Source organism: Lactuca saligna, chromosome 2 (genome assembly GCF_052625555.1).
Source record: "Lactuca saligna cultivar CGN05327 chromosome 2, ASM5262555v1, whole genome shotgun sequence".
NCBI lineage: Eukaryota > Viridiplantae > Streptophyta > Magnoliopsida > Asterales > Asteraceae > Lactuca > Lactuca saligna.
In genome coordinates this window covers 80,623,228-80,767,406 of record NC_136418.1, presented here as the reverse complement: position 1 = coordinate 80,767,406, position 144,179 = coordinate 80,623,228, and positions in this window count along the sequence as shown.

The following is a 144,179-nucleotide window of genomic DNA, read 5'->3' as shown; positions in this document are numbered from 1 at the left end:
TTCGAAATTATTTTTTTTTGTAAATAAGACCGACTCGTCGAGTCGTGGTCCGACTCGGCGAGTCTGGTCGCGAAGTCAATTCTTTTCTGAAATCCATGTGGACTCGTCGAGTCGTGGTCATACTCGGCGAGTCGCTTAAAAAAAATGTATAATTTTCAAAATTTTGCTGTTTATTGTGAATCATTTCACCCCACACTTAGCCTATGCACACTCTCAAGCAGACATGCCCGATGATTTGGAAGATTAAGATTCAAAAACCGAAGGGAAAATAAAAAGAAAACTAAAAAGTAAAAGAAAGCAAACTCTATATAACGGGTTGCCTCCCGCCAAGCGCTTCTTTTTGAGGAGACATTAGCTAGACTCCTTCCCATCTACGTTTTGTCATCTTCGAGCATCGAGAATGCACGCCTAACTTTTTGTGATTTGTACTTGGTCTTGTAAGCGTGGATCTTTTTCTTGTAAGCCCTTTTTAATGCATCTCTTTTTCTTTTATTTGCCTCATCTTCAACTTCTTGGGCTTCCCTTTTCCTCTTTTTCTTCTTTACCCCCTTCTTTTTCACTGTCTCTTGAACCTCCTTCTTTTTAAATTTAATTACTTCACATTCCATGATGGTCCTTGCTTTAGGTTTAGTAGTGAATAGGCGATCAGCTTCCTCCCTCCTTTCCTTTATTTCTTTGTCGTTTCCAGTGCTTAACCCATCTTCAAGATGAACCGTATCAAGACATGCTACATCGGCGTATTGAACTCTCCTTTCCTTTCCTCTTTCTACTGTTTGTTCTTCTAAAAAATCCTGTATATTATTGAAACCCAAGGTATGTGAAGGACTAGTAACAAGCAGATCTAAGTCGGCCAAGTGTTTGCCCAAATCGAATGGACTCGTCGAGTCCACTAGAGTGACTCGGTGAGTCGGTACGAATTCTATCGATTCTTGGGTTTTTTCTGAGTGGGCTCCTTCCAGTAGCTTTTCCAATTCATCCAAGTCCTTGTTAACATCTCCTTCTTCTTCAGAGTGTATCACAAACTTGCTTGGATCCTCATTCATCAAACGTGCAAGCTCTTTTTCTAATATCTCATCATCCAATTGGATCATTGAGACTTCTTCAATCTTTTTCTCTTCTTGCTTGATTTCTGGAATAGCTTTAAACTTCACAGCCTCATCACCCACTCTTAATGTCAATGTAGACTCACTTATATCAATTAAAGCACACGCGGTGTTCAAGAAGGATCTCCCCAAAATAATTGGAATTTCGGGGTCTTCTTCCATATCAACAACCACGAAGTCTACTGGGAATATAAACTTGTCAACTTTTATAAGGAGATCTTCACAAATGCCTTTTGGATGGATTATTGTCTTGTCCGCCAAATGGATCTTCATATTCACCGGTTTTGGTTATGGTAGATTCAACTTCTTATAGAATGACAAAGGCATCATATTGATGCTTGCCCCCGAGTCAGCTAATGCTCGTATGAAGATCTCATTACCAAATTGGCACGGAATCACCATATTTCTGGGATCACCCTTCTTTTTAGGTAGTTCACTCATCAAGACTTCTGCAACTTTAGCCAAATCCTTCCTAGCAGCAAAAAGGCCGTTAAGCAAGTTGAAGTATTTAGGCGTTTGAAGTATTGTTTCCACAAATGGCACATTAACTTGTAGAGCGTTAACATGATTCATGAAGGTTCTGTATGCTTCAACTTTTTCTGCAGGCATGGCTTTGGTTGGGTATGGCAGTGGAGGCTTATAAGGTTTCGAAGAATTGATGAGTTTCTCATTTTCGCATGGACTCGTCGAGTCCACAAGAGTTACTCGGCGAGTCGGGTCGGGTTTGGCTGGCTCTGATTCTTCTGCCTTGTCTTCCTTCTTCTTGGAGATCCTTAGTGCTTCTGTGCATTTTTCTTCACTTCTGGAGGTTATTGCGCTCACGTTCTCCATTCTTGGATTGGGCTCGATGTTGCTCGGAAGTTGGCCCGGTCTTCTTTCATTCACTTGATGTGCAAGTTGTCCCAGCTGTTTCTCAATATTGAGAATGGAAGCTTGCTGATTCCTCTACATGTTTCTGGTTTCTTGCATTGCTACATCATGATCATTATGTCTTTTCTCGGACGCGGTTATGAACCTTGTGAGTATATCTTCTAAATTTGCCTTCTTTTCCGTCACCGACTCTTCCTTTTGATAGAATCCCCTCTCCCTCTGTTTGTATTTCTCCTCCTTAGCCTTTTTATACTCTTCGTATGGGAGCCATTCCTTCTTCGGTTTCCTCCAGTCTTCATCGTATCTATCGCCACTGGAATAGAATACTTGAGCCTTTTTATTTCCATTTTCGTCTCGATCACAATCCTTGGTAAGATGGGGGCCGCCACACTTTTCGCACCCAACTCTAATAGCATGGATCGTTTGATCCATTTTCGTCATTCTTCGGTCTAGGCTATCGAGTTTAGCTATTACCGCCGCCATGTCATCGTTCACCGAGTTTACTGCTCCACGACTCACTTCATTCCTCGGATTGTGGTATTCTTTAGAGTGCTTGGAGAATTCTTCAATTAATTCCTATATTTCCGGAGGTGGCTTTCGGGTGAGCGGGCCTTGTGAATCGAGTAGCTGCCTTGTGGTGACATTAACTCCATCATAAAAGATGGAGACCTCTTGTTGGCTATTAAGATCGTGGTGGGGGCAATTTCTAAGTAGGCTCTTGTATCTTTCCCAAGCTTCATAAAGAGATTCTCTGGGTTGTTGCTCGAAGTTGGCAATGGCTTTCTTTAGCTTGGCTATCTTGGAAGATGGGCAGAAATGATCTATGAACTCTTCTTTCATCTTGACCCATGTGGTAACCGATCCGGGAGGGAGTGATTTTAGCCAATCCTTTGCAGCTCCTTTAAATGTGACAGGAAGCATGCGTAGTAGCTGGATCTCACGAGGCACATTGGGTACATTGAAGTAATCCGCCACATCATTTACTTCATCTAAGTGCTTATAGGCGTCTTCGTGATCTCTCCCGTGAAAAGGAATCTCCTTGAGTTGAGCGAGAATATGGCCTTTTAGTTCAAACGTAGCGGTAGCGGGAATTGCGGGTTACACAAGTCCCGGGCCGGTGTCATCACGCATCCTTTTCTTCCATTCCCCCATGGGGATTTCGTCAATAGTAGCCATAGCGGTGGCTAAATCGTCTTCAAACTCGGATGTGTGCTCGCTTTCTTCCTCGGTCTCGTACTCGGTGTCTTTTTGGATCGGGTCTTCGGTTGTCAACGATGCACTGGATGCTCCTGATTTGCTGCTCCTTTTCTTGCTAAAAACGGATTTGAGGTTTTTGAGTGGTGAGTTCTTTGAAGAGGCGGTTTCTCCAACGGTTTTGCCCTTGTTTCTTCTTAATGCGGTTTCCGGATCTTCAAGAGGGGGAATCAGAGGCGTAGCAGATCCTCGGGGTCATGAACCAACTGCAAACAAAATAAAAAAAAACAAAACAAAACGCATAAAAAAGAACAAAAAATTAAATCTGATTCAACGTTGTACTCGCCGAGTCGGGGCGAATGCACTCGGCGAGTTCAAGTTAAAATCAGGGTTTTTTTTTTTTTTTTTTTTTTTACCTAAAAAACTTAAACAAAAATTAAACAGAAATTAACTTTGTGTAAGATGAATCTTACACAAAGGATCGATTGAATTAGAATTTTAATGCTAATTTTAGAACCGTTCCCCGGCAACGGCGCCAAAAACTTGATGTGTGTAAAAATCACTTAGTTTTAATCCTACTTTAATTATCAAATAACACACAAAAGGCAGTGAACCTATCAATTGTGGTATAGCTAAATAAGCAGGGTATCGAACACATGGAACGACAAATTAAATTAAAAACTAATTCTATCTAAATTGATTAAGAAATAGGGGTTTTTCTCTAGTTTTACAAGGCTAGAAACTTACTAACTATAACTAATTTAAGACTAGAAAATGACAATTTAACTAGATTCAATAATTGGAAAGGAATTTCTGTTTAGTTCAACTCGGTTAACTCTATGGTTGATTTTAAGGTAATAGTGCAATGGATTAATTCTTTCGTTGGTTACCAATTCAAGTGATTAGGTTAATGTTCACTACCCTAATCCTTAGCAAATAAACTAACTCAAACAGTGGACAATTGCTTAATTTAATTATATTAATTAATTTATTATTCTTAATTAACCTCTTGTTTGATGGTCATCTTACAAGCTTGCACATGAATTTACTCAATTTCCTTATTAATCCTAGTTTCATATTCATTAATCCTAGACATATGGTATAGTGGTCACATATCATATGAGGTTGATAATCAATAGATGTTCATGCTAATCAATTATCTTCCTATTAACAGAAAATTAATTATCATTCATACACAAGGTTCTTTAGCAAGCTAAAATAACAAAAATTCACCAACTTGGAATTAATCCTACCAATCAATCAAACCATATTGTCAACTTTGTATCCCCAAACAGAAGTCTAAAGATTTTAGTTCATAATTAAGGTAAATAACAGCAAACAAACAAGTTCAAGTTGCTTAATCATGTTGACAAAACAAAAGAATAAGTAGAATGATGAAATTGTGCCTTAATTACTCCCGGAATTGAATTCTAGCTTTCTTGGTCGACTTCTAGGGTTCTTCCAGCTTCTTATTCGCAGCAAAGCACTTCTAAAACTTCCCAGAATTCCCCTTTATCGAACTGTGGAGTTATCTTTAAATAAGCGTTCTGACTCGTCGAGTCAAGTGGTGACTCGTCGAGTCCCTCTCACATAACACGTATTGCGATAACTATCTGAAATTCCGAATCATTATCCTTCTGATTCCTCGACCGGACTCGTCGAGTCCATGCTCGACTCGACGAGTAGAAGCCTTTTTTAAGTGTTTTTCTTCTTCATTCCACTCTCGAGCTCCTAACCGCTTCTCTTGCTTCCTTTCGCTTCCGAGCTTCATCTTTGGACTGAAAAACATAATTTAACACTTTTAAGTACCTTTTGTCCATAATATGCAACAATTTAGCTAATATATGAATAAAAACTATACTTAATACACACTAAATATGCACATATCAAACCATAAGTTGTATATCTTGAAATATTACAAACATTTGTCAAATATATCAGAGTAAAAACATCTTAGACTATAACAAATGGTGTGTACATTAAAATCATCCCGAGCTCCCTTTTTGAAAATCGAAGTACCTGAAACCAAACAAACTATCACATACCATACACATAATCATGCTATTGAGAGATACATGCCCCACCCACACTCTAGGAGATACAGGCCCACCCACACTCTGCTGACTAGGAGATACGGGCCCCGCCCACACTCGTATAAAATGAGATACGGGCCTCGCCCACACTCACATGCGTAAACAAAAACATACAAGTATCACACAAACAACAAGTATAACAATCCAACAATTTGACTGATATCTGTACTCTGATAATAATGAGATACGGGCCCCACCCATACTTCGTGTTCCTATCAAGAACATATAAACCACACAGACCGACATATAGTCCAAAATTTTCATTTTAAATCATTAAGAAAACCTAATATCAAACATCATATAAAAACCATAAGTTGTGTATCTCGGAATATTACAAACATCTATCAAATATATCAGAGTAAAAACATCCGAGGCTATAACAAATGGTGTGTGCATTGCAATCATCCCGAACTCCCTTTTTGAAAACCGTAAGCACGAAGCTTAGTGAGTCTCCCCAAACTACCACATACCATACACATAATCATGCAACTGAGAGATACAGGCCACCCACACAGTAGGAGATATAGGCCCCGCCCACAATCCGCTAACTAGCAGATACGGGTCACACCCACACTTCGCTAACTAGGAGATATAGTCCCCGCCCACACTCCGCTGACTAGGAGATACGTGCCTCGCTCACACTCTGCCGACTAGGAGATACGGGCCTTACCCACACTCAACTAATCATGAGATACAGGCCCCACCCACACTCGTATAATAATGAGATACGAGTCTCGCCCATACTTACATGCATAAACAAAAACATACAAGTATCATACATACAACAAGTATAGCAATCCAACAATCTGAATGATATCTATACTCTGATAATAATGAGATACGGGCTCTACCCACACTCCGTGTTCCTATCAAGAACATATAAACTACACGGGCCCACATTGGTGCCTTAGACCCATTCCTAACGAAGGAAACTCACCTCGGACTGTAGGCGATCCCTGGCTGTTGGCTGTTGGTTGATAGATTCCCGAACTATCAACATAAAAATAGACCCAATTAACAATCGGGTTCCAATGCATAACCATAAGTCCATACTTAGGTAAAAAGACCATTTTACCCCTAGCCTAGCTTGGTCTAAGATTAAGACCCAAACTCATACTTTGAAGGCCAAAAGTCAAATAATCAACCAAGGCCCAAATATGGCTCAATTTTCCAAATTGGGCCCAAACCTCTACATGGTCTTGCCTTAAGGCCCAACCATTTATTCCTAGTCCAACACTTGGCATACTGATGATCCAATGTATCATAATCATCAAGGCCCAGATATGGCCCATCTATGGCCTAATTTTCCAAATTAGGCCCAAGCCTTTCCAATGGGTCTTATCCTAAAGCCTAATTCAATACTCTAATCCTTATACCTGTTCTTGGATGACCCATCAATAATTCAAACATCTAGGCCCAACAGAAAAGGCTCAACTCAAAACCCACTGTAATTAGGGTTTTCACATGAAATGACGATTAGGGTTAAGTGTTCTCACTTAACCCATTAAGTCCATTATTCCACTAAGCCATCATATAATGAAGTCGGCGTAAGTCATAACTTCAGTTCATTGGCCCACATGTGGGTCTCGATAGGTCCAAACCAACATTTTCTAAAATTAGGGTTTTCTAAACCCTAATTAGGGTTTCCAACCCAAATCACAACCAACTAAGTCCAATTTAAGCTATTGGGCCAACTAGGGTTCCACTAGGTCGGGAACCACCCATTGCCACCTCGGGTAGTGGTGGTCGATGGTGGTAACCACCATTTCCAATGGTGGTGGTGATGGTTCCTGCCCAAGAATTGCATAAAAAACTTCACACATCATAAACATACACACACAGCCACCTCCTACAGTGGCTAGTGGCAACAATGGTGGTAGAAAACGGCAAAGGAGGTGGCAGCCACTACCTTGAGGTGGTGGTGGTGGATTTTCCGTCAATTAACTCGCATATAACACCACAAATGTCGTGAACAGCCTAAATACTCGACCATCCTCATATTCAACCACCTGTGAGGTGGCTGCCATCACCGGAAAAATGTAGAAAAGGTGGTCAAAAAGGTCACCGACCGCAGCAGCGACGCGTTTGACGTTGAACACACACGAAAGGGACAGAGGAGAGGAAAGAGAGATGACAGCGGGCCTTACTAGGGGTTTCTCGGTAGCTTTGTGACTCAAGCATGTGAACCCAACATTTCCACGATCCTCGACGGTTCTCTGGTGTCAGCAACACCTCTGACAGTAGCGTTGTGGCGACGCTCAACGGTGGGGCAGCATACGGCATCTTGTCCAATCCGAATAGGGAGGAAAGGATATGTTGCGGCTGGGAAACTCACACATGACGGCTGAAGTTGTTTGCTAGGGTTAGGGTTGGCAATATACATGGTGACGGGTATAACCCGCGTTTCATTCAACTTTTGAACTTTTTACAAGATTTGTCCCTCCTCACTAGATCTTCTTCAACTTTAATCCAGTAGTTCCCTTTTAACCCCTAATACCATAAATTTATTACATTTAAGTCCAAAACTTACCAAATAGCCCCTCCTTTACAAATTATTTACAACTAAAGCCCGTATATTACTTTTCAGCCCCTTAGTTTAAAAAATTTCTATAAATTAAGCCCCAATAATTTACCATGCTGTCCCTGCCTTCGTAAATATTTACAAACCACTCCGGAACTTACACTTTTAACCCCCAACTTCTAAAAGTATACAATTAACTCCTCGAGACCAACACCTTGCTAAATTATTCTGAATTTAGGCTATTACTCATTTACTAATTTCATATAGGATTTATTTAATAAAAAAAATGTTACAATAGCAAACGTTCAGTGTATCGAGACGAGAATATAGATAGAGGAAGATTTAGACGTGTATTCCTCCTTATTACTCCAGAAAGTTATATGTCAATTCTAATACCGTAATTAAACATTTAGAAATCTGAACACATTAAATTTCCTAATTCTAGGTTGGAAATAGACCTTATATCCAATTAAGAAATAGCAATTTAGGCAACCTAAAGCATGCTAGAAATCGTTTAGCACAAAAAAGAAAATTAGGCATCTTACCCTAAAGTAAGTTAGTGCTTGTGTCAATTCAGGTGCACTACCTAAGATATAATAGACACACTCCCCACAATCATCACTTAACATTCTAAGTTTAAGTCTAGAAATCCTACAAATTCCTAGTTCTCTTAAAATAATGCTCTGATACCAACTGTGACATCCCTAATTTCACGGCTAGAATAGACCTATTTTTTTATGCTTATTTAAAATCACAGTATCATTTTTGAAGAACAATATTGCGGAGTTTTTTTTTTCCAAAAATATGATAAATATATTATCAAAGCATTTCTGAAGAAATCTATATTATTTATATTAAAACATTCGGATGCCATAGTCAATACAGAAACGTAAGCATAAAGAAACATTACAAGCCTTACAAAAATTAAACTAGTGGCCTAATACTCCTCGAATCTCTCAGTAGAATGTATTTTTCATATCGCTACCTGTGATACAATAAACTGAATATGTCAGGTTAGGATACCTAGTGAGTACATAATGTTTTCAACCCATAATAATATAATTAATATGTTTAATCATCAAACAATTAACCCAATTTTCCATCCACATTATCTTTTTAATTCTTAACTCTTAAGGATCTACCCTAAGGATCGTCTATGCTGACAATACTAGTTCAGGTATTCCTCCATGTTACTTGTTTGTAGGTTTTCTTCTACATTTATTCCTACGGATTTGTCCTAAAGAATAGGCACGAAGTGTGACATCCCCAAATTCATGGTCATTTTAAAATTTTTATGTATACTGATTTAAAAATCAGAGTATCCGTTTTAAAGAATAATATTACGAAATTTGTTCCCAGAAAACATGATAAAGATATTATCAAAGCATTTCTGAAGAAATGTATTTTTGTTTATATTAAAACATTGGGATGTCATTTTCAATACCGAAACATAAGTATAAATAGACCTTACATTCAGCTACACTGATGATTTATATCTCCTTTAATCTCTCAATGTAATGTATCTTCGTATCGACACTTGTGATACAAATAAACTGAGTGGATCAGGTTGGAAAACCTAGTGAGTACATAGTGATTTTAATCATACAATGTTATATCATATATATATATATATATATATATATATATATATATATATATATATATATATATATATATATATATATTAGAACTCGCAATACAAAATATCGCTACATATAAAGAATATTACCCCACCCCATCGATCCTCACAACAACACGATCAATACTCTCGGATCTTGTAACAACCCGTTACTTTCCAAGTCAACAAAAGTCAAATCCGATAAATAAAATCTCGAGTTTTACTTCTTTTGTTGAGTTCGTGAGGGTTAGATAATAATTTCAATTATATAAATAATGTTTATATAAATTTTGGAATAAAACACACTCAAAAATCAACATTTTTCCTCTTCGAAACCAAGAAGCCTCAGATCGAAAACCCTCACACCGAAGAACCTTCTTGGCCAAAAACCTTCGGACTGAAAATTAATTTCGGCCGAAAACCCAACCGTATATAAGTTTTCATTCGAAAACTTAATCATTTCTCACCTTTTACACTCGAAAACACTCACATTTTGCTCCCAAGGATCATCCAAGAACCTTCAAACCTTCAAGAGAAAACTTTCAAATCTTCATATTTTCACTAAGAACACTAAGAACAGCCTTCAAATCTTCAAGTGGCCTGAAACTATGAGAACAAGAACTCGTTTTCGGCTGAAAACTCTCCAAGACCGAAATTTGATTTTAGTCAAGGGATTTTGGTGAAGGACAAACCGAAAACCCCTATTCCACACTTGTACAACTCTCGGTAATCATTCTTAACACAAAATAAGTGTTGTCTAACACTTTAATTAATGATTTCACTAATTTAAATACAATTATGTGTTAAACTATCATTAGTGTGACAACCCGAACTTTTTTCTATTATCATTAACCGACTTCTGTAAATAAAATTTGAATTTTATTGAGTTTCCGTCAAACTTCTTGGTTTAGAAAATCATCTAGTTTTATATAATTAAATTTTATATATGATTCGGAACCAAAATTGCGCGAAAAACCCGAAGTTTCCGTGAAAAACTAACAGTTTTCGGCTTGAGTGAGTTTACGGCCGTAAACCTGTTTGTGGTTGGTGCCAGGTGGACCCCACCATCGACCATACTCCTAGCCTATATATAAGGGACTCCCACCTTCGTTTGAACCTTCTTGGCCGAAAACTCTCTCATATTCTCTCTCTACCTCTTAATCGTAAACCCCAAAACACCTTAATTTCTTACGGAAATCATCAAGAAATCGCCTGTGGAAATTGTTTTGGAATAACTAAAACGTGTTTTCACTGTATCCAACATCAGTGTTCTTGAGTTTACGGTCGTACACCCTTCAAATCTGTAAATCTTCATTGATCGTAAACCCTTCAAGAGGCTGTTCATGGTCGTAAACCCTTCAAGGGACAGTTCACAGCCATAACCTCCCTTCACGGCCGTAAACCCCATTCACAGCCGTAAACCCTCCCTAAGTGGTGCATTAGACTGAAAACCCCCTTTCCCCAATTCAATCAAGTCCTGGTAACTTTCCTTAATCGAAAACAAGTGTGTTTTTCTAACACTTTATCTAACAAAATCGCTAAGTGCCACATACGACAATTCGATGGTCTTCATTTCCACTTCATTGATTCGATGGTTGCACACAACCAACTGTGAGTTCATACCCCTACGTTTTTATGATTTTTAACGTTTTCAGGGGGGGGGGGGATACAAGCCAAACACAAATGATTTTGGTGAACTAAAAAAAAGGATTTCAAAAAGTTTAAAACTTATGAACTTGATACTATCTAATGATTTCTATAAAATATATAGATATTTTAACCCTTTTGTATTATACGGAGCATAAGGGACACTTTCAACTCGAAAACATAATTGCATATTTTTTGGAATATTTCACGAACCAAGTACATAACTGTGACAACCCGAAATTTCTATTCTGTACAACATTTCAATTTAATAGAAGTCAGAACAGTTTTTGCTAACTTTCAAGTTTTTTGGTTTAAGTTTGAGTCTTTTTAAGTTAGTACTTCGGGAGATTACAGGAGAGAGGATGCCCTAGGGTTTATTGTACAACAATAGAATTCCAAAAAACATCAAAAGTTTGGAGTTTATGGCCCAAATGGTATTTGGTCCGTAAACCCTAGTGACTATATATATGGCACTTAGCCATTTTTCACACTTTTTCACCATTTCAAAGTTAGAACTCAAATCCTCTCAAGTAGCATCCGACTTTTCCTCCTAGATCTTCAACTTGTAAGTGTTTCTAGCCTTATTAAGTTGATATATTACTTGATCTAGTGATTTAACACACTTTCATCCATGAAATCATTCCAAAAGGTTAGATCTTCAAGTTTCACCAAGAACACCAAGAACAGACACTAGTGTTCTTGGACTTTTATCACCTTTTCAAGCCTCTATCTTGTAATTAATTATATCCTAGAGTATCATAAGGCTTGTTACACTTCCATATATCAAGAAAACACCCAAGAAACCAAGGATTAAAGGTGTTTACGGTTCAAGATGTTCTTGAACCGTAAACCCTAAAAAGGGTGCCAAAGTGTGCTCATTACTCTCCTAAGCCTTGGAAACTAGCATGGATCCCTTCATTGATATGTTAAGGACTTGAAAACAACAAAATACCATAAAACATAGGGGTTTACGACTGTAAACCCAAAGGGAATTGGTCCAAGGGCCGTAAACTCCATTTAGGAGTGAAATGGTGCCCTAATCCCTTCATAGGCTTATACTTCAAATGGGAATGCTTCTAGGGACTTTTAGAGCCTCAAAACAACTCATGGTCAAAGAAGCATGAGTTTACGACCATAAACTCATGAGTTTACAACTGTAAACTCATTGGGTGATGGTCACAAAACTGTAAACTCATATAAGGGGGTTTCCTTGAACCCTAAACTCAATAGCAATGTCCTACAACACTTAGATGCAATCCTTGGTACTTATAACACTTATATAAGGTATTTAGAATGTCCTAGGATGTCTTAACTTTTTTTATTAGTTGTTTAAAGACTAATTGGATACATATATGTGATATTATATGTCAACTAGGATCCTTGTCTGTGTTCAAGATTTCACTTGACACCTAGCAATCCTGTTTCATTAGTTCATCCGTACCACTCACTTCAAGTGAGTTCATACCCCTTAATTAACCTTTTAAATGTTTTTAAATGATTTTATGAGGGAGATTACAAGTAAAGCTACTATAGTTATTATATCAATCACATGTGATTAATAACTATCAGCAAGTGAATCTCTTACTTTCAAATGTGTTACCAAACCGTTTTACTTCAAACTATCTTACAAACTCTTTGACATACCAAATACTTTTTACGAAACTTCTTTGATACTTTAATATTGTCAAATGCATGCCTATGTATGTATAGTTATATAAGTAATGTTTAAAGGACTTAGGAAGGATAACTCGCTTTATCTCCTTTTCCTCATTGGGATGTGGCTTTAGGGAATCGGTTAATCGTCCGAAGGTCGTTTCAATATTAGTTATATATCATGTATACATATATAGACATAAAAGTTCCATCAGTCCGTTCAATACCTTTTGGTAGAAAAGGTATACTCACATGCTCATATACACAAATAACATTACTAGTAGACTATAATATGTATAGTTTAGGGAGATACTAATACTACTACCAGAACAAGGAAACATACAATGAGTTAGTTCATACATGAGTCAATAACAAACAGTAGATACTATGACGAGAAACTAACAATAGATACTATGATGAGAAACAAAACATACATGCTAGACAGAGAAAGAACACTCAATACAATTAGCACTTACATTACATATACATTAATACAATTATGTGAGCCACTAAACGGGGCAAGGCACTACCTGCCATGACCGTTTTGTATCCAAAATCTCCTTAATTGGGGAGCGTATGAGTTTGTGTATAGATCTATACTGGATTGACTATGCTACACCTTGTTACTCGCTACAGTGGGACTTGCAAGTCTACGGGTGCCAAATGTCATTTCTTACAGCATCTTACATCGTCGTTTTACTATTGAGTCGGTAGCAGGGTACAGGCCGATCACAGGGTACTTTAAATAATAATTGGTTTAAGGTAGTTAGTACAACAGTAGTTACTTAATACAACAGTACAGTACTATAATATTTTTCCCATTACATTCACTTCATGAACATTCATAAGACGCACGGTAATGTAAAAACTATATTTTTGGTTAATGATAGTTGGATTTGGGAAAATACACACTCTTACAAGAGACATACACATTTACTAGATGCCTTGGTAGAAGGCTACTTTTAGTAGGAAACATAGGGTTTTCTAGGAGTGTTTAAACAAATGCAAACTTCTCAAAACTTATACATTACATCTTACAAACATCTTACAAATGCTTTCATACAAACTCACACACTAATAGACTTATGATCTCACCAGATTTAAAGCTGATACTCACTTTTAAAATAACTTGTATTCTCAGGTCACCAGTAGACATGTACCAGTGCCAAGTTTTTGAGAAGATGGAGCTTGTTCAAGACTCCTCTTTTATTTTGATGTACTTTTTTGGTGTCTATATAACTTGACAGAACACACTTGTATGAAATTATATTATTAATGCAATGGAAGATGTTGTTGCTTGTTTACTACTTTGCATTGTTGTGATACTATACATGACGTCCTCCACCCCCGAACAATTCTGGCGTTCAGGTTTTGGGGTGTGACAATAACATTACAAGCAAACTATAATGGGTATAGTTTGGGGACTTCATTACACAGATTTTACCGATTTAGACTATATGCATGAGCAAACATATAAACTATGACAACTTTAGTTTATGATATTCATTACTACGTTCGGATAACAAGAGTATAACACCAAATAATTATTGAAGTATAATTATTAATACTCTACCAAGTATACAAACGGTTTCAACTATGAGAAAACAATACAAAAATACACGTAAAGTAGTTAATACAGGATTGTGAGACAACTTTTCATTTGTACCCTTCAGGGTACTGGTAAATTCCTCAACATATAGTGTAACCGGAGTCTCCTGGAGGGAAAGCGTGAGATTTGTGAATAGATCTATTCAGGACTGACAATCTCACACCTGAACTGCTAGCTACAGTTAGGCAGACATGCCTGAGGTGACAAATATCATACCGTACGACACCTGAAGAACGTTGCTGAGGTCATCAGTCATATCAAGCGTGGTTATAAGAATCACAATAGTATAAACTAACATTTGTTTACGGGATTTCATTATTCATTAGTTTTATTTTAATTAATAGAACTATTCCAAGGATATAATACACAGTTTTATTTTAAATAATAAAACTACTATACATACTGGTGGTAGCCAGGGTTTTCAAACAGAACATACTATACGTACTGGTGGTAGCCAGGATTTTCAAACAGGACATACTATATATACAAGTGTTAGTCAAGGCTTTTGAACAAATTACAATATCGAACATACGTGTTAGAAAATATTGGATTTTCTTGGGAAACATGCATACATTTTATAGAATTCAATGATTGGTTTTCATTACAAAAACATTCTTATGAACTCACCAGCTTTATGTTGATACTCTTTCAAAATCGCTTGTATTCTCAGGAAATCAGTAGACAGGTACTCTCATTGGCTTTCAGAAGACGGAGCATTCAGAGTATCGTCTTTATATTTTTTCTACTTTTGATGTATACAAACAATGAATCAAACAGATGTAAATATTAATATCTTAATGTAATTGTTGTGTTTACTTTGATTACTATGATGTAATTGTTGTGATACTACACATGATGTCCTCCACCCCCAAATGTTTCCGCCGTTCCGGTTTGGAGGTGTGACAATTAGAATACCGTTAATTCTGCGTACGTCAACTCGAGGATCATCTTTACATCACCACTATCCTTACACAAACACATACTAGAGGTGAATTCATATCCCTATATTTTCACTATTTTCAATGATTTCAGGGGGTGGGGGTGGGGGATACAAGTAAAACACAAGGACTTTTGTGTTTTTATACAAACGTCTTCAAATAATTTCAAAACCTTTGCAATTGATTCGACCGAGTATTCACTACGTTTCATACAAAATTTTTATATAGCTTAACCCTTTTGTAACATGTCGAGCATAAGGGTTTTTCCTTCATACAGCTAAATTGCAAAAGTTTTCAGTACAATACAGAACATACTATTAAACTATAATTGGTATAGTTTGAGTACACTACATTACTAATACTGAGTTCAATACACGAAACAAGAACATACAATCAAAAGTATAATAGGTATAGTTTAGGATACAATACAATACACTATCTTACAAATTCAAGAAAACACTATTTAGAAACAAACATACAAACTAGAGTTGGTGTAGTTTGTGAAACACTACTCTAATACATTGTTACAAGGTTACAATACTAAATAATTATTTAAGTATAATTATTTTACATAAAAAAGTACATTACTACAAGATAATACATACAGTTTTCAAGTACAGAACACTACAACACTACACGTGAACTAGTTAATACAGGGTTGTGAGGCACTACTTCAATTGTATCCATCATGGTACAACACTAAATCCTATACAATATAATCAGAGTCTCCTGGAGGGAGAGCGTGAGATTTGTGTATAGATCTATACGAGACTGACAATCCCACACTCGAACTGGTAGCTATAGTTAGGCGGACAGGCCTGGGGTGACAAATGTCATAACTTACAGACGCCTGAAGTACATTGTAGAGTTCACTAGGTCGTATCAAACATGGTTATATGAAACTCACAACAGTATAAACTAAAACATTTGTTTACGGGATTAACACTACTTCAATGGTTTTTATTTTAATTAATAAAACCACAATACACTACTTTTTACTACAGCTGGTGGTATCCAAACATTCATACAAGGTTTTAATACAAACACTACTATGATACACTACTTTTCACTACAACTGGTGGTATCCAGGCATTCATAAAAGGGTTTAATACAAATACTAATATGATACACTACTTTTCACTATAGCTGGTGGTATCCAGAAATTCATACAAGGTTTTAATACAAACACTACTATGATACACTACTTTTCACTACAACTGGTGGTATCTAGGCAATCATACAAGGTTTTAATACAAACACTACTATGATACACTACTTTACACTACAACTGGTGGTATTCTAGGCATTCATACAAATGCTTTTTATACATAACTTGTTAAAGTATACTATTTTATAATACTAAGTACACTAATACAATATACATTTACAAGGAACATACATGACTACATTTCATTCACTATAGAAAATACTTGATTTTATGGAGAAACACACTAGCAAATTCAAAGTACATAGACAAGTTTTGCATCACTAAAACATACTTATGAATGCACCAACTTAAATGTTGATACACTTTCAAAATCACTTGTATTCTCAGGGAACCAGTAGACAGGCACACCAACATATTTTGAGAAGACGGAGCTTATAGAGTCGCATCTTTTATACTTTTGTTGTATATTTTGATTGTCATGCAAACTATGTATCAAACTAGGGGTGAGCATTTGGACCGGTGACCCGGACCGGACCGGACCGTTTTTTTGGACCCCCGGGCCGGTTCTCGGTTCTAAGTTTTCTATCCGGTTCGGTCCGGTTTTTTTCCCGGTTCGGTCTGGTTTTTACCGGGTCCAGGACCGGTTGGACATGGTAAAAAAAAAGGTTTTATCGGCCTTATTATACCATAGCAAAAGCGACGTTTCCTTTCCCATAACACGTAATAGCCGATAATTTCCAAACCAAAAAAAACCTCCTTCGATGTCGATCATCTCAAATCCCAAATCGGCCCTTGTCCTTTTTGATTTCTGAATCGCATCGCAAGCAGCCAAGCAGTAGTCGTCTAGTCGATGCCAAGCAGTAGTCGATGCCCGATTGTGAAACTCAAGTGTCGATTCTGATTTCTGTATCCTCAAGTCGCAAGTAGCAATTCGCCAATTCGTTTCTCTCAAGTCTCAACCCTCAAGTGTCGTTTCTCTCAAGTCTCGATTCACAATTAATGGAATAAAAAACCGGGATTGCTAATTGGATTGCACTCGATGATGATGAAATTCAAGTAAGGGTTACGATTTTTGGTTCTTTTTTTGTTAAATTTTGTTGAAATAACAAACAATATTGTTATATTTAGTTGAATACTTGTCAAAACAAAATTATTGTTATTATATGTAAACTAAGGTTATGTTTTTTGGTTGAATTTTGTTAATATTTGTTGAAAATTATAAAGTATGTTGCTACATTTTGTTGATTAATTGTGAAAAAGTTTGTGTTTTGATTGCATGTAAACTAGGGTTATGATTTTTTGTTGATTTTTGTTAATTTTTATTGAATGTCATAAAGTATGTTGTTATATTTAGGTTATTTGTTGGTAAAAAAAATTTATTGTGATTGTATGTAAAGTAAGGGTAAGTTTTTTGGTTGAATTTTGTTAATATTTGTTGAAAGTTATAAAGTATGTTGCTATATTTTGTTGATTAATTGTGAAAAAGTTTGTGTTTTGATTGCATGTAAACTAGGGTTATGATTTTTGATTGATTTTTGTTAAATTTTATTGAATGTCATATAGTATGTTGTTATATTTAGGTTATTTGTTGGTAAAAAAATTTTATTGTGACTGTATGTATAGTAAGTGTATGTTTTTTGGTTGAATTTTGTTAATATTTGTTGAAAGTTATAAAGTATGTCATTATATTTTGTTGATTAATTGTAAAAACATTTTTGTTTTGATTGCATGTAAACTAGGGTTATGATTTTTTGTTGATTTTTGTTAATTTTTATTGAATGTCATAAAGTATGTTATTATATTTAGGTTATTTGTTGGTAAAAAAAAATTATTCTGATTGTATGTAAAGTAAGGTTATGTTTTTTGGTTGAATTTTGTTAATATTTGTTGAAAGTTATAAAGTATGTTGCTATATTTTGTTGATTAATTGTGAAAAAGTTTGTGTTTTGATTGCATGTAAACTAGGGTTATGATTTTTTTGTTGATTTTTGTTAAATTTTATTGAATGTTATAAAGTATGTTGTTATATTTAGGTTATTTGTTGGTAAAAAAAATTTATTGTGATTGTATGCAAAGTAAGGGTATGTTTTTTGGTTGAATTTTGTTAATATTTGTTGAAAGTTATAAAGTATGTTGTTATATTTTGTTGATTAATTGTGAAAACATTTTTGTTTTGATTGCATGTAAACTAGGGTTATGATTTTTTGTTGATTTTTGTTAAATTTTATTGAATGTCATAAAGTATGTTGTTATATTTAGGTTATTTGTTGGTAAAAAAAAATTATTGTGATTATATGTAAACTAAGGTTATGTTTTTGTTGTTGACTTTTGTTAATTTTTGTTGAAAGTCATAAAGTATGTCGTTATATTTTGTTGATTAATTGTGAAAACATTTTTGTTGCGACTATATGTAATGTAGGATACGAATGTTGATGAAGAGGAATTTATTGAGGATACACCACAAATCAATTTAGTTGATGATTCGGCAAAAGATGATCAATAAAATGTTAACAAATGAAAAAGAACAAATAGCAAAACGAAAACAAGTCACAAAAAAAAAAAAAAAAAACAAGTGGCAAAGAAACATCCTCTTGTTGGGACTCATTTGATAAAGCTATGATAAAAGAGGATGATGGTATGGAAAGAAGATATGGAAAATGTCAATGGTGTGAAAGGCTACTAAAGGCGGATGTGGAAAGGAACGGGACTTCTAGTTTACTCAAACACATAGATCGGTGTAAAAAAAACCCGAATAAGCTACAAGATCCAACTCAAACCAAATTGAATCTAAAAAAGGAGTCAAATGGAGATACTAGTGTTAAAACATGGAAACACGATGATGCAAGGATCAAAAAAGCATTACTCAACCTTTTTGTGGTAGGCGAATTACCTTTCAAGTTCGTTGAAAACGAGGCTTTTGTGGAATACACCAATGCACTTCATGCTAAGGTTGTGTTGCCATCTAGACATACAATATCCCGAAATGTTTCCAAATTTTACATAGAAGAAAGAACCAAAATGCTTCAATTTTTAAGTAACCCAAAGACCGCTATACATTTGACAACGGACACTTGGACGTCTTCTTGTCAAAGGACTACTTACATGGTGGTCACGGCTCACTTCATAGATGAGAATTGGATGATGCACAAGAGAATTATAAACTTTAAGGAGATAGATAGCCATAAGGGAGAGGTTATGGGCCAAGAATTACTCGATTGTATTCGTGGATGGGGAATGAAAAATATCATGACCATTACCTTGGACAACGCCGCTACAAACAACAAGGCAATGGACTTTTTGGTCAAAAAGTTACCCAATCTTTATGAGGGTGGAAAGCATTTCCAAGTTATGTGTATAGCTCACATTTTAAACCTTATCGTAAAGGATGGACTAAAATACCAAAACTATCATGTTGAGTGTATCCAAAAGGCGGTACGGTACATTAGATTGTCACCACAAAGAATAAACAAGTTCAAGAAGGCGATGAAAGATTGTGGCTTACAAACGAAGAAGTTTCTATGTGGTGACACTCCTACCCGATGGAACTCGACTTTCGAGTTATTGAAGTCCGCATATGAGTTACGAGAGGCATTTACGGAATTTGGCATAAGAGGTAATATTTATTTTTAAGTTATATATCATCTTTTCAGCAAAATTATTAAGATTTTGTTTAGACTATAATTTTGTTTGTTTATGTATCTTTGATAGATAAATCATATGAAAGGGATCTCGATAGAGTACCGGAAAATTATGACTTTGAAGTTGTAACCAAAATGATGAAATTCTTTGAAAAATTCAAAACAAAAACAAAGCTTGTTTCGGCTACATCAAAACCTTTTGTAAATCTTTTTATCAGGGAAGTCTTAGATGTGGACATACATCTAAGAAAGTGGTCAACCAAACCAATGTTTCTCGATATGGTAAAAGATATGAGGACGAAATACGAAAAGTATTGGGGTGCATACAACAAGATGAATGATTTTATGTACTTTGCGGTTTTACTTGATCCTACCACCAAATCACCTTTTTTGTTACATGCTTTTAAAAAAATGATCGGGTACATGGAACCATCATTCACCCCCGCGAGCATGGACATAAAAGCACGTCAAATGGTCCGAGAGGTTGAGAATAGGATGGAAAATTTATTTATGACCTACTTGGAACGATTTGACAGCGGTGGATCATCTCAACAAGAAGCGAGTCAAATAGCCATTGATGTTGATGATGATAATGATTTTTTCGGTGATTTTCTTTGTACGGGAGGTAGCAACTCGGATCCAACGGATAACGAGTTACAAACTTATTTGAAAGAGAATATAGTTAATTATAAAAAAGATTTCTCAATTCTCGGGTGGTGGAGAGTAAACACAATTAGGTTCCCAACAATTGCTCGGATGGCGAAAGGTGATTACTTTTTTTTAGACTTTCATAATTTATTTATAAATTAATGTTATTACAATTTAATTCTTTGTTGTTAGATATATTGGCGATACAAATCTCAAGTGTAGCGTCCGAGTCCGCGTTTAGCACATGTGGTAGAGTTGTAAGTGAGTATCGGACCAGTTTATCAACGTTGATAGTTGAAGCTTTGTTATGCACCCAAGATTGGGTGAGAAAGTCTACAAATCCGATAATTGACAACGTTGATGACATCTTGAACGATGATGATATAGCTTTGGGTAAAAAAAAATTAGAAGCTTTGTTCTTTTTTTATACAATATTACTTTTTATTAAATACTAACAACATTTTCATTTGTGTTTATGTAGAGATTGCACAAGCTTTAAATATATTACATATTGATGACAATGATAAGGGGAAGAAGCCAATGGAAGATTAGATTATGAGTTTATGAAGTTTGTTGTTTTGATTGCTTTTAAAGTTTAAACTTTAAACTATGTTTTTTGTTGCTATGGTATTATTTTTGTATGTTTGTGTTTAAATTGTTAACTTTTGTTGGTGAACTTGAAATATATGTTAGTTGTTTTTATTTGGAAAATTAAGTTTGCAAGTTATAATATTTTACATCAATGTAGATTACTTACACTTTATGCAACTAAAGTGGTACCGGTCCAAACGTATCCAAAAACCGGAAAACCCGGACCCGGACCCGGACACGGACATGGACATGGACACGAACACGATGCATCCGGTCCGGTCCATGGTCCATGATTTTCTCCCTAACCGGTCCGGTCCAAGAGCCGGTCCGGTCCGGTCCAAATGCTCACCCCTATATCAAACATCATGTAAATACTATATTTATCAATGTAATGGTTGTGTTTGCTTTGATTACTATTATGCAATGGTTGTGATACTATACATGACGTCCTACGCCGTCAAACGTTTCCTCCGTTCCGATTTAGGGGTGTGGCAGATCTAAAATTAACAGCTTTACCTAATCCATACTCCAGGGTCAGGTATGTCTAATCTATGCTCTTGGATCAATGGCAAATGACTATGCCCACGCCATACTCTCGGGCTTGCGACGAATGACTATGGAATCAATGCTCTCAGATTAATGACTATGGCTTCTCCATACTCTCGGACTAAGGCTGAATGGAGTCCATGCTCTCGGACTAATGACAAATTTTAATGTTCTACCCTCCGTGTATATCTCACTTGTATTCATGAGAAGATACTACCCAATATTCATCTTAGTTAATTTAGGTTTACTCTATCCTAAATCATCATATATTGTCAGATATGCTATTAACACGTATTTCGGGCAATATCAAATATTTCACAATTAAACATTTATTTAATACTTTAATTAATACTTGTAATAAAATCATGTTTATGAAAGGGACTATGCACTCACTTGTTAAAGTGAAGACTTGAAATTCTAACCGCGCTTCGCTTATAGCAACTGTCTTTTCCTTTGATGTAACCTAGCATTATTGACGATGAGTTTTAGTCTAGTATTTATTGCGACTAATTATTAGTCTAGATTTATCATTAACTCAAAATCTACTTTCATGATCTATCAAGTAAGGAACAACCATGTATGATCAGATTGGAGGTAGGGTCCGTTTTGTATACAAAACATATTGTTTGGAAATCCCACTTTAAACACCTCATTAAACCACAACCTAGTCATCATCTCCGTAAGTAGATCAATAAGTATAACTATGGAATCACTGATAAATCTTGTTTATGGGTTCATAATAATGATAATGAACTTAAACATAAGTTATACTTAAAGTACGTAATCATAAGTTACTTACAAGCGGGTTTAGCAAGGAAATGGGTGTGGCGTACTCCTGCCACATGTCACAATCTCGTGCAAAGCCACAGGGAGGAAGGTGTGACCCAGATCTTGACACATGTCACTCATTGGTTAATCCCAAACGCTAATTACCTTCTAAATGCCGTAACATTTGCATACGAGCTCGATTTTTGATGTTCTTTATATCCGCTCGTAGGTAGCGACGTGATCTACAACTTTCATTTAGAATGTCTTTATATCATTGAGCTCCTATTAACGAGGTCTTCAATTCTCGTTTAGATTGTTTCGGCTAAAAAACTATTGATCTAAAATACAATTTCTGGGCTGCGTACTGCTATGTCAAATCTTAGAAAAATCATAACTTCCTCATACGAAGTCAGATTTGGATGTTCTCTATATGCAAGATTTCGGTTTAATGTATACTACAACTTTATTTTTAGATCTCTAAGGCTAAAAAGTAGTTTATCAAGAATTCTCTTTTTACGATACAGTGTCGTGCTGGTTTTGTCGCAAAACTTTGACGAGTCATAACGTCTTCGTTATAACTCAAATTTCAATGTTATTTATATATACGAAATCCTTGTGACATATACTATAACTTGGTTTTTATTATTTACTCAAAATAATCTTCTATCAAAAAGTCTTTTTTGATGCTTATTATCTCTAAATTGAGTAGCCCGAATCTGCGGGGTTACACGAAGTCCATCACTGCCAGGGTTTATCTAATATGAACTAAGTACATAGCTACCAATGTTCGTCACTACCAGGTTTTATCTAATAGTCACTAAGTCCATTGCTACCAATGTTCGTCACTTCCAGGTTTTATCTAATAGGCACTAAGTCCATAGCTGCTTATGTTTATCTATTAGGCGCTAAGTCATTGAGATCATATTTTTATTGACAATATTATTTTGGGGAGTCCATTCACAATACATGTCAATGGGTTTTTTTAAAGTACATCTGATGAACACATGGTTCATAAATACCTATAGGTTGTGAGACTACTAGCATTCCATTGAACTATCTAGAATAGTCTATGGTTGTCATCTATACTCTGCTAGATGACACCATCTATACTCTGCTAGATGACGCCATCTTTAACGTCAAGGCCTCTCATCATTTATTTCATCTTTCACCTCTCATCATCTATATCATATTTCATTTCTCATTATCTATATCAACTTTCATCTACCTATATTTACCCAATATATTTATAGGTTTAAAATTATGTATACAGTTTAAATCAAGTAAAACCTATATAAATCATTCATCTAGTATAGATATCAGGAACAAAAATAATAGGCACATATATCATGTAATTATCTTACATACTTAATATTTATGTGTAAGATGAAAGTAACTATGCACTCACTTGTTAAAGTGATGAATCGTAACTCGGACAACGCTTCGCTTCTAGTAGATGTCTTTTCTTTTGACGTAATCTAGTATCATTATCACTAAGTCTTAGTCTAATATTTTTTGCAACTAATTATTAGTCTATATTCATCATTAATTATAAGTCTATTGATCTATAGCTGATAAAGTACAACCAAGTGAGATCATATTGGAGGTACGGTCCATTTGGTATACATAATATACTATTTGAAAAGCCCACCTTAAACACCTCACTAAATCTAGCCTTGTCAGCATCCCCGTAAGTAGATCAATCAGTACAAAAACTTGAAATCATTGATAGATCTTGTTTATAGGTTCATAATAATGGTAATAAACTTAAAAGTAAGTTATATTTAAAGCATGGTAAGTATAACTCAATTTACAAGTGGTTTAGCGAAAAACCAGACTTTATGCAGGCAGAACTTCTAAACCGAAAGATCTATTCCTCGGAGCTTTTTGATGCTCCAGAGCTTCACTAATAACACTTAGTAAGTGCTAAATAAAGGCTTAGGGATTGTGGGAGGCTTTTAGAAAATATTGGATGGAAATGTCTGAAGAAAAGAGTGAAAATTGCCTTTTATTTATAGGCTGACAGGAGGCCCAGTTCACTGCGTGTACTCAATTACGGTTGGCGTACTGGGTGCACTGGGCATACTCCATTTACTTTGGGCGTAGTGGGGCCACATGACATCATCTGGTGGCAAGACGTGTGGAGAAAATGGGGTGCACCAGATCGCGACACGTGTTGCACTCTTGTTAATCTGAAAATTAATTATCTTGTAAAATTCATAACTTTCACATACGAGCTCCGTTTTTTACGTTCTTTATATCCATGCGTAGATATCTATAAGATCTACAACTTTTTTAGACTCCGTCGGCTAATTTTGAATTTATTTTTGAAGTTATATTTTAATAGAATTAGACAGTTAAAGTGTGTTAAAAATTCATAACTTTGTCATTCGATGTCCGTTTTTTACTGTCTTTAAGTATATACAATTGTTACTACGACATACAATGAAGCGTTGTAGGGAGTGCACTCAGTCACATAGCTCAGTTATAGGACTCACTATAAACATTAACTAGAATCTCTCTCTCACTACAAACCATGGACTTGGTTTCTCTCAAAACGGTTTTAATTATGGATTTACTTATGCAAATACAACTTTTAGTTATCAAAGTTTATTCAAAGACTCTTAAGAAACACAGTTTTATGTATGGTTTTGGTTACAAATAAAATACTTTTAAACGTTTTTAAAAGTATCATTACTGCTATTAGCAGAAGACCTATAACTCTTACCAACTTTGTGTTGACCCTCAAAACTACATGTATTCTCAGGGAATCAGAAATCAAGCAATTCAGACAAAAGATTCGTCATGGATTTCAGGCAACCTAGTTTACTAGTTTTTGTTATGTCTTCCTACCTATTTAAGGAAATTCATGTATTAGATTATTATATGTAAGAACCTTATATTCAAACATCAAGATGGAATGCAAATTTTGTTTTGTTTATTGTTGTACTTGTGTTATATATTCACTTTATCTGCGATCTTCATTATCCACTTCCTTCTCGCATTAAGTCAAAATGATCTTCATTATCCACCACATCATCTTCATTTAAGTCAACATCGTCATCGATATGTTCAATTTCAGGGATTGCAAAGTCATCACATTCTTCACCAGCTATGTCGGGACACAAGTTGTTCAAGAGTACATCATTACATCTCTTGGTTTGCTTCTTCAAATCCTTGTCTACTTCAATATCAATAGTATCAAAATCCCAGACGTCTTCCATTTGCAAAGCTTGGAAGACTTGAACTCGTGCCCACAATTTTCGTCTTCTTCACAGGTAAAAAACCCTAATTTCTACAGAGAAGATATTACCATAACTGTGTGTGATTTACCGTTGAAGGAATGGGTGTGTGATTTGGTCGACTCACCTTCCACCTAATCTCATTTAATGTCACATCGGTTTGTTACCGGTTGCAAGAGTAGTAACCGGGTAAATTAGGTCAATTCGGCGGTTTATCCGGTATTTCATACTTTTCAGTTAGCATTTAATAGTATAGGACTCTCTCTCTCTCTCTTTATATATATATATATATATATATATATATATATATATATATATATATATATATATATATATATATATATATATATATGCAATAAAAAAAATTGTATTACGTTTCTACTTTTGATGGTTTTGAAAACAAATACATATATAGTTATATATATTAGACGATAAGATTGGTTATTAAAATAATATACATATGAATTCGTTTGGATGAATTGCTTCCTACTCAACCATAACGAGTAGTCACATGACACATGTTGGTATAGGAAGATATCTATACATTTGCTAATTGATCTCAAATTTATATGCTTTGCTTATCTATATATGGAATACGTGGTAAACTAAAATTACAGTGACTAAGCATTTTAAATGTATCGCCATTATAAATTTTAGGCTACAAATAGACTATTTATGTAATGAACATTCTATTAATTATTAGAAGAAATACGATAATATAAAGAGAAACAAAAAAAGAGACTAAAGCTATTGAAGTTTTAAAGGTAAACTTTCTATATTAGTTATATTTTTCTTTACTTTTCATTTATATTTATATTTATAGTTCATTGATTTAAAAATCGTTGTTATAAATTATTTTTATAAACACGTTAAAATTATATTTTTAGTTGCATCGTTTTAATTCATTTAAACTTATTTTGAAATATGGTATGTGATGACTTATATATTAATAGTTATATTAAAACCTATGTTTATTCGGTTGATAACTATTTTTATATTAGACCAAAAAATTTATATAAAATAATAAACGAGACGTTATTGTATAACTAAGATATTATTATTTGTTATATTGTAGCCTATATTTATTGGTAACCTTAGACACATTTTTTTTACTGTTTAGATTGAGGAAAAACATTTGGAATTACTCATAAATTCAGAAATACATTTGTTGTATTAGGTGAGTGCATAGTTACTTTTATGTTACACATCTATATGAAGTATTTAATAAAAACTATGTGCTATGTGTGCATATTATCTGTGTTCTTGATATCTATGTTGGATGATCAAAATATACATGTTTTATTTGATTTAAACTGTATATGTATTTTATACCTATAATTATGATGGTAAAGATAGGTAGATGATATAGACGATGACATAAATGATGAGAGGCCTCGATGTTAAAGATGATCCAGTCATCTAGCAGAGTATAGATAACGACCGCAGACTGTTCTAGATAGTCTAGTGGAACGCTAACAGGCTCGCAACTTGTAGATGTTTTTGAACAATGTGTTCACCATATGTACTCCACACCCCCCCCCCCCCCCCCCCCCCCTCATGGTTGCCTTATTTGAAATGTTTTGCTAAGGAATTCTCTAAGCAATGTTGTCACCCCGATGAAAAATCCTTAGGCTAGGTCCTTTAATTTAGATGCTTTAGGGACAAAAAGTGAGGATAACGGGAATGGGTAACCGGGTTGATTCATTGATGAAATTAATAAATTTAATTATTATGGGTTGAAAACCCTATATGCGCAACAGGCTTTCCCAAGCCTGAACCACTTAGTTTCTTGTATTAGTTTAAGCGAATAGGAATTTTAGGAAATTTCTAGACTTAAACTTTAAATGCTAAGTGATGATTGTGAGATAAGTGTCTTCTATATTCAGGACACGAGCACTAGCTTATTTTAGGAAAGATGCTTAAATTGCTTTTACATGCTAAATGATTTATGTAATAACTATAAAGATGCCTTATATGCTATTATTTGATCGGACCTATGGTTTGTTAACGGGTCTAGAAATTTTATGTGTTCAGATTTCTAAATGTCCGACAACGATATTTGAACTAACATGTAACTCTACGGAGAAAAAATGAAGATTAAATGTCTATCATAAATAAAGATCTAAATTTACCTACTTTGGTGTATAGATCAACATGACGGGAACCCGAAGCGGTTTCAGAAACGCAAATGGAAATGCTAATGCTAATCAGCAGCCTATGATTGAGCTTGCACCAGAAGTAGCAGTTTCACCTGAACTAATCACGATGGCAGGAGTCTAAGAAATGATTCGGGCTATGATGGTCCAGATTACAGACGACCGATCAGTTTGAGGGGCAGAGGTGTCACACCCCCAAACTGGAACGGCGGAAACGTTCGGGGGCGGATGACTTCATGTGGTAACGTAACAAATGAATACATAGTAAAGAAAGCAATACAACCATCATATATATAATTGAAAGTTTACATTGTTTAAAAGAGTACATGTTCAAAACCAATTACAAAATGATGTCAAAATATGAATTTAAACTAGTGCCACAGCATTCCTTCTTCAAAAGCGGTTTGTTACCTGTAATTACTGAATCCCTGGGACATACAATTAGTTTTGAAAGAGTAGATCAACATTTAAGTTGGTGAGTTTCATAAGTATTAAATGAAAATGTTTGTATGAAATGAAATGTTTATGTTCTTGTTTGTTTGTTCCTAGAAAATCCTATATTTTCTACTAGTATAATGTAGCCTTCTTTCAAGACCAATGTTTGTTTCTAGAAAATGTATGTACGTATAAAATTTCCAATACGTCTAAAAAACTCCATAAATCATTGCGTTTTTAATACTCTATGTGAGTTTTATAACCATGCTATTGACAAGGAATGCCTATACACAATGTTCTTCAGGCGTTGGAATGTTCTGACGTTTGTCACCCCAAATGGTGGACTGTAGCTAACAATCAGGGCGCGGGTTGTCAAGCCCGTATAGATCTATACACAAACACCATGCTCCCCCTCCAAGGGATTCTGGTATATAATACATGACTTGAAATGTGTACTCGAACGTACGTGAAGTTAATGTCTCACAAAACTTATTATAAAACAGATTTATGTGTGAAAATGTTCGTTTGTTATTGTATATAAAAGTAGCTTCTTGAAATAGTATTTCCATGTATGTAAAAGTTGGTAGTATTCTCGTAAAACTATACCTATTATAGTTTCCTAAAAGTGTGTTTCGTTTGTATAATAAACCCTTAGTGAAAATGTTCACTTGTTATGAAAAGTGTAGTTTTTGTAGTGCCAAAACCGACACACAGAAATGTAGCAAAAGCAAAGTATCTGATTTATATAAATACATAAATCGTTTCTCATTTCAAAAGATAAAATGTTGTCGTGGTATAATTTGCATATGAAAGTTTCCCTATAATAGTTATAAATCACATATGATTCCTTTGATAAAACGCGTATAGTGAAAGTTTATATAACACACAATAATAATCGAGTGTTTTACTTGTATTACCCCCCTTAAAAGCATATAAAAGTACTCATAAAACATTTAAAAGTGTGAATTATAGGGGTATGAACTCACTTGAAAGATCATAGGTTGCGGGATGAAAATCGGACATAATTTTGACTCGAGAAAGTGGATTTCCTCGGGATTCTCGGGAATCTCGAGAGCACAAATGACCTTCGGGACTTGAGCAAAGTGATCGGGACTTCGGGGTAGCACGGGCACGGAAAACGAGGCAAGAACGTAAGAGAAATGAGAGAAATGGTGCATTTTCTTCGGAACCCTCGCAACCCTTTGATAGGGGCTGGGAACCGACCTCGTATGCTGGGCGTACGCGTACGTCATGCATGACCGAGTCCTCGACTGCCTCGGAGCTCGGATGGGACGGGGCATAGCCTCGCATAGGCACGACGTGGACGATCCGAGGCCAAGGCCTCGCGTACGCTGGGCGTAACTCGGCCCTATCTGATGACTCCCCTTCGGATAATACCAAGGGTTTTTAATTAAAATTTATATTTTAATTATTTAATAAACTTCAAAAATTCATATCTTCTTCATACGAACTCTGTTCGCGACGTTCTTAATATCCACGCGAAGGTGAGACCATACTTTACAACTTTCGTTTAGATCCCGTCGGCAAATTCCGAAATTATTTTTATTATTTACTTTTAAAAGGTCGTGGTAAGAAAATTTCTTTCGAAATTCATAACTCCTTTATCTAACGTCGGTTTTTGCCAGACTTTTTACCGCTGAAATACTATTGATGAGACCTTCGATTCACGATTAGGTCATTCCGGCTAAAAGTCGCTCGATCTCCGATTCGAGTTTTTAGCCGTCTGCCGTTAAGCCGAACTTGAAAAATTCCTAACTTTCTTATACGAAGTCGGATTTGGGCGTTCTTTTTACGTACGATCACGGTTTAATGACATCTAACGTAATAGGTAATTTAATTAGTGGTTTTTGGATATTTTATTTTCGAAGTTAATTTTATTATAACGAACGTGGTTACAATACTTGACTTTTTAGGTCGTTTACATGTTGTTGAGATATCGGGTTGTCACATCATCCCCATGTTAGAGGGAATTTCATCCCGAAATTTAAAGCAAGAAAGGTACAAATGAATCAGAGAAAAAGATACGGGTACTTTTGTTTCATCTGATCTTTGCGTTCCCATGTGAATTCAGGTTCTCGCTTGACATTCCAACGGACTTTCACGATGGGTATGCGACTTTGTTTCGTTTGTTTGACCTCTCGGTCTATGATTTCTACCGGTTCTTCCACGAGGTTGAGGCTCTTGTTGATCTTGATCTCGTCGAGTGGGATAACAAGAGTCTCATCGGACATACACTTTTTCAAATTCGATACGTCAAAGGTTGGGTGTATGTTACTAAGTTTCCGTGGTAGATTAAGTTTGTAAGCCACAGGGCCGATTCTGGCGAGAATCTCGAAAGGCCCTATGTACCTTGGATTTAGCTTTCCACGCTTTCCAAAGCGTATTAAGCCTTTCCATGGCGAGACTTTCAATAGAACACGGTCTCCTACCTGGAATTCCAAAGGTTTTCTCCATTGGTCAGCGTAGCTTTTCTTCGGTCTCTAGATGCTTTCAACCGTTCACGAATCTAAACGATCTTCTCTGTCGTTTCTTGTATGATTTCCGGACCGGTGAGAGTGTTTTCAGTATCTCGTCCTTTAGCTAGTTGTGTGTCGCCAACTTCGGTCCAGCACAGAGGGGATCTGCACTTGCGGCCATAGAGGGCTTCAAATGGAGCAGCCTTTATGCTTGTATGATAACTATTGTTGTATGAAAATTCAACAAGAGGTAAATGGATATCTCATGCCTTTCCAAAGTCAATTGCACAGGCTCTCAGCATATCTTCCAAAGTTTGTATCGTTCTCTCACTTTGCCCGTCTGTTTGTGGATGGTAGGCTGTACTCATGTCTAATCTAGTCCCTAGGGAACTTTGTAGTGACTGCCAGAACCTTGATGTAAATCTACCATCTCTATCGGAGATAATGGACATCCGAACCCCATGCAATCGTACTATTTCCCTTATGTAAGTTCTTGTAAGCCTTTCCATCTTGTCAGTCTCCTTGATTGGTAGAAAATGCGTGGATTTGGTCAATCTGTCGATGATGACCCATATGGTATCAAGTCCACCCGTTTTCTTGGGCAACCTGGTTATGAAATCCATGGTAATCCGTTCCCATTTCCATTCTGGTATCTCTGGTTGTTGTAGTAATCCTGAAGGTTTCTGGTACTCGACCTTAACCTTAGCGCAAGTAAGACATTTACTTACAAAGGTAGCAATCTCTGCTTTCATGTTAGGCCACCAGTACAGTTTCTTAAGATCCAAATACATTTTATCTGAACCTGGGTGAATGGAATACCTCGTGTTGTGCGCTTCAGTGATGACCACATCCCTGAAACCACCATGTCTTGGTGTCCAGATACGGTTCATGAGATAATAGGCTCCGCCACCCTTGATTTCTAGATTCTTTTCCATTCCTCTCAGGGATTCACCCGTCACATGCTCGGGTTGTAAAGCTTCCAGTTGAGCCTCCTTAATTTCTGTGGATAAGTGGCAATGGATGGTCATATTCAGAGATTTGACTCTCCAACCAGTGTATTCTTTTCGACTGAGGGCGTCAGCTACTACATTGGCCTTGCCTGGATGATAACGAATCTCGCATTCGTAATCATTGAGTAACTCGACCCATCGTCGTTGTAGCATGTTGAGCTCCTTCTGATCGACAATGTGTCGAAGACTCTTGTGGTCGGTGTAAATAGTACTCTTCATTCCGTACAGGTAGTGTCTCCAGATCTTTAAAGCAAATACCACTGCTCCTAACTCGAGATCGTGTGTTGTATGGTTTACTTCGTGTGTCTTAAGCTGACAGGAGGCATAAGCACATACCACTGCTCCTCTACCCATCCTCCGTTGCCTTGGTTCGGGTAGTAGGGGTCCCAATGCGGGTGAAATCCAGCCATTTGACTATATGAGAATAAGGTTATAAGATTTGAACAAAAGTTGAGACATGTAATACTAGTTAATATATTGTATGCACCAAATACTCCTATAGTATTTAAATTGTAGGTTTGCTACTATTTTCTATTTTTGGTAAGTTTTGAGTCGTTGCTCACTACGATCATTCCTCGATATACGTTAGTCTAATTTTGGATAAACATAGTTGACCAGTCTATATTCGTCCCAAATTTGATTACATATCTCGAGAACTAATCGTAGTGTCCAACTTGTCTTAATACTTTTGTATAGTTCTCATCATGAAAATATGTCGTTGTATGCATGTATTTTGGATTTTCAAGACCTAAAATAATCTATTTAAATGAAATAAGGATTTTAGGTATGAAAAATTTTGTCAGAGACTTTGAGTCCCTACGCATTTATAGTTTGTATATCTTATGAGGTTCGATATACTTAGTTCACTATTAACATTGCTCTGAAACCAATCTGTCACACCCCCAAACCGGAACGGCGGAAACGTTCGGGGGCGGATGACTTCATGTGGTAAGGTAACAAATGAATACATAGTAAAGAAAGCAATACAACCATCACATATATAATTTAAAGTTTACATTGTTTAAAAGAGTACATGTTCAAAACCAATTACAATATGATGTCAAAATATGAATTTAAACTAGTGCAGCAACATTCCTTCTTCAAAAGCGGTTTGTTACCTGTAATTACTGAATCCCTGGGACATACAAGTAGTTTTGAAAGAGTAGATCAGCATTTAAGCTGGTGAGTTTCTTAAGTATTAAATTACAATGTTTGTATGAAATGAAATGTTTATGTTCTTGTTTGTTTGTTCCTAGAAAATCCTATATTTTCTACTAATATAAATGTAGCCTTCTTTCAAGACCAATGTTTGTTTCTAGAAGATGTATGTACGTATAAAATTTCCAATACGTCTGAAAAACTCCGTAAATCATTGTGTTTTTAATACTCTATGTGAGTTTTATAACCATGCTATTGACAAGGAATGCCTATACACAATGTTCTTCAGGCGTTGGAATGTTCTGACGTTTGTCACCCCAAATGGTGGACTGTAGCTAACAGTCAGGGCGCGGGTTGTCAAGCCCGTATAGATCTATACACAAAGACCATGCTCCCCCTCCAAGGGATTCTGGTATATAATACATGACTTGAAATGTGTACTCGAACGTACGTGAAGTTAATGTCTCACAAAACTTATTATAAAACAGATTTATGTGTGAAAATGTTCGTTTGTTATTGTATATAAAAGTAGCTTCTTGAAATAGTATTTCCATGTATGTAAAAGTTGGTAGTATTCTCGTAAAACTATACCTATTATAGTTTCCTAAAAGTGTGTTTCGTTTGTATAATAAACCCTTAGTGAAAATGTTCACTTGTTATGAAAAGTGTAGTTTTTGTAGTGCCAAAACCGACACACAGAAATGTAGCATAAGCAAAGTATCTGATTTATATAAATACATAAAACGTTTCTCATTTCAAAAGATAAAATGTTGTCGTGGTATAATTTGCATATGAAAGTTTCCCTATAATAGTTATAAATCAAATATGATTCCTTTGATAAAACGCGTATAGTGAAAGTTTATATAACACACAATAATAATCGAGTGTTTTACTTGTATCACCCCCCTTAAAAGCATATAAAAGTACTCATAAAACATTTAAAAGTGTGAATTATAGGGGTATGAACTCACTTGAAAGATCGGAGGTTGCGGGATGAAAACCGGACATAATTTTGACTCGAGAAAGTGGATTTCCTCGGGATTCTCGAGAATCTCGGGAGCACAAACGACCTTCGGGACTTGAGCAAACTGATCGGGGCTTCGGGGTAGCACGAGCATGGAAAACGAGGCTAGAACATAAGAGAAATGAGAGAAATGGTGCATTTTCTTCGGAACCCTCGCAACCCTTTTATAGGGGCTGGGAACCGACGTCGTACGCTGGGCGTACGCGTGCGTCATGCATGACCGAGTCCTTGACTGCTTCGGAGCTCGGATGGGACGGGCATAGCCTCGCATAGGTACGACGTGGACGATCCGAGGCCAAGGCCTCGCGTACGCTGGGCGTACGGACTTACGCTGGGCGTAACTCGGCCCTATCTGATGACTCCCCTTCGGATAATACCAAGGGTTTTTAATTAAAATTTATATTTTAATTATTTAATAAACTTCAAAAATTCATATCTTCTTCATACGAACTCCGTTCGTGACTTTTTTTATATCCACGCGAAGGTGAGACCATACTTTAAAACTTTCGTTTAGATCCCGTCGGCAAATTCCGAAATTATTTTTATTATTTATTTTTAAAAGGTCGCGGTAAGAAAATTTCTTTAGAAATTCATAACTCCTTTATTTGACGTCGGTTTTTGCCAGACTTTTTACCGCTGAAATACCATTGTCGAGACCTTCGATTCTCGATTAGGTCATTCCAGCCAAAAGTCGCTCGATCTCCGATTCGAGTTTTTAGCCGTCTGTCGTTAAGCCGAACTTGAAAAATTCCTAACTTTCTTATACGAAGTCGGATTTGGGCGTTCTTTTTACGTACGATCACGGTTTAATGACATCTACCATAATAGGTAATTTAATTAGTGATTTTTGGATATTTTATTTTCGAAGTTAATTTTATTATAACGAACATGGTTACAATACTTGACTTTTTAGGTCGTTTACATGTAGTTGAGATATCGGGTTGTCACAAGAGGTTTTTAGGGATTGTGTTTTGAGGTTGTTCGAGGAGTGCTACTTGGTAGACTTGGTTCCCATACCATTACGAGGGAACAAGGTCATTATAGGCATGGATTGGTTGAGCCCCATTGGGGTAGTGATTGACTGCGCACAACAGTTGGTCCGGGTTAGGACCCCAAGTGGGGGAGAGCTAGTGATTCAGGGCGAGAGGCCATAACGTGGACCTGCTTTATGTTCAGCAGCGAGAGCTAGGCGCTATCTCCAGCAGGGGTGCGCAGGGTATGTCGCTTATGTCTTGGATACCCGAGAGGTGGGTAAGGCAACAATGAGTGATGTATCGATGGTACGAGAGTACATAGATGTATTCCCATAGGAGCTGCCTGGGATACCTCCGCAGAGGTAGGTAGAGTTTAGGATCGACCTAGTCCCTGGTGCGGCTTCGATAGCCATGGCACCGTATCGGTTGGCTCCTACTGGGATGTAGGAGTTGTCTACACAGCTGCATGAGTCGTTAGACAAGGGATTCATTAGACCGATCAGTTCACCCTGGGGAGCCCCGAATCTATATGTGAAGAAGAAGGACGGGTCGCATCGGATGTGTATAGATTACCTGGAGCTGAATAAGGTACCTATGAAGAACCGTTACCCACTCCCGAGGATTAATGATCTCTTTAACAAGATTCAGGGAGCATCTTGGTTCTCCAAGATTGATATGCGTTCAGGGTTATCATCAAATGAGGGTTATAGAGGAAGATGTGCAAAAGACTTCTTTTTGGACACGATATGGTCACTATGAGTTCGTGGTGATGCCTTTCGGGCTCACCAATGCTCCTGCCGTATTCATGGGTCTCATGAACTGCATGTGCAGACCGATGTTGGATCGGTCTATGATAGTTTTCATTGATGACATCCTGGTTTGTTCCAAGATGCAGGAGCAACATGAGGAGCACTTACGAGAGGTGTTGGACACTATGAGGAGAGAGAGCTTGTATGCCAAGTTATCCAAGGGTGTTTTGGTTGTAGGAGGTGTAGTTTCTTGGGCACCTTGTCATCCAGAACCGGATTATGGTTGACCCGGCCAAAGTGGAGGCCATGATGAGGTGGGAGGTTCCGAGGTCTCCATCTTAGATTCAAAGCTTCCTGCGATTGGAAGGCTATTATTGGAGATTCATTCACGACTTTTCCAAGATAGTCGTTGTCACACCCCGAAACCGCAGGCGGAAACATTTCGGGGCGGAGGTGACTTCATGTTGAATATCATAACCAATGCACATAGTAAGCAAAGTAAACAACCATTACATTACATATGAAAATTTACAATTGTTTGAAAACAAAGTTGTACAAGTGTGATACATATGTATATATATGAAAAAAAGGTTAGACGTGTCTTCTACGTACTCCGTCTTCGCCAAAAGGATCATCGGGTACCTATCTAATGTGGACCTGAGAATACAAGCATTTTAAAAATCAGCATAAACCTAGTGAGTTCATAAGCGGTTTTGTTTTCTAAAAGTGTACAAGTTTCCTTTCGGTTTCTGAAAAAGGTACGAACCCAAGAAAATCCCATATTTTCTTATATGTAAAGTTTGATTAATTGTTTTGTTACACGATTATGGTTTTGTATAATTGTTATCCCAGGAAAATCCCATATTTTCCTAAAAGTTGGTTACCGATCCAAAATGTAATGTAAAAGATGTATACTGAAAACCTGGTTATCCTTGTGAAGTGTATGTTAGTTTACCAATCCAAAATGTAACGTAAAAGATGTATACTAAAATGTATTAGTTTTAACACGTATATAAAACTAATAACTACAAAGTAAACTAGTTACTAAATCCATTATTACTAAATAGTAAATCTTTGTTATCCAAATTGCGAGTTCCATAATCATACGATAGACTAGATATGACAATAAATAGTCCAAATCACCTTATGACTCTCATCACCCTTGAACCTTTCGGTTCGGCTGTAGCTAGCAGCCAGGTGCGGGGTAGTCAGCCCCTTATAGATCTATACACTCAAGTCATGCTCCCTATCTAAGATATTCTGGTTAAAGTGGCGGTCCTCCACTCGTGTATCTCTATGGAGTGTTCTCCGAGAACGTGTCTCCAATTTATAGGTATAAAAAATTTACTAGTAATAATACAGAAAGATCCTATTACAACTGACGATCCTCCACTCGCATATCTCTGTGGAGTGTTACCGAGGACAAAACAATGTACTAAGTTTCATGATTAAATTTCAAATGTTATGCTTTTAACTATTATAATGTGGAAAACCATTTGTGAAAAATATAAAGTACAACCATTTATAATGTGTTTCACAAATAATATGATAATGTGTTCTGCAAGTTCAAACGGTTATCTGTTATGATTGTCAGTGTTAAAAGCATATGTAATATGAAACACAACACATATAAAACAAGTTTTGAGTACAAGTATTCCTTGTACTTTGCTTGTATTCCCCCTGAAAACAGTGAAAAACATTGAAAAAAAAGTAGGGGTATGAACTCACCAGACGAGAAAACGTGTCGGTTTGGATGCTATGTGTCGGTTCGGGGCTTGATAACGCACGAGGTTCCTATGTAAAATGAAATGATACATAATTTTATCTAATTAGACTTTGAATCACTAATTAGATAGGAGTAAACACTTCTAGACGTGAAAACACTTTAATTCAAGTGTTTGGAATGGCCCGGGTAGCATCTATGGATGTGTAAGGTTTGAATATGGAGTTTACTCCCCAAGAGTAAACTCCTTTAGGAGTTTATGGTACAAAAGACCAACTTACCATGAGTTTATGGCTGTAAACTCATGGTGGTGGTGTTCTTGGTTGCTAAATGGCCTTATAACACTTGTAGGTTGATGCTAGACTTGGTTTCAAGGCTTTTGAATGAGATTTGAGCACCTTGAGGATCATTTGAGGAGTTTACGGCAGTAAACTATGAGTTTCTGGCCGTAAACTCTTGTGTGACAAGTTTTAATGTGATTTGGTGGTCCTAGGTCAATTACAATGTACATGGGAAGGTTCTAGGGTTGATTCCGTGGCTTAGGAAATGATTGGGAGTTGAATGGACCTTGGAAAAGTAGTTTACGGTCTATGAAGATGTTCTTGGGAGTTTACTAACTTAAACACATGAGTTTACAACCGTAAACTCATGTTTGTTCATCATTCATGGGTTTTAGTGGTTAAAGGTTAAGCATACAAGGTTCTAGGTTCAATTTCCAAGCCATACAAGGTGTTAAAGGCACTTTAACACCCATTTGAAGAGTTTATGGTCTAAAGAGATGAGTTTATGGTCTAATAATGTTATTGGACCATAAACTCAAGTTTGTCCCATTTGTATAATATTTGGTGCATTTCTTGATGGATTTTAAGGTTCTATGCACTCATGGAACTTCATTGGAGGTGTTTAGGGGCATTTTGACACTTTAAAAGGAGTTTATGATCCATGAATGTGGGTTTATGGACCAATGATGTTCTTGGACCGTAAACTCATGTCCAATACTCAAATGGCATGAATTTGGGGTCCTAAGCTCATGCATGCAAGTTTCTAAGCCATTTCTAAGCTCTAGAATGGGTTTGGAGGGGTTTCGGGGCTTCAAAACCCTCTCAAGGGGTGTTCACGGTTTTGGGAGGGTCCCTAGACCGTAAACACTTATTCTTGGGTGTTTTTGAGAGTTTCAAACATGAATTTTCATGCCAATGAAGTTAAACAACAAGCTAGGATGGAGTACTTACCAAATTGAGGCTTGAAATGGAGTTTTTTTTGGATCAATTTCGAATTCTAGAGAGAGAGAGAGAGAGAGAGTAGTGAGAGAAGGTGTTTTCTAGAGAGAGAAAAAGCTTCAAAATGATCTCACTCAATCCCTTATATAGGGGTTGAGTTTATGGCCCGGAGGAATTCTACCCGATACTGACGTTAGACGAGGCTTTTGGTCGCACCCGATAAAGTTGTCGTAATTACGACTTAAATAAAACTAAATATTTTGTAAATAAAATAGAAAATATTTTAATGTTTTAAAATGTATCCCAACATTTTTAAAACCTAAATAGAAGTCGCAATAATTTTATTTTAAAACAAAGCCAACGGAAAAATTTGGAACGTAACGGCTTTATTAACGAAAACGGGTTACTGTGACGGAATAAATCACGGGTTGTCACATTATCCCCCCGTTAGAGAAAATTTCCGTCCTGAAATTTAAAAAACAATTAAGATACAAATCATGGAATTTAAAAGAGATGCAGGTACTTCTGTTTCATCGAGTCTTCGCGCTACCAAGTGAACTCAGGTCCCCGCTTGGCATTCCAGCAAACCTTCACTATCGGGATGCAACTTTGTTTCGTACGTTTGATCTCTCAATCCATGATTTCAATGGGTTCTTCCACAAAGTTTAAGTTCTCGTTGATTTCGATCTCGTCAAGGGGAATCAGGAGCGTTTCATCGGATAGACACTTTTTAGGATTTGAGACATGGAAGACGAGATGAATGTTGCTAAGTTCTTGAAGGAGTCGGAGTTTGTAGGCTACAAGATCGATCCTGGCTAGGATCTCGAAAGGTCCTATGTACCTCGAATTAAGTTTTCCACGCTTTACAAAGTGTATCATGCGTTTCCAGGGCGAGACCTTTAACAGGACACGATCTCCAACCTGGAATTCCAAGGGTTTCCTTCGTTTGTCAGCGTAACTCTTCTGTCGGTCTCGTGAAGCTTTCAGTCGTTCTCAGATCTGGATGATCTTCTCGGTGGTTTCACGGATGATTTCTGGACCAGTGAGAGTACTGTCGGGGACTCGATTCTTGGCTAGCTGCATGTCGCCAACCTCGACCTATCACAGAGGGATCTGCACTTGCGACCGTAGAGGGCTTCGAACAGAGCAACCTTGATACTGGTGTGGTAACTGTTGTTATACTAGAACTCTATCAAAGATAGATGTGGGTCCCACGATTTTCCGAAATCAATGACACATTCTCTAAGCATGTCTTCCAAGGCTTGGATAGTTCTCTCACTCTGTCCATCGGTCTGAGGATGATAAGCCGTGCTCATGACTAGTTTAGTTCCAAGAGCCTTCTGAAGAGACTACCAAAATCTGGAGGTAAACCTGCTATCTCGATCGGAGATAATGGATGCAGGTACACCATGCAGTCAAACTACCTCCTGGATGTAGATTCGCTCGAGTGATTCCATTTTGAATGATTCTTTGATCGGAATCATATTTTGTAAAATGATCGACAACTACCCAAATGGTATCGTACCCACCCGGACATTTGGGTACCTTGGTGATGAAATCCATGGTAATCATCTCCCATTTCCACTCGGGTATCTCAGCCTGCTGGAGCAGACCCCAGGGTTTCTGGTACTCGACTTCCACCTTGGCGTAAGTCAGAAACTTGCCCACAAATGTAGTGATCTCAGCTTTCATGTTTGGCCACCAGTATCGTTTCTTGAGATCCAGGTACATCTTATCCGAACCCGGGTGAACAGAGTATCTGGTCTTGTGTGCTTCCTCCATGATAACTTCCCTAAATCCTCCGAACTTTGGAGTCCAAATTCAGTCCATGAAACAGTAGACTCCGTCACCTCTGATCTCAAGTTTATTATCCATTCCCCTCAAGGATTCGCTTGACACGTTCTCTGGTTTGAGGGCTTCTGACTGGGCATCTCGGATTTGCATAGATAAATGGGAATGGATAGTCATCGTCAGTGTCCTCACTTTACGGCTTGAACTTTCCTTTCGGATAAGGGCATCTGCTACCACATTGGCCTTGTCGGGATGGTAGCGAATCTCGCACTCATAATCGTTGAGCAGCTCTACCCATCTATGTTGCCTCATGTTTAAGTCCTTCTGATTGAGGATGTGCTGTAGGCTCTTATGGTCAGTGCAGATCGTACACTTGGTTCCGTAGAGATAATATCTCCAAATCTTCAGTGCAAAGACTACGACTCCTAACTCCAAGTCGTGAGTGGTATAGTTGACCTCTTATGCCTTCAGCTGTCTTGAGGCATAAGCAATTACTTTTCCTCTTTGCATAAGCACACAGCCTAAGCCCTGATTAGACGCGTCACAATAGACAACAAAGTCTTCTATCCCTTCGGGTAGGGACAGAACAGGCGCACTGCACAAGGCTTGCTTTAATGTTTGAAACGCTGCTTCTTGCTTTTCACTCCAACAAAAGGGTACACCTTTCTGTGTTAGAGTGGTCAGGGGTTTGGCAATTTTGGAAAAATTCTGGATGAATCTCCGATAATAGCTGGCAAGACCCAAGAATTGACGGATTTCTGTGGGTGTTTTCGGTGCCGACCAATTCTCTATCGCTTTAATCTTGGAAGGATCCACATGAATACCCTTCTCGCTTACCACGTGACCAAGGAAAGTTACCTTCCGAATCCAGAATTCGCACTAGGAGAATTTCACGTACAACTTTTCGGATCTAAGGGTTTCCAACACTGACCTCAAGTGTTGCTTGTGATCTTCTTCACTTCTGGAGTAGACAAGGATGTCGTCAATGAACACCATGACGAATTTTTCTAAGAAGGGACGACACACCCAGTTCATCAGGTCCATGAACAAAGTCGGTGCATTGGTTAGACCAAAGGGAATCACTACGAACTTGTAGTGTCCATATCGAGTCCTAAAAGCTGTTTTGGAAACATCACTCTCATGAACTCGTAGCTGATGGTACCCTGACCTAAGGTCTATCGTTGAGAAGTAGCTGGCTCCCTGAAGTTGATCAAAGAGGTCATCTATTCGCGGAAGATGATATCGGTTCTTGACGGTCAACTTATTTAGTTCATGATGGTCGATGCACATTCGGAAGGATCCATCTTTCTTCTTTACAAAAAAAATCAGAGCTCCCCAGGGCGAGGAACTCGGTCTGATGAACCCTTTGATGAGTAACTCGTTGCGTTGGCTAGATAACTCCTGCATTTCTGTTGGAGCTAAATGATATGGAGACTTGGCTAGGGGTGTAGCTCTAGGAATTAAGTTAATGCGAAATTCGAATTGACGTTCGGGAGGAATTCCTGGGAGCTCTTCCGGAAAGACATCAGGAAAGTTGCAGACTTCAGAGATGCTCGCGAGGTCTTTAACTTCTTGTTTCTCATTAATGACATGGGCTAGGAATGCTTGGCACTCCTTCCGCAGAAGCTTTTGAGCTTTGATGCAGGAAATGATGTAAAGATTGGAACTAAGCTTATCGCCATAGATCATGAGATTTTGACCCGCAGGAAGATTGAGACGGATGGATTTTTCGTAGCAAAGGATATCAGCATGATTGGGACTCAACCAATCCATGCCAATGATAATATCAAAGCTCTTTATGGAGACAGGCATAAGATCGATGGGAAATCAATGATCGTTCAGGGTAAGGGTGCCGCCTATGAATATATCGCAAGCGCTTTCTTTCTCACCATTAGCCATCTCGACGGTAAACATTTCGGTTAATGATTGAGGATTATGTTTAAGGTTATGTTTGAACTAAATTCGACTTGACGTTCGGGAGGAATTCCTGGAAGCTCTTCCGGAAAGACATCAGGAAAGTTGCAGACTTTGGGGATGCTCACGAGGTCTTTAACTTCCTGTTTCTCGTTAATGACATGGGTTAGGAATGCTTGGCACTCCTTCCGCAGAAGCTTTTGAGCTATGATGCAAGAAATGATGTGAAGATTGGAACTAAGCTTATCGCCATAGATTATGAGAGTTTGACCCGCAAGAAGATTGAGACGGAAGGCTTTTTCGTAGCAAAGGATATCAACATGATTGGGACTCAACCAATCCATGCCAGTGATAATATCAAAGCTCTTTATGGAGGCTAGCATAAGATCGATGGGAAATCAATGATCGTTCAGGGTAAGGGTGTCGCCTATGAATATATCGCAAGCGCTTTCTTTCTCACCATTAGCCATCTCGACGGTAAACGTTTCGGTTAATGATTGAGGATTATGTTTAAGGTTATGTTTGAACGAATTAGTAACAAAGCTTCTTTTAGCACCCGAATCGAAAAGAATACTAGCATAAGAGTTGTCGAGAAGGAACGTACCCGAAACAACGGTGGGATCGGCGACTGCCTCCTCCCGTCCGATGGCTAGGACTCTCCCGGTATTATCAGTTGTCGCCTTTTTGGGGCATTTTCTTTTGAAATGCCCAACTTCTCCACAATTATACCAGGCTTGACCAACACCTGCTCCAGAAGATAGATTTGCAGATTGGGCTGGTGCCTTGCAGAATCGGACCGTATGCCCATTTTTACAATAGTTGTTGCATGATAGCTCACGGTAAGGGCCAGGTTTATGGTGGTATTTACACTTTTCACACAGAGGAAGGTTACCAGCATACCTACTAGTAGGTGCTTGGGTTGTGGATCCCACAGCAGAAGCAACAGCAACAAGGGTAGTAGCAGCATGGATTGCTATAGTCTGATGTTTCTTTGAGGATCCTTGAGAAGGTTGGCCTTTCTTCTTCTTCCAAAACTTTCTTTTCTCACCACTCCTCATGGTCGGTTCAGGAGTGGTGGTTGTTTCCTCAACATCATCACTATGGTCAATCAGGGTCTGGGCTAAACTTTTAGCACTATCATATCTATCCGGCCTCGTAGATAAGACATTTCCTTTAGTCGGTTGGGTCAGCCCCCAAATAAATCTCTCTATCTTCTTACTCTCCGGAGTAACCAATCCCAGACAGAGTAGCGCCAGGTTATCAAATCTCGAGGTGTATGTGACAATATCGGAACCCTTCATCTTTAGGTTCCAGAGCTCGTGCTCTAACTTCTGTATTTCGCCCTGAGGGCAGTACTCAGCTAGAAGAAGTTCTTTCATGGCTTCCCATCCCATAGCATTGGCTACAGGTAGGGTCAAGGATTTGACTCGGCCGTTCCACCAAGTCAGGGCTTTATCGATAAAGGTGCAAGTGGCAAACTTTACTTTGTCAGATTCCGAACAGGCATAGATTTCAAAGATAGATTCGATTTTCTTGAACCATCGGATGAGGGAAATGATACCTCCAGTGCCATCAAAGGATGTGGGTTTTGCGTTCATAAAATCTTTATAGGAACCCTCCTTTCGGTGTCCCTGACAACCTTCTTGATTTTAGTTTGGGTACCACCTCCCGAACCACCGGAACCACCGGTGTTCAATTGAGACATAGCAGCTGCCACTGCGGTAGTAACAACTTCCTGGAACATCACAGAATCAATTTCAGGAGGAGGTGGTGGTAGAGGGTTGTTGGTCTTTGAGCTGGGTCTCTTCCTTGGAGGCATCTTGATCTAATAAGATCAGGAAAGAGAGGATGATAAGTCCTCTGAATTGAATCAAAAGATATGACATATATATATTCCGAATAAGCGATAAAGTATGAAAGAGTTATCAAAGCAGACAATTTATCGCTGGAGGGATATTCAAGGAGCAACGTCTGAATGAGGATTTCTACAAAGGATTGGCTTTAGAAATACTCCCATAGTATTTCACGATTCGCTACGACCATGGTTCGATGTTTGGGGTATTAGGGTAAGTTTTAGGCATGCCGAACACCACAGTCACTCCCAAGCACATGTTGGTCGTGTCTCGAATGAATATAGTTAGCCAGGCTATATTGATCCTAGACACGACTACATAACTGCCCAGGTTTAACCGCAACGTACAACACCCATTTACTTATGTTTTGTTCTACTTGTAGTTACGGATCTCGACGGTCAGGTATACTTGTATAATTTTGAAAATACTTATACTTTGAAATACACTTTTAGTTCAGAGCACTTAGGCCCCTTAGTGTTTATAGTCTTATACCATGTAAGGTTTAGCATACTTTATTCACTATAAACAAGTGCTCTGATACCAATCTGTCACACCCCGAAACCGAAGGCGGAAACGTTCCGGGGCGGAGGTGACTTCATGTTGAATATCATAACCAATGCACATAGTAAGCAAAGTAAACAACCATTACATTACATATGAAAATTTACAATTGTTTGAAAACAAAGTTGTACAAGTGTGATACATATGTATATATATGAAAAAAAGTTAGACGTGTCTTCTACGTACTCCGTCTTCGCCAAAAGGATCATCGGGTACCTATCTAATGTGGACCTGAGAATACAAGCATTTTAAAAATCAGCATAAACCTAGTGAGTTCATAAGCGGTTTTGTTTTCTAAAAGTGTACAAGTTTCCATTCGGTTTCTGAAAAAGGTACGAACCCAAGAAAATCCCATATTTTCTTATATGTAAAGTTTGATTAACTGTTTTGTTACACGATTCTGGTTATGTATAACTGTTATCCCAGGAAAATCCCTTATTTTCCTAAAAGTTGGTTACCGATCCAAAATGTAATGTAAAAGATGTATACTGAAAACCTGGTTATCCTTGTGAAGTGTATGTTAGTTTACCAATCCGAAATGTAACGTAAAAGATGTATACTGAAATGTATTAGTTTTAACATGTATATAAAACTAATAACTACAAAGTAAACTAGTTACTGAATCCATTATTACTAAATAGTAAATCTTTGTTATCCAAATTGCAAGTTCCATAACCATACGATAGACTAGATATGGCAATAAATAGTCCAAATCACCTTATGACTCTCATCACCCTTGAACCTTTCGGTTCGGTTGTAGCTAGCAGCCAGGTGCGTGGTAGTCAGCCCCGTATAGATCTATACACTCAATTCACGCTCCCTATCTAAGAGATTCTGGTTAAAGTGGCGGTCCTCCACTCGCGTATCTCTATGGAGTGTTATCCGAGAACGTGTCTCCAATTTATGGGAATAAAAAATTTACTAGTAATAATACAGAAAGATCCTATTACAAATGACGATCCTCCACTCGCGTATCTCTGTGCAGTGTTACCGAGGACAAAAAAATGTACTAAGTTTCATGATTAAATTTCAAATGTTATGCTTTTAACTATTATAATGTGGAAAACCATTTGTGAAAAATATAAAGTACAACCATTTATAATGTTTTTCACAAATAATATGATAATGTGTTCTGCAAGTTCAAACGGTTATCTGTTATGATTGTCAGTGTTAAAAGCATATGTAATATGAAACACAACACATATAAAACAAGTTTTGAGTACAAGTATTCCTTGTACTTTGCTTGTATTCCCCCTGAAAACAGTGAAAAACATTGAAAAAAAAAGTAGGGGTATGAACTCACCAGACGAGAAAACGTGTCGGTTTGGATGCTATGTATCGGTTTGGGGCTTGATAATGCACGAGGTTCCTATGTAAAATGAAATGATACATAATTTTATCTAATTAGACTTTGAATAACTAATTAGATAGGAGTAAACACTTCTAGACGTGAAAACACTTCAATTCAAGTGTTTGGAATGGCCTGGGTAGCATATATGGATGTGTATGGTTTGGATATAGAGTTTACTCCCCAAGAGTAAACTCCTTTAGGAGTTTACGGTACAAAAGACCAACTTCCCATGAGTTTACGGCCGTAAACTCATGGTGGTGGTGTTCTTGGTTGCTAAATGGCCTTATAACACTTGTAGGTTGATGCTAGACTTGGTTTCAAGGCTTTTGAATGAGATTTTAGCACCTTAAGGACCATTTGAGGAGTTTATGGCAGTAAACTATGAGTTTACAGCCGTAAAATATTGTGTGACAAGTTTTAATGTGATTTGGTGGTCCTAGGTCAATTACAATGTACATGGGAAGGTTCTAGGGTTGATTCCATGGCTTAGGAAGTGATTGGGACTTGAATGGACCTTGGAAAAGTAGTTTACAGTCTATGAAGATGTTCTTGGGATCTTACTACCTTAAACACATGAGTTTACAACCGTAAACTCATGTTTGTTCATGATTCATGGGTTTTAGTGGTTAAAGGTTAAGCATACAAGGTTCTAGGTTCAATTTCCAAGCCATGCAAGGTTTAAAGGCACTTTAACACCCATTTGAAGAGTTTATGGTCTAAGGAGATGAATTTACGGTCTAAGAATGTTCTTGGACCGTAAACTCAAGTTTGTCCCATTTGTATAAGATTTGGTGCATTTATTGATGGATTTTAAGGTTCTATGCACTCATAGAAGTTCATTGGAGGTGTTTAGGGGCATTTTGACACTTTAAAAGGAGTTTATGGTCCATGAATGTGGGTTTACGGCCCAAGCATGTTCTTGGACCGTAAACTCATGTCCAATACTCAAATGGCACGAATTTGGGGTACTAAGCTCATGCATGCAAGTTTCTAAGCCATTTCTAAGCTCTAGAATGGGTTTGGTGGGGTTTTTGGGCTTCAAAACCCTCTCAAGGGGTGTTCACGGTTTTGGGAGGGTCCCTAGACCATAAATACTTATTCTTGGGTGTTTTTGAGAGTTTCAAACATGAATTTTCATGCCAATCAAGTTAAACAACAAGCTAGGATGGAGTACTTACCAAATTGAGGCTTGAAATGGAGTTTTTTGGATCAATTTCGAATTCTAAAGAGAGAGAGAGTAGTGAGAGAAAGTGATTTCTAGAGAGAGAAAAAGATTCAAAATGAGGTCACTCAATCCCTTATATAGGGGTTGAGTTTATGGCCCGGAGGAATTCTACCCGATACTGACGTTAGACGAGGCTTTTGGTCGCACCCGATAAAGTTGTTGTAATTACGACTTAAATAAAAGTAAATATTTTCTAAATGAAATAGAAAATATTTTAATCTTTTAAAATATATCCCAACATTTTTAAAACCTAAGTTGAAGTCGCAATAATTTTATTTTTAAAAAAAAAAGCGAACGGAAAAATTTGGAACGTAACGGCTTTATTAACGAAAACGGGTTATTGTGACGGAATAAATCACGGGTTGTCACAGTCGTGCCCTTGACCTGGTTGACAAGGAAAGTCGTGGTCTTTTGCTGGGGGGCTGAGCAGCAGGCTGCATTTGAGACAGTAAGACAAAGATTGTGCGAGGCACCAATCTTAGCCCTGCTAGAGGGTGTGGATGATTTTGTGGTGTATTGTGATGCATCCATCTCAGGTCTGGGCGTGGTATTGATGCAGAGGGGGCATGTTATCGCCTACGCTTCAAGGCAGCTGAAGCTTCATGAGGCGAACTATCCAACACATAACCTGGAGTTTGGGGTAGATGTTTTAGCCCTCAAGATTTGGTGTCATTACATCTATGGCGTCCGTTGTACTATTTACACGGACCATAAGAGTTTAAGGTACCTCATGGATCATCCAAATCTGAATATGAGACAGCACCGATGGCTAGATGTGGTGAAGGATTACGATTGTGAGATCCTGTACCACCCAAGTAAGTCCAATGTTGTGGTCGATACGCTTAGCCACAAGACAGAGCCATTCAGAGATATTTGCTTGAGGATGACCGTGGTGACTCCGTTGTTGGAGCAGATTCGAGAGGCCCAACAGGAGGCTATGAAGGAGGAACATCGTAAGAGTGAGCGTATTGTGGGTCAGGTTCCTTCCTTCGATTATGACATTCGTGGATTGTTGACACTACATCGTAGAGTGTAGATCTCGTATCATGGAGGTATGTGCTAGATATTGATGGAGGAGGCACACAAATCCAGGTTTTCCATCCATCCTGGGGCGACGAAGATGTACATGGATCTTTGTATTGATTATTGGTGGCCCTGCATAAAATGGGATGTAGCTTGGTATGTTGAGAGATTCTTGACCTGCAGGAAGGTCAAGCTCGAGTATCAGAGGCCCCACGGAAAGACCCAACCCTTGGATATCCCAATATGGAAATGGGAAGAGATCACTATGGATTTCTGTTGGATTAATGTCTAAGTCCATAACTATAACTGGTAAGACTTGACCCCACCCAGCATGGTCCATTTGGGTTGCATGGCATCGGGACAATTGGATAGATAAGATGAGGAAAAGGGATACTAGTGATTTATATTAATATTTATAAGTTCTAATATATTAATATATAATCATATTATTTAATTAGTATTGATCAATAATTAATTTATAATTAATTAAGTGATAAAAAAGGAACAATTAAATATGGACTATTAGATATATATATATATATATATATATATATGTGTGTGTGTGTGTGTGTGTGTGTGATGGGCCAAGTTCATTTAGGTTGGGCTAAGCTTTCATGGATAGTCCATGGAGTGTTTAACCCATGGATCATATGAAATGAAGGGTCATGGGTTTAACCCTAATCTCCACACTATATAAAGATATCCTTGGTTGGTGAAATGAGCACTAGTGTATGTACACAAAAGGGCAAGGCCAATTTCACTAGTGTATGTACACAAAAGGGCAAGGTCAATTTCACTAGTAAGAACCAAAGTATCCTTATTCTCAAGGTTATTCCAAGTGCTCATGGTGTTGTGTGAACCATTTGAGGCGTCACACTTGGGGCACTGGGCACTCAAGCTTCATGAAGACAAGCTACATCAACAAGGTATGTATTTCTATCTAGTTTATTATTCAAGTATCAAAAGATTGTATACTAGTTAGGGTAATACCTTGGAATATTCATATTTGCATGTGTAATAGAGAAAACATAGATCCAAGGTATTTAGGGTTTCATGTACACTTAGGAGTGTTAGAATGCTCAAAACCCAATAGTGGTATCAGAGCCAGGTTGTTTTCTGTTATATTGATGCAAATGTTTTATTTTCAAAGTTGAAAAAAAAAAGGAAAAAGGAACAAAAAACATGTTTATCATATTTTAAGATAATTACTTGTTTTTGTGAAAAACTAAATTATTTGTAAAATTTGAATCATTTTCTATATGAGTGAACTAGATCAAATTTAGTAAAAGATAAAATGATATGATTATTTTATTAGTTTAAAAAGTTTGATCTAAAGAGTGTTTTTTTTAAACCTCCATAAGTTATGGATATGAAAAGGTTTTAAAAAATATTGATTCAAAGTTTTTATGGAGTTACGAAATTTGGTGTTAATGATTTAAAGAATTCCATAACTTATTCTTAAGTTATGGAACATGAAAAGTTTCATCATAAAACAAGCATTTAACTCCATAAGTTATGGATTACCAAAAGTTTTTTGTGTTACCTTGTTTTATGAGTGAATTTAGATTAATAAAAAAATATGTGATAGTTGGTTTTAATCCAAATTGATCTAAAAGAAGTTCATAAAATGTGTTTTTGTAACTTAAAAGTCATATTTATGAATCTTAAAACTCATAAAAGTTGTCATAGGTTACAAAATGAAGAGTCTTTATCCTCATTAAATGGTCTTTATGGCTCCATAACTTGTCCTCAAGTTGTGGATGTCCAAGAGTCTCTTCATTAAAAGTTTTTTAAAACTTTAATTAAACTCATAAGTTATGAAAATCCAAGAGTTTTGAATAGTTTCAAAACCTACCCTCAAGTTTTGGAATTTGTAAAGTTTTCCCATGAATACTTTAATTCCAAGTTAAGCCCTTAGAATTTTAAAAGTCAAAATTCATCCCTTATACTTTATAATATTATAAGTTAATATATATATATATATATATATATATATATATATATATATATATATATATATATATATATATATATAAGAGCAAGCCGTCTTACCATTAGTAGGCCTCATTCACGAAGTTGGTCTATAAGCGGGGGCAAAAGGTTATTGCCTATAAAATGACAGTTTAATTGGTGTCTACTCTCACCCACCGCTTCCTTGACTGGTGGAGGGTCGTTAGCCAAACGGGTAGGACAAGGACTATAATTTTCCCTTCATTAAAAGTATTAATGATAAATATAAAGTAACTAAATGTTTTTTTTATAATTCTCAATCTTAGTTACTTTAGGAAAATACGAATAAGGTGCTAATCCATGAAATTAAACTTTTCACTTTGTTTAAGTCGGTTAGTGGAGCGTGTGTGATTAACCGACACACTAACTCGTATTTAACGAGGTAGGCAAAGGTTAACTTAATGTTTATCATAGTATCGATGGAGCGTCTGTGGTTCACCGACACATCGATTGAGGGGTAAACACTTAAGAGTAATAAGTAATTTGCATGGTTACTTCACACCTTGTTTTGTGATCCTTGGCATCCCAGTCACAAAACCTAAAGGGCACACTCGAGATTGAAACATGCCATTGAACAGTTCAATGAATCTCAAAAGATCTAGGAGTTTCAAATCCAAGTAAAAGCTAATTAAATTATTTCGTTTTCATGGTGGAAATTGGTGAATCATCATTCACCTACCTTCAAATATTTTATAGCTTGGATTATGGCATCCCTCTTCTAAGTTATAAAATATTGTGTTGGGTCCTAGCCTTAATATTTCATATTAGGTGTTATATTAAGGACTTTAGATCAACTATCTTTAATATCTCCCAAAAGATGTCTAGTTCAGACATCTATGATCTTCCCAAATCTCTTGGAACTTCACTTCCTCCACCTCCTCCAATTATTCTCCCTAACCCACAAGTTCAAGGTCACTCAAGCCCTATTGGCAAGCAAGGTCTATGTGTGGTCGCATCTTGGAGATGAAGTCACATATTGACAAGCCAGGAGAGTTGGGTGTCAAAGTCTTAAGAAAGTTGGATGTTCAATCACTTTCTAAGTCACATAGTGAGTTACCTTTGGGACTACTATGAAATACACTATGACATGACCCTTAATGATCTTATCTATTTGCTTGGTACTGCTGAATCGACAATGATTTGGAGCTTTGGTAAAGGAAATTTGATTAGTAGATCAACTTTCCAAACCTTCAATGGACATTCAGAATGGGTGCATTGGATGCCCAGTAAAAGCCTTCTCTTCCTAATGTAAAGGGATTGGCCATAGTCAACTTGGTTGACCAAATGGTAAAGAGAAAGGCTAAGTCTGAGATTGTCCCATGTACCATTCCCAAAGGGTCCATATGGTTCTATTGCCAAAAGGAAAGGGCATTGGTTGCGAAGCTGCCAAATTTACCTGAAAGATCATAAGACCGATAAAGTCAATAAGTTTGACTCTACTTCAGGAGTCGATTAAGTTTCTATTATGAGATTCTTATTACATGATGTGACTGGGTCACATGTTGATGTTTTGAGAATCAAAGGAAAAGTGAAGGAAACTTAAAGAAAGAGTATGTTGAATCTGACCGTGAAGATGGATTTATATCGTTTGATTGAAGATCGGATTCTTGAGCTACACTTAGGAGTTAAGATAGATTGCTAGGAAACATGCAATAGCATAGATTTCATTTAAAGTTGCATTGTAAGGAAATTTTTTTCCGCATTTTATAAATAAATAAAAGTTTGTTTTACTTTATTTTATATCTCCTTGCAATGACATTTATGAGAACTTCATGTTTGTATGTTTCTAGCAATAATGGAAATATCAATTTGATTCTTTCATTTGTGGTAGTGTCTAAATTTACCAAATAAAGAAAAATTCTCATCACCCAAGGTTTCAGTTGGATAGAAACTTGGAAATCATACAAGTTGTACAGTATGATGAATGAGAACTTTCAGCTTTGGAAAATTTAAGACTAGTTCCTTGTTCACATTTATATGTTGTCACACCCCAAAACCGGAACGGCGGAAACGTTCTGGGGTGGATGACGTCATGTCAAGTATCACAACAGATGCATTATAGTAACCAAAGTACAACAAAACATTGCATTAATAGTAAAAGTTTTACATAGTTTACATAACAGGGTATCAAAGTAATACAGACAAATGTAATAAGAATAGCATGGTACTAAGCTATCTTCATCAACAGCTCCGGGGATGTACCTGTCTAATGCTAACCTGAGAATACAAGTTATTTGAAAAGCGACTATCAACATTTTTACAATTGCTGGTGAGTTCATAAGTAATTAGTGACATTTTATTCAAATAACTCTATAATGTAGTAGTTTAAGAGTTTACAGTGTATTAGAGTTTTTTCCAGAAAATCCTATATTTTCTTTAATAAAAGCAGCCTTCTACCAAGACTGGACGGAGTTATGTCGTAAAAAGTCGTTTTCCCTTAATCGCTATCATTATCAAAATGTTGAATTTGATTATTAAAGGAAGCAAGAGAAGTCAGGGAAATAACATATGCCTCAGCAGTGAGGACTGCTGACTAAGGCAAAGGAATCATAGACTCCAGGAGAGTATCGAACGAACGACACGCCTGGTTCCATCTAACAAATGGAGACACAGACCCCAGAAGGTACCAAATGAAAGGTACAGCTGGTAAGGTCTAAAACAGTGAATACATACTACAGACAGTATCAAATGAAAGATACATCTTTCAAGGTCAAAACAGAGAATACAGACCGCAGACAGTATCAAATGAAAGATACATCTTGCAAGGTCAAAACAGAGAATATAGACCGCAGACAGTATCAAATGAAAGATACATCTTGCAAGGTCAAAACAGTGTGACTCTGAAAATGAGTTACCAGCATACAGTGTAAATTGTCGGTGAAATACCGTTACCTTAAGGCCATGAATTATAAGGTAACCTGGGATACTCGTAACCATACTAACCGACACTAAAGTACCAGACGCCCTACAAGCGTCTATAAAATATAACATTTGTCACCCCTTGGCTTGGTAGGCCGTGAACTGTAGATAGTAGTCAGGGTGCAGGGGTGTAAATCCTGTATAGATCTATACACACAATGTTCGCTCTCCCTACAGGAGACTCTGGTTACCAACTAGACGACGGAGAAGGCCGTGTCCCGAAGATGCATCCCAAATAGTGGATAGTGGGTTTCTAGTGGGTAGTGGGTTTCTAATGTAAGTGCTGAACTAGAGGTAGAGACTCATAACTGAACTGACTAGAGCATACCTGTACGTTTATACTCGTATACATAATATATAACTAATGAATCAAACGACCTTCGGACGGCCATCCGATCCCACCAGAACACATCTCAACGAAGAAAAGGAAATAGGGCGGACGAGCCTTCCTAAGTCCTTCAATCATTATTTATATGTACCTATACAAGCACATACATACATCTAACTACGACTGAGTGTGTATCAAGTCGAAACGTATCATCGTGGTGTGAAATCGTACAGTGTGGGACAACCGATTCGTGGTGTGAAATCATACAGTGCGGGATAACCGAATCGTGGTGTGAAATCGTACAGTGTGGTATAACCGATTTGTGGTGTGAAATCATACAGTGCGGGATAACCGAATCGTGGTGTGAAATCGTACAGTGTGGGATAACCGAATCGTGAAGTATAAGTGTACCAAGTATAAGTGTATCACGAAGTGGAAACGACAACTGATGGAGTAGAAGCGTCTAACAAGTATAAGTGACTACAAGTATAAGCGAAATAGAGGCACTAACAGGTATAAGCGTATCAGGAAGTGAAAGCGTTATCAACTAGGAGTTTACAACAAGTGAAAGCGAAGCAGCGGTAACTAACAAGTATAAGTATACGATGTGAAAGAGAAATTTGAAGAAAACCATGGAAAACCTTTATACTTAGGAAAATCACATTTTGGTATTCTTTGGTAAAATAAGTTTGAAAACCTGTAGAAATCTTTGGAACCATTATAAACCAGTTTGAAATGATTTTAGATAAAACAGTACAAGTAAGAGTTTTGAAACAATTGAAAACCTTTTTGAAAACCATTATAGTATCCTACTCGGTAAAACAGTGTACAGTGTGGTAAAATCGCGTGCATGCTAGTTATCAATCACATGTGATTGATATGATAACTGGCATGTTTAACTTGTATTTCCCCCTATAAAACATGTAAAAACATTTAAAAGGTTCATTCAGGGGTATGAACTCACCTGGCGTAAGTGGATCCGACGAAGGCGCCGGTTGGGTGCTCGATGTCAAGTAAAGACTTGGACACACTTAGTTACCTATTTAACATATGATAACATATGTTTACATACAATTAGTACATATAATACTAATTAAACAAGTATACGCACCCTAAAGAGCGGAAAACACTTTGGTTAAGTGTTTGGGGTGTCCCAGGTAACAACTAAGGGCTCAAATGGCTTAGGAATGGAGTTTGCTCTCCGAGAGTAAACTCTCTACACTTAGTTTACGGCCCAGGGACAACTACCCATGAGTTTACGGCCGTAAACTCATGGTGAGGGGTTCTAGTGTGTTTTAAAGGCTCAATCTTGTTCATGGGATTTTTCTAGGTCCAAAACTAAAAGGTATGAATGAGTTTACGGTCTTTAAGGGCTCCATTATGGAGTTTACGGCCCATGAACCATCTCTATGGGAGTTCACGGCCGTGAACTCCTATATCATGGGTTTATTGAAGTTTCAAGCCCCTAATACCCTCCTAGTAATTTATAATGAAGTGTGAGGCCATTTAGGGGAATTAAAACTAACATTTTGGCATGATTAGGGGTGTTTACGGCCTTGACATATGTTTGGGCCGTAAACTCCTTTTAAGCCCTCAAATATTTGTGTTTGAATGATCTAAACCCAAAATACCAAGTCCCTAAATTATGTATGAAGCCTAAGGGTGGTTTGGGAGTGTTTTTGGGGCAATTTAGCATGGATTAGAGGTGTTTACGGCCTAAGCATGTGCTTGGGCCATAAAATCTCTTTTATGCCCTAAATCCTTGTGTTTTAAATGTTTAAACACTCCTAGGCTAAACCCCCAATTAGTTTCCAAGCCATTAGGGACATTTTAGGGTCATTTTGGCCTCATTTAAGGGGTTTATGGCCTAAGGAGGATCTTAGGCCGTGAACTCTTTTTCAACACCTTAAATGGTCCACTTTTAAGCTATAATCATGATTCATAATGTTTAGAACAAGTTAGGGTAAGTGGACTTACGATTTGGAAGCGTTTGGTTGCGGTGTTGAGTCGAAAACGAGTCTAGAGAGAGAGTAGAGAGAGAGAGGGTGGAAAAGGCTCAAATGGGGTTTACTCCCCCTTATATATGGGTGGGAGTTGGAGCTCATTGGAATTCTACCCGATACTATTATTATACGGGGCTTTTGGTCGCACCCGATTTAGTGGTCGTGATAATAAAAACTAACTTTTCCATTTAAATGGAAATGTGTATTACGAGTTTTTATTTCTCTTATCACGACTTAACGACATAAAGATATAAATAAATGATATATTTATTAAATTGGCAACCTCTAATTAACGGAACTTTTTACAAAAGGGGATATTCCGTTAACGGTAACGGGGAAATGTAACAGAACAAACTTGGGTTGTCACATCATCCCTCCGTTAGAGGGAATTTCGTCCCGAAATTCAGGTCTGGGCAATGAAGTAGGTATGAATGGCCAAGTAGCGGTAAGAGTGTTCTTCCTATTCTGTTTTGTCCTCGCATTCCCAAGTGAACCCCGATCTCTGTTTGTCATTCCAACAAACCTTTACATACAGAATGCGAATTTCACTTCGTGTAGCTAGTGGGTTTCGTCTGGTGTATCTTACGAGGTTAGGGTTCTCAATGGTTTCTATCACAACGAGTGGGGTACGAAGAGTGACTTCGGGTAATCGCATATCTAGTTTAAGAAGTGGATCGATTCAGTGTGAAACTTGTGGAATATCCGAAAGTAGTAGTGGTCTGACGAAGGTTGGACCAAATCTCCATGGGAATTCTCAGATGGTCCTAATCTCACGGAAGGGTAGATCTTTTCAGTACTTAGAACATAGTGTACTTCTATGGCAAGATCATCACTGGCGTGATCGCCATTCCGAAGTTCCTAACGTTCTCTCTCGTACTGGTAGTGTAGTCCTTCAGGTTGGTTCTTAGGAAGCTCGGGTTGTCTTTGGTTTTGCGTTTTCCCATCAATTGGCTTTTAGAGGCTTTCTAGGTCATCGAATGGGTTGCGTGACTATGGTTATCCATCTGCTGTAGAGTGTCTATCTCAAGCTCGTGCAAAATGAACCTGCACTAATGATTCTTAAGACACGGAAACCCTCAGGGTCGGGGAGACAGGGTTTCACCAGACGAGTGTTGGACTATCTCAGGAGGTGGTTCTACTATTTCTGCGTGAGATAGTATTCATGGAACACCTAGTAGTCCAATGAATCTCTAAGTCTTTGGTGTATTCTAGTGCAGAATGCGCATGCTCCTGCATAACCCCTCGACTCACACCAAGGCTGGTGTCAAGTATATAATCTCTTTGGGATATGGGTCATGAGGCTTAATGCAACTACTTTTGCACTTTGATCAAGGCTTTTTGGCTGCTGAGGTTATCCTGTGGTTCTCGGTATTGTAGTGTTCACTTCGAAGAATGCTGTCTATCGTCTACAGAGCGACAACGATTTCCTCCATGCGAGAGGCTGGAGGATCCTAGGCACTACTTGTCTGTAACGGGGTGGACAAAGTGCCTGAGTAGTGTGAACGTCTTCAGCAACTACTCTTCTGAAGGTTCTGAGTTTTCTTGGTCTAGGTCAAATCTAGTGAGTATAGGGTTCCATTACTCGGAACTTTAATCCCTTACTAACTGAGGGTGTTAGCTGCTACATTGGCTTAACCAGGATGACAACACATTTTGGATTTGTCGTCATTTTAGTAGCTCAGCCTGTAGAGGTTTTCATGACTCTAGCTCCTGTTCCATGGGATAGGATGAAGGGTCTTTCTGGGGGATCCTACGAAGTATGCTTCGGATGGTTATTGTCTTCTGGAGTATCTTGCAGTGCCTTTCGCTTCGGTTCCCATATGACTAAGAGGGGTCGGTCAACAGTGCGATGTACCCCTCTCCTGGGTACTTCGGAAGGTTTGAGATAAGAGGGACGACTGACGGATCGCATTATGTTTGATTAGTTGTGTTATGTTTTAGGTTCGGAAGATCCTTTATTTGCCAACATGGCTACGAAGAAAGTTCTTTTTACACAGCACTAGGGATGTACACATGGTTGCACTACGTCAAACCATGATCAAAAGAGTCGTCGAAATTTGCATACTTCGACATGACATAAAGTGAAGATCGATAGAGTCATGCGCCGAACAGGCACACAAGTTCTAGGCATCTTAAGGTTTCGTCCTGTGTATTACTATCGCGGATACTTGGACCGATAGAGTCGACGCAGAACTATAGAGTGTTCTAAGGGTTTCTGAGTGGAGTACCTTTTTCATGAATGGATTCTCACGAGGCATTTCTATAATCGCTTAACACATACTAGTCATGTATAATTAAAGTGGGGAGGACTGTTGACTGAGCGACTCCGCCCTAAATCCACAACCAAACGAGGAACAGGAAATGAGGCGGCATTCACTCACTCCACGTCTATTCATCTTAACTATACATGGCTGTAACACATACGTTTAGCCATTATAGTTCTACCCAATGAGTTTTAAATTTGATAACAGTGCTGCGACTTTCGCCTTAATGGGGAAGTATTTACATTTTGAATTAATCCTTTAATTTTTTCAGTTTAGTTATCTGAGATCATAAGACGTACCAAAAATCTACCAGGTTCCTTGATGCTTCTCCCTAAGTAGTAGAGTTAGACTCCTCCTGTGTCCTTGTCTTTCCCTTCGGTTGGGCAGTCCCTTTTGAAGTGTCCCATTTCACCACATAGGTGGCAAACTGTATGGGTCGCCACATTGGCGGTTGATGTAATGAACTCAACCGGGGTTCTGAAGACGCGACCAGTATGCCCCAACATGTAGCACCTAGCACAATAGAGCTCCCGGCAGACACCATGATGATGGTAGCTGCACTTGCTGCAATGGGGAAGGTTTCCTAAGTATGGTCTCCTAGGTGTAGGGATGGAAGGGTTGGTAGGGAATTTGACCATCTCAGCTCGTTGCCCTTCGGAAGGTCCTTGAGCCGAGGTACTTCCCTCCTCGATCTTGATCTTTCTCTTCAGTGGATTTGAGTGAGGTTCTTGGGTGGCTGGGTATGAAGGTGTTGGTTGCTGTTGTCCATTGCTAGGATCGGAAATCCCGATAGGCACCTTGCTAACATTGGCGTTGTTAGCATTCAGGTGAGCCATGACAGCTGCTACGGCTGCTGAGACTGCAGCTTGGAACGTAGCTTCATCGAATAAGATTGTAGGTTTCTTGCCTGTGGACTGTTTACGCTTCTTTGGAAGCATGGTTTTTCCTACACGGAAAGGAATACAAGATAATGAAAGATGATGGCTAACTCTGAACATTTCTGTCCTGAATGTATTAGGCATAAATTTTTCCCGTGCCTTGGGTACTGGTTGTCTGAGTGTCGACCTACATCCCTATGATGTAGTCCTGGTAATCAGGGTAGGAGTGTGAGTATCGGAAAAAGGCCATAAGATGCGAGTCATTCCTATTACGTTACCTTTATACTGGGAAGGTTTCACTCTCCGGTCTAGAAAGATTTGAGAACAGTTCGGAACGAAACCGCGGAAAGAGAGGCTTATGAAGGCTTATGGCTAAATATTCTCAATAGAGGTGCGGGGATCCGCTCTAATCGTGTAACTGGCAATGGGAAACGATGATTTTTACCTAACACATAGCGCGAGTAGTGTAACCACTAACTCACTAAATTGTATTATTTTAAGGGTGTATTAGCGTGACGAACACGAGGGTATGACACTTCTCGGGTTCCATGTATCGGCTCCCTTTGTCTGCCTCGTATCTTTGACTGGTATCGGCATTGGTTTCCTTCGGGTAGTTACCTAGGGTTCTTCTCTTGTGAAGACATATTGAATTTCTACTCCGCCTTACTTTCGAATCCGTCTCTGGGTGTCATCCCTTCATGATGGATGACTGGAAATCTCGGAAGTTTAGGCGAGTTTCTCACTAATGTTCCTAAAAAGATATAGGCACTTGGTGAATTCAATAGTCTCAACCCAGTTCATTTATTTCCGAACAGGAAATATTCTCAATGAACCTCTTCTGGGTCTGAATCAACTCGTCTGTCAGGCACTGAAGTGGAGAGGGTTTTCTACAGGGTTCGTGCGAGAATGGAAATGTCTAAAGAATCCTAAGAGATTATTAACATTTCACTGGATGATCCATATCGAGTCCTGCTACGATTACACAGGGTATACAAATCATATATAGCTTAGATCCGATAGGCCTTCGAATATGTGATACTACTCTATATCCACATCCCAACGAGGAAAAGGAAGTAGAGCGAAACCATGCATTCTTAGCCTATGGGATCCTTATTATATATAACCTTGGGAGTATACCCTCTGTAGTTGTAGGTATATCAATAAGGATCTTTTTAGTTCTTCACACAAGGTTAGTTATGGACCCTAAAATACCCCTATGGTATTTTAATTCTTGTTTGATTCTTATCTTCTGATTATGATTCTGGGATTATTGTTAGTCTTTTAGTATTCCAAAATACTCCTATAGTATTTTTAAACTTTATGTTTGGCTCTAGCATTCCTAGTTGGTAGGTTTTATACCTGTTACAACACCACTATCACTCCCAAGCACACGTTCATCGCATCTCAAATAAATGTAGTTGATCATGTTACATTTATTCCAGCTTACGATTACATAACTACCCAAGTTTGACGGTAATGCTCAACATCCGAAGACTTTTATTCTCGTTCTTCTTGTGATACTTGTGTTCGAGTGTTTAGGTTTTGGATGTTCTTAAACTTTGGTAAAATATGGTTATGTTTTAAAGTATAATTCTTGGTCAGAGTGTTTTATCCCTTTTGTATTTATAGGTTGTATATCTTTTATGAATTCATATACTTAGCTCACTATAAACAATGCCCTGATACCAATCTATCACACCCCAAAACCGGAACGGCGGAAACGTTCTGGGATGGATGAAGTCATGTCAACTATCACAACACATGCATTATAGTAACCAAAGTACAAGAAAACATTGCATTAATAGTAATAGGTTTACATCGTTTACATAACAGGGTATCAAAGTAATACAGACAAATGTAATAAGAATAGCATGGTACTAAGCTATCATCATCAACAGCTCCGGGGATGTACCTGTCTAATGTTAACCTGAGAATACAAGTTATTTGAAAAGCGACTATCAGCATTTTTACAAATGCTGGTGAGTTCATAAGTAATTCGTGACATTTTATTCAAATAACTTTATAATGTAGTAGTTTAAGAGTTTACAGTGTATTAGAGTTCTTTCCAGAAAATCCTATATTTTCTTTAATAAAAGCAGCCTTCTACTAAGACTGGACGGAGTTATGTCGTAAAAAGTAGTTTTCCCTTAATCGCTATCATTATCAAAATATTGAATTTGATTATTAAAGGAAGCAAGAGAAGTCAGGGAAATAACATATGCCTCAGCAGTGAGGACTGCTGACTAAGGCAAAGGAATCATAGACTCCAGGAGAGTATCGAACGAACGACACGCCTGGTTCCATCTAACAAATGGAGAAACAGACCCCAGAAGGTACCAAATGAAAGGCATAGCTGGTAAGGTCTAAAACAGTGAATACAGACTGCAGACAGTATCAAATGAAAGATACATCTTGCAAGGTCAAAACAGAGAATACAGACCGCAGACAGTATCAAATGAAAGATACATCTTGCAAGGTCAAAACTGAGAATACAGACCACAGATAGTATCAAATGAAAGATACATCTTGCAAGGTCAAAACAGTGTGACTCTGAAAATGAATTACCAGCATACAGTGTAAATTGTCGGTGAAATACCGTTACCTTAAGGCCATGAATTATAAGGTAACCCGGGATACTCGTAACCATACTAACCGACACTAGAGTACCAGATGCCCTACAAGCGTCTATAAAATATGACATTTGTCACCCTTTGGCTTGGTAGGCCGTGGACTGTAGCTAGCAGTCTGGGTGCGGGGGTGTCAATCCTATATAGATCTATACACACAATGTCCGCTCTCCCTACAGGAGACTCTGGTTACCAACTAGACGACGGAGAAGGCCGTGTCCTGAAGATGCATCCCAAATAGTGGGCAGTCGGTTTCTAGTGGGTAGTGGGTTTCTAATGTAAGTGTCGAACTAGAGGTAGAGACACATAACTGAACTGACTAGAGAATACCTATACGTCTATACTCGTATACATAATATATAACTAATGAATCAAACGACCTTCGGACGGCCATCCGATCCCACCAGACCACATCTCAACGAAGAAAAGGAAATAGCGTGGACGAGCCTTCCTAAGTCCTTCAATCATTATTTATATGTACCTATACAAGCACAGACATACATCTAACTACGACTGAGTGTGTATCAAGTGGAAACGTATCATCGTGGTGTGAAATCGTACTATGTGGGATAACCGATTCGTGGTGTGAAATCATACAGTACGGGATAAGCGAATCGTGGTGTGAAATCGTACAGTGTGGGATAACCGATTCGTGTTGTGAAATCATACAGTGCGGGATAACTGAATCGTGGTGTGCAATCGTACAGTGTGGGATAACCGATTCGTGGTGTGAAATCATACAGTGCGGGATAACCGAATCATGGGGTAAAATCGTACAGTGTGGGATAACTGAATTGTGAAGTATAAGTGTACCAAGTATAAGTGTATCACAAAGTGGAAACGACAACTGATGAAGTAGAAGCGTCTAACAAGTATAAGTGACTACATGTATAAGCGAAGTAGAGGCACTAACAGGTATAAGAGTATCAGGAAGTGAAAGCGTTATCAAGTAGGAGTTTACAATAAGTGAAAGCGAAGCAGCGGTAACAAACAAGTATAAGTATACGACGTGAAAGAGAAATTTGACGAAAACCTTGGAAAAACTTTATACTTAGGAAAATCACATTTTGGTATTCTTTGGTAAAATAAATTTGAAAACCTATATAAATCTTTGTAACCTTTATAAACCATGTTGAAATGATTTTAGATACAACAGTACAAGTAAGAGTTTTGAAACAATTGAAAACCTTTTTGAAAACCATTATAGTATCCTACTCGGTAAAACAGTGTACAGTGTGGCAAAATCTCGTGCATGCGGGTTATCAATCACATGTGATTGATATGATAACTGGCATGTTTAACTTGTATTCGCCCCTATAAAACATGTAAAAACATTTAAAAGGTTCATTCAGGGGTATGAACTCACCTGGCGTAAGTGGATCCGACGAAGGCGCCGGTTGGGTGCTCGGTGTCAAGTAAAGACTTGGACACACTTAGTTACCTATTTAACATATGATAACATATGTTTACATACAATTAGTACATATAATACTAATTAAACAAGTATACGCACCCTAAAGAGCGGAAAACACTTTGGTTAAGTGTTTGGGGTGTCCCGGGTAACAACTAAGGGCTCAAATGGCATAGGAATGCAGTTTGCTCTCCGAGAGTAAAGTCTCTACACTTAGTTTATGGCCAGGGACAACTCCCCATGAGTTTACGGCCGTAAACTCATTGTGAGGGGTTCTAGTATGTTTTAAAGGCTCAATCTTGTCCGTGGGATTTTTCTAGGTCCAAAACTAAAAGGTATGAATGATTTTAAGGTCTTTAAGGGCTCCATTATGGAGTTTACGGCCCATGAACCATCTCTAAGGGAGTTCACGGCCGTGAACTCCTATATCATGGGTTTATTGAAGTTTCAAGCCCCTAATACCCTCCTAGTAATTTATAATGAAGTGTGAGGCCATTTAGGGGAATTAAAGCTAACATTTTGGCATGATTGGGGGTGTTTACGGCCTTGACATATGTCTGGGCTGTAAACTCCTTTTAACCCCTCAAATATTTGTGTTTGAATGATCTAAACTCAAAATACCAAGTCCCTAAATTATGTATGAAGCCTAAGGGTGGTTTGGGAGTGTTTTGGGGGCATTTTAGCATGGATTAGAGGTGTTTACAGCCTAAGCATGTGCTTGGGCCATAAACTCTCTTTTATGCCCTAAATCCTTGTGTTTTAAATGTTTAAACACTCCTAGGCTAAACCCCCAATTAGTTTCCAAGCCATTAGGGACATTTTAGGGTCATTTTGGCCTCATTTAAGGGGTTTACGGCCTAAGGAGGATCTTAGGCCGTGAACTCCTTTTCAACACCTTAAATGGTCCACTTTTAAGCTATAATCACGAGTCATAATGTTTAGAACAAGTTAGGGTAAGTGGACTTACGATTTGGAAGCGTTTGGTTGTGGTTTTGAGTCGAAAACGAGTCTAGAGAGAGAGTAGAGAGAGATGGTGGAAAAGGCTCAAATGGGGTTTACTCCCCCTTATATATGGGTGGGAGTTGGAGCTCACTAGAATTCTACCCGATACTGCCGTTATACGGGGCTTTTGGTCGCACCCGATTTAGTGGTCGTGATAATAAAAAGTAACTTTTCCATTTAAATGGAAATGTGTATTACGAGTTTTTATTTCTCTTATCACGACTTAACGACATAAAGATATAAATAAATGATATATTTATTAAATTGGCGGCCTCTAATTAATGGAACTTTTTACAAAAGGGGATATTCCGTTAACGGTAACGGGGAAATGTAACGGAACAAACTTGGGTTGTCACATATGTGAGTCAAGTGAAGGACTAAGGGATCAAGTACACATTCTTGTGCACTAGTCAAAGTCCACTACAAAAGATTGATAAGACTATTCGTCATGATTTACTAAAGTTTAGTAAATATGGTTATACTTACAAGCTTAAGTATAATTTTAAGACATTGGAAAGGTTCCAAATGTATGACAGAGCGAATAAGAAGAATCAAATTAGGCAGAAGGATAAAATTTTCTCAAATCTGAAAAGTTGGGAGAGTGATTTTGTATCATGTTATATGATCATCTTAATGATTAAGCGATCTTATCACAATTCATCCTCTAAGTGCATTCTAATAGCTAAGAAGATGAGATATGAATTGTTGAAGTGGTCAAATCAAGAAGATGATTCATACCTCGTTCCAGAAAACAATTCTTAGAGTCATACTCCAAGATTGTAACTTGAGTGACATATCTTAAAGAAAAGTTTATTAACACTAGTCAAATGTAAGAGTAAAAGTATCCTACTCTTGTACATTTGTAATTGGTAAGTTGTGATGTTTTGGATAAAACAAAGACCAACTAAGACCAATTGTGTGAAGTGTTTGTCTTGATAAAGAATCTACACTATCTCTTGAATATTTGGCAAGATAGTGTTATATGTCAAGAGGACAGTGGGAGTCTTAAAGATCCTGAAAAGAATTTCAAGATCTAATTAAGAATAAAAACATGTAGTTTAACACTAGCACACGATGTGAGGTTTATAACCTATCGTATTGACATATTTCTATTTCTGTGCCCATTCCAGTTAAATTTGGCTTTACATATGAGTTCTTAGAGCTCTCAATTGGTTCCATAACAACTCGGAAGCAATGGCAGGCCCTTGAGCTGCTAGGTGGCAAGAAATTAAGATTGAGTTCAGTCCATATGAGTTTGGACTTGTCATTATCCTTATCTTGTGATTATGGTTTTGACAAATTCACGTAAATAAGAACACATACACCATATTATCTAAGGGTCATAAGGTTTCTCTCCAATTCGTGAAAATGATGGTAAGGAAATACTTCCACCAAGTAGATTTTATGTAGATAGCAATTGTGATATTTACAGTTCTCAAAGTCATTAGTGGAGCGTGCGTGGTTAACCGTCACACTAACATGGACTTATGAGAAATGGAAAAGGTCTAAAAAATTGAGACTATGATTACGGCATCCCTTTTCATAGTTCTGAAATAGTTTAGACACATCAGTGAGCTATCTAAGAGAGGTGTATGATTTTGATAAAGTCTTATCAAAGCAATCTAGTATCAGAAATCAGAACTTTGGTAAGAAAGTCAATAAAGTATTGATTTCTAGAAGTCCAACTAATTTCGGGATACATGTCAAAGCTAGTGGGAGCATAAGTGTTATGCTAATAATTATTATGTTAGTGGGAGCATGATAATTATGATAAGTATTGAAAGTTGGCAATGTTAATTATAGAAAACAAAAGTCTCAATTCGTGAGGTTGCAGGGGTTGAAAAAGTTGTTTTGCTATAATTAAGGGAGAGGAAATTATACTTTATTTCAATTCTAAAAGGCTTAGATTAAGATTTTAAACATCTTAGTCAAGAATATATATATATATATATATATATATATATATATATATATATATATATATATATGAATTTTATGTTGGTTTGGTTCAACTTAATAAAATTCTATATATTGCATCTTAAAATTCGATTATGATTAAAGCATCCGTCTTCATAGTCAAATTTTGAAAGCATGGCAAATAAAAAATATTGTAGCAAAAGACTGGTCTAGAATCATGTCTTTATATGAGACATCATGAATCGTGTCACATTTGCTCTGGGTACAGGATCGATTGCATGTGCTATACTATTTATCCTTTCTAAATTTTCCAAATTCCTGGGGCATTAAGAGGAAAAGGTCTAGAATTGGATATGACTAAAGTGATTAAGTAATTGTCGAGGACAATCCAAGGTTTTACCAAATATTTGTTGCTCAGGGATAGTTGGAAGTATAGTGTTAATTTTTGGAAGGACCATATTGACATATTCTGAAAAGAAGCAACTCTTGTTCAGAAGTGATAGTCAAAATAGGAATATGAAAATGATTCCATAGGTGGAAGTTATTCAATTTGTGTAAGATTAGACAACTTAATGCAAAAAGGATGTTTCCCATGGAATTGATCTCCATTGGAATATTTTGTAATGTCTTTTGACAAGTCTTTGTGACTTTGTACAAAGTCATTACAAGAGGATCTGTGCATATAAGTTTAAAATCTAACATATTTCGATAAATGATAGGAATTTGAAATTCTTACATTTTCGATAAGGATTTGGGAGTGTGAAATTAGATCATTGAAATTATGTTCAATTGGTTTATTTCACAAATTAAGGATCATAGACAAACATAGAGTGCATACTTAGTGTATGGAAAAGCTATTGTTTAGAAAAACATAGTGTACATGCTTGGAGCATGGGACAACTAGTGTTTTTAATTCAAATATAAAGTTGATAAAACTGAAACAATGAATAATGAGTAATCAGTATGGTGATAAATAAAATGTGTTTTATTTATATTCATTGGTTTTGATACCATATCAGATTCAATTATTCTTATGTTTCATTTTGCATGTTTTGACTTCCAGAATAAACTAGATCATTCTTCCCAAATGACTAAGTTATTCAAACCATCCACAGTCAGTCATATGTTGGAAGTAGATATGAATCAAGACTATCATGGGTTGGCTTGTAGAGATCTAAATGTTAGACAAAGTGGTGCTACAATACTCATGAGTGCTCATAAGTTCTGAGTATTGGATTCAAATCGTGCTCATTGAAATCACTTCATGGATTTTATCACAAGTGATCATGAGACAATAATATCTTATATTCTTCAAACCTAGAGATATGAGTTGTTACTTTGAGTTGGTTATACATTGATTGCACGAAACCACATTGGTAACTCGATGTCACAAAACGTGACTTTTTGTATGATGCAGCAAGTAGTAGAACAAGCCATATGAGTCGAAGTTTATCCATTCCTTTTACCTTAGGGATAAAAGTGATATCTGTGGGCCCCTCGATGATTTAATGATGATACGTGTGAGTGCTTGGCCAAGCCAAGACTGATTTAATCTGTTCAATCAGTCAGTCATCATAAATCGGAAATCGGGAAACAACAAGTGGACAGAGAGAATGATTTATAATCCATGTCTCAATCCATATGATATCTAGAATGGAGGAATATATGATCCCTTATCTAATGGACAAGTCATTGACAAGATCAGAGTTCAGTTAATACATCAGAGTTCGACAGAAGCTTTTGAGAGCTACGATTGCTAGTCGAGTTTTGAAGTCATACTTAATAATAGTTTTAGAGTTATCCAAGTGGGAGACTGTTGGATTAATGTCTAAGTCCATAACTATAATTGGTAAGACTTGACCCCAGCAGGCATGGTCCATTTGGGTTGCATGGCATCGGGACAAATGGATAGACAAGATGAGGAAAAAGGATACTAGTGATTTATATTAATATATTATAAGTTCTAATATAATAATATATAATCATATTATTTAATTAGTATTGATCAAGAATTAATTTATAATTAATTAAGTGATAAAAAAGGAGCTAATTAAATATGGGCTCTTAGATATATATGTGTGATGGGCTAAGTTCATTTAGGTTTGGCTAAGCTTTCATGGATAGTCCATATAGTGTTTAACCCATGGATCATATGAAATTAAGGGTCATGGGTTTAACCCTAATCTCCACACTATATAAAGATGTCCTTGGTTGGTGAAATGAGCACTAGTGTATGTACACAAAAGGCAAGGCCAATTTCACTAGTGTATGTACACAAAAGGGCTAGGCCAATTTCACTAGTAAGAACCAAAGTATCCTTATTCTCAAGGTTATTCCAAGTGTTCATGGTGTTGTGTAAACCATTTGAGGCGTCACACTTGGGGCACTGGGCACTCAAGCTTCATGAAGACAGGCTACATCAACAAGGTATGTATTTCTATCTAGTTTATTATTCAAGTATCAAAAGATTGTATGGTAGTTAGGGTAATACCTTGGAATATTCGTATTTGCATGTGTAATAGAGAAAACATAGATCCAAGGTATTTAGGGTTGCATGTACACTTAGGAGTGTTAGAATGCTCAAAAACCAACAACTTCATTACGAAGCTTCCCAGGACCGTGCGGGGAGTGGGTTTGATTTGGGTCATCATGGATCGGTTGACCAACAACGCCCATTTCATTCTGATTCCGAAGAGCATTTTGGCTGAAAAGTTAGTCGACATCTACATTAGAGAGGTAGTGACTCGGCATGGGGTTCCAGTCTCAGTGATTTATGATAGAGATGTGTCGTTCACTTCCAGATTCTAGAAGAAGTTTTACGACGAGCTGGGTACTCATCTGCACTTTAGCACCTCTTTTCACCCGCATACAGATGGTCAAAGCGAGCGAACCATCTAGACTCTGAAGGATATGTTGCGGTCATGCATTTTAGACTTCGGAGGTAGTTGGGATACTTACCTTCCTTTGGTAGATTTTTCCTACAATAACAGCCATCACATGTGTATCGATTGTCCTCCCTTTGATATGTTGTACGGGAGGAAGTGCAGGACCCCGACATGTTGGGGTGAGGTTGGATAGAGGTTCATGGGGAGTACCACAGTGGTGCTCAAGACTACATAGAGGATCCAACAGGTTCGGATCAAGCTTCAGACTGCTCACAGTCGGCATTAGAGTTATGCCGACAAGCGTCGTTCGGACTTGGAGTTCCAGGTCGAGGATATGGTGCTCCTGAAGGTGTCGCCTTGGAAAGGTGTCATTCGGTTCAGGAAGCGGGGAAAGGTAGGCCCCAGGTACATTGGACCTTTCAGGGCTGTAGCCCGGGTGGGAAAGGTGGCATATAAGTTGGACCTGCAAGCCGAACTCAGTCCGATTCATAATACTTTTCACATCTCCCAGCTGCAGAAGTGTCTGGTAGATGAATCGGCAGTGGTGCCTTTATAGGATATTTGTCACACCCCGAAAACCGAAGGCGGAAACATTTCCGGGGTTGACTCCACGTTGAGTATCAAATCCAATGCACATAGTAAGTAAAGTAAACAACCATTACATTACATATTTAATGGTTTACATTTGTTTGAAAGTAAAGTTGTACAGGCGTGATACATAGTATATACGAACAAAAATAAGATGAGTCTTGAACGCACTCCGTCTTTGCCAAAAAGGAATCATCGGGTACCTGTCTAATGCGGACCTGAGAATACAAGCAGTTTGAAAATTAGCATAACGCTGGTGAGTTCATAAGCGGTTTTGTTTTCTGAAAATGTACAAGTTTCTTTTTGTTTCTGTTTCTGAAAAAGTCACACACCAAGAAAATCCCATATTTTCTTAAAAGTTGGTTATCAAATCCAAAGTGTAAAGTAAAAGATGTATACTGAAAATCTATTTACCCTTGTAAATTGTAAAGTTTAGTTGTCTAAATCTGTTATACGAATCTAGTTATGTACGAGTATTACCCCAGGAAAATCCCATATTTTCCTAAATGTTGGTTACTAATGTGAAAGATGTATACTGAAAACCTGGTTGTTCTTGTGAGTGGTATTAGTTTTAACACGTCTATAAAACTAATGTATGTAAAGTAAACATAGTTACTTGCTCATTATTACCATTTAGTAAATCTTTGTTATCTAAATTGCGAGTTCCATAACCATACGATAGACTAGATATGGCAATAAGTAGTCCACATCACCTTATGAGTTTTGTCACCCTTGAACCTTTCGGTTCGGCTGTAGCTAGCAGCCAGGTGTGGGGTAGTCAGCCCCGTAGAGATCTATACACTCAAGTCACGTTCTCCCTCTAGGAGATTCTGATTACGGGGGCAGTCCTCCACTCGCGTATCTCTGTGGAGTGTTACCGAGGACTTGTCTCCAATTTATAGGAATAACAAATTTACTAGTAATAATATAGAAAGGTACTGATGCAAACGATGATCCTCCACTCGCGTATCTCTGAGGAGTGTTACCGAGGACAAAACAATGTGCTAGGTTTCATGTTTCAAGTTCAAAGGTTATGCTTTTAACTGATATAATGTGGAAAAACATTTGTGAAAATATAAAGTACAACATTTTATAATGTTTTTCACAAATAATACGATAGTGTGTTCTGCGAGTACAAACTGTATCTGTTATGATTATCAGTGTAAAAAGCACATGAATTATGAAATGCAACACATGTAAAAAAAAGTTTAAAGTAAAAGTATTCCTTGTACTTTTCTTGTATTCCCCCCTGAAAACAGTGAAAAACATTGAAAAGAGTAGGGTTATGAACTCACCGCTTAATGTAGGGTTCGAGTGTCAATGGATGCCCTGAACGCCTATGGCCCCTATTATTCATGTGACGACACATAAATGAGTTAGGACTAAGGTGTTTCATGACTAAACATGATGGGAAAACATCCTTAGGGATTGGAATTACTAAGAATAAGTGACCTATGATCCAGACTTAATGATTTATGCAAGTTCAGGACCAAATATGGGCATTAGAGTGGGTGTATGGTCTTGAAAATGAGTGTGCGGCTGGGGAGTGCGGCCAGGAGTGCGTGTGAGGCAGCACACAAGAGTGTGCGGCCGTACAGAGGGTGTGTGCGGCCGTACACTCCTCATTTGAGTCCATATGATGATTTTTGAAGTGTTTGCTCTTCAAACTTGGGAGATTTGAATGTATGTTGCCCCCATGTGAAGGTGTGCGGCCGTACACCTTCAAAGGATGATGAAGATGATGAGTTTTAAGCTTGGGATTCAAGTGTTAACCACTATACTTAGCTTGAAGATGGAGTAGATCACAATTATGAAGCCTTCCAAATGTTCTTAGTTGATGATTGTAGAGAGAAAAAGTAGAGAGAGGGAAGAGAAACATCCAAATGAATGAATGAAGGGGTATCCATCCATATAAAGGATTGAGTGTGAGGTTGAGGGTGAGTGCGGTAGGGTGTGCGGCCGTACACACAGGTGTGTGGCCGCACACACCTTATTTGGTGTGTTTGGCCCGATTTTGTGATACTAAAGCACTTTCCAACCCTTCCTAGGACTTATATCCAGGTTATACTAAGTCTAGAGCACCCATATGGAACCATAAGATGTAACAAAAGATAATGAACTCAAGTTTTAGTGCTGAAACACAGATCAATTACATGGTTAGAAGTTTCGGGTTGTCACAATATTCAAGTGGACGACAACCTGAACTACATCGAGCCACCAGTAGCTATCCTCGACAGGAAGTCGAGGGATTTGAGGAACAAGATGGTGGAGCTGGTAAAGGTGCAATGGCAGCACTGCAAGGGCTCGAAATGGATGTGGGAGCGGGAGGACGATATGAGGGAACACTACCCCAAGCTTTCTCCGGATTCAGCAGCAGACTTCAAGGATGAAGTCTAAAACAAGTGGGAGAGATTTGTAACACTCAGTTCTTGGTATGTATTTAAATTCAAGTAATTTTGTATTTTACTCTAGGACTCGGCAAGTTGGAGGCCCAATTCATCGAGTAGACTCGAAATTATATGGGGGTTTTAGTGACCTACTCGACAAGTCGGGGGACCGAATCAAACGAGTAGAAGTTGTCTAGATGAAACCCTAATATTTAGGCTTTTCACCCTATTTAACGAACTTATCTCATCCCAAACTAGCCTCCATCGTCCCTCTCACTTCCAGAAGACCCTAACTCGAAACCCTAGCCATTTATTGAGTTTTCTTGAGCTGTGGGGTGCAATTTTTGTGTGTTTGAAGTTTGAGGAAGAGAAGGAAGCTTGAGAGATCAAGAGAAAGCAAGAAGATCCATAGGTTTGGGTACATTTTAGGTATAAAGCTAAAACCTTGACTATCTATCTCTTAGATCTCTAGTTAGGGTTCATTTCTTCTTTTTCTAAGCCTTAGAGGTGTCATACTCGGAATTTTGTGGTTCATTGAGGGTATAGCTTCAGACCTGGAACCATTGGGGGTTCTTATGACATAAAGGTGCCAACTTTATTGCCATAAGCACCCCCAAGCATCTTGTAGACTTCATTCTAGAGCCATTTGGGCCAAAAACACCATGCATGGACATTAAGTTCGTATCTTTACGTATAATATGGACCCTAGGAAGGTCAGATCTATGGTTTGGATGATTTAAGACCGATTAAAATCGACTGTATAATTTTGGACAAAGAGGGACTCGACGACTCGGGTGGTATTTTCCATCAAATCCTTTTTGGTTGATGGACCAGATGGGAAGATCGAAGATCACTCAGTTGTTTAGGCTCATTAGGGACCTGGAAATCATAGAACTTGGTCAATGTATGAACTAACTCGGTGAGTTCAAGGCAATGTCCCAAACACATGAAGACGGACTCGACGAGTTCAAGGAGAACTACGCGAGTCATAGACTAAACACCTTCATGCGGATGAAGATGGACTCGACAAGTTCGAGGTTGAACTCGGCGAGTCAGTTGAAGAAGGTCCCGATGTTTTGTTGAAGGTGAACTCATCGAGATCTTGCTAGACTCGATATGCATGGATGGGGTTGTAGCATTTTGTGGACGTTGGGACTCGATGAGTTGGCGAACCAACTCAACGAGTCTAGTCAACCAGATGTTGACTTTGACCAAAGTTAACTATGACGAGGGTTTTGACCTTGAATTTGACTTGCACTTGAGTGACCCTTGTAAGGGTTATGAATATGAAATAGTAATGTAGAGAGGATGTTGTGTAGGAATTCAGGAGTTAAGAATAGTTTATTTCCATACCGAGGATAGTGCAGACACTACACGACATCGAGGTGAGTTACCTTCCAGTAGAGGTGGGTCTACCGCCACAATGTCATCCCACCAGGAGGGAATGTGTTTAGATGATTGTCTTTGTGATAAATGTATAGGTTTGCTACTACTTGATGTGTCCTATGTGCTAGTATGATATGTTATATGTGATAGTGGTAGTAGGAAGGGAATAGTCCCCCGATTCGGTCGTTAGGACCGAAGGTAGGTCGGACACCCCAGATACGTCTGACAACATGATTATGATATGTTATTATGTGATAGTGGTAGGGGTGAAATAGTCCCCGTGGCCGGGTGAGATAGATTGGAGGGTAGGCAGGCACCCTATAATGGCCTGACACGGGTAGGTCAGCACCCCATAATGGCTTGACATGGGTAATTCGGGCACCCCAGAATTTCCCGACAGTATGCATGATTGTATGACATGTGGTATGATGGGGTAACTCACTAACCTTAGTGCTTACGGTTTTCAGTTTTGGTTTCAGGTACCTTTTCATCGAATGGGAAGGAGCAGGCAGGGTAGCAGCGCATCGCACACACATGATTCTGCATTTGAGATTTTTGGGATTGTACACTGACATATTACTAATTAACGATATGGTTTTTGAGACATGTAACTATGGTTTATGAATTAATATGATATCAGTAATGTTTTCCTCAAACAAGTGTTATAAGCAATATAATTAAATCGAAAATTTTGGGTCTCGATTTTTGGGATGTTACACAAACCACCGAGTCTTTCTGGAAACCCAATGCCGGTGGAAGTTATGGATTGGATATCCGAAATGGAGATGACGTTTGAAAGTTGGGACTACAGCAACAAACAAAAGACCGCTCTCGTGGTTACACCATTAAAGTTAGGAGTACTGAGCTGGTGGAAGCCACTAGCTGATACCATGCCCAAGGGAGAAGCTAGCAAGATGTATTGGGAAGAATTTTTGATGCAACTAAAATGTAGTATTGCTCTGAGCAGGATCTACTGGAGATCAACAACGAGTTTCAGAACCTAAAGAAGGGAAAATAAGCATAACCGAGTATGCTGGAATTTTTATGAAGAAGATGAAGCTTGTTCCTTACCTAGTTTCAACCGAACTCTCCAAGGTCAACAAGTTTGATAATGGATTGCCAACGGACTTTGGTCTGATGGTCAAACAAGCAACCACCTTTGAAATCCGCCATCTGGGAAGCTAAGAATATTGAGACCCAGATAAGGGAGAATGGTCTGGAGAAAGCTGAGGTCGGAGAGAAAAGGAAGTTTGACGGATCTTCAAGGTCCAACAAGAAAAGAAAATTCTTGAAGTTCAGTTCCAATAAATTTGGAGGAGGAGGATGAGGAGGTGAAGCAAGATGGTGTGAGAAGTGAAAAAAGAAGCACTTTGTAAAATGTGACGGTGAAGTGGCTTGTTACAAGTGTAGGAATACAGGGCATTACGCCAATGAGTGCACATCCAGCAAAAGGGTGTGTTATGGTTGTAACGAAGAAGGTCATATTGCAAAGGAATGCTCGAAGAAGAAAGAGGCAGCAAGGCCTACTGTTCTGCCAAGGCCAAAGGCAAGAGCATTCCATATGACCCTGGAAGCAATAGATGTCGCTTCAAGTACCTTTCTTGTAAATGGATTTCCCGCCAATATGTTGTTTGATTATAGAGCAAATTACTCCTTTATATCGCATAAAATTGCTGAAAAACTAGCATTGCTTGTAGATTAACTTTATAATGCTCTAGTTGTAGAAGTTGTTAGTGTCAAATTCATATTTGTTAGCGATTGCATTAAAAATATTGTCATTGACTGGAATGGGAATAAATTCCACGAGGATTTATTACCCACTGAGTTGAACGGCTTCAACATAGTATTGGGAATAGATTGGCTTAGTGCGAACGATGCCGATATACTATGCAAGAAGAAGATGGTGAGAGTAAACCCACCTGGAAAAGAGTCATTTATGGTGTACGAGGACAAACGCAGAGTAAATTCTGGAATCATTTCCCTAATGAAAGCTAGAAAATGTTTGTCTAAATGATGCATATCATACTTGGCATTTGTGATCAATGCAAAGAAAGAGAAGAAAGAGATACAAAGAATACCAGTGGTGTGTGAATATCCAGAAGTCTTTCCAGAAGATCTTCCTGGATTGCCCCATGATAGAAAAGTAGAGTTTCGAATAGACTTGTTGCCAGGAACCACACCAATAATGAAAGCACCATACCGACTAGCACCAACAGAGATGACAGAGCTAATGATGCAACTTCAGGAATTGTTGGACAAAGGTTTCATTAGAACTAGTTCATCACCCTAGGGAGCTCCGGTGTTATTCATAAAGAAGAATGATGGGAGAATGAGGATGTGCATATATTATAGAGAGTTGAACAAATCAACGATGAAGAATAAATACCCATTGCCAAGGATTGATGGCCTATTCGATCAGCTTCAAGGTGCAAGCTACTTTTCGAAGATTAATCTTAGGTCAGGGTATCATCAGTTGAAGGTGATAGATCAAGATATTGAAAAGACTACCTTCAAGACAAGATATGGACACTATGAGTTTTTGGTTATGTCGTTTGGACTGACCAATGCTCCAGCAACATTTATGGATTTTATGAACAGGGTTTGAAAACCATTCCTCGATAAATATGTGATAGTGTTCATAGATGACATTCTGAATTACTCAAAGAGCCAACAGGAGCATGGCAAGCACCTACAAGAAGTATTAGAAGTTCCGAAGAAGGAGAAGTTGTATGTAAAGTTCTCAAAATGTGATTTTTGGATTCAAGAAGTCCGATTATTGGGTCACGTGGTTAACCAGGAAGGAATAATGGTTGATCCAGCAAAGATTGAATCTGTGATGAAATGGGAGCGGCCAAAAGGTGCCACTGAGATTCCAATCTTTCTAGGATTAAATGGATATTACGAAGGTTTATCCAAGGCTTTTCTTTGATAGCTGCTCCATTCACAACATTGACCCATAAAGGAGCTACATACACATTGAGTGAGAAACATGAAGAGTCATTTGAGAAGCTAAAAACGAAGTTGTGTGTAGCACTAGTTCTTTCTTTACCTGATGGAGTTGAAGACTTCACAGTCTATAGCAATGCATATGGAGTTGGGTTAGGTTGTGTTCTAACCCAAAGAGATAAGGTAATAGCATATGCATCTTGGAAATTGAGAGAGCACGAAAAGAACTACCCCACTCATGATCTGGAGTTGGTAGTAGTAGTTTTTGCATTAAAGATACGGAGTCATTATTTTTACGGAACGAAGTGCAAACTTTTCACTGATCATAAGAGTCTCTAGTATGTCTTTAATCAGAAGGAATTGAATATGAGACAATGACGTTGGCTAAAGTTACTCAAGGATTACGACTGTGAGATACTTTACCATCATGGTAAAGCAAATATTATAGTTGATGCTCTAAGTCGAAAGGCAAACTTGGAAAGAAAAATGCCAAGAGCGTTAAGAATTGGAGTAATCTCAATTATTGTGGAAAGTATTAAGAAATCTCAAGAAGAAGCTTCGGAGAAAAATGACCGAAAGCAGCGTTTTGAAAACCAGACTGGACCGGCCGGTTGGATCGATTCAACCGGGAACCGACAAGGTTACCGGTTTTAAAACACCCAAAAACCGCTTGTGAACCAAACCGTTAAAAACCACCGATTTTCCTTAGAACCGTAAAAAACCGGTCTGGTTAAACCGGAAATAAAACCGGTTTAATGAACAAATTTGGCTCTCATATTCAGCTCAAAGGAACAAGCCAACTCAAAGGAGTCGGCCGATTGAAAGCTTTATTTTTGTTCCTTAAAGGGTTGATAATGTTCACTTTTATAGTTTCACTTTACCCTCAATTCCTTTTCACCCACAGATGTGGGATGCATTTCCTCACCTTTACACTTCTATTTCATTAACAATTTACAAGTCATATTAAATCTCATTTAAACGAACTATTTTCTACGCAACATACACATATTACATATATTTTCTTATTTAACCTATTTATTTTTTACATAGGTATATCTAAATATCGCACATCATATATTTAATATACAAATACAAAACAAAAACACACGGTGCATATTTAATTAATATACCTATATACATATATAAAACACATACGTGCATGTATGTATATATATATATATATATATATATATATATATAATCTATTCTTTTACACATAACACAACAAAAGTTTATATATATATATATATATATATATATATATATATATATATATATATATATATTATTTTTCTGGTTTTCAGGACCGATCCAACCGGTCAGACCACTTGAACCATCGACCCGGTAAGACGGCCGGTTCGACGTCCGGTCTGGTTTTCAAAACCTTGACTGAAAGGAAAAACGTTTAGGCAAAACATTGGTGTTCAGTACAAACAGTAAAGGATTGAAGGTATTCCAAGATAGGATTTGGGTACCTAAGATGGGAGGAATAAGGGATTTTCCGATGGAAGAAGCTCACAAGACCATGTACTAAATATATCCTAGCAACACTAAGATGTATAGGGATCTGAAACCCTACTACTAATTGTTGGGTTTTGATCATTCTAACACTTCCTAAGTGTACATGCAACCCTAATAACATTGGATCTATGTTTGTCTAATTATCATGCAAAGTTGAATTCCAATGCTATATTCCTATTTAGCATACATGGGGAACAATTTTTAACTTGAATGATAGATAGAATAACTTACCTTGTTGTTGCTTATGTTCCTTGAAACCTTGTGAGCCTAGCACCCCAAGTGTGATGCCTCAAATGCTTCACACAACACCAAATGCTCTTGGAAAGACTTTTGAGAGAATGCACACTACTTGAAATCGGCCTAGGCCTCTTGTTTCACACGTGTAACCAATTTTGGTGGAGAATGGGATCCTTATATAGTGTTGACACATCTAGGGTTACACCATGTAAACCCTAATGTGTCATGGCTCTTGATTTCCATGACCCATGGGTTTGTAACTCCCATGGAGCATCCATGGAGCATCCTATGGGTGAAACCCAACTTGATAATCCATGGAGCCTCTTAGCCCACTATACAAGATATGGATGATTTACATAATCAACCCATATATTTAATTAGTTATCTTTTGATCACTTAATTAATTCTAAATTAATTCTTGATCAAACTAATCAAATAATATTATTAATATATTAGAACTTATAATATATTAATAATCTCCAAGTGTGATTTCTCTCATTTAGTCTATCCAGTTGCATGGTGCCATGCAACCCAAATGGACCATGCTGAGTCGGGTCAAGTACATACCAGAAATAGTTATGGACTTAGACACTTTATCCAACAGTCTCCCACTTGGATAAGTCTAATAACTATTACTGCAAGTATGACTTCAAAAACCGATCGGCAATCGTAGCTCTTTTCAAGGTTTCTCGGAACTGAGAAGATGATGGTACGCCATTTAAGATAAGTGATCATATAATCCTTTGTTGTAGATATCAGTTGGACAAATACATGGAACAATGTCTTACTTATTGACCAACAGTTTGTTTCCCGATTTCCGATTTGTTTGACAAAGAACTTAATTGAACACATCAACTTAGTTCTGACCGGGCCAGGCACATAGGTCAAAACAAAATCATCGAGGGTCCCAGATATCAGCTTCTAATCCAAGAAGGAACAGATAAACTTCGACTCATATGTTTGTTCTACCACTCATTGAATTACACACAAGAGCACGATTTATAACATCGAGTTACCAATGCGTTTTCGTACAATCAATGCATAACCAACTTGTAAGTAACAAATCATATCTCTAGGTTTGAATACTTATATGATATTACCGTCTCACGATCACTCGAGATAGAATTCCATGAAGTGATTCCAGTGAGCGTGGGTTGAGTCCAATGCTCAGAACTTATGAGCACTCATGATTGTTGTAGCCTTGTCTAACACCTTAGACCTCTGCAACCAATCATTACAGTCTTGATTCATACCTACTTCCGACATATGACCGACTGTGGAGGTTTGAATAATATGTTATACCAAAAAAAATTATGCTGGAAGTCAAAACATGCAAAAGAAATATAGTAAACGATTGACAAGAGATAGAAACACTTTACTCATTAATAAAACACCTTTTATTCATCATCTAATGTCAATTACACTTTACAAATTTCGAGGTTATCTAACTACTAAATCTAATATCATCCTCCAGCCCTATGCTCCGAGCATGTTGGAGATGCTTAACCCGAGTTAGTCCCTTCGTTAGGGGATCTGCTGGGTTCTCATCCGATGATACCCTCTTTGCCATGAGGAGTCCTTCTTCTATTCGATTTCGAATAAAATGGTATTTTCTATCGATGTGCCTGGATCTCCCGTGATCCCTTGGTTCCTTGGCTAAGGCAACAGCGCTTTCACTATCACAAAAAATTTTCATTGGCTCTTTAATAGCTGGTACAACTCCAAGGTCTCCGATGAAGTTCTTTAGCCATATAGCCTCCTTTGCCACCTCGCTCGCTGCAATATACTCTGATTCGCAAGTTGAATCAGCCACTGTCTCTTGCTTGGAACTCTTCCAAGAAATTGCTCCTCCGTTTAGGGTAAAGACCCAGCCCGACTGAGAGCGGAAATTATCCCTATCAGTATGGAATCTAGCATCTCTATACCCTACAACTCTCAAGTCATCACTCCCACCGAGGGTAAGGACCCAGTCCTTAGTCCTTCGTAGGTACTTGAGGATATTCTTTACCGCAGTCCAGTGTGCCTTGCCAGGGTTCCCCTGAAACCTATTAACCACGCCCAGGGCAAAGGCTACATCAGGTCGAGTACACATCATAGCAAACATCATCGATCCTACAGCCGAAGCATAAGGTATTCGACTCATTTCTGCTATCTCAGCCTCAGTGCTAGGGCTTTGTGTCTTACTCAATTTGGCGTTACTCTGGATGGGTAACTCTCCTTTCTTGGAGTCCTGCATGCTGAATCTCTTCAGCACCTTATCCAAGTAGGTACTCTGACTAAGTCCAATTAGTCTTTTACTCCGATCTCTCAAGATCCTTATCCCTAGAATATAGGCAGCTTCACCAAGGTCCTTCATAGCAAAACACCTCCCAAGCCAGGACTTTACTTCCTGCAGGGTTGGGATGTCGTTTCCTATGAGTAGTATGTCATCCACATACAATACCAAAAAGCTAACTATACTCCCACTAGCCTTGACATACACACAAGATTCATCTTCACTCCTAGAAAATCCAAAGTCCTTGACCTTTTCATCAAAGCAAAGATTCCATCTGCGAGGTGCTTGCTTTAATCCATAAATGGATTTCTCAAGCTTACACACTCTATTAGGGTACTCGTTGCTGACAAAACCTTCTGGCTGACTCATGTAAACATCTTCAGCCAACTTTCCATTAAGGAAAGCGGTTTTGACATCCATTTCCCAAATTTCATAGTCATGAAATGCGGTTATGGCTAACATAACCCTAATAGACTTAATCTTGGCTACTCCAGGTCTCATCATAATCCACTCCAGGAATTTTAGAGAAGCCCTTTGCGACCAGTCGAGCCTTATAAGTGTGTACATTTCCATCCATGTCGATCTTCTTCTTGAAGATCCATTTTCACCCTACTGTCTTACGACCTGGTACATTCTCAACCAAGTTCCAAACTTGATTGTCATACATGGATTGTATCTTGCAATCCATAGCCTCTTTCCATTTAGCAGACTTAGGGCTTGCCATGGCTTCCTCGTAGCTGTTAGGATCATCTTGACTTACTAGTGTTCCATCACTAATAAGTGTCTCACCTTCTGCAGTAATATGGAATCCATAGTAATGCTTAGGTGCACTCCTAACTCTCGTGGAACGCCTCAGAGGTATAGATTCGTCAATTGGCTCAACAGGAGTTTCCTCCTCAAGTTGAGGGCTAAAGTTTGAAGTTCCTTCACCACTTGATTCTTGAATTTCTTCAAGATCAATTTGCCTCCTACTGTCTCCTTGGCTTATAAACTCTCTTTCTCAAAAGAATCCTCTTCTTGCTACAAAGACCACATTATCACTAGGTCTGTAGAAGAGGTAACCAAAGGATTGTTGTGGGTAGCCGATGAAAATACACCTCTCACTTCGAGGTTCGAGCTTATCATCAGTCGCATCTCACGAAAGCCTCACAACCCCAAATCTTGATGTGGTCTAGTTTGGGTACTTTACCAGTCCACATCTCGTGAGGAGTTTTGGCAACTTTCTTTGTAGGGACTAGATTAAGGATATGGGCGGTAGTCTCTAAGGTATATCCCCATAATGAGATTGGTAGCAAAGCTCGACTCATCATGGAGCGAACCATGTCTAACAAGGTTCGATTACGCCTCTCAGCCACACCATTCAACTGCGGTGTCCTGGGAGGTTTCAATTGTGACATAATCCCACATTCCCTTAGATAGTCGAGGAACTCTGAACTAAGATACTCACCACCTCGATCGGATCGAAGCATCTTAATGTTCCTGCCCAATTGATTCTCGACTTCCTGTTTAAATTCCTTAAACCTTTCGAAAGTCTCTGACTTATGCTTGATTAAGTAGGCATATCCATATTTACTGTAATCATCAGTAAAAGTAAAATAATAACGATTAACATCCCTTGTGGCATGTTTGAATGGTCCACATAGTTCCGTGTGTACAAGGTCCAACAAACCTTCACCCCTCTCACACGAGCCTGTGAAGGGTGACTTTGTCATTTTTCCAAGTAAGCATGATTCGCAACGATCATCTGACTTTAGGTCAAACGACTCCAAGACTCCATCCTTTTGGAGTTGGCCTATGCGTTTCTTGCTTATATGTCCAAGACGACAATGCCATAATGATGCTTTATCCAAGTTATTATTATTAAGAGAATCAATACACAAAACATTATTTCCTAAGTAATCTACAACAGATACAGCTTCATACACACCATCACAAGGTAATGCTTTAAAATAAAGAACATTATTAAAGAAAGCATTAATCAAACCAACTTCATTATCAAATGAAAAGGTGAAACCTTGTTTATACAATGCATGAAAGGAAATAATATTTCTTGCCATTTCTGGCGAATAACAACATTTATTCAAATCTAAATTTAACCCACTACTTAGTGATAAAGTATAAACTCCAATCTTGGTGACAGATGTAACTTTCATATTCCCCATGATTATGTTTATTCTTCCTTGCTCCACATTCTCACTTCTTCTTAGTCCCTGCAAGTCACAACAAATGTGAATACCACAACCAGTATCAAGGACCCAAGATTTAGAATGGGGTGAGTTATTAGAAATGATAGTGTAAATACTTGCATGGTTGGGTTTAACTTTTTCATCCTTCGCATCTTGCTAGTATTTTGGGCAGTTCCACTTCCAATGTGATTTTTCATGGCAATAGAAGCATTCAGCCTCTTTTGGTTCAGAAGAAGGAGTGACGAAACCTTTCTTGGTTCCACTTGAAGAAGAGCCATCAAGGGTCCTAACCTTGGTACCCTTCGAAGAACTCTTTCTCTTCTTCCCTCAATTTTTCCCGATTACCAAAACCGGAGTAGCAGTGTTAACAACCGACTTCCCCTTAAGACCTGATTCTGCAGTCTTGAGAAGTCCCTGAAGTTTGTTGAGTGTGACCTCTTCCTTATTCATGTGTTATGTCATGCGGAATTGATCATAGCACGATGGTAAGGAGCGCCAAATTATATCTATTGCAAGCTCCTCAGGGAAGTTCACATTAAGCTTCAGCAATCGATCCACATACCTTTGCATTTTTTGCATGTGGCTTGTGACAGAATCCCCGTCCTTCATCATGGTTGTTATCATGGAGCAGATGATTTCATACCTCTCTTGTCATGCACTTTGATGGTATCTTTCCATCAAATCTTGGTGCATTTCATAAGGGTAGAAATCTTCATAGGACTTTTGGAGTTCCGTTGTCATCGTGGCCATCATGATGCATGCTACTTTCGTAGCATCCCTTTCATGTGCCTGAAAGTCAGCGATATCCTGAGGAGTTGCAGTGGTCTCATAAATCTCCTTAAGCTCCTTGTCAAGGACATGTTCTTTGTCCTCGTAGCAGGTAATCATCCTGATGTTTCTGATCCACTCATTGAAGTTGGATCCATCAAAAGTGACTTTCCCACACAAGTTCATAAGGGTAAAGGAGCTATTAGGATTAGAGCTAGAAGTAACATTGTTTGAAGACATCTGAAGGAAGAGGACAAGATTAGTTTAGATATTAAGAGAGTCCTTAATAAAACACCCAAATGTAATATTAACGCTAGGATCCAATCACAATATATTATAACTTAGAAGAGGTATGCCGTAATCCAAGCTATAACATATTTGAAAGGTAGGTGAATGACGATTCACCAATTTCCACCACGAAAACCGAAATATTAGATATTAGGTTTTTTGATTGGTTCTTAGAAATTCCTAGATTCTTTGAGATTCAATGAACTTTTCAAAGGCATGTTTCAGTCTCGAGTGTGCCCTCCAAGTTTTGTCACTGGGATACCGAGGATCACAAAATGAGGTGTGAAGTAACCATGCAAATCACTTGGTACCCTTAAAGTTTATCACTCAATCGATGTGCCGGTAAACCACACACGCTCCACCGATACTATAATAAACCGTAAGTCACCCTTTACCTTCCTTGTTAAGTCCAAGTTAGTGTGCCGGTTAACCACACACGCTCCACCAACGACTTAAACAAATTGTAAAGTGTAATTTCATGGATTAGCACCTTATTCACATTTTTCCTAAAATAACTAAGATTGGGAATTTAATAAACATTTAGTTACTTTATAATATTCATCATACTTTTATGAGAATTTATAAGTCCTTGTCCTACCCGTTCGGCTAACAACCCTCCACCAGTCAAGCGATCGGTGGGTGAGAATGGACACCCATTAAGTTGCCATTTTATAGGCAACAACCTTATACCCACCTTATAGACCGGCTTCGTGAATGAGGCGTACTAGCGGTAAGACGACTTTGTTCTTATACATATATATATATATATATATATATATATATATATATATATATATATATATATATATATAATTATTAAATTATAATAATATAAGTATAAGGGTTGAATTTTAACTTTTAAAATTCTAAGGGTTGGAACTAAAGTTTTAACATGACTTTACTTGTTCCAAAACTTAAGGGAAAGTTTTGTAAACTTTCAAAACTTTTCATTTCTTGTAACTTATGAGTTTAATAGAGTAATAAAATGAAGACTCTTCATTTTTCTAACTCTTGTGTTCTTTTAATGGTTTTCATTCAAGTGTGACTCTTGGTTTTCCATAACTTGAGGACAAGTTATGGACTCCATTAAAACACATTATCATAAAGAATTAATCTACCACATAGGTTACAAATAATTCCTATGATCATCTAAAACATCATAAGAACAAGAAGATGAATATGAACACCTTTATAAATCAAAATTACACTTAAAACTTTGTAATTTTGATAACTAGTTGTTGTAAATGAATTAGCAAAGACATTACACCATCTAAAACAGGTGTTCAAGTACCAAAATAGTTTAGGGTAATGTTTCTAATCCTTTTCCAGCAACTAAAGTCGAAAGTCTACACTCTGTCGACCCTACTCGCCGAGTGCATTAACCTACTCGACGAGTAGGTTGAAGATACAAGTGAACTCGACGAGTCCCCCATGGACTCGACGAGTCCAACAGTCAGACAACAAGTTTTTCGACTTTCTTCAACTTTTTAGCACAAATAACAAACAAACAAGCCTAGGCTCTGATACCACTGTTGGGTTTTGAGCATTCTAACACTTCCTAAGTGTACATGCAACCCTAATAACCTTGGATCTATGTTTGTCTAATTATCATGCAAAGTTGAATTCCAAGGCTATATTCCTATCTAGCATACATGGGGAACAATTTTTAACTTGAATGATAGATAGAATAACTTACCTTGTTGTTGCTTATGTTCCTTGAAACCTTGTGAGCCTAGCACCCCAAGTGTGATGCCTAAAATGCTTCACACAACACCAAATGTGTAACAGCCCGGATTTCCAGGTATCTTTTATTCATTATATTTTTGGTGTTTTGTGAGGGGACTCGGCGAGTTGGAGCTTAAACTCGCCGAGTAGGATCGCGGTTCTGGACGCAGGTTCGCGCCTGGACTCGGTGAGTCCGCGCTGTTTAATGAAACCGTAATTTCCCGGTCCTAAGCCCTATTTAAAGGACCTTATGGCCCTTCATTGCGGCTACCTTGATCCTTGAGAGCACCAAAGCAGCTAAGGGTTTCTGTGAGTGAGATAAGAGGCCATTGTTCACCAAATTTGTGTGTTTTTGCAAGAAAGAAGGGGGAAAGTCAAGCTAGAAGAGTTGGGGAGCTTGGATCTACTTCCATTTCGCCAGGGGAAGCTTCTTGAGGTATCATTCAGAGCTTATTTTCGTATTTTTGTTGATATGGTCAAATCTAGGGTTTCTTCTTGCCTTGTTTGCTTTGTAATTGAAGTGTGAGAGGTCCCATGGGGATATGGTACCTAGATCTGGACCTTAGCATGTCCAAAAAGTCCCTAATGCTATGCTTTATGTCCTTCCTTTTGGGTTGGAGACTAGGGTTTCCATATTAGAGGTCATTTCTCCAAAAAGAGCCTTGTAAGTGTTGCATGGTAGCCAAGACTGTGACTTTACGTGATGAACGAGCTTAGGAGGGCCAGATCTATGAGTGGATGGAGTGGATCTGACCTCAGAAGCAAGATTGAGTTGATGCATGGCATGGACTCGCCGAGTCTGAAGAACAGACTCGGCGAGTATCATGAAGATTGTCCTTAACCACTCAGTGAGTGGTCCTGCCGAGTTATGGTTGACTCAGTGAGTCATGGAGAGTTAGAGAGGGTTGACAGATGGACTGAGTCGAGCTGGAACTCGCCGAGTTGTTCTTGTGACTCGGCGAGTTGAGTCGTGGTGGCCCCGCGATTCATGCAAGGTGGAACTCGTCGAGTCAGGGGAGTACTCGACGTGTCAAAAAGAAGAATCCTAGAGAGTTGGTGAAAACGCTTAGACTCGCCGAGTCGCTCTAGTGCACTCGCCGAGTCCGGTCAAGTTGACAGTTGACCAGAGTTGACCAGTGTTGACTTGATAGGGGTAGTCAACCTTAGTGGTAAAGGTATTAATTAGAGATATATGATGTTATAGGAGGATTATAGCTCGGGGGATCGAGCACAAGTGATTTCCAGGATTCGCGAGTTATCGAGATATTCGAGGTGAGTCTTCTCACTATACTGTACCCGGAAGGGTTTGACTGTGTGACCGAAAGGTCGAATATGATATGAGATATATGCATTATGTGTGATAAGTTAATCGTTATATGTGCCATGTATGATATGCTTGATATGGGCCGGAAGGCATTATGTTACGGGCCGGAAGGCAAATATGTTATGGGTCGGAAGGTGTTGTAATATGGACTGTGAGGTTGACGTGGGTAGGACCGGAAGGTTTACCCAGTCGGGACGGAAGTCCCCTGAGACACATGGACCGGAAGGTCAGGGCCTGGAAAGGCGTATGTGCGTAGGTTGTATTTTGGGGAACTCACTAAGCAATTATGCTTACAGTTGTTGTGTTATGTGTTTCAGGTACTAGCGAGGACCATAGGAAGGCGTCGGCGTGATCGTACACATTATCGGGGAAAACTATTTTTATGATCTTTCTGATGTATTCGGTTGTGACAGTATTGTTTACGTTTGAATTTAAAATATTAATCGAGGTTTTGATGTTTGCAAAAATGAAAAATTGGTTTTAAAATTTACGTCGTTACAAGTTGGTGTCAGAGCCTTGGTTTGAGGGATTCGGGTACACCTTCGGGCGTAACTAAAGTCAAACCGGGGATTTGAGAAAATTTTAAATAATAAATCAATAAAATTTGATTAGTGGATTTTTGAAAAAACCAAAGAAGAAGAAGTGTGTACGGTCAGTCAGCGCCCGAACGGTAAAATCCCCAAAATACTCTTACGATATGAGTTATGAGATATGATATGATATGATACGCATGCTAGTAGACTAGGTATTCATATTAGGACTAGAGTGGCCTGATATGTGATGCCTTAGTCTAGGGAAACCTGGTTCTATGAGGTGCTTTGAGAGCGAGTGAGTAGCTAGCGCATGGCAAGAATAGAGTACTCGGGATCCGGGGCTTGGGGAGGAGGACTTGGGGTGAATGCTGATGCGGTGTAGTTGGTAGTATTGGGCCCATACTACTGAAGACACCGGGTCAGTGGGAAACCCAAGTAAGAATCCTTGGGTATCGGAGACTGAGTAGGGCTGCGTTATCGAGTGTGATTATGCTCGATAGAGTCTCTGATATTTTTATGTTGTATTTCAGAGACATCATGGTTGGACCACGCCACAGACCTGGTACGAGTAGTGTGACTGGCGAGGAGCATCATCAGATGATTCATGAGGAGGTGGCTGCAGCGATCCGGGCTGAGATTCTAGAGATGTTTGGGTCTATTAAGACCACACTGATGGAGACATTTGATGAGCGGTACGCCGCGTTGACTAAGGCCGCAGCCGCTGCAGCTACCGCAGCTGTGGCCACTGCCAGACCACAGGGAGGTGACTCGTTGCTGTTCTGGGAGTTCAGCAACACGAAGCCACCTGAGTTTCACGGGATGCAAGATCTGATTGCTGCGATGAGATGGATTGCTGATATCGAGGGATGCTTCTACACTTGTTCATGTACGGAGCATCTAAGGGTATGGTTCGCCTTGAACCAGATCCGCCTGGGAGCAAAGGATTGGTGGAAGTTCATGACGGTGAACTTCACTCTGGCATAGGTTTAAGTTGTGACTTGGGAGAGGTTTACTATTATGTTCAGAGATGAGTACGTTCCCTCGGTGGAGAGGGAACCGTTGGTTCAGGAGTTCTTGACCCTCAAGCAGGGTAACGATTTTGTCACGGTGATCACGCAGAAGCTTCATGAGAGGGCGATGTTCTGCCCCGAGCAGGTGTCCACGGAGCAGGCTCGGATGAGCCGGTATTTGGGTGTGCTGAGGAGGGATATCCGGGAGTTCGTATCGAACTCGTCATATCATACTTTTGCTGAGCTTCAGGCAAATGCCAGGAAGCGTGAGATCGAGTTGGAGACCCAGGCCATGGAGGAGGCCGAGTCTCAACGGGTGGATCGGTGGCCGGCTCAGTCTCAGCCGGCAGCCAAACGGACCAAGTCCGTCGATTCGAGATCGGGAGGTCAGAAGGGCTGCACTTGCGGAAAGTGCGACAAGGGTCACGAGGGGGCATGTCGATCGGGTGCTTGCTACAAGTGTGGCAAGGAGGGGCACATTGCTAGGGATTGCCCCAAGGGATTCATGGTTTGCTTTCATTGCAACCAGACCGGCCATCGGAAGGCCGAGTGCCCCCAGCTTCGCCTGGGATCTACGCCTGCTGCCAGGGTTACCGAGACTCGGTCAGTGAAGGCCGAGGCTCCGAAGGCTCATGGAAGAGCTTTCTAGTTGACTGCGGAGGAGGTCCGCGCAACGCCTGATGTCGTAGCCGGTATGTATTCTTTCATGTATTTACTTTTATGCTAAGATATGGTGCTTATATTATTATACGCTTAGGTACTTTTCTTGTGAATTATGTACCTGCTTTGGTATTATTTGACTCGGGTGCGAGTCGGTCTTTTGTATCGTTGGCTTTTAGCCAGCACATCGGTATTGATCGGGAGGTGATGAGTCGACCCCTGCGAGTTTCTATAGCAGATGAGAAAGCGGTATACGCCACTGATGTGATTCGAGGATGTATGCTCAAGATTTTTGGGGTCGAGTTCCCTATAGACTTGGTTCCTATAGCTATGGGGGATGTCAGCATCATCGTGGGCATGGACTGGTTGTGTAAGTTTGGGGCAGTCATTGACTGTGAGAGACAGCTGGTGACGATTCGAGACCCTAGTGGGGGAGTGCTTACGGTTTATGGCGAGGGGACCTGGTGTGGGTCAGCGTTTTGTTCGGCTGCCAGGGCAAGGCAGAGTCTGCAGCAGGGCTGCAATGGATTCATAGACTACGTGATGGATACTCGAGTGGCCGCGGGGAGGCCCAATTCGGTTGATGACATTCCTGTTGTATACGAGTTTTCAGATGTGTTCCCTGAAGATTTACCAGGTGTGCCTCCGGAAAGGCAAGTGGAGTTCCGTATCGATTTGGTTCCGTGAGCGGTGCCCATCGCCAAGGCGCCTTATCGTCTCGCTCCACTAGAAATGCAGGAGTTATCCTCGCAGTTTCAGGAGCTGTTGGGAAAGGGGTTTATTCGACCGAGTAGCTCACCTTGGGGATGTATCGATTACCGGGAGTTGAACAAGTTGACGGTTAAGAACCGGTATCTGTTACCTAGGATCGACGATCTGTTCGATCAGTTGTAGGGGGCATCTTGGTTGTCCAAGATAGACTTGAGGTCGGGTTATCATCAGATGAGGGTTCGGGATGAAGATATCCAGAAGACTGCTTTCAGAACTCGTTATGGACATTATGAGTTTGTGGTGATGCCTTTTGGGCTCACCAATGCCCCGGTTGCGTTCATGGATCTTATAATCGAGTGTACCGGCTGATGCTGGATCGTTCGGTGATCGTATTCATTAATGATATTTTGGTGTATTCGAGGTCTAGGGAGCAGCATGAGGAGCATTTGAGGGAAATTCGTGGGGTATTGAGATCGGAGAGGCTATATGCCAAATTCTCCAAGTGTGATATCTGGTTACGAGAGGTCCAGTTCCTCGGGCATCTTGTTAACCAGAAAGGGATATTGGTCGACCCGGCCAAGATTGAGGCGGTGTTGACGTGGGAGGTGCCGAGATCGCCCACTGAGATCAGGAGTTTTCTGGGTTTGGCTGGATATTATCGCAGGTTTATCAAGGATTTCTCCAAGATTGTCGTGCCACTTACGAGGATGATCCGGAAGGGTGTTGCGTTTTCATGGGGACCGGAGCAGCAGTCATCATTCGAGATGCTTCGTCAGAAATTGTGCGAGGCTCCGGTGCTTGCACTCCCGGAAGAGATGGAGGATTTTGTGGTGTACTGTGATGCATCTATATCGGGTTTGGGGGCGGTGCTTATGTAGAGGGGTCATGTGATAGCGTATGCTTCGAGGCAGTTGAAGCCTCATGAGTCGAGATATCCCACCCACGACCAGGAATTGGGGGCTGTGGTGTTTTCCCTCAAGATCTGGCAGCATTATCTTTACGGGGTTCGGTGTACCATCTACACAGACCATAAGAGCCTAATGTACTTGATGGATCAGCCAAATCTGAATATGCGACAGAGGAGGTGGTTGGATGTGGTGAAGGATTACGATTGTGAGATCCTCTACCACCCGAGCAAGGCTAATGTGGTAGCCGACGCGTTGAGCCGTAGGGCGGAAAGCGCCCCGATCCGAGATATTTGTATGAGGTTGACGGTAATGACCCCGATTTTGGATACTATTCGAGGAGCTCAGGCTGAGGCTGCGAAACCAGAACACCAGAAGAGGGAGTGAGTTGTAGGTTAGGTATCCGGATTCGTCACGGATGGTCAAGGGCTTATGACTTTTCAGGGTCGGATTTGGGTACTGTTTGTAGGCGGTGCGCGTGCTATTTTGATGGAGGAAGCACATCGATCGAAATTCTCGATTCATCCCGGGGCTATGAAAATGTATTTGGATCTAAGAAAGGAGTATTGGTGGCCCTGTATGAAAAGGGATGTTGCATGGTTTGTTGAGAGATGCTTGACTTGTCGGCAGGTTAAGGCTGAGCACCAGCGACCGCACGGTAAACTGCAGCCGCTAGATATTCCCGAATGGAAGTGGGAACAGATTTGTTGGGTTTTGAGCAATCTAACACTTCCTAAGTGTGCATGCAACCCTAATAAACCTTGGATCTATGTTTGTCTAAATACACGAAAAATAATAATTTTCCAAGGTTGATAACCTATCTAACATGGCATGGGGTACTTTTAAACATAAAAGAGTTAGAAGAGATTACATACCTTTTGATGAGTTTGATTCTTAAGGAGTTTGAGGGCCAAGCACCAATAGTGTGAATGCCTCAAATGGAATCACAAATCACCACAAACTCTTGGAAAACTTTGAGAGAGTGTACACACTACAATTTTCGGCCACACACAAACACACACACTAGTGGCTATTTCATGCAACATAAGCATGCTTATATAGTGTACATGATTAGGGTGAAACCCTAATAACCCATGACCTTTCTTTTTCCAAGGATCCATGGGTTAAAAGCTCCATGGATCATCCATGGACTTCCATACAAGCCTAGCCCATTAACAAATGGGTGTTAGCCCACACCATATAAAACCAATAGCCACAATCTAATTAGTCTTCCTTTTAATCTCTAAATTAATTCATAATTAATTTAAGACTAAGACTAATTAAATAACATGACTTCACATTAATATATTATAACTTATAATATATTAATAATAATATGTGTATAACTCTCATAAAATTATCCATACATAGTTTGGATGAAATGCAAATCAAATGGACCATGCCGGTCGGGTCAAGTATATACCAAATAAGTTATGGACTTAGACACCTTATCCAACAGACTCCCACTTGGATAAGTCTAATAACTGTATTTGCCTATTACTTCAGGAACCAACCAACAATCGTAGCTCTCGAAAACTCTGTTGAACTATGAAGCGCCATTTTAAGATAAGTGATCATATAATCCTCTGTTCTCATGATATCAGCCGGACAAACACATGGAACTATGTCTTGCTTATTGTCTGGAAGTTGTTTCTCGATTTTCGATTTGTTTGACAAAGAACTCAACTCAACACATCAATTTAGTTCTGACCGGGCCCGGTACATGAGTCAACACAAAATCATCGAGGGGCCCAGATATCACTTCTATTTCTAGAAGGAACAGATAAACTTCGACTCATATACTTGTTCTACTACTTGTTGAATTGTACACAAAGGCACGTTTTATAACATCAAGTTACTGATGCGTTTACGTGCAATCAATGCACAACCAACTCATAGGTAACAACTCATATCTCTAGGTTTGAAGATTTATATGATATTACCGTCTCACGATCACTCGAGATAAATTCCATGAAGTGATACAAGTGAGCGTGGGTTTATTCCAATACTCATAACTTATGAGTACTCATGAACGTTGTAGCAACCATTTCCATGTCTAAACACCTTTATCCATCTACAAACCCAATTCATTACAATCTTGATTCATACCTACTTCCGACGTATGACCGATTGTGGAGGTTTGAATAAATTAATTATTCTGGAAGTCAAAACATGCAAAGCTGAAACAATTGTAAATAATTGACAATGATAGCAACTCCTTACTCATAAATAAATCACAATTTTATTCATCATCAAATGTCGATTACATTTTACAAGTTTCAGAGAATCTATCTAATCTGTAAAACTAATATCGTCCCTCAGCCCGATGCGCCTCGCATGCTGAAAATGCTTAGCCCTCATCAGTCCCTTTGTAAGGGGATCCGCAGGGTTCTCATCTGACGATATCCTCTTTGCCACGAGGAGTCCTTCTTCTATCTTGTGTCTTATGAAGTGATATTTTCTGTCAATGTTTCGGGATCTCCCATGATCTGTCGGTTCTTTAGCTAAAGCAACCACACTATTGTTGTCACAGAAAATTTCCATAGGCTCCTTAATAGCTGGCACAACTCCAAGGTCTCCGATGAAGTTCTTCAGCCATATCGCCTCCTTCCCTGCTTCACTCGCTGCTATATACTCTGATTCACAAGTCGAATCAGCCACCGTCTCCTGCTTGGAACTCTTCCAAGAGATTGCCCCTCCATTTAAGGTAAAGACCCAGCCCGACTGAGAGCGAAAGTTATCCCTATTAGTCTGAAAACTAGCATCACTATACCCTAATACTCTCAAGTCATCACTCCCACCAAGGGTAAGGATCCAATCCTTAGTCCTCCGCAGGTACTTGAGAATGTTCTTTACTGCAGTCCAATGAGCTTTACCAGGGTTCCCCTGATACCTGCTGACCATGCTCAAAGCAAAGGCCACATCAGGGCGGGTACAAGTCATAGCATACATGATCGAGCCAACAACGAAAGCATACAATAATTGGCTCATCTCAGCTATCTCAGCCTCTGTACTCGGACTCTGAGTCTTACTCAGCTTGGTGTTGCTTTGGATTGGTAAATCTCCTTTCTTGGAATTCTGCATGTTGAACCTTTTCAACACCTTATCCAAGTAGGTACTCTAACTAAGTCCAATTAGTCTTTTACACCTTTCTCTTAATATCCTTATCCCTAGGATATAGGCAGCTTCCCCTAGGTCCTTCATAGCAAAGCACTTCCCAAGCCAGGACTTAACCTCCTGCAAGGTTGGGATGTCATTTCCTATAAGTAGTACGTCATCCACATACAGTACCAAGAAGCTAACTATACTCCCACTAGATCTGACATACACGCAAGACTCATCTTCACTTCTCGAGAAGCCAAACTCTTTGACCTTCTCATCGAAACAAAGATTCCAGCTACGAGATGCTTGTTTTAATCCATAAATGGATTTCACAAGCTTGCATACTCTATTAGGGTACTCTGCACTAACAAAACCCTCTGGCTGATTCATGTACACATCCTCAGCCAACTTTCCATTAAGAAAAGCAGTTTTGACATCCATTTGCCATATTTCATAATCATGAAATGCAGCAATGCCTAGCATAGCCCTAATAGACTTAATCTTTGCTACCGGTGAGAAGGTTTCATCATAATCAATACCCTGAGTCTGATTAAAACCCTTCGCTTCGGGGTTCAAGCTTATCATGAGTTTCACGCCTCACGAAAGCTTCGCAACCCCAAATTTTGATGTGGTCCAAATTGGGAACCTTCCTAGTCCACATCTCATGAGGTGTTTTGGTAACCTTCTTTGTAGGGACTAGATTGAGGATATGGGCGGCAGTCTCTAAGGCATACCCCCAAAAAGAGATTGGTAGCGAAACTCGACTCATCATGGAGCGAAGCATGTCTAACAAGGTTCGATTACGCCTCTCAGCTACACCATTTAGCTGTGGTGTCCTGGGAGGAGTCAATTGTGAGACAATCCCACACTCCTTAAGATAGTCAAGGAACTCGGTACTAAGATACTCACCACCTCGATCGGATCGAGGCATCTTAATGTTCCTGCCCAATTGCTTTTCTACTTCCTGTTTGAATTCCTTAAACCTTTCAAAGGTTTCTGACTTATGTTTGATTAAGTAGACATATCCATATCTACTAAAATCATCAATAAAAGTCACATAATACCGATTAGCATCCCTTGTGGCGGTTTTGAATGGTCCACATACATCAGTATGTATTAGGTCCAACAAACCCTCACCCCTTTCATAAGTTCCAGTGAAGGGTGATTTTGTCATCTTTCCAAGTAGACAAGACTCACAATTATCATCCGATTTAAGGTCGAATGATTCCAAGACTCCACTCTTTTGGAGTTGGCCTATGCGTTTCTTGTTTACATGTCCAAGACGACAATGCCACAATGATGCTTTATCTAGGCTAGTAGAAGAATCAATATACAGCACATTATTTCCTAAGTTGTCTACAATCGACACAGTTTCATACACACCATCACAAGGTAATGCTTTAAAATAAAACACATTTTTAAAGAAAGCATTAATACCACCACATTCATTATCAAACGAAAAGGTAAAACCTTGTTTGTACAAAGCATGAAAGGAAATAACATTTCTCGCCATTTTAGACGAGTACACACATTTATTCAAATCTAATTTTAACCCATTATTCAACTTCAAAGTATAAACTCCAATCTGGGAAACAAGTGAAGCCTTCCTATTCCCCATGATCAAGTTTATCTTCCCGTGCTCCACATCCTCACTTCTTCTTAGGCCCTGCAAATCAGAACATATGTGAATACCACATCCTGTATCAAGCACTCAAGAGTTAGAATATGGTGAGTTATTAGACAATATTGTGTAAATACCTGCGTGGGTGGGTTTCACTTTCCCATCCTTCAGATCCTGCAAGTATTTTGAGCCGTTTCACTTCCAGTGCCCCTTGTCCTGGCAATAGTAGCAATCAGCATCCTTGGGAATGGCAGAAGGAGTGGCAGAACCGCTCTTGGTCCTTGATGAGGAGACTTCAAGAGACTTTCCCTTGGTACCCTTCGAAGGGTGCTTCCTCTTTTTCCCTTTGCCTTGCCCGATAGCAAAACAGGGGTAGATGTTGGAGTAAGAGTAGTAGAGGTAACAACCGACTTGCCCTTAAGACCGGTTTCAGCGGTCTTCAAGAGTCCTTGAAGCTTGCTAAGGGTAACTTCCTCCTTGTTCATATGATATGTCATACGAAAATGGTCATAACAAGAAGGTAAGGAGTGCAAAATGATGTCAATTGCCAACTCCTCAGGGAAGTTCACATTCAGCTTCAGCAAACAGTCCACATACCTTTGCATCTTTTGCATGTGGCCCATGAGATTCACCATCCTTCATGCGGGTTGTTATTATGGAGGACATTATTTCATACCGCTCTTGACGAGCACTCTGATGGTACCTTTCCATCAGGTTTTGGTGCATCTCAAAAGGGTAGAAGTCCTCATAGGACTTTTGGAGCTCGGCTGTCATCATGGCCATCATGATGCATGCCACCTTAGTAGCATCTCTCTCATGTGTCCTGAATTCAGCGATCTCCTCAGGAGTAGCAGTAGACTCATCAAGCTCTTTTAACTCCTTATCGAGGACATATTCCTTGTCCTCATAACGAGTCACCATCCTGATGTTCCTTATCCAGTCCATGAAGTTGGAACCATCAAATATGACTCTCCCACAAAGATTCATGAGAGAGAAAGAACCAGTTGGGTTAGAGCCCGAAGCATTAGTGTTGGAAGACATCGGAAAGAAGAAAGTAAGTTTAAATTAGATATATAGAATCCTTAATAAGACATCCAAATGTAATATTAAGGCTAGGATCCAATCACAATATATTATACTTAGAAGAGGGATGCCGTAATCTAAGTAATAATATATTTGAAAGGTAGGTGAATGACGATTCACCAATTTCCACTACGAAAACGAAATGCTTTATTAGGTTTTAATTGGATTTGAAATTCCTAGATTCTTTTGTGATTCATTGAACTTTTCAATGGCATGTTTCAATCTCGATTGTGCCCTTCAAGTTTTGTGACTGGGATGCTGAGGATCACAAAACAAGGTGTGAATAACCATGCCAATTCACTTGGTACCCTCAATATTATCACCTAATCAACGTGTCGGTTAACCACACACGCTCCATTGATTTATGAAAAACATTAAGTCACCCTTCGTGATCCTTACTAGTCCAAGTTAGTGTGCCGGTTAACCACACACGCTCCACCAACAACTTGGTAAGGTACAAAGTGTGAATTCCATGGATTAGCACCATGTTCACATTTTTCCTAAAGTAACTAAGATTGGGAATTAAATAAAAGGTTTAGTTACTTTATAATATTCATCATACTTAATGAGAATTTATAAGTCTTTGTCTTACCCGTTCGGCTAACAACCCTCCACCAGTCAAGCAAGCGGTGGGTGAGAGTATACACCCATTAAGTCGCCATTTTATAGGCGACAACCTTATACCCACCTTATAGACCGGCTTTGTGAATGAGTCCTACTAACGGTAAAACGACTTGTTCTTATACATATATATATATATATATATATATATATATATATATATATATATATATATATATATATATATATATATATATTATTAACCATTAATGTTATAAATAGTATAAGTGTTTAATTTTAACTTTTAAAATTCTAAGTGTTGGAATTAAAGTTTATTAAAGTGTGTGAAACTTTTCCAAATTCCAAAACTTGAGGAAAAGTTTTGTAACTCTTCAAAACTTTTCATTTCATAACTTATGAATTAAAGGTTCATAAAAATGAAGACTCTTCATTTTATGTAACCTATGTGTTTTTAATGTGTGTTAAAGAAATGTGACCTTTGGATATCCATAACTTGAGGACAAATTATGGACTCCGTTAAAACACATAAATGATCAAGAATTAATCCTAAACAATTCAGCAAATAATTCCTATCATCTTCTAAATTCATAAGAACATGAACATGATTATCAAAGTTTCAAAATTATATGAACACATACAAAGCATGAAATTTGATATATGCTATTGTAAATGGATTAGAACAACCATTACACCAACCAAAATAAGTTTTAAAACATCAAAACAGTTTGGGGTAAAGTTTCTAGTCCATTTCCAGCAGCAAAAGTCGAAAATCAGCATCAAAACAGTTTGGGATCAGCAACTGCTTCCTCCCGTCCCATGGTTAGAATCCTCCCAGTGTTATCAGCAGTTGATTTCTTGGGATAGTTCCTTTTAAAGTGCCCAACTTCTCCACAGTTGTAGCAGGCTTGACTAACACCTGCTCCAGATGATTGGTTGGTTGATTGGGTAGGAGTTTTGCAGAATCGAACTGTGTGCCCTTTCTTACCACAGTTGGTACAGGATAGTTCTCGGCAAGGACCAGGATGATGATGATATTTACACTTGTCACAGAGAGGAAGATTTCCAACATATTTACTGGTAGGAGTTGGAGCTGTGGATCCCATGATAGAAACAGCAGCAACAGGGGTAGTAGTAGCAGCATGGACTGCTACCGTCTGCTGTTTCTTGGAAGATCCTTGAGAAGATTGACCCTTCTTCTTCTCCCATAATTTTCTCTTTTCACCACTCCTTTGAGTCGGCTCAGAAGTTTTAGTGATTTCCTTAACGTCGTCATTGTGATCAATCAGAATTTGAGCTAAAGTCTTAGCACTATCATAGGTATCCAGACGAGCAGCCAAAACATGACTCTTTGTCGATTGAGATAACCCCCAAACGAACCTTTCGATCTTTTTGTTCTCAGGAGTGACTAATCCCGGGAAAAGAAGTGCGAGATCATCGAATCGGGAAGTATATGCAGCAATGTCGGAACCTTTCATCTTCAGTTTCCAGAGCTCGTGCTCTAATTTCTGCATTTCACCACGGGGGCAGTATTCGGCAATAAGGAGTTCTTTCATGGCTTCCCAGCCCATGGCATTGGCTACCGGTAAGGTCAGAGATTTGACTCGGCCATTCCACCAAGTCAAGGCTTTATCAGCGAAGGTACAGGCAGCGAATTTAACTTTATCGGATTCCGCACAAGTACAGATTTCAAAGATGGACTCGATTTTCTCGAACCATCGAGATAAGGAAATGACACCTCCAGCGCCATTGAAGGATGTTGGTTTTGCGTTCATGAAATCTTTGTAGGAACCCCCTCTTTGGTGTCCCTGACTAACCTCAGGGTTTTGAGATTGAGGACCACCACCTGAACCACTAGGGTTCATTTGTGACATAGCGGCTACCATTGCAGCTGTCATCATCGTCTGGAGCGATGCTAGGTCAAACTGGGGAGGAGGTGGCGGCGAAGAAGGATTGTTGTTGTTCTTTGAGCTGGGTCGCTTTCGGGGAGGCATCTTGATCTAATAAGATCAAGAAAGAGAGGATGGTAAGTCCTCTACATTGAATCGATAGAGATGGCAGTTATATGATCCGAATAAGCGATAAAGCAGGAAAGAGCTATCAAAACAGATAATTTATCACTAAGAATAATCATAGAAAGCCATTCGAATAAGGATTTCTACAGAGGATTGGAATCGAGAAATACTCCCATAGTATTTCATGAATTGTTTACGACAATGATTCAATGTTTGGGATATTAGGGTAAGTTTTAGGCATGCCGTATACCACAGTCACTCCCAAGCACATGTTGGCCATGTCTCAAATGAATATAGTTGGCCAGGCCATATTGACCCTAGACACGACTACATAACTGCCTAGGTTTAACCATAGTACACAACACCCAATTACTTATGTTCTGTTCTACTTGTGGTTACGGATGACGACGGTTCGGTATACTTGTATACTTTTGAAAATATTTGTAGTTTGAAGATACTTTTAATTCAGAGCACTTAGGCCCTTTAGTGTTTATAGTTTTATACCATGTAAGGTTTGGTATACTTCATTCACTATAAACAAGGGCTCTGATACCAATCTGTCATACCCCGAAAACCGAAGGCGGAAGCATTTCCGGGGTTGACTCCACGTTGAGTATCAAATCCAATGCACATAGTAAGTAAAGTAAAACAACCATTACGTTACATAATAAAAGTTTTATAGTTGTTTCAAAAGTAAAGTTTGTACAGTTGTGATACATAGTATATATAGACAAAATGAAACTGGTCTTCATGTACTCCGTCTTCTGATCAAAAGGAATCTTCGGGTACCTGTTCTAACGCTAACCTGAGAACACAAGCGATTTGAAAATCAACATAAAGCTGGTGAGTTCATAAGTGGTTTTTTTTTGTGAAAATGTTTCGAGTTTCCTTTCTGTTTCTAAAATGTTATGTACACTAAGAAAATCCCATATTTTCTTAAAAGTTAGTTATTGTTTCACAAATGTAAAGTATAGTAAATTTGTACACTGAAAACATGTCTACTCATGTGAAAATGTATAGTAGGTTATCTGACTTATTAGACTGTTCTGTTTACTTATCATGTGTTACCAGGAAAGTCCCATACTTTCCTTATTGTATGTTACCAATTGTAAAAGATGTAATGTTATCCAGTTTGTTACTCTTTCTAGTTATGTAAGTATTACCCAGAAAATCCCCATGCCTTCCTGCATGTTGGTTTCTAATGTAAACGATGTTAAAGATATAAAAGATGTAATCGTGATTAGGTTCCATGTTTTCCCCATAAAAGTCCCGTACTTTCCTGAATGTTAGTTACAATACGTGAAAGATGTAAAAGATGTAAAAGATGTATAAAGTGATTCATTATTACTATAAGTAAATCTCTGTTATCCTAATTGCGAGTTCCATAACCATACAATAGACTAAAACCTGTGGCAATAAGTCGTCCACATACTTATGACTTTCGTCACCCTTGAACCATTTCGGTTCGGCTGTAGCTAGCAGCCAGGTGTGGGGTAGTCGGTCCCGTATAGATCTATACACTCCAGTCACGCTCTCTAAATACCAGAGATTCTGGTTATGGGTGTAGTCCTCCACTCACGTATCTCGGTGGAGTGTTCTCCGAGGACGTGTCTTCAATCATACAGGATTAACAAATTTACTAGTAATAATATGATAGTCCTCCACTCGCGTATGTGTGTGGAGTGTTACCGGGGACAAAACAGTGTACAGGTATTATATTCAAATGTTTAATGTCATGCTTTTAACTGATAAAATGTGGAAAGCCATTTGTGAAATACATGTAAAACATAACCGTTTAAAGACCTATTTGACAAATATATGCTACGTGATCTGCATGTTAAATTTGTTATCAGTTGTGGTAATCAGTAATAAAAGCATATGAATATGAAACACACATTTGAAAACATGTTTTGAGTTCAAGAATTCCCTTGTACTTTGCTTGTGTTCCCCCCCCCCCCCCCCCCTGAAAACAGTGAAAACAGTGAAAAAGGGTAGGGGTATGAACTCATCGGACTCGGAAACGTGTCGGTTTTGAATACTAGATGTTGGTTCGGGGTTTGATTACTCACGATGTCCCTATGTAAAATGAAATAATGCCCATATATATACAATTAGGGATATATTCACTAATCATATGGAACATTACACTCCAACGAGGTTAAACACCTCAATACGAGCGTTTTGTCACAGGACAACACAATCACCGTGTGCCACTTAGTGTAACTTCGACTAAGTCAGGCTACGACGCTTCCTTTGGATGTATAAACGACTAAGTAAGCAAGAGAATAAAGGCTTCGAAGTTCTACAAACGAAAGAAGACTTCTATTATAGAGCACAAGAGAATACAAGAGAACTTCCAATGGTTTGGAGCAAATGAGCTCCTCCCTATTTATACTTATCCTTCCCCCTCTTGGGAAGTTTCTAGATATTACTACATTAGTCCTATATTCTTGACTAATCTAGAATATTCTACCAGGTTACATATATTTACAAGTCTTCATGATATGTTCTAAATCATTCTTTGATGTCCTAGAGAAATCTAGGACGTTCCAGGCTCTAATGTGTTATATTTGTAAGTTCTCCCATTTTCTTGAGTACTCTGGAAGAGTCTAGAATCTTGATCGTGACACCCTCCCCCACTTAAGTTCTTGACGACCTCGTCAAGTCTTAGATATGTACTCCTCGATCTTGCTTCGGAACTGCCACAGATCTTGTTCTCGTTCCCAACTGGACTCGCTATCGGGTAGTCCCTTCCATCGAACATAATATTCTGTCCAATTGGGTAAGCCTCGTTTACGAACTATTATATCTGCTAGGATTTGATCCACCTCCTTGTCATATGAGACCACGTTTTCTACTGGGGCTCGATGTGATTTGCTCCTCGATGGATCTTCTTCATCGCGGTTGTAAGTTTTGAGAAAACTTACATGGAATACGGGATGGATTTTTAAGTAGGATGGTAATTCAAGCTTGTATGATCGGGTCTCAACCTTTTCAAGAACTTTGTATGGACCCTCGTATCTTCGTGTTAAGCCTTTGTGTACCTTTCGGGTGGATTTTAACATCCTTTGTGGGAGTTTTACCATCACCTCGTCCCCTACTATGAACTCTCTTGGCTGCCTCTTTTCGTCCGCCCATTTCTTCATTCGCTTGGCTGCCTTGTGTAAGTAAGACTTTGTTATGTCGAGTTCCTCGTCCCATGCTTTGACAAACTTGTACGCAGGTGGGCTTGATCCTTTGTAACCGTTTGTTAGTTCTTGGGGCGTCAATGGTTATTGGCCTGTTACAATCTCGAAAGGACTCTTCCCCGTAGCCTCACTCTGTTGTAAGTTATATGAAAATCTGGCCACATCAATTAGCTTGGCCCAATCCCATTGGTTTGCACTGAGAAAGTGCCTCAAATAAATCTCGAGCAAGTGATTTACCCTTTCAGTTTGGCCATCGGTTTGAGGGTGGAAACTAGTCGAGAAGTGGAGTTCTGATCCCATTAACTTAAATAGCTACCTCCAAAACTTCCCTGTAAAGCGGGGATCTCTATCACTTATAATGCTTCGAGGAAGTCCCCAATACTTCACGACATGCTTGAAGAATAGTCGCCCTACTTCTTCAGCTGTGCAATCCCGAGGGGCTGGAATAAACGTTCCATATTTGGAAAATCGATCTACAATCACCATTATTGATCCGCACCCTTCGGACGTCGGTAATGCTGAAATAAAATCCATTGATATGCTTTCCCATGGTCTTTCGGGGATCGGTAGTGCTTCCAATAATCCCGTTGGTTTGGCCTGTTCGACCTTATCTTGTTGACAAATAAGGCAAGTCCTCACATAGGCGTCTATGTCACTTCGCATATTGAGCCAATAATAAGATCGTTCTATAATTGCTTTTGTACGATGAGTACCTGGATGTCCAGCCCATTTGGAATCATGACATTCCTTTAGGATTTCTCTTCTCAAGTTGTTCCATCTTGGGACATACATTCGATTGCCGACCGTGAATAATAATTCGCCTTCGACCCAAAATTTTCTGGTCTTGCCTTCTCTTGACATTTCCATTAAGTTCTTCGTTAACGGATCCTGATTTAGCCCTTCCTTGATCCGGTCAGCAAAATCGCATGTTACTCGAGAGAGGGTTGCTAGTTCGGCCTTTCGACTCAGGGCATCCGCAATTACATTGGTTTTTCCCGGCTTATATTCCATGATATAATCGAATTCTGCTAAGAAATCTTGCCAACGAGCTTGCTTAGGACTTATCTTCTTCTGATTTTGGAAGTAACTAGTCGCCACATTGTCGGGTTGGATAACGAACCGGCTCCCAAGCAAATAGTGTCTCCATACTCGAAGGCAATGTACAATTGCTGTCATTTCTTTATCGTGTACCGGGTATCTTCGTTCTGTCTCGTTTAGTTTTCGACTTTCATACGCCACATGGTGGTTGTCCTGTATTAATACTCCTCCGATGGCAAAGTCAGAAGCATCAGTTTGTACCTAGAATTGTTTGGAATAATTTGGTAGCTTCAATATTAGTTCTTCTATGACAACGTTCTTCAGGTCATCGAAGGTCTTTTGGCACTTTTTCCATCCACTGCCAAGTCGCCTTTTTCTTTAGGAGCTCCATCAGCGGTGTAGCTCTGGCCGAGTAGCTAGGTATGAACCTTCGATAGTAATTAATTAAGCCTAGGAACGAGCGTAGTTCGGACACGTTCTTTGGTGCCTCCCATTCTTTGATAGCACGTACTTTGTCTTTGTCCATATGGATCTTTCCACCCATAATTTTATGCCCTAGAAACGATACTTCAGTTTGGGCAAAGGAACACTTCTCTGCTTTCACATATAGTTGGTTTTCTTTAAGTATTTTGAAAACCGATCGTAGGTGTTCGACGTGTTCTTCGAGTGACTCTGAGTACACTACGATATCGTCCAAATATACCACCACAAATTTGTCCAAGAACGGGTGGAATATTTTATTCATCAAGGTGCAAAATGTGGCAGGTGCGTTGGTTAACCCAAAGGGCATTACTAAAATCTCAAAAGAGCCATACCTCGTTACGCACGTTGTCTTTGGTTCGTCTCCTGCTGCTATATGCACTTGCCAATATCCCGATCGCAAATCCAGCTTTGAAAACCATCGTGCCTTCACTAGTCGATCAAACAGATCAGCGACCAAGGGTATGGGGTACTTGTTCTTCACCGTCACTTTATTTAGTGCTCGATAATCGATGCACATTCTCAAGCTACCATCGTGTTTCTTTTGGACTAGTACTGGTGCACCAAACGGGGCTTTGGAAGGTCTAATGAACCCAGCATCCAGTAACTCTTTCAACTGTCGCCTTAGTTCTTCCAACTCCGGTGGAGCCATTCTATACGGACACATTGCTGGTGGCTTGGCTCCGGGTTCAAGCTCTATTTCGTGATCTACCTCCCTTCTTGGTGGTAACTTCTTTGGCAACTCTGGTGGCATTACGTCTTTGAATTCTTCTAGTACCTTCTTGATTTCTTTAGGAACTTCTGACTTGGGGAGTTCAGTTTCTTCTTTTAAGGTAGCTAAGTATGTCACCTCTCACTTCTTTAGTCCCTTGTTGAGTTGTATGGCTGATAAGATCCGGGACTCTGTTTTGCTTCTTTCCATAGGTACGATGTGTATCGTTGAATCTTTGATGATACGCATGGTTTGATTTTCGAAGGAGAAAGGGCGTACCTGGTCAAAGAACTCCATCCCCAAGACCATGTGATAATCATCCATGGGAACTACGGTTAGATCGATAGGGCCCTTCCATCCTCCGATCTCGACAATTACTCCATAAGCGACTCCAAGGATAGGTTCGGAAGGAGAGTTGACAGCTTTCAACCAGCCTATTTCTTTTGTGTATTGAACGTTCATCTTTTCAGCTTCGTTTTTAGAAAGGAAATTATGGGACGCACCTGTGTCTATTAGGGCTTTAGTGACTTGGTTGTTTATGTCAACTTTCACAAACATGAGTCCTTTTTCTTTCATCGTGCGGCCGTCTTCTTTTGCCACCGAATTAAGGAGTCGCATGGAGCCTAGTTGTGCCTCGTCTCTTCCTTCCTTTTCTTCTTCGAAAACCATCGCGTTGAAACTTTTCTTTTTGGGACAATCTCTGATTATATGAGGGCCATCACATAAATAGCACTTGACTTCCTTTCGAGGACTTACTTCAATCGCCTTCCCTTTGAAGGTTGCCGATCTTGCAGCGGGTTTATCGTCCTTTTGTAACAGCCTTGTTGTTGGTCTTTCTCCCTCACTAGGTTTCCTAGCCGGGGTATCTCTTCGGAAGTCCATAAGGTCTTCCGCTACTGCTATAGCTTCGTCCACGTCTTGGACGTTTCTCCTCTTGAGCTCATTATAAGCCCAAGATTGTAGTCCATCTTGGAAATAAAATAACTTATCTTTTTCTTCTAAATCGGGCAACTCCAACATCAAGGCGGTAAATTCTGCCACGTAATCTTTAATAGACCCGACATGTTTCAATCCTCGTAGCTTCTTCATGGCCACGTCTTCAGCATTATGGGGATAGAATTGCTTCTTGAGTTGTCTCTTAAACTCATCCCACGTGTCTATGACATACAAGCCCTTTTCCATGTCACCATGCTTCCGCCTCCACCATAGTGCCGCATTTTCACTCAAGTATAGAACAGCTATATCTATTTTGTACTTGTCTTCTTTTACTCCGACGGCATTGAAATAACATTCTAGGGACCAGAAAAATTCTTCGAGTAGTTTAGGATCACGCTTACCTCCATATTTCGAGGGCTTAGGTGCTTCTATGTGTGGCGTCATCTTCGTGACAGATCCTCCGGCAATCGCTGCTTTGCATAGCTTCACTTCATCTTCTAAAGAGCTTATCTTTTCATGAAACTCATTCCGCAAGGTGTTGACAAGTCCAAGGACTTCTTCCTTGATGACACCGATGGTCTCCTTCAATCCATCGCTTGTGTCACTTATCTCCGCAACAAACTGATCGACGGTATCCTTCCATTCAAGGATCTCCCCAACATTGATCTCCGTCCTTGTAAGCTTGGTTTCTAAGCTTGCCAAGGCATCTATCGATTGGTCCCTCTTCTTGGACTTTCTTCCTCTTTCTTCGACAACAGGGGGTAAGTTTGCTACTTCGCTACTTCCTGCTTCTGTAGTCATGATCTCTTTCTTGTATGAACCTGGCTCTGATACCACGTGTCACGGGACAACACAATCACCGTGTGCCACTTAGTGTAACTTCGACTAAGTCAGGCTACGACACTTCCTTTGGATGTATAAACGACTAAGTAAGCAAGAGAATAAAGGCTTCGAAGTTCTACAAATGAAAGAAGACTTCTATTATAGAGCACAAGAGAATACAAGAGAACTTCCAATGGTTTGGAGCAAATGAGCTCCTCCCTATTTATACTTGTCCTTCCCCCTCTTGGGAAGTTTCTAGATATTACTATATTAGTCCTATATTCTTGACTAATCTAGAATATTCTACCAGGTTACATATATTTACAAGTCTTCATGATATGTTCTAAATCATCCTTTGATGTCCTAGAGAAATCTAGGACGTTCCAGGCTCTAATGTGTTATATTTGTAAGTTCTCCCATTTTCTTGAGTACTCCGGAAGAGTCTAGAATCTTGATCGTGACAGTTTGGAGTGACCCGGGTGACATCTTCGGACGTGTAATGGCACTAGGGACTTGGGACTTGAGTTTACTCCCCAAGAGTAAACATTTTAAAGAGTTTACAGCCATAGAACACACTCATACATGAGTTTACGGCTGTAAACTCATGTGGGTGTGATTTTGAGTGTTTAATGGCTTAAATGGACATGGGGATTGTTGGAATGGATTTCTAAAATGCCTTGGAATGAATTAAATGTAAATATACCATAAAGAAGGGAGTTTAAGGACAACACCTTGGAGTTTACGGCCGTAAACTACCCATGGTCAAAAGAAATTGTTTTAAGGCTTAAGGAGTAATCACATGTGATTCCAACTCATTTTCTGTCACACCCCCGAACCAGACGGCGGAAACGTCCGGGGGCTTGCCGTGACTCAATTGAATACCATAACATTGAATATATATGAAACATAACAACATTCGTCACCATTCATCAACATAGTACAACCAGTAGTGTTTACATAACATACATTGTTTAAACATTACATTCCCCAAAAATTAAGTTGTTTAATTCATACAAAAATAAACCGCAACCGTCACTGGATATGATTTCCCTTGATTCACTGGCTCCCTGAGAATACAAGTATTTTGAAAAACGTCAACATATGAAATGTTGGTGAGTTCATAAGTAGTGTTTGAAATCGAATGTTTGTATTGTTTGATAAACCACCAGAAAATCCGATATTTTCTGAAAAGATAAGTTTTCGAAAACGTTTGTGAAGATCCATAGGTATGCTTGTTCGTTTCTATACTTGTAAAAAAAATGTTCGTTTAGAATGTATGCATTTCGAATTTGTAAGTATTGAAAACCCTAGGAAAACCCGATGTTCTCCTAGTTCCTTGAATTACGTGATGTTACATTGAAACCATTGCATAGCGTATAGTGTCAGTCCCGGGCGACGTTGGAAGGTTCTCGAGCATGATTATTTACTACAAACCCGCGTTACACAAACGCCCAGTTTGTAGTTATACTAACGACTCCGAAGGTGTCGTCAGTACTAATCACGTTATCCAATCGCCCTGACTAGGTGAAGTCCCACATCCGAAGAGAAAGAGGTCACGAAGACCCCGGTAACTCCATTAGCCGGTTGGGGATAAAATGTACGAGGGGTCCCAGACCCGCCTCGCATGAAATGTAGACCTTACTAGCAAGACCAAAGGACCCTTGGGGACCGGTGGTATACAAGCCATTGAAAGTCCATTTACGTTGTGTCGGATCGGTAAAACCCAACACTCCGTAAAAAAATGTCTTCGGGCCTTAAGATCAGGTCATTGGGCTAGCTAGGCTCAACGAACAAGATTTTACACTTGTGGGGCCCAAAGATGGTGCATAGACGTCTGTGCACACTCGCATGTGTATGTATAACCAAACGTTACTTGTATGAATCGTAGTGTTAGTAGTTGTAGATTTTTATTGGCTCGAGACCGAGCCAATTCGTTTAACAACGACTTTTGGTATTGTAATGTATTGTATTTCGTTGATAGTCGTGGTGCCATCGTTCGATCAAATTGTGTATATTGAACTAGCCTTGAAATATTCCTGTTTTCAGCCCCTCATCATTTGTAAAATTTACATTTTTAACCCTTTATATTAAATACTTCCCGGTTTAGTCCTTAAACTATTTTTCTTGACATTTTAACACCAAAAATTATTGAAATTAATATTTTTCAACATGTTTTTCATAAAAACAGTTTAAGTTCTTAAAAATGCAGTTTTCGCGGTTTTAACCCCTTCTTTTCGCAACTTTTACAATTTTGGCCCAATTTGGAAAATTTTTGCAACTTTGGTCCTTTTTAAATTTAAAAAGCATTTTTAACCTTTGAAAAGGGGTTGGAACACTTATAGTCCACTGTTTTACAGAAAGTTACAGTTTTGGCCCTCCAAAACAGAAAAATTCGCATAATGGGCCTTATTGGGCCGAAAGTTACATTTTTAGCCCATTAAGCTTAAAATTTATGATTTTAGTCCCCCAAATGAGTATATTTCCAGAAATTTACTTATGAAAACTGTTTTGGCACACTTCATCCATCAGAATCTGTGAAATGACGATTTGGGCCCTTATTTTTGCATTTTTCACATTTTAGGCCCAAAATTTGTGTTTTTAACCCAAAGAAATTATTACTAAACTACTTAGCCATTTTTCTTGAAGCACTTTGTGTTTAAAAATATATTTGAAGTAAAAATCATGTAGCACAAGTTATATCTCGGTTTTGATGAGTTTTGAGGCTAGATCCAACATAAAAACACATAAAAGCATACATATAAGCATGGAAATCATACAAGGCATACAAACACATATAGATCTACACTTTCACTTGTATTCCCCCCCACAAAACTCATAAAAACAGAAAATAGGGGTATGAAGCTCACCTTGGGGTGTTGATTCGGTTTTGCAAGGAAAATGGAAGGAAAAATGAAGTGTTTTTGGCCTTGGCTCCCTTTGATGAAGATCTCGAGTTTTGAGATGGTTCTAGGGTGCAAGATCACGATTTTTGCATAGATTAGGAAAGGATTTTGATAACAAAAGAATTTAAACCATAGATCTATGCATAATCTTACCTTAGATGATGATTTACTTGCAAAATCCTCTTGGAAAGTCCCTAATTTTCGAGATTTTTGGAGAGGAAGGAGAGAGTTTCTTGAGAGAATTTTTTTGAGAGAATTTGTGAGATGTGTGTGTGTGTTGGTTATCCTCGGCCGAAACAAGAAGGGAGAGGGAGAGAGAGAGAGGGAAGAAAAGACTTTGAGGTGATGCTTGCATGGATGAATGAGATTTTGCATGGAGAACCTATGGGTAAAAATGAGGTGGCACTTAAAAGTCAACTTCTTCTTGTGTTTGGGCCTTGGGCCAAGAATATGAAGGGAAGAGGGAAGAATTGGGCTTTTTGCCCCTAAGCCTAACATTAGAGGTAGTTTAGGGTATTTATTGGCCTTATAAAATAAAAGTGTGATTTTTATGCTTTATTAAGCTAGGTTAGGTTAGATTATGGATCAAAACTTGTGTTTTATTTCATTCTAGGTTCTACCTAGCCCAAAATATTGAAATACACGAATGTGGGTCCAATTAGAGCCCAATTAGGGTCCTAAACCCATGATAGTCCAATTGGAAGTTTATTGGTCCATTTGGATCCAATAAGGAAGTCCTAGTCCTAATTGGACTTAACAAGAACTTCTAGGGTCTCCAATTGTTTGATGACTACTTATAGTGCTTGTATATTGTATTTGATTGAAGTTTTTGATTCACATTAGGTTGAATGCATAGATTACATGGCTCAAAATTTACAGTTGTGACATCATCCCCCCGTTAGAGGGAATTTCGTCCCGAAATTCTGTTTTGAAAGCTAGATTTGAGAAAACTAGAATAGGTGAGGGTACTTTTGCTTCATTTGATCTTCGCGTTCCCACGTGAATTCTGGCCCACGCTTTGCGTTCCACCGTACCTTCACGATCGGGATGCGACTCTGCTTAGTACGCTTCACCTCCCTGTCCATAATTTCGATTGGTTCTTCGACGAACAGGAGATTCTCATTGATTTCGATTTCGTCAAGAGGAGTGACAAGGGTTTCATCTGATAGGCACTTTTTCAGATTAGAAACATGAAACACGGGGTGTACACCGTTTAGCTCTGCGGGTAGTTGTAGTCTGTATGCTACTGGACCTATTCGGGCGACGATTTCGAAAGGTCCAACGTATCGCGGGTTTAGCTTTCCCCGTTTTCCGAAACGTATAACCCCTTTCCAGGGTGAGACCTTCAACATTACTCGATCACCGACCTGGAACTCTAAGGGCTTTCGCCGTTTATCAGCGTAGCTCTTTTGCCGGTCACGCGATGCCTGTAATCGAGCTTTGATCTGGACAATATTTTCTGTGGTCTCGCGAATGATTTCTGGTCCCGTTAATGCCCTGTTTGACGCATGTGTTCTTGCTAGCTGGGTGTCACCTACTTCAGCCCAACACAACGGTGATCTACATTTACGCCCGTACAGTGCTTCGAAAGGGGCCACCTTAATGCTCGAATGATAACTATTGTTATATGAAAACTCGATCAACGGTAGGTGGGTATCCCAAGACTTTCCGAAGTCTATCACACATGCACGAAGCATGTCTTCAAGCGTCTGAATGGTTCGTTCGCTTTGTCCGTCCGTTTGTGGGTGATACGCTGTGCTCATATCAAGATGAGTTCCCATTGCCTTGTGGAGCGACTGCCAAAAGCGTGACGTGAACCTACTGTCCCTATCCGAGATGATAGATTTTGGCACTCCATGAAGTCTTACAATATCTCGTAGGTATAAACGCGTCAGCCTCTCCATCTTGTAGGACTCTTTGATGGGCAGGAAATGGGCAGATTTCGTCAGTCGATCGATGATTACCCATATGGTGTCCAAACCGTCCGGCGTCTTGGGCAGCTTGGTCACGAAGTCCATAGAAATCCCCTCCCATTTCCACTCAGGGATTGCCGGTTGCTGTAACAATCCGGAAGGTTTCTGGTATTCCACTTTTACCTTGGCACACGTAAGGCACTTACTAACATAAGTTGCGATTTCCGCCTTCATGTTAGGCCACCAATAGTGCTGCTTAATGTCCAAATACATCTTGTCCGAACCAGGATGAATGGAGTATCGTGTCTTGTGGGCTTCCTTCATAACGATCTCCCTGAATCCTCCGATCTTTGGAACCCAAATACGGTTCATGAAGTAGTATACCCCATTCTCTTTGACTTCCAGGTTCTTCTCCATTCCGCGTAATGCCTCGCTAGTTCTATTTTCCATTTTCATAGCCTCTGCCTGGACTGATGCAATTTGAGTGGTCAGATGAGACTGAATGGTTATCGAGTGCGTTTTCGTACGGCGATTGGTGTGCTCCTTCCGACTTAATGCGTTAGCTACCACATTGGCCTTGCCGGGATGGTACTTGATCTCGCATTCGTAGTCGTTTAACAACTCCACCCATCTTCGTTGTCTCATGTTCAGCTCCTTCTGATTCAAGATGTGCTGGAGGCTTTTGTGGTCTGTGAAGATGGTGCACTTCGTACCGTACAGGTAGTGCCTCCAAATTTTTAGGGCGAAGACCACAGCTCCCAGTTCTAGGTCGTGGGTTGTGTAATTTACTTCGTGCGTCTTTAGTTGGCGGGACGCATATGCTATCACTTTTCCACGTTGCATGAGAACGCAACCTAAGCCTTGATTTGACGCGTCACAGTAAACTACAAAATCTTCCGTTCCTTCGGGTAGAGATAGTACAGGAGCGCTACAAAGAGCTTGCTTCAAGGCTCGAAACGCGAACTCTTGTCGGTCTGTCCACTTGAATGGCACACTCTTTTGCGTAAGCAAGGTAAGTGGCTTGGTGATTTTAGAGAAGTTTTGGATGAATCTCCTATAGTAGCCTGCTAGGCCTAAGAACTGACGAATTTCTGTGGGCGTAGTCGGAGTTGCCCATCCTTCCACAGCTTTGACCTTAGAGGGATCCACATGAATTCCATCTTGGCTAACTACGTGACCGAGAAAATTCACGCTCCGTAGCCAAAACTCACACTTAGAGAGTTTGGCGTAAAGCCTTTCCGATCGCAGCGTCTCTAGGACTTATCGGAGATGTTGGCCATGCTCCTCTTTGCTTCGAGAATAGACGAGGATGTCATCGATAAACACAATGACGAAGTTGTCCAAGAACGGTCGACAGATTCGGTTCATTAGGTCCATAAATGCGGCGGGTGCATTTGTTAGACCGAAGGGCATTACGACGAATTCATAATGTCCATAGCGGGTTCGGAAAGCGGTTTTAGGGATATCTTCTTCTCGGACCTTGAGTTGATGGTATCCGGATCGTAGATCAATTTTAGAAAAATAGCTAGCTCCTTGGAGCTGGTCGAATAGATCATCGATCCGAGGGAGTGGGTAGCGGTTTTTAACAGTGAGTTTATTCAACTCTCTGTAATCGATGCACATTCTGAAAGATCCGTCCTTCTTCTTGACAAAGAGCACCGGAGCTCCCCATGGCGAGTAGCTAGGTCGGATAAATCCCTTGTCCAGAAGCTCACTGAGTTGACTGGACAATTCCTGCATTTCAGCAGGTGCCAATCGATATGGTGATTTAGCGAGAGGAGTTGCTCCTGGGACGAGGTCGATTCGGAACTCAACCTGTCTCTCTGGGGGTACTCCTGGGAGATCTTCAGGAAACACGTCCGGGAATTCACACGCTACTGGAATGTCTTGGATGTTAATTTCTTCTTTGGTCTTGTCCACTATGTGGGCCAAGAACGCTAAGTTGTTCTTTCGCAGATGTTTTTGTGCTTTGATGCACGAGATAAGACGAAGATTCATGCTAGGCTTGTCTCCGTAAATTACTAGGGTTTCGTGATTCGGGAGACGAAGGCGAACGGCCTTCTCGTGGCACAAAACCTCAGCATGGTGGGGGCTTAACCAATCCATGCCGATAATCACATCGAAACTCCTAATTGACACTGGCATCAGATCTATTCGTAAGACGTGTTGGTTAAGGGTTAGGGTACATCCAGTGTAGATTTCTCTAGTGGATTCGGTTTTCCCATTGGCCATTTCCACCGTATAGGTTTCATTTAGCTTTTGGGGTTGTTGTTTTAATAAGTGTTTAAACTTCTCGCTTACGAAACTTCGCTCCGCTCCGGTATCAAATAAGATGCATGCATAAGCGTGGTTTAGGAGGAACGTACCGGTCACAACTGCGGGGTCCTGAACTGCATCACTCTGACCCATAGTCAGCATTCTTCCTGCTCCTCTGCTTCCTGAGTTGTTGTTGTTGTTAGGGCAGTATCGACGGAAATGTCCCGTCCTTCCACACCCGAAACAGGTGTGGCTAAGCCCTGCATTGTTGCCACCGGCATTGGTGTTGTTGTTATTGCGAGGGTTGTTGTTGTTCTGGTTGTTTCCCTGATTCCGGTTCTGAGAAGGATAAGTCCTGCAGAACTTTGCAGTGTGTCCCCTTCGGTTGCAACTGGTGCAATGGAACTCCCTACATTCTCCTTGGTGATGGAAACCGCACTTGTTGCATTTGGGATGAGTACCGGAATAGGGTTTTGAGGTATTTGAAGCAGCTGAGGTTGGAGCATGTGATGTGACTGGTACCGGCGCAGTGACAGCGTGAACTGCCACCGTTTGCTGCTTTTTAGAGGTCTCGGGACCCTGACGCCCCTTCCTCTTGTTGTTCCATCCTTTCTTACTATCACTCTCCTTCTTCTTCTCAGTCTCTACCGGTTTCTCGCCCTTTTTGTGGTTATGATCGTATAGCCTCTTTGCCAATCTCTTCGCACTGTCAAAAGTTTCAGGGTTCGCAGCTATCACATTCCCTTGAATGGGGGATGTCAGTCCCCAAATGAATCGTTCAATCTTCTTTCCCTCTGATGTGATCATACCCGGGCACAACAGAGATAGTTCGCTGAATCTCGATATGTAAGCATCGATGTTCCCATTCTGCACCGTGAGATTCCATAGTTCCTACTCCATCTTCTGTATTTCGCCTCGAGGGCAGTACTCATCCGTCAACATCTCTTTCATTTCTGCCCAGGGAATAGAGTTGGCGACCGGGAGTGTCATGGCTTCCACATGACCATTCCACCATGTGAGTGCTTGGTCCACAAAAGTGCAGGCCGCGAACTTCACTTTCATCTGCTCGGGGCACTCGCATATCTCGAATACCGACTCTACCTTCTCGATCCATCGCTTCAGGGCGATCACTCCTCCGGTACCGTTGAAAGTTCGGGGTTTAGCGTTCGCAAAGTCCTTGTAGGTGCACGTTTTAGTGAGTCCTTGGTTCGTCCCGTTGTTCGAACTTCCGGATCCTTGCCCGTTACCTCCTCCGTTGTTCCCTCGGTGAAGTTGTGCCATAGCCGCTGTGACTGCAGCAGACACGGCTGCCTGGAAAGCAGTGGAGTCAACTTCCGGCGGGGTTGGTTCGGGATTTCCGCGAGTAGCTGGGCGAGGCATCTTTCTGTCATGAAACGGAAAGATGTTGAGTGTACGTGGTTTCTGTGAGGTGGCGACCCTACTAACTAGGTGTATGGTACGAACCTAAACATTACTATCATCAAGCATGCAATCATAATGTCTCAACACATAGCAACTAAGAATAATTTAGCAAAACACACAAAAGTTCATTAATATTATCCGCATTTAGTACAAGAAAATTTGCTCGTTGGAGCATACATAGATAATGCTAATCTGACAGCATAACGGCTCCATGAGTAGTGTAGTCACTTAAACATAGAGCCGGAGTGCATAACATAGTTCCTAATGATCTACTATGATAAGTCTACCCCTAACCGCGATGAGCTGTGTCCGGAGGTGGTGCCGAAGTCACATGCCGAAATGTTGCGCCAGTAACTGCGCCATCTCTGCCATGTCTCCAATAACCTCATCCCTCTCATGCTCTGTTCGCACCGCCCGAGCTTCCATAGCATACAGCTGTTGTCGCAGTGCGACGACCTCAGCTTCGAGGGAACGATTCTCTCTTGGGGGGTTCACTGGTGGAGCGGGGTGATCGTGTTGTGCTACGTCCTCATATGGCGGGATGGGGTCCTGGTCCCCAGCCTGACCTTCCTCGTCGTCACTGTCGATTCCTCCAAACTCGTAGTCAGTGTCTACATATTCATCGGGTCCGACATCGTGTGCTTCACCTGGATTCTCTCCTGGCTCATCCACAAGCATCCCGTGAGCTACTAAGGCCTGATAATACTGGATACCCTGCTGCTCCCCCTCCTCCTCTAGCCACCCGTTGTTTCCCTGATTAGGGAAGTAGGGGTCTCCCGGGTGATGAAAGCCAGCCATGCTGTCTGCGCGAGTACGTACATATGCTAACATTATCCTAGGAGGCTATGACTATTGTACAGACTAAGCAAACATTCTCTTTTTGGGTGCTAAAGGGTATAGTTTTAGGTTCCCTGGCTATTCCGATCTCATCAAGACGTGTGTTAGTTTTACCTTGGAGAGAACGTAGTTGATCAGGCTACATTCACTCCTTGGTATCCCTAAGAACAGTCCCGAATTAACCAAGATACCAGTATTATTGTGTTTGATTCATCGTTAGGTTCTTATTCCTAATGCAAGCAAGTGTGTTTTATTTACTCGTTCTGTTCAGAGTTATGTTAGTCCCTCTTTTTGGTTTATAGTTGCATATCACTGTATGGCTCGACATGCTAGTTCACTATAAACAAAGCTCTGATACCAACCTGTCACACCCCCGAACCAGACGGCGGAAACGTCCGGGGGCTTGCCGTGACTCAATTGAATACCATAACATTGAATATATATGAAACATAACAACATTCGTCACCATTCATCAACATAGTACAACCAGTAGTGTTTACATAACATACATTGTTTAAACATTACATTCCCCAAAAATTAAGTTGTTTAATTCATACAAAAATAAACCGCAACCGTCACTGGATATGATTTCCCTTGATTCACTGGCTCCCTGAGAATACAAGTATTTTGAAAAACGTCAACATATGAAATGTTGGTGAGTTCATAAGTAGTGTTTGAAATCGAATGTTTGTATTGTTTGATAAACCACCAGAAAATCCGATATTTTCTGAAAAGATAAGTTTTCGAAAACGTTTGTGAAGATCCATAGGTATGCTTGTTCGTTTCTATACTTGTAAAAAAAATGTTCGTTTAGAATGTATGCATTTCGAATTTGTAAGTATTGAAAACCCTAGGAAAACCCGATGTTCTCCTAGTTCCTTGAATTACGTGATGTTACATTGAAACCATTGCATAGCGTATAGTGTCAGTCCCGGGCGACGTTGGAAGGTTCTCGAGCATGATTATTTACTACAAACCCGCGTTACACAAACGCCCAGTTTGTAGTTATACTAACGACTCCGAAGGCGTCGTCAGTACTAATCACGTTATCCAATCGCCCTGACTAGGTGAAGTCCCACATCCGAAGAGAAAGAGGTCACGAAGACCCCGGTAACTCCATTAGCCGGTTGGGGATAAAATGTACGAGGGGTCCCAGACCCGCCTCGCATGAAATGTAGACCTTACTAGCAAGACCAAAGGACCCTTGGGGACCGGTGGTATACAAGCCATTGAAAGTCCATTTACGTTGTGTCGGATCGGTAAAACCCAACACTCCGTAAAAAAATGTCTTCGGGCCTTAAGATCAGGTCATTGGGCTAGCTAGGCTCAACGAACAAGATTTTACACTTGTGGGGCCCAAAGATGGTGCATAGACGTCTGTGCACACTCGCATGTGTATGTATAACCAAACGTTACTTGTATGAATCGTAGTGTTAGTAGTTGTAGATTTTTATTGGCTCGAGACCGAGCCAATTCGTTTAACAACGACTTTTGGTATTGTAATGTATTGTATTTCGTTGATAGTCGTGGTGCCATCGTTCGATCAAATTGTGTATATTGAACTAGCCTTGAAATATTCCTGTTTTCAGCCCCTCATCATTTGTAAAATTTACATTTTTAACCCTTTATATTAAATACTTCCCGGTTTAGTCCTTAAACTATTTTTCTTGACATTTTAACACCAAAAATTATTGAAATTAATATTTTTCAACATGTTTTTCATAAAAACAGTTTAAGTTCTTAAAAATGCAGTTTTCGCGGTTTTAACCCCTTCTTTTCGCAACTTTTACAATTTTGGCCCAATTTGGAAAATTTTTGCAACTTTGGTCCTTTTTAAATTTAAAAAGCATTTTTAACCTTTGAAAAGGGGTTGGAACACTTATAGTCCACTGTTTTACAGAAAGTTACAGTTTTGGCCCTCCAAAACAGAAAAATTCGCATAATGGGCCTTATTGGGCCGAAAGTTACATTTTTAGCCCATTAAGCTTAAAATTTATGATTTTAGTCCCCCAAATGAGTATATTTCCAGAAATTTACTTATGAAAACTGTTTTGGCACACTTCATCCATCAGAATCTGTGAAATGACGATTTGGGCCCTTATTTTTGCATTTTTCACATTTTAGGCCCAAAATTTGTGTTTTTAACCCAAAGAAATTATTACTAAACTACTTAGCCATTTTTCTTGAAGCACTTTGTGTTTAAAAATATATTTGAAGTAAAAATCATGTAGCACAAGTTATATCTCGGTTTTGATGAGTTTTGAGGCTAGATCCAACATAAAAACACATAAAAGCATACATATAAGCATGGAAATCATACAAGGCATACAAACACATATAGATCTACACTTTCACTTGTATTCCCCCCCCCCACAAAACTCATAAAAACAGAAAATAGGGGTATGAAGCTCACCTTGGGGTGTTGATTCGGTTTTGCAAGGAAAATGGAAGGAAAAATGAAGTGTTTTTGGCCTTGGCTCCCTTTGATGAAGATCTCGAGTTTTGAGATGGTTCTAGGGTGCAAGATCACGATTTTTGCATAGATTAGGAAAGGATTTTGATAACAAAAGAATTTAAACCATAGATCTATGCATAATCTTACCTTAGATGATGATTTACTTGCAAAATCCTCTTGGAAAGTCCCTAATTTTCGAGATTTTTGGAGAGGAAGGAGAGAGTTTCTTGAGAGAATTTTTTTGAGAGAATTTGTGAGATGTGTGTGTGTGTTGGTTATCCTCGGCCGAAACAAGAAGGGAGAGGGAGAGAGAGAGAGAGAGGGAAGAAAAGACTTTGAGGTGATGCTTGCATGGATGAATGAGATTTTGCATGGAGAACCTATGGGTAAAAATGAGGTGGCACTTAAAAGTCAACTTCTTCTTGTGTTTGGGCCTTGGGCCAAGAATATGAAGGGAAGAGGGAAGAATTGGGCTTTTTGCCCCTAAGCCCAACATTAGAGGTAGTTTAGGGTATTTATTGGCCTTATAAAATAAAAGTGTGATTTTTATGCTTTATTAAGCTAGGTTAGGTTAGATTATGGATCAAAACTTGTGTTTTATTTCATTCTAGGTTCTACCTAGCCCAAAATATTGAAATACACGAATGTGGGTCCAATTAGAGCCCAATTAGGGTCCTAAACCCATGATAGTCCAATTGGAAGTTTATTGGTCCATTTGGATCCAATAAGGAAGTCCTAGTCCTAATTGGACTTAACAAGAACTTCTAGGGTCTCCAATTGTTTGATGACTACTTATAGTGCTTGTATATTGTATTTGATTGAAGTTTTTAATTCACATTAGGTTGAATGCATAGATTACATGGCTCAAAATTTACAGTTGTGACATTTTCTAAGGTTTGGTATCAATTTTTGGCTTCAATTAACACATTTATATGAGTTTACGGCCTAGACACACACTCTCTGGCCGTAAACTCCAATATGAGTAAGAAAAATTAGTTTTGATGCTAAGAACAATCACATGTGGTTTCTAGGAATTTATCCAAGCCTTTGGGGTGGTTTAAGCATCATTTGACAAAGTTTTATGAGTTTACGGCCAAGGGTATGTTCCTAGGCTGTAAACTCCTATAAATGATATTTTTGATGTGTTTCAAACCCTTAAACTATTTTTAGATGCATATAGATTTAACCACAAGGCCATTGGTTGAGTTTCAAGGCATTTGGACATGATTTAAGACACTAAATCCCCCTTTAAGTGGAGTTTACGGCCCAAGAATGTGTCTTGGCCGTAAACTCACTTTTGTCCCCCATATTTCATGTTTAAAGTGTTTAAATGCTAAAACCAATATCCCACAAGTCATATCTAAGTCCCAACTATGATTTGGAAGGGTTATTTGGCTCAAAAACCCCTTGAATATGAGTTTACGGCCCAAGAATATGTCTTGGCCGTAAACTCACTTTTGTCCCTCAAAATCAATGTTTTACATGTTATAAGTCCTTTCCATTAAGCCATTAAGTCATATCTAATGTCCAACATTGCTTAGGAAGGGTTTTAGGGCTTAAAAACCCCATTTTTAGGAGTTTACGGCCCAAGCTAGTTCCTTGGCCGTAAACTCATGTTCTTGGTCCCAAAACACAAATTAAACATCAATTTGAAGGCTAAAGAGGTTGAATAACAAGTTAGGGGTGTTACCTCTTTGATTTCAAGCCTTAAATCTTTGTTTTGGACCTTGATTTTGGGATGAGGAGAGAGGTTGTGAGAGTTAAATGAGAAATTGACCAAAGGCTTCAAATGGAAGCTTAAACACGTTTATATAGTGTTTAAGTTTTGGACACGGTGGAATTCTACCCGATACCGGCGTTAGACGAGGCTTTTGGTCGTACCCGATTGAGTTACCGTAACCCGATATGGTAATTTTTAGAAATATTCCGATCACTAAAGTTGGGTGTTAAAATGATTTCTATATGTATTAAGACACCCATTAAGTCATTTTAAATATGTACAAGTTAGTGACTTGATTAAACGGAAGATCAGAAATCGAATTTGGAAACGAAGATTGGTTGCGTGAATTGTACTACGAAAGAGTTATGAGAAATGATACGGAAATTTTCGGGTTGTTACACTTTACACGCCACCTACAACAGAAGACACAAATGGCCATTAAAATCGAAACCAATTATGCAATAGAACAGACCAGGATTATCAGTTTCATGGTATAAGAAAAGACTTGTCCCTTTTCATGGATTAGGGAAACATCGGGAGAATCATGGGTAAAACTTGATAAATAAGAACAGAAGAAAACATCAAACTTGGTGGGGGTTAGTAATAGTGACCTAATTTCCAGTCGCGATTTAGGAAATCACGAGAAAGAGAGAGTTCGACCACGCCTGTTCGGTCATCAAGGAGAAAACATCCGTTGAGCCGATGGTAGAAGGTAGTGAGATTACGACGCCCTAAATCTCATTTAATCAATTCAAGATTTTAAAGAGATAAAAAAAAGGTTTACGTTTGAGCAAAATCAACAGAATCAACAGCAGGGGCAACAGGATCAAAAAACACCATGAACCACCGATGGATCAAGCTTCTGGTGACGCTTTGCAAGGCGGAGGTTACTTTTGAAGACGGTGAACTGGTAGTCGTCTTCTGGTTTGGAATGTAGGAGGGGAATGGCATCGATCGGAGGAGATGGAGGTGATTGGACGCGAGGAGATGTGTGTATATGGAGGAATTTCTTTTAACCCTAAAATGCCCTTAATACCATTTAATTTCAATGCCCCCGTACCTTTATTTTTTCACTTATTTACAAAAATGTCACAATGCATCATGGCCATCCCTTTTTTTTGATCTAACGCTCCACTTTTAGTTCTCAGGTTCTCAGGAAACTATGAGTTCTCAAATGATTCTTGCTATATATATATATATATATATATATATATATATATATATATATATATATATATATATATATATATATATATATATATATATATATATATATATATATATATATTGTTTTACGTTAAGTTAATATACAATCTACTTTTGATGGTTTTGAAAACAAACACATATATAATAACTATATATAGTAAACGATGAGATTGGTTATTAAAATAGTATACATATGAATTTGTTTGGATGAATGCTTCGTCTTCAACCATAATGAGTAATCACAGGGCACATGTTGGTATAGGAAGGTATTTGTACATTTGCTAATTGGTATCAAATTTATATGCTTCGCTTATTTATATATGGAATACGTGGCAAACTAAAATTATAGTGACTAAGCATTTTAAATGTACCACCACTAAAAAATTTAGGCTATAAATATTCTATTTCTGCAATGAACATTCTATTATTATTGGAATAAATACGAGAAAAAAAGAGACTAAAGCTATAGAAGTTTTTAAAGGTAAACTTTCTATATTAATTTGATATTTTTTTTCTTTTCATTTATATTTATATTTATAGTTCATTGATTTAAAAATCATTGTTATAAATTATTTTTATAAACACGTTGAAATTATATTTTTAGTCGAATCGTTTTAATTCATTTAAACTTGCATTGAAATATAGTTTGTGATGACTAATATATTAATAATTATATTATAACCTATGTTTATTCAGTTGATAAGTATTTTTATATTAGACCAAAAAAGTTTATATAAAATAATAAACGAGAGGTTATTATATAACTAAAATATTATTATTAGTTATATTGTAGCCTATATTTATTGGTAATCCTATACATATTTTTTTACTGTTTAAATCGAGAAAAACATTTGGAACTACTCATAAATTGAGAAATACATGTGTTGTATCAGGTGAATGCATAGTTACTTTCATCATACACATAAATATGAAGTATTTAATAAAAATTGCGTGCTATTTGTGCATATTATTTGTGTTCTTGACATCTATGCTAGATGAACAAAATACACATGTTTTATTTTATTTAAATTGTATATGTATTTTATATCTATAATTATGATGGGTAAAGAATGGTAGATGATATAGATGATGAAATAAATGATGAGAAGCCTCGATGTTTAAGATGATTCAGTCATCTAACGGAGTATAGATGACGACCACAAACTATTCTAGATAGTTTAGTGGAACGCTAGCAGACTTGCAACCTGTAGGTGTTTTTGAACTATGTGTTCACCAAATGTACTCCATCCCCCTGGTTGCCTTATTAGACATGTATTGCTGAGGAATCCATTAAGCAATGTTGTCACCCCAATGAAAAATCCTTGGGCTAGGTCCCTTAATTTAGATGCTTTATGGACAGAAAGTGTGGATAACAAGAACGGGTAACTAGGTTGATTGATTGATGAAATTAATAAATTTAATTATTGTGAGTTGAAAACCTTATGTGCTCACCAATCACTAGGCTTTCCCAAGCCTGGCCCACTCAGTTTCTTGCATTATAGGTGGTGGCAAAAGAGCACGAGAATGTTGATCTGATGAGAGATCTATGGATTATAGGCCATTAGAATAATAGATGTTGTAAGAACTGTATTATTTTTGTTTATGCTTATGTACTGTATTGACAAAGACACCCCAATGTTTTCAATATAATGAAAATCCATTCCTTCAGGAATGCTTGAAAATTTACTTATCATATATTTGGGAACAAATTCCGCAACATATTTCTTCAAAAGTATTTTCTGATTTTCAAATAAAGCATAAACAAATCAGTCTTTTCTGACTGTGAAATTAGGGGTGTCACATTTGTGCACTTTAGAAAGTCTAATCAACGAGTTGGAGGCCCCAACACATCGTGTAGAAACTAAGAAGGTCCACGTATTCTGTAACATCCCGGAATAGCAAGAGTAGAGTTGAAGGACTAAAAGTGTAAGTTTTGGAGGGCAACTCGGCGAGTAGGGTCGCGACTTTGGTCGCGTGTCAACTGGCCTACTCGGCGAGTCCAAAGATGGACTCGGCGAGTAGGTGCTGGGTGGAGAAAACCCTAATTCTCGGGGTTGAGCTCTATATAAAGAACATTATGTTTCCTCCCCAGCCTCTTTGATTCCCCTTGAGCCCCAGAAACCCTAATTTCGTGGAGGAACACCATTGTTGGGCAAATTGAAGCTTGGAGAAGTGCTAGTTGAAGAAATCTTGAAGGAGAAAAGTCTTGGATCAAAGGGTTTTGCTTGGATTCGAGTTTCATTGCTGTTGGGGCATTCTTTGAAGGTAATATCTCGTTCTTGAGCTGCTATTGTCTAGATTCTTCATTTTTGGGGGTGTTGAGATCACATCTTTTGGTGTTTTGGAGTCTAGAGGTTAGATCTGAGGTTGCTACCTTAGATCTGGAATGGAGGAGGGTTGGAATGCCTGAAAGTCCCTGTGATTGAGTATGTAGAGAAGCTATCTTGTCCTAAACTTTAGCCCTAATGTGTATAATGCCTAGATCTTCATGGATTCACGTAAAGTTTGCCACTTTACGTGATGGATGGGTTGTAGGAGGCTAGATCTATGTTTTGGATCAATTGCATGGCCTGGAATGCTTCTGTATGGATTCAGACCGGTGGTACTTGGCGAGTCACAAGGATGGACTCGACGAGTTGCTTGAAGATGAGCTGGAACTCAACGAGTTGGATGAACAACTCAGCGAGTAGGTTGAAGATAGCCTTAAACTCGGCGAGTCTGTTCTTAGACTCGGCGAGTCTTGTCGAAGAGTCCCAATATTTTCTGGATGAATCAAGAATCGGTGAGTCAAGGGATGACTCGGTGAGTTGGGTGCGGATGGACTCAGAGTGGTTGGACTCGGCGAGTCTCGGGGTGACTCGGCGAGTCAGGTAGCGGATTGAGGAAAGTTCTAAGCTTGGGGACTCGGCGAGTCATTGGGTTGACTCGGCGAGTAGAGTCAGTCATGGGTTGACTTTGACCTTGTCCAAGGGTTGACCAGTTGTCTTCCAGGGGTATTTTGGTAAATAAGGGTATATATTGAGTTAAGTGTTTTGGTGATCAGTGAAGGAGTTCGTGTCGGAGTTCGGAGCAGCGGGATCTTATCCTTTTAGCCGGCAGTTTCGAGGTGAGTTATCCTCACTATATCTATAGGGTTTAAGTCACCAAGGCCGACCCTTTTATCGGATGGAAATCCTGGTAATTGTCTGTTGTATGATATTGCGGGATATGGGCCGGAAGGCGTTACGTTATGGGCCGGAAGTCATTACATGTTGTGGGCCGTAAGGCAATGCGATGTGGACCGGAAGGTCATAGCCTGGAAAGGCGTATGTGCGTAATTATTATGTTGGCTGAGTCGTAGGGTGATGTTATGCTAGTGATCGGCTAGGCTGGTATCTTGATTAGGGTAATGATATGTTATGTGATCTGTTGATCGAGTTGCTAACTGTGAACTGTTATATGATTATATGTTATGTGCATGGTTGTCTGGTCTGGAGTGTAACCCGGTATGCACGGTTGTTCTATGTTCTGTCATGATATGTATGCTTTTTATGTTGCGGGCAGGAAGGCGTTATGTTAGGGGCCAGAAGGCAATGTGTTATGGGCCGGAAGGCATTACGCTATGGGCCGGAAGGCGATATGTTTTGGACCGGAAGGTTGTGGCCTGGAAGGGCGTATATGTGGTTGGTATTTTGGGGGTATCTCACTAAGCTTTCGGGCTTACAGTTGTGGTTTAATGTTTTTCAGGTTCTTTAGGAGACTGTGGCAAGGCGAAGGCGTGATCGTACCACTCCTCATGATTTTGTAGCAATGTGATTCTGGGAATACTCTAAATGATTTGTATTGAAAACCTTTTTGTAAACAATTTAATGAAATCGGGTTGTTTTGAAAATTTTAAATTGGTTGGATTTTTCAGTTGTTACATATTCCAAAGAACCTATTCGATGAGTTGGAGGGCCCAACTCGACGAGTTGGAGCTGATTATGAAAAACCCTAATTTTTAGGGTTTGCACCTTATTTAAGGGACCTTAAGTCCTCCTTCCAGCCTCCCTTACCACCTTCATGTCCAGAAACAAACCCTAATCGAGCTAACCTCTTATTTTGAGTGTGTGTGAGTATAAAGAGTGTGTGTTTGGTGCATTTCTTCAAGAGTTTAGGGTCATTTCTAGCCTACTCTTTAAGCATTTATGGTATTGAGCATGCTTTGAAGTGAGGAGTTTACATATGGACTCCTTTAGGCCCTTATGGACATAAAGTTCTCGACTTTAGCAACCTTTAGCCCTTCTTCATGCCCTAAACCTCTTCCTAAGACTAGTTTGAGCGTTTTAGTCTCTTGAAGCCTTGCATGCACATAAAGTTGGCAACTTTATGTGATAACTACACCCTAGGAGGACAAATCTACAGTTTGGAGCCTTAGTTTCGCTTAAAAGCGTCTGAATGAGAAAAGGACAGAAGGAACTCGACGAATTGCATAAGCCGACTTGACGAGTTGGGTAGGATTTACCCGTCTTCTGGATTCTCAGTAAACTCGGCCAGTGGGTGAGATGACTCGGCGAGTTGATGAGGGTTTTCCCAATCTTCTGGACACTGAAGAAATCTACGAGTTACATAGGTAACTTGGCGAGTCGACTCGAGTTTTTGGTTTTGAAGTTCTGAAGGAACTCGACGAATTGTCCCTAGTTTTCGGTTTCTGATTTTTAAAGGAACACGACCAGTCAGTGGATGAACTCGACGAGTTGGGTCAACATGGATTGTTGACCTTGACCGTTGAATTTGACTTTGACCAAGGGTTGATCAAGTTTGACTTTTGAGGGTATTTTGGTAATTTGAGATTTTAATGGAATCAGTTATATGATGGTTACAGGCAGTTGAGTTTGGAGCCGAGAGTTGGAGTTTGATCTTCTTGATTTCAGCACTACTTATGAGGTGTGTTGTCCTTACTATACTAATAGGGTCGAAGGCACCGATGTCAGCCCTTTTGGATTGTTATACTGGTTATTGCATGATGATATGCTTAGTGACCTGTTAGTTCAATATCCTGGTATATAGGATGATGACATGTTAGTGACCTGTTAGGTCGGTATCCTGTTATATAGGACGATGCTATGATTAATGACTTGTTAGATCAATTTGATTGTTTGTACATGGTAGCTAGTGTATGTCATTTATGTGATTGATTGTATGATTGCAGGTGGGTTGAGGCGGTCCTGCTTCGTGCTCTAGGCCAACAGACCTAGGGCGGACCGGATAGACTGCAGACCATTAGGGTGTATCAGTTAGGACGAAGGCCCAGAGAACGGTCCACATAGGCTGAAGGCCCGGGAGGGCGGACCAAATATGCTGAAGGTTCTGAGAGTGTGCCAGATAGACTTAAGTCCCGGTGATGGCGGTCCAGTCATACTGTAGACTCTATATGCATGTTGTTTGTGGGTTATGATATGTTTATGGTTTGAATGACGTTGTTATTTTGGGGGAACTTACTAAGTTTCGGGCTTACAGTTTTGGATTTTGTTTTAGGTACTTCGGATGATTGCGGGAATATGAAGGTTTGATCGTGCACCTCCTCATATTTTATGATTTTGATTTCTGGGATACTTTGATATGAAACTATTTTGAAAATATTTTTTAATAAATATTGGTTTTTGAATGCTTGAAAAAGTTTAAAATTTTCATGAATTTTATGGATGTTACACGATGACTGACAGATCTGTATAACGAGTTGGGCTCGATGCCGGGCGGAGCCCATTATATGTTTATTTATGTATGTATGTATGTGGTATTTTGGGGAACTTACAAAGCTTTGTGCTTATGGTTTTCAGAGTATGTTTCAGATACCTCTTGTTCCAAAGAGAAGAACCCGGGATGATTCCTTATTTTGTGATTTGCTTTTGATAATGATGATGTATTGATGAAATTTTATTACCTTGGTTTTATGACGATGATATGGTTTACTATTTTATTAATCTAAATATGAAAAAATTTTGGGTTTTATTTTTGGGACATTGCAAGTTGGAGGTATAAATCTAAAATGTCATTATTCATTATCTTTTTTATGATTTTATAATATTATGTGTTAACCAACTAACTAAATTGCTTCATACAGTTTTCTATACTATCGAGTTTCAAAAAAAGGGTCTTCCACACTGTCAGATATGCCTCTTTTTAGAAAACAAAAAATCTAAACTTCCAAATCCCAAAGACATAGATCGAGTTATATATGCTGAATTGCCAGACAATGAGCTAGAACCATAATTGTATCGAATTGTTTAGGATAACATGATACAGAGACCATGCGCCAATGAATTTCCATTTATGTCATGTATGAAAAAAGGAAAATGTTCTAAAGGATTTCCAAAAGACTATACAGATCATACATATGTTGACGACGATGGTTATCCGATTTACAGAAGACGCAACAATGGAAACAATGTCGTGAAAAACCATGTCTCTTTGGACAACAGGTATAAAATTTCAATTTTTATTCATATGTATATTTAATTATGTATAAATTTTTTCTTATATATATGAAATATATGTTATACTTTTTTATTACATAATATCGCTAAACAAGTTACATTAAATATAATGCACCATTGAAGTTTAAATAAATCAAGTTTAAGTCACATACACTATTCATACATCATTTTTATATACATTTATATATATCATTTAAATACTTTATATAATATAAAAATTATAATTATTATATATGTTTATTTGTTTTTCCTCTGTTTTAAAAATAATATGATTTTAATGTTATTTATGACATGCTTTTTTCCTTTTTTAGATATGTTGTTCCATATAATTAGATACTTTTGAAACAATACCAAATGCAAATGAATCTTGAGTGGTGTAATCAAATTGGATCGATAAAGTATCTTTTTAAGTATATTAACAAATGACCAGACAGGATCACAGACTCTTTTTATGACGCCGAGAATAAAAAAGCAACATAAATAAAAATAACAACCGTGATGAAATGTGACTTTTACAATTGTCGTTATATTTCTGCTTGTGAGGCATGTTGGAGCCTTTTTGGGTATGATATTCGTTATGGAACACCTCTTGTTGAAAGGTTGTTGTTTCACATTGAAGACAAACAACCTATTGTTTTTAAACCATCCCAACGTGTTACTAATGTTGTTTCTAAACCCACTACTGTTGCTTCTCAATTTTTGGCTTGGATGGAATGTTATTAGCTATGATGAAAAGGAACAAAGATATCATATGTTGAATTCCCAAGTCAATATGGTTGGAATAAATCATATAAAGTGTGGACAAGAAGAAAAACAAAGACAAAGTCAATTGGTAGAATTAATCACGTGTCTCCCAAGTCTGGTGATGTTTATTACTTACACATTTTGCTCAACAAAGTAAAGGGTCCTACTTTCTATGAAGATATCTTGACAATTAATGGGACCGTTTATGAATCTTACAAAGATGTTTGCTACACTCTTGGTCTATTAGATGACGATAGAGAGTATACATCTTCTATACATGAAACACATCATTGGGTTACTACTTCATTCTGTAGGTCTCTATTTGTTATGTTGATTGCATCAGATAGTCTATCCCGACCTCATCATGTTTTTAATGAGACCTATAATTGTCTTTCTGATGATGTTGTTCACATTCGTGAAGAAGAAATTGACGTAACAGGTACATTTTCAAATAAACTAACTCATTTACACAAAAAAACGTTCTAAAATTAATTGATATTAAAAATAAATAATTTCATAATTTTTTGTCTTTTCAGGCTTGAAGCTAAAACTAGAAGCAATTTTCCACGTTACGTTGTCATACATTGAGAAATCTTTATTGAGTTGTAGACTGAGTCTGAAGCAAATACCAAACCAATATGCCATTACCTGATCACAAATATATTCAAGATTATTGCAATATGTTAATTCAAGATGAGCTAAATTATGATGCGTCCGGTCTTGAAGTCAAACATCAACAACTGCATTCCAAATTAAATGTTGAGCAAAAAAAGGTTTATGATACAATTATCAATGTTATTAATAACAAAAAAAGGTGGTGTCTTTTTCCTGTATAGTTATGGAGGAACAGGAAAAACATTTGTTTGGAAGACACTATCTGTTGCTATTAAATTTAAAGGTGAAATTGTTATCAACGTTGCTTCAAGCGGGATTACAACACTCTTGTTCTCTGGTGGTAGGATAGTGCATTCAAGATTTCATATACCAATCAACTTGAATGAGGATTCCTTTTGTTCTATTACACCAGGTAACGATATAGCTGAACTTTTGAATAAAGCTCAACTTATCAAATGGGATGAAGCCCCGGTGATGCACCATCATTGTTTCGAAGTAGTTGATAGGACACTTAGAGACATTATCATTTCATTGGACAAGAACAAATCGTTTGGAGGCAAGACCAATATATTTGGATGTGACTTTCGACAGATTCTTTCAGTAATACAAAGAGGAACTCGTTCAGATATTGTCCATGCATCATTGCATTCATCAAGATTATGGCGTGAATGTGCAGTTTTATGTTTGAATGTAAACATGAGACTTCAGGTAGGCTGTCCAAACAATGATTTCGAAGAGACAAAATCATTTGATGAATAGATTCTTAAAATTGGTGGCTTTAATGATGGTGAAGTTGAAGTTGAATTTACAGAAGATGTTATCATTCCTTTTACGGGTGACCATATTCATTAAGTTGTATCCACCATTTATTCATCCTTTTAGAACCATCTTGATGATCACTATTTTGGTCCTTACAAATAAAGAAGTCGATGCTATCAATGACTACATGTAAGAACTGTAGAAAGATGAAAGGAAAACGTATCTAAGTTCAAATTCTTAATGTGAGACTTAGGCACAAGATTCTTTTGAGGAATCAATATACTCTCCAGATGTGATGAATGTTTTTAAGGCTTCTGAATTCCTATCATAAACATATACTAAAAAAAGGTGTTCCGGTCATGTTACTTCGTAATATCGACCAAACCAAAGGACTGTGCAATGGTACTAGATTACAGATCATAAGGCTTGGAAGATACGTTCGTCACACCCCCAAACCAGAACGGCGGAAACGTTCGAGGGCAGAGGACGTTATATTCAATACCATAACAATTGCATAGTAAGGAAAGTACACACCACCAAATATATAAATATTTAAAAGTTTTTACGTAATCGTAGTTGTTACATATTCAAAATATAAATACAACAACATGTTTCAAAAGAAGTCATTAACGCCAGAACGTTAATCCCCAAAAGATGGTTTCCAAATCTGCTTAGCGGTTCCCTGAGAATACAAGTTATTTCAAAGAAAAAGTGTCAACAATTAAGTTGGTGAGTTCATAAGCGGTTTTGAGAAAATGTATGCCATTCCAAAGTTAGTGCGTTTTCCAAGAAAATCCCTTATTTTCTTATAAAAGTATGAAATGCATCTGAATGTTCATGTTGTAAATTGTAAATAGTTGCACCCGGAAAATCCCTTATTTTCCTATTAGTTGATTGTTTTAGATGCAGGAAAAACCCTTATTTTCCTAACGTAACAGGCAGTCTCTAAGACCGAAAATCGCAAGCAACTGACATGCTTAAAGGTTGAGGCATAGTTTTATATAATAAATCTATAAGAAGATCACACATGTTAGATGAAGAATAGCTTTAATAACTACTCGTTCATAAAATCATAATACCATATTAATTGTCTATCCGGTGAGTTTTATAACCATACTAAACATAATATGCTTGTGGCGATGGTCTTCATGCGTCGAAATGTTATGACAAACTGTCACCCAAAGGACTTTAGCTAACAGTCAGGACGCGGGATCATGACTTCCCGTATAGATCTATACACTTTTGACACGCTCTCCCACGGGAGACTCTGGTTATAATAGACATGAATTTAAGTTGTACCTTTTAACAAAAAGGTAGCATTGAAGATATAATCATCTCACGGATACTCAACTAAGTCTGTATTAAAGAGATAGTTTTGTATGCAATGTTTATCCTCTTTCACAATGTTTGACAAAGCATAAATCATAAGTTCTTTGAATGCATAAAATGGCTTAACAAAGATGCTTACCCGCGATATGATGTAGTATGTAAACGTATAAATAAAACATATTTCCATCTATACACATATTGTACCCCAAGAGGGTAAAGTTGTGTTGTGAGGTGTTTTGCATGATAACAACTTCATATGATAGTTAAAACAATGGTATGAAAAATATAGCAAAAGATCGATGTTTCACACGATTTTAGTTGTGTGCTTACTTGTATTCTCCCCCTTAAAAGTGTTTAAAAGCAGTTAAAACGTATTTAAAGCGTGTTTGTAGGGGTATAAACTCACTTGATCGAAGTGGTTGTTTTGAAGTAGTGGAGAGAAGAATTGAGCAGAACTTCGACTAGAGAAAGTTGAAATCTCGGGGATCTCGGGAGTATAGATCTTTCTTCAAAGCTTGAGTATAAAACTCGGGGCTTCACGCAGGCAGTACTTCGACTGGAGAGAAGTAGTGTCTCGGGAACTTCGGGGTTTCGGGCCTTGCATCGTGTTCCAGGAGTGTTACCGGGGCTTCGGGGTGGTTTAGAGGGGCTTAACAGAGAGTAGAAGTAGGAGAGAGGTTAGGAATGAGCAGCCAAACTCGAAAGGCTTCGATTTTTATATATAGGCTAAAAATCGAAGTTCACGTCGTGAGTTTTGCTAATTCACGTCGTCAGTTTGTCCCAAAATCATCATGGCATGCGTCATATGACAAGTGGCTCTGAAATGCATCAGTCAGACTGTTCACATCGTGAACACAGTGTTCACGTCGTGAATATTGACAATTCTGACACAACGTCGAAATTCGTGTCCCGAACTTCAGAAAATCATATATTTCACATACGAGCTCCGTTTTCGACGCTCTTTATATCCACGTGTAGCTAAGAAAAGGCTCTAAAACTCTTGTTTAGACTTTATTGGCTAATTTTGATTTTATTTTTGATTATATTATTTTTAACAGACCGGGCTTGGAAAAGTCCGTTTAAATTCCATAACTCCTTCATTTGGTGTCCATTTTCGTCATACTTTTTACTGTTGTACTCCTATTTGTAACACCCGTAGATTCGGGCTAGTCAACTTAGAGACGATAGATGTCAAAAATGAATTTTTGATGAAAGATTATTTAGAATGAATAATCTTAACTAAGTTATAGTATATGTTACAAGATTTCCGTACATATAAAGAACGCTGAAATCCGAGTTATAACGAAGAAGTTATGACTTGTCAAAGTTTCGCGACAAAACCGGCACGACACAGCGCGGCGTAAAAAATGAATTTATGTTAGAGCGATATTTAGCCTTAGCAATCTAAATGAAAGTCGTAGAATACGTTAAACCATGAGCATGCATAAAAAGAACGCCCAAATCTGACTTCGTATGAGGAAGTTATGATTTTTCGAAGTTTCGACTTAGCAGTATGCAGCCCGAATGCTCGATTTGAGACCGAGCAGTTTTTAGCCGAAACAATCTAAATGAGAATTGAAGATCTCATTAATTGTAGTAAAACGATAAAAAGATAGGCAAAAACGGACGTCGGATGAAGAAGTTATGATTTTATAACGGAGTTTTCCTGTCCCGGCCTACTAAAAATAAATAATAAAAATAAAGTCAAAATTAGCCGACGGAGTCTAAACGAAAGTTGTAGATCGTAGTCTCACCTACGCGTGGATATAAAGAACGTCGAAAACGGAGTTCGTATGAGGAAGATATCAATTTTTGAAGTTTATTTAATAATTTCGATATTTAATTTAAATAAAAATTGGCCGATATTATCCATGGGGGGGAGTCAGCGACCTTATCGTCGTTACGCCCTGCGTAATGAAATTTATGCCCCGCGTAAATCGAGCTTCAGCCCCCTATAAAAGGAAGTCGAGTGCAGCCGATTCAGTTGCTCATTTCTTCCCGTTTTCTTGCGTTTTTGCATCGTTTTTCGTGCAAGAAATATCCTGAAGCCCCGGTATCATTCCCGAGCCCCGAAGCAAGTCCCGAGGCCCCGAAGATCCCGATAAGTGCAATTCCCGAGCCGAAGCTCTGCCCGCAAGAAGTCCGGTTTTTGTGAAGATCTTCCAGATCTACCGAGGAATACTACTTCTACAAGCCGTAGTGCTGTCCGATCATCTTCTGATAAAGTGAGTGTGTAGTTACTTTCTTCTAATGCATAATTATGAAGTATTTTATACGAAATACGTGTTATGTGTATATATATTGTGGTTTATATGTGTGAGTGTGCGATTACTCTCTTCTAAACACATAAATATAAAGCATTAGCTATGAAATACGTGTTATGTGTTATATATTAATTGTCTATATGAGATGGGCTTGGAATTGATGTTTTTATATGGGTGTTAAATGATTTAAACTATATATGTAATTTATATCTACAAATATGTTGGGTAGAACATGGGTAGATGAAATAGTTGATGTGTGTTGAACGAATGTGATAAGAGAAAGGTGAGGATATAATGGTGATGATAATTAGGTGATGAGAAACAGGTGATGATGATTAGGTGATGAGAAATAGGTGATGATAGAAAGGTGATGATAATTAGGTAAAGATAAATAGGTGATGTGAGATGAGAGGAGATACCATAACCTTGACCGGCGATGTGGAAATTTGGCGATGTAGTCATCTACCAGAGTATAGATGGCGACCACGGACTATTCTAGATGACCCCGTGGAAACACCAGCAGGCTCATAACCTGTAGGTGATGAATTACGAGTCCAGGCGATGTTGTGGCTACGTATTCATGCGATGATACTCTAACCCTTACTATGAATTACGAGTCCAGGCGATGTTGTGGCTATGTATTCATGCGATGATAGTCTAACCCTTATTATGACTTACTAGTCCAGGCGATGTTGTGACTACGTATTCATGCGATGATCCTTAGGAAAAAGTCCTTAGGAACAAACATACAAGGAAATGTGATGTAAGGAGATGAGAGGTAAATATGATGTAGGAGATGACCCTTAGGACAATTCCTTAGGGAAGGTACTTAAGAAATAAATGGAGATAACGGGGATGGGTAATTGGGTTGATTGTTTGATGATTGAATATAATAATTATATTATTGTGGGTTGAAAACCCTATATGCTCACCAGGCTCCCAAGCTTGACCCACTCAGTTTAATTGTATCACAGGTATCGATACGAAGCTGCTTTGCACTGAGAGATTAAAGGAGATGTAAATCATTAGTGTAATTGAATGTAAGTTCTGTTTATGCTTATATGTATGTATCGGAACATGACATCCCGATGTTTTATTATTAAATGAAATACATTCTCTTTGAGAAATATTTTGATAAGTTATTATCATATCTTGTTTTGGGAACAAATTCCGCAACCGTTTTCTTTAAAAGATTACTCTGATTTTATAAAACAAAGCATAAACAAATCGGTCTTTTCTGGCAGTGAAAATGGGGATGTCACAGTTGGTATCAGAGCATTAGTTTAAGCGAACTAGGAAATTGTAGGAAATTTCTAGACTCAAACTTAGAATGCTAAGTAATGATTGTGAGGAGTGTGTCTAAAATATGTTAGGTAGTACACCTAAATTGACACAAGCACTGGTTTATTTTAAGAGTGATGCCTAAAATGCTTTTATGTGCTAAATGTTATATGTTGCCATATATGATATTATTTGTTCGGATCTATGGTCTGTCGCCGACCGGGTCTTGAAACCTTATGTGTGTAGGATTCTAAGCGTACGTCTACGATATTAGAACTAGCATGTAAACGTTTCGGAGTGATAAGGATGATTTGAATATCTATCGTGAATAAGGATCTAATTTCACCTTATTCGGTGTATAGATAAAAAATGACAAGAACCAGGAGTGGAGCTGGAAACGTGAACGAAAATAGGAATCAACCACCTGTGGTTGAGCGAGTGGCTGTTGTAGCAGCAACACCTAAACAAATTACAATGGCTGGAGTGTGAACCATGATTCAAGCCATGATGGCTGAACAAAAGGAGGAAATGAGACAATTGTTGCTAAACAACATGAGTGAACCCTCAATACCAGTTGAACAACCTGAGCTGAATGAGGGGTAGTCGGAAGAAGGGAACTATAGTGGGACCATTGGTCAAGCCAACCCACCAATAGTTCGCCGAAACAATCAGGATGGAGACAATGATGGATGTGGATGCAAGTACAAGGATTTCATGGCATCCAAACCACCATATCTTTCTGGGAGCCCGACACCGGTGCAAGTCATGGACTGGATCTCCGAGATGGAGACAATGTTTGAAAGTTGCGAGTGTAGCAACAGACAGAAGACCGCTCTTGCAATCCCTCTGTTAAAATCTGGAGTACTGAGCTGGTGGAAGTTACTGGTTGGTTCAATGCCTAAGGGGGAAGCTAGCAAGATGTCTTGGGAAGAGTTCGTGAAGCAAATGAAAATGCAATACTGCTCTGAGCAGGATCTTCTGGAAATCAACAATGAGTTCCAGAATTTAAAGAAGGGAAAATTGAGCGTCACTGAATACGCTACAAGCTTTACAGAGAAGATGAAGCTTATTCCATACCTAATTCCAACTGAACTTTCCAAGGTCAACAAGTTTGCCAATGGATTACCAGCAGACTTTGGTCCGATAGTCAAGCAAGCAACCACTCTGAAAGCCGCCATCTGGGCAGCCAAGAATGTTGAGACCCAAATAAGGGAAAAGGGTCTAGAGAGAGTTGAAGTTGGAGGGAAAAGGAAACACGAGGGATCTTCAATGATCGACAAAGAAACCAAACTCTCGAAATCCGGAGGAAAAGATGAAACCAAGTGGTGTGAAAAGTGCAAGAAGAAGCACTTCGAAAGATGCGATGGAGAAGTGACCTGCTATAAGTGTGGTAGGATCGGTCACTATTCCAGAGATTGTACGTTCGACAATAGGAAGTGTTACGAATGTGGAGATGGTGGTCATATTTCGAAGAACTGCCCAAGAAAGACAACGCTGCAAAGAAAAATGTATCGCCACAGCCAAGGGCATTCCACATGATCCTCGACGAAGTGAATCAAGGATGAGGATTTTATATCCAACAATCAAGTTATGCAGTAACAGTGTGAATAGTAACTTATGATGTAGCCTATTAGAGGCATAGTATAGGGCGAACTTGAAATTTTGTGTAATAGTTTCAAGAATTAATATAAACCCTGGTTTTGTTATCTGGTGTGTTGAATGATTATATGATTTATGTATGGTGACTTGGTTAACTGCAAGACAATACTTGGGACGAGTATGAGTAGGTGTGAATGGTAGTAGAGATCTATACTACCGGAAGCACAGGACTCGCACTTGGATCAGGGAAAGTCGCAAGGTTACCAAGAAGCTAGTAATTGATTTCGTTTTATTCAAGTTTGTCATTACCCTTGTTTCGGTAATGGCTAGTGGGATAATGGTTATTCCGACCCTAGTGGTCATATTAAATTGATTCCAACTACGATGAGAGGTCATCGGGACTCGACCCATCGGTTAGTTAAAATAGATAAATGAATGTATTTACCCTAAGAAGAAGAAGGAGTCCACGATAAGGATTTATTTTTGTAACTTTAAGATTTCGATTGAAAGTCCAACATAGTACAAAGAGTAGATGCAGGATTGAGCATCAAGGTTATTACTTAGGATGGAGAGATAACTTATGGAGTCAGTATACGAATCCTATTTCGTTAATGATTCCGGGACGTAATCATCCTAAGGGGGAGATAATTGTAACGCCCGTAGATTCGGGCTAGTCAATTTAGAGACGATAGGCATCAAAAATGAATTTTTGATGAAAGATTATTTAGAATGAATAATCTTAACTAAGTTATAGTATATGTTACAAGGTTTCCGTTGTTACACCCCCGAACCAGACGGCGGAATCGTTCGGGAGCTGTTGTGACTCAATTGAATACCATCACAATGAATATACATGAAACATAACATCATTCGTCACCAACATTTGAATATTACAACTGATAGAGTTTACATCCATTACATTGTCTCAAAACATTACATTCCCAAAAATAAATTGTTCAGTTCGTTAATAGATAAACTGCAAGCCATCACTGAGTACATTTTCCTTTGATTCACTGGTTACCTGAGAATACAAGTATTTTAAAAAAAAAACGTCAACATGTGAAATGTTGGTGAGTTCATAAGTGATATTTAGGAAAACAATGTTTTGTATCATTTTGAAAACCACCAGAAAATCCGATATTTTCTGAAAAAGAAAAGCTTTTGAAAACATTTGTGAAGATCCATAGGTATGCTTGTTTGTTTCTATATTTGTAAAAATTGTTCATTAAACTTGTATACATTTCGAAACTGTATGTATTGAAAAACCCTAGGAAAACCCAATGTTTTCCTAATTCTTTGAATTCCATGAAGTTAAAATAAAGCCATTGTAACGCGTAAAGTCATTAATTCCAGGCGACGTCGGATTATTTTTGTGCATGATTAATTGCTATAAACAAGCGTTACACAAACGACCAGTTTATAACTATACTAACGATCCCGTAGGCGTCGTCCGTACTAATCACATTATCCAACCGCCCTGACTCCGAGTAATCCCACATCCGAAGAGAAAGAGGACACGAAGACCCCGATGTCTCCATTAACCGGTTGGGGATAAAAAAAGAAAGGGTGCGAGGGGCCCTTGACCCGCCTCGCATGAAATACCGACTTTACTAGCAATACCATAGGACCCTTGGGTACCAATAGTATAAAAGCCATTGAAAGTCATTTTACGCTGTGTTAGATCACGTAAGACCCAACAACTCGTAAGGTAGAAGTCTTCGGGCCTTAAGATCAGGTCATTGGGCTAGCTAGGCCAACAAACAAGATTTTACACTTTGGGGCCCAAAGATGGTGCGTAGACGTTTGTGCACTCTCACGTGTATATTGAATTACCAAATGTTTTCGTGTATGAATCGAGTTATTGTCGTGTTAGTATTTTCGGATTGTTATTGATTCGAGACCGAATCAATTCGTTTAACAACGATTTTTGGTATTGTTGTGTATGGTATTACGTAGGTAGTCGCGGTTCCAATATTTGATCAAGTTGCGTGCAATGAATTAGCCTTGAAAGTTTTCTGTTTTCAGCCCCTCATTGTTTGTAAAATTTACTCTTTTCAACCCTCTAATTAAATAATTTTCCGGTTTGGTCCTTAAATCATTTTTCTTGACATTTTAACACCAAAAATTATTGAAATTAATATTTTTCAGCATATTTTTCATTGAAAACAGTTAAAGTCCCTGAAATTGCAGTTTTCTCGGTTATAGCCCCTCTTTTTCGTAGTTTTTACAATTTTGGCCCAAATTGGAAAATTTTTGCAACTTTGGTCCTTTTTAAATTGGAAAAGCATTTTAAACCTTTGAAAAGTACTTGGAACCTTAGTAGTCCACTGTTTTACAGAAAAACACAGTTTTGGCCCTCCAAAACAGAAAATTTCGCATAATGGGCCCTATTGGGCCGAAATTGTCATTTTTAGCCCATTAAGCTTGAAATTTATATTTTTAATCCTCCAAATGAGTATATTTTCAGAAAATATTTCATTGAAACTGTTTTGACACTCCTCATCCATTAGAATTCGTGATATGACATTTTGGGCCCTTTAACTTTATATTTTTATCATTTTATGTCCAAAAATTGAGTTTTTAGTCCAAATAAAATGTTATTAAGCCATTTAGCTATTTTTCTTGGAACACTTTGTATGTAGAAATATACTTGATGCTAGTATCATTAATCATAAAGTATATCTCAGTTTTTAGGGGTTTTAAGGCTAGATCCAACATTATAACACACAAAAACACACACATAAGCATAGAAATCATACAAGGCATACAAAACATATATAGATCTACACTTTCACTTGTATTCCCCCCCCCCCCCCCCACAAAACTCATAAAAACAGAAAATAGGGGGTATGAAGCTCACCTTAGGGTGTGGTTTCGGTTTTGGAGGAGGAATGGAAGAAAGTTTGGTGATTTTTCGGCCCTAGCACCCTTTGATGAAGATCTCGGCCTTGAGGTGTTTCTAGGATACAAGATCATGATTTCTCATGAGTTAAGAAGAGATTTTTGATAGATCAAGGAACCTAGATCATAGAATTTAGTATAACCTTACCTTGGAGGGTGATTTTTGTGAAAAATCTCCTTAGATTGCCCTTATTTCTCGAAAATTTTATGAAGAGAGGGGAGGTGTTCTTGGAGAGTGTTTGATATGTAAGGAGTGATGAAAGTGTGTGTGTGTGGGTGCTTTCAGCCGAGGTCAAGAAGAAAGACGGGAGAAATGGTTGAGTTGACATTCATAGATGTATGTTGGTCCATGCATGGAAGTATGTTGGACATAAGTGAGGTGGCATGAAGAAGTCAACTCCTTTCTTCCTGGATTTGGGCTTTGGGCCGAGAATTTGGAAAGAAAAGAGAGTATTGGGCTTTAATGCCCCTAAGCCCATTATTAGAGTTAGTTTGGGTGAGTTTTAACATAAAAGAATATAGTATGATTTTTACATATTTGTTGGACTAGTTTAGGTTATTCATGGATCAAGCTTTTAATTCATTTCATTCTAGGCCCAATATGGCCCAAAATGTTGAAATAAATTAATGTGGGTCCAAATAGAGCCCAATTAGGTTTCTATGCCCATGATAGTCAAATTGGAAGCTTATTGGTCCATTGAGTCCAATAAGGAAATCCTAGTCCAAAATGGACCTAAACAAGAACTTCTAGGGTTTCCAATTGCTTGTTGACTATTTGTAGTACTTGTATGATATATTTGATTGAAATTTTTGATGTCATATAATAAGCATCACACATGCTCTTAAGTTTTTGATTCAACATTTTACTTGAGTATAGAGATTACAAGACACAAAATTTCTAGTTGTGACATCATCCCCCCGTTAGAGGGAATTTCGTCCCGAAATTCTGTTTGAAAGCTAGATTTGAGAATACTAGAATAGGTGAGGGTACTTTTGCTTCATTTGGTCTTCACGTTCCCACGTGAATTCTGGCCCACGCTTTGCGTTCCACCGTACCTTCACGATCGGGATGCGACTTTGCTTAGTACGCTTCACCTCCCTGTCCATGATTTCGATTGGTTCTTCAATGAACAGGAGATTCTCATTGATTTTGATTTCGTCAAGAGGAATGACAAGGGTTTCATCTGATAGACACTTCTTCAGGTTAGAGACATGAAACACGGGGTGTACACCGTTTAGTTCTGCGGGTAGTTGTAGTCTGTAGGCTACCGGACCTATTCGGGCGACGATTTCGAAAGGTCCAATGTATCGCGGGTTCAGCTTTCCCCGTTTTTCCGAAACGTATAACCCCTTTCCAGGGTGAGACTTTCAATAGTACTCGATCACCGACCTGGAATTCTAAGGGCTTTCGTCGTTTGTCGGCGTAGCTCTTTTGTCGGTCATGCGATGCCTGCAATCGAGCTCTGATTTGAATGATCTTTACTGTGGTTTCGCGAATGATCTCCGGTCCCGTTAGTGCCTTGTCCGACATATGTGTCCTCGCTAGCTGGGTATCACCTATTTCAGCCCAACATAACGGTGATCTACATTTACGCCCGTACAGTGCTTCGAAAGGAGCCACCTTGATGCTCGAATGGTAACTATTGTTATCTGAGAACTCGATCAAAGGTAGGTGGGTATCCCAAGACTTCCCAAAGTCTATCACACATGCACGAAGCATGTCTTCAAGCGTTTGAATGGTTCGCTCACTTTGGCCGTCCATTTGTGGGTGATACGCAGTGCTCATGTCGAGATGAGTTCCCATTGCCTTGTGGAGTGATCGCCAAAAGCGCGATGTGAACCTACTATCCCTATCCGAAATAATAGATTTTGGCACTCCATGGAGTCTCACAATTTCTCGTAGGTACAAACGCGTCAATCTCTCCATCTTTTAGGATTCTTTGATTGGCAGGAAATGGGCAGATTTCGTCAGTCGGTCGATTATTACCCATATGGTGTCCAGTCCGTCCGACGTCTTGGGTAGCTTGGTCACGAAATCCATAGAAATCCCCTCCCATTTCCACTCAGGGATTGCCGGTTGCTGCAACAATCCTAAGGGTTTCTGGTATTCCACTTTCACTTTGGCGCACGTAAGGCACTTACTAACGTAGGTCGCGATTTCTGCCTTCATGTTAGGCCACCAATAGTGTTGTCCGAACCAGGATGAATGGAGTATCGCGTTTTGTGGGCTTCCTTCATAACAACCTCCCTAAATCCTCCGATTTTTGGGACCCAAATACGGTTCATGAAGTAGTATACCCCATCCTCCTTTGCTTCTAGGTTCTTCTCCATCCCGCGCAATGCCTCGCTAGCTCTATTTTCCGTTTTCATAGCCTCCGACTGAACTGATGCAATTTGAGTGGCCAGATGAGATTGAATGGTTATCGAGAGAGTTTTCGTACGGCGATTAGAGTACTCCTTCCGACTTAATGCATCAGCTACCACGTTGGCCTTGCCTGGGTGGTACTTGATTTCGCACTCGTAGTCATTTAGCAATTCAACCCATCTTCGTTGTCTCATGTTCAGCTCCTTCTGGTTCAAGATGTGCTGGAGACTCTTATGGTCGGTGAAAATGGTGCACTTTGTACCGTACAGGTAGTGCCTCCAAATTTTCAGAGCAAAGACCACAGCTCCCAATTCTAGGTCATGGGTCGTGTAATTTACTTCGTGTGTCTTTAGTTGGCGGGCCGCATATGCTATCTCTTTTCCACGTTGCATGAGAACGCAACCTAAGCCCTGATTCGACGCGTCACAGTAGACCACAAAATCTTCCGTTCCTTCAGGTAGAGATAGTACAAGAGCGCTACAGAGAGCTTGCTTCAAGGTTCGAAACGCAATCTCTTGTCGGTCTGTCCATTTGAATGGTACGCCCTTTTGCGTAAGTGAGGTAAGCGGCTTGGAGATCTTAGAGAAGTTTTGAATGAATCTCCTATAGTAGCCTGCTAGGCCTAAGAACTGACGAATTTCTGTGGGCGTGGTCGGAGTTGTCCATCCTTCCACAGCTTTGACCTTAGAGGGATCTACATGAATTCCGTCTTGGCTAACTACGTGGCCTAGGAAATTCACACTCCGGAGCCAGAACTCACACTTGGAGAGTTTGGCGTACAGTTTTTCCGATCTCAGTGTTTCTAGCACATGTTGTAGATGTTGGCCATGCTCCACTTTGCTTCGAGAATAGACGAGGATGTCATCGATAAACACAATGACGAAGTTGTCAAGGAACGGTCGACAGATTCGATTCATTAGGTCCATAAATGCGGCAGGTGCATTTGTTAGACCAAAGGGCATTACGACGAATTCGTAATGTCCGTAGCAGGTTCGGAAAGCGGTTTTAGGAATATCCTCTTCCCGAACTTTGAGTTGGTGGTATCCGGACCGTAGATCTATTTTAGAAAAATAACTGGCTCCTTGGAGCTGGTCGAACAGATCATCGATTCGTGGGAGTGGGTAGCGGTTTTTAACAGTGAGTTTATTTAACTCTCTGTAATCGATGCACATTCTGAAAGATCCGTCCTTCTTTTTGACAAAGAGCACCGGAGCTCCCCATGGCGAGTAGCTAGGTCGGATAAATCCCTTGTCCAGAAGCTCACTGAGTTGGCTGGACAATTCCTGCATTTCAGCAGGAGCCAACCGATAGGGTGATTTACCGAGAGGAGTTGCTCCTGGAACAAGGTCGATTCGGAACTCAACCTGTCTCTCTGGGGGTACTCCCGGAAGATCTTCAGGAAACACGTCTGGAAATTCACACACTACTGGAATATCTCGGATGTTAGTTTCTTCTTTGGTCTTGTCCACTATGTGAGCCAAGAACGCCAAGTTGTTCTTTCGTAGATGTTTTTGTGTCTTGATGCACGAGATGTGACGAAGATTCGTGCTGGGTTTGTCTCCGTAAATTACTAGGGTTTCGTGATTTGGGAGATGAAGGCGAACGGCCTTCTCGTGGCACATAATCTCAGCATGGTGGGGCCTTAACCAATCCATGCCGACAATCACATCGAAACTCCTAATTGACACTGGCATTAGGTCTATTCGAAAGACGTGTTGGTTAAGGGTTAGGGTACATCCGATGTAGATCTCCCCAGTGGATTCGGTTTTCCCATTGGCCATTTCCACCATATAGGTTTCATTTAACTTTTGGGGTTGTTGTTTTAATAAATGTTTAAACTTCTCGCTTACGAAACTTCGCTCCGCTCCGGTGTCAAATAAGATGCATGCATAAGTGTGGTTTAGGAGGAACGTATCGGTCACAACTGCGGGGTCCTGAACTGCCTCACCCTGACCCATAGTCAGCATCCTTCCTGCTCCTCTGTTTCCTGAGTTGGTGTTGTTAGGGCAATCTCGGCGGAAATGCCCCGTCCTTCCACACCCGAAGCAGGTGTGGCTAGGCCCTGCATTATTGCCGCCGGCATTAGTGTTGTTGTTATTGCGGTGGTTGTTGTTGTTGTTGTGGTGGTTTCCCTGATTTTGGTTCTGGGGAGGATAAGTCATGCAGTATCTTGCAGTGTGTCCCCTTCGGTTGCAACTGGTGCAATGGAGTTCCCTACATTCACCGTGATGATGGAGACCGCACTTATTACATTTGGGAAGATTACCGGAATAGGGTCTTGAAGCATTTGAAACAGCTGAGGTTGGAGCATGTGGTGTGGCTGGAACCGGTGTGGTGACAGCGTTAACTGCCACTGACTGCTGCTTTTTAGGGGTCTCGGGGCCCTGACGTCCCTTTCTCTTGTTGTTCCTCCCTTTCTTGCCATCACCCTCCTTTTTCTTCTCAGCCTCCACTGGCTTCTCGCCCTTCTTGTTGTTATGATCATACAACCTCTTTGCCAATCTCTTCGCACTGTCGAACGTTTCAGGGTTCGCAGCTATCACATTCCCTTGAATGGGTGATGTTAGTCCCCAAATGAATCGTTCAATCTTCTTTCCTTCTGATGTGATCATACCCGGGCACAGCAGAGATAGTTCACTAAATCTTGATATGTAGGCATCGATATTCGCATTCTGTACGGTGAGGTTCCATAGCTCTTGCTCCATCTTCTGTATTTCGCCTCGTGGGCAGTACTCAGCCATCAACATTTCTTTCATTTCTGTCCATGGCATAGAGTTGGATACAAGGAGGTCATGGCTTCCACGTGTCCGTTCCACCAAGTGAGTGCTTGGTCCACAAAAGTGCAGGCCGCGAACTTCACCTTCATCTGATCGGGGCAATCGCATATCTCGAATACCGACTCCACCTTTTCAATCCATCGCTTCAAAGTGATCACCCCTCCAGTGCCGTTGAAAGTTTGTGGTTTAGCGTTTGTGAAGTCCTTGTAGGTACATGTTTTGGTAGACCCTTGGTTCATCCCGTTGTTCGAACTTCCGGCTCCTTGTCCATTGACTCCTCCATTGTTCCCTTGATGAATTTGCGCAATCGCTGCAGTGACTGCTACAGATACAGCTGCCTGGAACGCGGCTGAGTCAACCTCAGGTGGGGTTGGTCCTGGGTTTCCGCGAGTAGGTCGGGGAGGCATCTTTCTGTCATGAAACGGAAAGATGTTGAGTGTATGTGGTTTCTGTGAGGTTGTGATCCTACTGACTAGGTGCATGGTACGAACTTAAACACTACTACCATTGACCAATCAATCATAATTTCTCAACACATAGCAACTTGTAATATCGTAACAAAACACGTAAAAATTTATTAATATTATCCGCATTTGATACATGAAAATTTTGCTCGTAAG